At 31.2% G+C, this 144179-nt stretch overlaps 3 protein-coding genes across 3 annotated transcripts; 2 read left to right on the top strand and 1 right to left on the bottom strand.

The window, feature by feature from the left end:
* The first annotated feature begins 18355 nt into the window (after window positions 1-18355).
* LOC129616457 (uncharacterized) lies at window positions 18356-20421 on the top strand. Its single transcript, XM_055532080.1, has 6 exons — window positions 18356-18443; window positions 18502-18834; window positions 18865-18899; window positions 18961-19012; window positions 19174-19515; window positions 20348-20421. Exons 2-6 carry the CDS (start codon window positions 18513-18515, stop codon window positions 20419-20421), a joined length of 825 nt encoding a protein of 274 aa, XP_055388055.1. The 5' UTR covers window positions 18356-18443; window positions 18502-18512.
* Window positions 20422-36093: 15672 nt separating this feature from the next.
* LOC129616456 (uncharacterized) lies at window positions 36094-37699 on the bottom strand. Its single transcript, XM_055532079.1, has 2 exons — window positions 36303-37699; window positions 36094-36211 (listed from the first exon to the last, which is right to left on the bottom strand). The coding sequence occupies exons 1-2, from the start codon at window positions 37697-37699 to the stop codon at window positions 36094-36096; spliced, it is 1515 nt and encodes a 504-aa protein (XP_055388054.1).
* A 5405-nt stretch (window positions 37700-43104) lies between these two features.
* On the top strand, window positions 43105-116347 carry LOC129616454 (clathrin heavy chain). The gene is made up of 9 exons (XM_055532078.1): window positions 43105-43245; window positions 43549-43660; window positions 75925-76132; window positions 76195-76530; window positions 85679-88359; window positions 88425-89709; window positions 90337-90503; window positions 115636-115722; window positions 115774-116347. Exons 2-9 carry the CDS (start codon window positions 43619-43621, stop codon window positions 115996-115998), a joined length of 5031 nt encoding a protein of 1676 aa, XP_055388053.1. The 5' UTR covers window positions 43105-43245; window positions 43549-43618; the 3' UTR covers window positions 115999-116347.
* The last annotated feature ends 27832 nt before the right edge of the window (window positions 116348-144179 follow it).

Genomic DNA, 144179 nt, shown 5'->3' with positions numbered 1-144179 from the left:
TGTACTCATTATAATTCTGCTATACTTAACCAACTAAAGCTATACCGACATTTAAAATAAAATTTGTACTTAACTTTCTTTCTTACCAAACAAGTTCAGAACAAATTTATAAACTCTTACAACGTTAGAAAAAGTTACAATTTTTTACAGTTTTTTATATACCATAACCAAAATTTAACTTATATTACTGCTCAATTTAAATAAAATTGAACAAAATTGACATTAAAAACATTTTGGCTTTGCTGATTTCTGATCAAAATTATTGCAACAAAACCTATTATTTGCTATATTAGTTGCAACAAAACCCAATACTTGTATATAATTGTAACAAAACCCCATATTTGCTTTCTTAAATTACGTTATTTGTTCAAAATGTCTTGTTTATCTTTATTATTTCTTTACAGAAAGGCTTAAGCTCATTTTTTTCACGTATATAATTTGAAATATGAGTGCCGAATAACTCACAAAACGTTTTTTCCATTTTACTCAAAACTTATTAATCTACAAATGTATAGGTTTTGATTCTACTATCTTCATATTATTGTGAAGATTTTCATGTAGCGTATAATAACAAAAATGACCATATACTATATACTGGATCATATCCATGTGGTCAAAAATCACCACCATGTGATAAAAAATTGAAAAATATTATGTGTAATAACTGTAACAGAAAATTTAGTGGCCAAGAATGTTTTGACAACCACAAAAGTTCTAGTTCAACTACAATAAGTATTTGCGAAAAAATACAGAGATGTAACCATTGTTTTAAGGTATTCCAAAGTGGAAGACAACACATTTGCAATGAATATTTTTATAAAATATGCAACAAGCATGTAGAAACTAACCATTTATGTTACACGCAACATAAAAAAAATCTGATGTGGTCAGCACATAACTGACCGCAATGTGTATTGTCTAGTTAAGGGAAAGTATTACAGAATATTATAAAAATACCTGTTAAATACTTATTTCTAATTTTTAGGACAATAGTAAGCTTATAGTTAACATACCTTGAAAAATGTAAATATGGCTCTTAGTAGAGTTTCGCTTTGTGCTACGCGAATTACCTGAAATGCTCGCCAGTTAGTTTTGGTAACAACCAGAACTCAAATATCGAATTTCAAGAAATTCAATCAATTCCTTTCGTAGATATGGTAAAAAATGTTAAATCAGCCAGCAGATCAGTGTTGGAGCCCTGATAGTTCCAAAAATTTATATGTTCATTGTTTTAATACGAACAATTTAAGAATTAAATTTCAATGAATTCAGTTGATTATTTCTCTTTATATAGTAAATGCAGTGATTATGGCACCGGCTCTCTAACCGAAGGGTCTCGGGTTCAAACCCCGGTCAGGTCACTATAAAAATTATATTCAATACTATATACTTTAATATACAATACCAACAAATATTTTATTCTATTCGATATTAAAAAAAAAAAAAACTAAGGCACATAAACAGTAAATATTAATAAACTTTAAATACTTAATATAAAAAAAAAAAATATCTAGGGTAGACTAGTCACTTAGTTAACTCTGACGCTATGAAACTAGGGCATGATATGATGCCCTACACTCCTGCTAGGAGTAAAGAAGGAAAAAAAAATATAGTAAACGTCCAGTTGCTGACACCCGATTTCTTCCAAAAGTTAGAACGTTTCGCAGACCGTCGAGCGAAGCTTGTACATAAAATTCCAAGTAAATCGGTTGAATATTTTCTTCAAAATGGTCAAGAATGTAAAACAGACCCGCTAAAAAGTGCAGTTCCTGAGAGCTGATAATCCCAAAAGTTGATCAGTCCGTGCCATAGTTGAAATAAACTTACATATAAAATTTAATCAAAACTGGTTTAGCCGATCTCGAGATATACGCAACCACACATAGACCGACAGGTTGCTAAAAATAGTTTATTTACACTTCCCTACCATGAAGAAGTGCGTTCCCCTGCGTGAGAAATATTCCTGAAGCAGTGTAATGTTGAACCATTTCTTGAAGCAACAACAATTCAATCTGGAAAGGGGAATACAATTTTTATGATTCCAAAACAGGTACTCGGAAAACCAATCAAAATTGGCTATTAAATAGAAAGTCTGCAAAAAAAAAAGAAAAATTAATATCACACATGCAGCAAAATAGAAGAATCAATGTTTATGGTTTAAAAGTTGACGAGTTTTGTTTGGAAATTAATCGAGTTTTTGAATTTCATGGGTGCTATTATCGTGCACACCCTAGCTGTCTACCAGATAATCGAAACAATAGCCTGCATGACGATAAAACAGTATCTTGAACACAAGGTATGAAAGAAAAGCTTGAACGATTACCGAAATTGGGTTACGACACTATTGAAATGTGGCAATCCGATTTTAATTTTCGAATTAGTAAAAAAGAAGCTTCGTATTTAAAAAATCAGCCGCTAGTGCAACATACACCATTAAATACCCGAGATACTTTTTATGGGGGACGAACAGGCAACACCTACAATTATTATAAATGTAAAGAAGGAGAAAAAATAAGATATATAGACATTTGTCCTTTATACTTTTGGGTTGGCAAGTATGGAAAAATCCCTATAGGGCATCCGAAAATATATGTTGGGGAAAGTGTTTGCTCTACCTTAAAACTATATCATGTTTAATTCATCACTAATGCAAAATTTTACCGCCAACGTATTTACTACATCTCATACTTCCAATAAAACAAAATGTAAAATCTTGACTGGAGTTCTGAATAATATATCCACACAGGATAAACTTGGTAAACAAAGTTAAATGAATTGATATGGTTATTCAGAATATCTGTTCTTAAAAATTAAAAACACTATCTTGTTCTTCAACTTTTTTTAATTAACTTTATTTTATTTTTATTTAATTACTAAATTTTTTATTTAATTACTTAATATTAGTAATTATATACTTAATATAAAATTAAATATTACTCTACTCCAATTTATTTTTAAACTATGATCATAGTTTTTAATGAAATTGCAAAGCACATTTTATTTACAATATGAAACAATACAAATCTATATTATATTTTACAAGATTTTTCCAGTTCATGAACAGGTATACATATAATCTAATAAATAACAAAAACAAAGAAATGAAAATAGCAAAAGAGAATACTGGGTACATACATTACTCAATTGATTATACATACTGTAAAACAAAAACAAAAAATGAAAAGCGAAAAGCGAAAGAGAATAAAAAAAGAGTAGTAATATTTTTTTTGTTTTTTTGGTTTACTACCATAAACAAAAATAAAAAGCAAAAGGAAGCGAAATATTTTAAATGAGTTAAGTAAGAGTAAAATAATTTTTTGTTGTTGTATTTAACATGGAATGGAATTAAAAAAAATAAAACTAAAAATTGTGAGAGATATAAGAACACGAATAATGTTACGTACTAAGGCAATTATTCTTCGTGTGCTTGCGAAATTTCAATTGAGTAAGTAGCCAAGCCAGGTCTGTATAAAGAAAAGAGGCATTGATTTTTTATTAATTCACATTCACTTTGGTTTTAAAGTTTAACGTGAAAGGTACTATTTCCTTTCCTTTTAATTTTGTTCGGCACCAGTTCCCCATCCGTCTGCATATGCCATGACTATAAATAAGTCCCAAGGGCAAACTTTTGAAAAGGATGGCCTCTATCTCCCCAGCCGTGCTTTTCGCATGGGCAATTATACACAGCATGTTCAAGAGCCATAGACTCCAATTCTTTAAAAATTCAAGTCAAAGATACGGTTCGACAGGGAAAAATCGATGATGGAAATATTTTAACAGATAAAGTTGTTTATAAGGAAATTTTTCGTTCTTAATTGTTAACTAATTCTTAAATTGAATTTTAATCATATCTATGTAATTAACAGTGACACATATTACATCTTAAAATTTATTAAATTAAAAATATTTCCATTACTTTTATATGTTAGTATTCAAACCAATATGATATTTATGCATATACAAGTATATACCTGCATATGTATGCCATAATATGTACAAATTTTTCTAAACTTATTTTAAAATTGATTGCCACAATCCTGTTTTTACAACAGACAATGCTGCTTATAAGCAAACCACAGGGGCCCCTAGTTTAAAATTATATTACACAAGGATGTAGGACACACAATTTACACATAACCCAAACTGAAAATTTTTATGAAGGTTCTTTTTTCCCCCTTCTTCACTCCTAGGCTATAGGGCTAATGCATGATACTTATCATGCCCTAGTTTCTATAGTCATAGAGAGTTAGCTAGGTAGGTGACTAGCCTACCGTAGTTTTTATTTTTATTAAATATTTCAGTTCATTAATATTTACTGTTTATTTTTCTTAGTCTTTAGTATCGAATATTATGAATATTTGAAAATTACTTGTATAATATTTATTAGTATTGCATATTAAGTTATATAATTTTGAATATAATTTTTATAGTGACCTGACCGGGGTTTGAATCCGAGACCCTTCGGTTAAAGGGCCGGTGCCATAACCACTGCACCAATGGTCAGGCTTTATGAAGGTTGCAACAGATAAATCTATTTTTAAAATCGTTTTTATTTTTATAATCTTTTACAATTCGTAATACATAATAAGAATCCTATAGAAATATTCCTATCATAAACATATTTCATGATCTATTTTTCTTATCCCTTTAGTGTTAAGTTTTAAAAATACAAAATTAAGTAAATAGTAAATTTCTAAAACCGACATGTGAATTAATAACTATTTGTTGTTGTTGCGTCTTAAACATTCTCTCCCACGTTGATTGCTTGCACATCAAACCTTAAAATCATTTGCTGTTACTGTTATTGCTTTAGACGATTGTTTAATTTTATATTTTTTGACCACATAATATGTTGTAATGATTATGATGCAGAACCCCATTGTCAAATAAATTGTAATATACTGATGCATGTTATGATTGGATATTTCTTCGTAGTTGTTTTCTTGTTCCTTTAAGGTTCGTATATGTTGTTTGATTTTACTATACTCGAGAAAAAACGAATCGGTTATATTTAACAGCTCAAAATGTACTTGGCTGAACATAGCCGAGTCAATTTGTTGTTCTACATGAGGTAGTACGTGTGGCTGCAGAAATGAGTTGACATCGATTATTTTAAACGTTTGAAGGATTTGCTCTTTATCTTTTAACAAACAGTTTTGATTAAATGGTATTATACCATTGCCTTGCAATCTTATTTGGTATGCAGTATTATTGCAAACATATTATACAAATCTTCGCTGTCTAATGAGTACAACCATGAATTTTTACTCATGATTTGAATCCACGTTCTACTTGGTTTTGTTATTTTGATTTGGCATCTATTAACAGTTGATTGTTGTGCTATTAAATTGAATTCACATCCTACTTCTTTTGAATCTTTGTTGAACAGAGTCTGGAGTTTCTTGCATAGATAATTTTCATTGTTATACGAAATACAATATGCCATTCGACTGTTGATAAGGTATATGCTTAATTTTTATGTAGATTTGTCATCAAAAATTCCTTGTCAGGTTCTATACTAACAAATGTTTGGTTTATCAAAATCTCGTTGGAAAAACAATTTTAAATATTTTTAATTTCAATGATCTTATTAAAGAAATACTTAATGTGAATATAACAAAGCCGTTGGTTATTTTTGATTTTACTCTTGTTATTCCATACACCTGTGTTATTGTCGGCACCTGCAATTCAGCTGGAATCACCTTTTGTAATTCTGCTAAATACTCAACGAGCTGATGAGGCTTTAATATCAGTGTTTTGAATCTTTCATGATAACCATCATGAATAATATTTAAAATAGGTAATTAAATTTTTTCGAACTCGTCAATTACTAGAGTCATTAACTCAACATTAAAAATACTTTTTGAAGCTTTTCATTTTGCTGACTGGGCATTAAATGTTGTAATGTAAATGTTGTACGATTTACTTCATATATTTCTTTATCAATAACCTTTGATTTTTGCAATCTTTCAGCCTGACTCTTTCTAAATACATTAACTGTGGCCTCAATGATTGACGTTTGATTTTGGATAATATGAAAGGATTTTGCTTATTTGTTCTCGAATTCTCCCATAATTTTTTCAAATTTTTTCTGCGTATTGATCATCTAGATCTCCAAATAATTAATTTACAATTTTCATTCATTGTGTCTGCTATAGTTGTCATTTGGTTTATACCTTCTACAATGGCTGTGTTGTAATTCCAATAATCACTCATATTGTGGTATACTATTAAGTTCCAATTAGTCTCGTCGCTCTCCTAGTGTCTCGAAGTATATACCGCTATTGTTAAGTTGTGTGATTTGATAAGGTACTGAAGATCTCCATACTACTAACGGCAAGAATGCCAAGATCATAAATAATGTTGTATGTGACGAATATTTATTTTTAATTTTGGCTTCGAATTCTCTTCTGTTTTTTCTATTTTTCGTTTAGAACCATCAGGTGGTGTTAATTGAGTATCGGAATGTTCTATCGGAAACGGAGCTTATATAGTGACCTGATCGGGGTTTGAACCCGAGACCCTTCGGTTAAAGGGCCGGTGCCATAACCACTGTACCCATGGTCAGGTACGGCTATTTACAAGAAGTCAGTCACGGCTAAGTAAAATGGAGTCAGCAGCTGCAAGTCAAAGCAAGTTTATTAAGCAATTGAAGGAAGAGTACGGTCAATATACGAGGTTACCAGAACTAACTTTTCGGTTTTCCTTCAAAGAAAGGAAAACCGAAAAGTTAGTGCAAGGCAAATTGGAAAAATTAGGGGAACTATGGGCATTGTTTGAAAAAGGTGATGATCACATCAGAGCCAAGTACGGTCATTTATATTTCACAGAAGAGTGTTATAAAAATATATAAGATTATTACGGAAAAATCAAGACAGAATTTGATCAGAAATTACAAGACTTAAAACTAAACAAACCAGGTGTCCTAGAAATCAAAGATGTTGTGCAAAAACCAGAGCAGAATTACAAAAGTTAATTTGGATTTGTCAACGAAAACAGCAGCGATTAAATTACATGTTACAAAAAATTGAAACTCAAAATCAGCTCAATAATTATTACAAGAACAAAGTAGACGAATTAAAAAATTATGGCAAGAAATAAAAAATGACGATATCGAAATTTCTGGAATGATAAGAAATCCAGAAGAAGCTGTATATCATGTTGTAAAAGTATTTGAATTGGAAATAGAAGTGCAAGACATAATAATAAGTTTACAAGAAAAAGTCAAATTGCAACCTCAAGATCCAGTTAGTCAAGCAACCAAAAAGGTGGTTAGTAACATCACTAAAAAATACAGAGAAAATCTGGTTTTTAAAATTAATTTAACGGGAGAAGCAGAGAGATTTATAAGACATCTTACAATAACATATGCAAATTACTCTGTAGCTTGGAAGCTGTTAGAAGAGAGGTACAATAATACAAGGTTATAAATAACAAACATTTTGGATAAGCTAATAGGACAACCAAGTCTTGTACCTGGGTTAAGTAAATCAATTAAAGGCCTATTTAACACAACACAAGAATGTATTATGATGTTAGAAAATTTAGAATTGGAAGTTTACAATAATTGGGATCCAATTCTATTACATATTTTAATGAAGAAACTTGACAAAGACACTCATGTGCTATATGATCAATCTTTACAATGTACAAAAGACCTACAGAGTCTGCAAGAATCTTACCTAACAACAGGGGTCATCTCAAATAGCAATATTGGATATGTAGTATGTAAGAAGAAACATTCAGTATTTAACTGTTCAAAGTTTTTAAAAATGACGCTCCAAGAAAAGGGTTATGTGCAAAGAAGCACAATTTATGCACAAACTGCTTCCAGAAAGGGCACTTTTGGAAAAAAATGTATTTGGTGTAACTGTAGAAAATGTCAGCAAAAGCACAACACATTGATTCATGATTTATACAAAAAGGAAATTAGTCAAGGTTCCACTACAAAACAATAAGCGACAGTAAATATATCAATGTCAGAAGTTGAAACTGAAAAATATGTAGCATTCGTAAGTGTCAGGGCCGGAAGTGCAATTACTATAAGCCCAAGGGCAGCACAAAAAATGAGTTCCATATATAGAACTCTTTTTATCTTGTTCGACAAATTTCTGCAAATATTCACTTAAACTTAAAATTTTCTTTTTATGCTCGTTTAATAATACAGAGGAGTATTGTAATAAGAAATGCTCATCCATTATTTAAATGCAAAACAATAAAAAAGCTTGCTCCTTTTATACATTTTTCAAAACAAGGAATTTAAATTAAAAGTTTTAGTTCATTTTTAACTCTAAGCAACAACGGTACAATTGTAAAAATAACTATTTTTGAATTTAGCAGGTGAAAACATGGATACTCAATTTTCCGTTACAAGATATACTTTATGTTTATTTACCTTTGTGTTACCTTTATACAATGGAGAAGAATCAAATACACAACATACTTCAATCTGCTGGAACTGCTGCAAATGTCTTATTTTGTACATGATATTTTTATTTTTGATTGTTTTTACTCTTGTTCATATTGTAAATAACTTAAAAAGAATTTGAATAAAAAAAAACAAAAAAAAAACATTTATATTTTACATATGTATTTTTATTAATGTTACTCTAGCATTGAATTTTGTTTATTTATTTCTAAATATTTCTCTATTTTATTTTTGAGTAAAAATGGTATTTCATAAAATAATAGGTCCAACGGTCTATAAATTTCATTTCTTAGTAATTTTTCATTATTTTCCACAAATTGTCTTATATAATTTCTTAAAAGTTCTTTACGCCCTCCTCGGCCTTCACCGTCACTAAGTTAACAAAATCTAGTTCGTGAGATCCGTTAATTTCTTTATTCTTTAACACAAATGCTTGTGATTTTTTTGTTTTCAATTGTGATATTTACAAATTTGTTTTTGTACCGTGAAATAAAGTGCTGGTAAAATTCTTTCCAATTATCGAATGTTATAAAAATATTTTTTTTCCAATACGTTGTATCGATATACATGCTTCTAGTGTTTCAATATGGAATCCTACGCCGATTTTTACAGTATGTGTTTCATTTAATAAAGTTGGGTGAAACCAATGGTTTGAATTTTAGCACTTTTCCCTTCAACAAGTGAAAATACTGCTTTGAAAACAATATACCTTATGTATACCTACCACACTGTAAATAATTTTTCATTCAACGCTTTATGCAGTTTTTGAAATAAAGAAAAAATTAATTTCAAGAGGGGCTAACATGACGCTTGATTTTAAGGATTAATTGTGTGAATTAAGAAAAATTATTATATTTTTAAATAGTATAAAAATTACCGTTACCTTTCTGCATTTAAAGAAATTTGAAAAAGCTTGCGGTTTTGCTAATATAAGGTGCCAAATATTCAAATTTTACAAATTTCGTGAGGCGATAACTTTAGAGGTGGAAAAAGCTTTTAAATTTTCAAACTCTTACATCCTGGGGTTTAGGAGAAAAACGACATCAAAAATTTGAAAAAAACTGATTTTATGTAACGGTAAATATTGATGGCCATTTTGTTTTTTCAAAGTTCACATATAGTATGCCGTGATAGAAGAAGCAAGCCGCTGCTTTTCTGCGTTTGCAAAATATGAAAAATGCATATGGTTGTACCATAAATTGTTGAAAAAAGGCTTTTTAAAGATTTTGGGGTGGGGGGGGGGGGGGGCTATAATTTTTAGAGCGGGAGAGATAGGTAAGAATTATGTTCTACGAAAATTAGTTTCTAGTAAAGATCTAAGTACATATAAAATTTAAGGTAAAAGGTTTTAAATTTAAAAAAGTTTTTGAAGCTTGAGAGATAGCTTTAAAAATTTTTTTATTTTAAATATTAATTGAAGTATTCAAAATTTTAAATTAAGTACGCAATATTTAAAATGAAGTATGCAATATTTGTAGAGGGCTTTTGTAGAGGGGTTGTTATCCCGGTTAAATGTAGGTAAAATTGTAAGTTTTTAAAAAAGACGTTAAATTTAAAAACTTTTTAAAATTTGAAAAACTTGATGTTATATTTTAAGCATTTTGTCTTGATTAAAAGGAAAGACGTTAAATTTAATTTTTTTCAAATTAAATTTAAAATCTTTAGGAAAGCCGTTGAATTTAAAATCTTTTTAAATTTAAAAAAGTTCTTAAAAATTTAAAGGTAGGTATAGAATTATTTTTTTAAACATTGATAACACAGCACCACGTTACGAGGCGTACCACGTTACGTGGGAATTTTTTTAGAATTTTAAAAGATAATTAATACAACAATATGAATTTTATTATCATTATTTATTATGTTCAATGTCCATTAACTTAAATAATATTTTTTCACGCATTTATAAACTAAAAAAGATTAAATTCTTCATAACTATAACTAAATCATACCATATGTATGATTTAATGTAAAAGGAACTGATAAAGTATTAATATTGATTACTCAGAACCACGTTATGAGACGTAATTGCTCCCTAAAAACAAAAGGTCAGGTTCAGAATTATTTTTTAAAGAAAAAATAAAAAATTCTTCATGTTATCTATTTTTTCCTCTTGTTTTCACCTATAAATTAAGCAAGAAATTGGAAAATTTATTCATTATTCAACAAACAGACATCAGAACTGCATATATTATGAATAAATATAATATATATAAATAAAACAATAAAGAAATGAAGAGGATAAGAATTGCAAGGATGCACAGCAAATCCAGTTGTAGCAACGATTACAGCACAGCAGATTTTGGGACATTCCTACAAGGAATTAACACACCGACAGTTTAGCTCGCTGGAACTTGAAGTTAAATATCAAATTCTAGAGTTTTGACAACAAAAGTCCTCATACAAGGACTCGGATAGAAAAAAATAAGGAAACAGTAAAAATAGAATGTGAGCAGTTTTACACTAATATGTCGCAATATTATGCGGAAAACATCCTGAAAAAAGGATAAAAAAATTAAACAAAACAATTAAAAAAAAAGAATTTAGATATTCTTTTACATTTATAAATTGTAAAGATAAATTTTTTAAATTGAATTTTAATATTGAAAAATAGCAAATGTCTTTCAATTATTTTTAGTTTCTTTTTTCAGCTTTTTATTCTATTTTCTTATTTTTATGATTAAATTTTTAATACTTAAAAAATAAAAAAGGAAAAAAAAATTGTTTCCTGCATGATTTTTCATTTTTTCTCTTTTTCAGTTTTTCCCTTTATCAAATAATCATTTATTTTTATCTTTATAAAAATAAATGATTATGTTTTTTTAAAAAAACATAATCATTTATTTTTATTATGACATAAATAAAAATATAATCATTTATTTTTAATATGTTTTGCTGTTGATTAATATTTATAAAATTCATTTCCCATTTTTATTAAATGTTTTGCTCGTTGACTGATCTGCTTTTTAATATCTTGTTTCCATCCCTTTGTGGAATCAGTGTAAGTGTTTGCAAATTTATCATAAATGTTACTCTTCTTGGAAAAATAATTTTTAATTTTGTCCAAATTGATTTTGTTTTTAATGTTGATAATCGTAATTAGAGGAACTGAATGAACAAATTTTCATTGAACTCATTTCTTAAATACTACAAAATTGATTAAATCAGCAGTTTTATTAAGTAAATATTTCCAAAAGCGCACATATCAATATGCTTATAAGAACATCTTTTTGAACAATGAATATGCTATTTTTTAAATTTTTTAAACTTGTTGAATCATATTTGTCCCCAAATCATACGTATTAATATACTTTAAAATTTCATTAATCCAATTCTTCTTTTCTTCACCTTTCACATATTGAATTACATGCATTATTATTTATGTAGATCTTTAAAAAATCCGACCATCGAAATCAATGATGTTTTTTGTTAGCCAATTATTTATATATTAATTTTAGATGTAAGTATATGATATCCATACGAAGGTTTTATACAATAGCAATTTCTTTTAATATAAATTTATTATTATTATCTCGGGAGCCCTGTATATCAATGATAACGAGTTCCAATGATAAATAATTCTGAATTTTATTCTTTATTTTAAACTGTAATGTATAGATATTTCAATTATTTTATTAACATATCGAGTTAAAGGTGTGAATTAGACTAATCGATGATGCAATATAAGACAATACGCTGTAGTGTTTGCCGGCATTTTATCTGAAGTTTTCAATACAGTTTCAACGTCAATCGTACCACTATAATAAGGGTTCTACTAAATTGTAATTATAATAACTGGCCCAGAAATTAATATATGCGTCTATAATGATTTTTTTCAAATGATAACTTCATATCCTCATACGGGTGACATTCTGAGTTGAGGTAAACTCTTAAATCTGTTGCTTTACAATGATCGAATTTTGATAAATCCTTCTCAAGTTGATTCAACTTATTTGATTGAAGAGCGAAAATAATAAAGCGTGGATTTTCTAATTGAGTTGTTGTTTTTACTTTCGAAATATCACGAGTGGTATCTTGTGGTAAATTATGATACTCATATAATTCTCATTTTCTAAAAGTTAAAATCATTTTAGCATTATTTGTAATATGGGTGTACAAATTCAACTTATTTGAATGCAATAATTAAAGAATAAAGTTTCTGATATAATTGATTTTTTAGGTAGCCAACCGGCATGAATGAGAGCTTGAGTTTCATTTCTATTAAGTGAAATGTAATTTTTCTTACATGTTGTTATGCCTACATTTCGATTATTATCAATTTCTTTACCGTTTAATTCATATCGTATTTCATCAAATAAAAATGCTATTGCATTGTTGGTAAATTTTGTGCTTGAAGTTTCATATCTGTCAGCTTTTGTTAGAGTACCTTTATTATAAAGTATGCTAGTGATTAGTAAGATGCTAGTGATTAGTAAGATATTCAAATTTTGATTCTGTATTTGTATTTTTATAATATCAATCAGCCCAATCGTCTAGATGGTTCAAGTAGCTTTCGTAACAACAGTAACTCGGTCCAATCAACTGGTTTTGGAAATAGTATGACAAGGACTGTGAAACAACTTACTTTGTACTATCAAAAAGTCCGTGGACTAAGAACTAAAACTAACACCGTTCTGTTTAAATCTTCTCTTCTTGACTTTGATATTTATGTTCTAACGGAAACTTGGTTGTCCCCCTCCATCAATAATCTTGAATTATTCGACTCTTCATTTTCTGTTTTTAGAAAAGACCGCCATGCACTTCTCTTGCAGGGACACACACCAAAGGAAGGTAGAGTATTAATCGCCGTTACAAACTCGTTATCAGCTAGTATTATTGACATTCAAGACTCCGATGACTTTTATTATTTATGCAATTCTTTTAACCCTGAGGATGAGGTTTTTGTTTTCGGAAATTTTAATTCAGCTGGAGTTGTCCTTTATAGATATCTTTCATCTAAATAATTTGCAACAAATATCGTCAATAACAAACCATCGATCGAGGCAACTGGATCTAGTCTTTACTTCCAATTAGTTCAATTGTTTACCTATTACTGTTCCGGATCCGTTGGTTAACGTTGATATCTATCATCCTCCGATATTTTCCTCTTATTGCATTGACGACCAACCATCTATTGACGAGCCCCTTTTCTATCCTTTTGAATTTAAAAGTGCGAATTTCGCAATGCTAAATGATTTCTTTTCTACTTACAACTTCTCTTCAGTATTTAACTTTACTGATATTGAGTCTATGACGGGTAAGTTTTACGAAATAATTTTTGCTGCATTTGAATTGTTTATTCTAGTGTTGAAAACTAAAGATACTGGCTCTGGCCCTCCATGGTTTTCACAAGAGTTGAGGTACTTTGCAACAAAAAGAATAAGCTCTGGCGCAAATGTCTCTCCACTAAAGGCGACAGGGACTATGATAATTTCCGATTGTCGTATGATTAATTTAAATTAGCAGCAAAAGAACGTTACGACTACTATATCTATGAAACTTCGGACAACTTAATACGTAATCCCAAAGTCTTTTGGAAGTTCATAAACCATAAGAGGAAAAGTGATAGTTATCCAACATTCTTGAAATTCGACGAGAATACAAGTAATAATTCCCAAATTATTTCCGATTTATCTCTTTTTCATCTTTTCAATTAAATGTCGACAACTTTCAGCACATTGATAACTATCCTAAAACCACCTTTACAAATTTTTTCCCGAACTCTTTTACGGTTGAAAAATATCTTTCCGATTTGGGTTCTAGTCTTTCTCCTGGACCAGATGGAGTTCCTGAGATTATTTTAAGCAGGTGCTGCTCTTCCCTGGCGCCCATCTTAACCGTAATTTTTAATAAGTCTTATTCGTCGGGCATTTTCCCGTCCGTGAGGAAGGAAGTTTTTATTATCCATAAGAAAAACAATAAACATGACGTGTCAAACTATTGTCCTATAGCTTAACCGTCGGCAATTCTTAAGGTTTTTGAGTTGATGATATATGACAATATTTATTTCCATTGTATGCCATTCATTAGTGCGCGTCAGCATGGCTTCTTGAAAAAGAAATTCACGATGACCAATCTAGTGGAAGCCACGACAGTTTTCTCAAATAATATGGAAAATGGGTATCAGACGGACGTAATTTACACAGACTTTAGCAAAGCCTTTGACATACTACCGCATGAAATTAATATTTTAAAACTGAAACTCTTATTGCTGTTCATAATTTCAATTAACGATGTTGCTTCCATACTAACGCACAGTGCGGTATTAATATATGCTGATGACATGAAAATTTAAAAAAAAATAAGCTCTACAAATGATGCGTTATGTCTTTAGAATGATCTTAACCGCTTCTACGGCTCTAGCTCAAGTAACAACCTAAAAATCAATGTAAGTAAATGTGCACAAATGTGCTACTCTACGCAAAAACGACCATTTTTTGCAAACTATACTTTGAATGGCCAAGCTCAATAATGGACCTGGGTGTTTGCTTCGATAGCAAGTTATCATTTATAAACCACTATAATCATATCATATGCAGATTAAGCTCGATTTTAGGTTTCATTAAACGCGGGTCAAAGGAGTTTAATGAACCTTATGCCATGAAATCGCTCTACACATGCCTGGTCCGTCCTCATCTGGAATATGCTTCACAAGTATGGTCACCCTATTACGATATACACATTAATAGGATTGAGTCTATTCAAAAAAAAATTTTTGAGGTTCGCACTGCGCCTTTTTCCGTGGGAAAACCTCATCATTCTTCCACCTTACAAGCACAAACTCAAATTAATTGACCTACCCACACTGGGTAAAACACGTGATGTCGCGGATTTGTTATTCATTTTTCAGCTTATGAAGACTTAATCGCCCCCGACATTTTAAATAAAATTGTGACTAATTCCAACCTTAGGTCTCGTTCTCCGGATCTTTTCATGGTTTCTTTTCATAGGACCAATTATGGGAAACATGAACCTGTCAGCAGAATGCTGCGTTTATGCAACAAACACAAACACAGACTTGACTTTTCACTGAAAAAAGACACGATGAAAAAGCTTCTACTTACTCATAGTTAAGTATAATCCTTTGCTTTATTTTAACAAATTCTTGTTTTAACTTTTCATTGTCTATATTAATATTTAATGGAATATTATTACAAATAAGTTTTATTTTGCATAATTTTTAAATTTAATATTTAAGTCAAAAATTTGTTCTGTCTAAAAAATATGTATCTGTATATTCATTCTTTAATTTCAAGTTATGTAAAATGTTTGAGCTAACCATAAATCAATAAATAAATAAATTATTCCTGGTTCTGATTGTAGTTGAGTAAGTACAAACATTCTTGACTTGTTGAATTATATTACTTAATATGTCGAAGTCTACTAAATTTGTATTATAAATTTTATTTTGGACCATAGAGTACATTTTGTTGTAGCCTGTTCTTTGAATAACGCAATTTTGGAAGGGTTTTTTTTCTATATTTTCTTTTTTAATCGAAGCTAACTGATGATCTAATAAACTATTATTTTCAATCTTAGTAGTAATACCATATTTATTACTAATACTATACTTATACTATATACTAGTAGTAATACTGATGATCTAATAAACTATTATTTTCAATCTTAGTAGTAATACTATATTTATTATTAATATTGGAAATTATATGGTCTATCAAAGAACTTGATTGTGCCGCTGTTCTTGTACTAATAGTTTTGTTCAAAAAATAATATCCTGAATTTTTAATAATATCTATGTATTTAATTACTGTATTACTCTTATCAAATATATTAATATTAGTATCCGGAAAAAATATATAATCAGAGCAGTTACTTAGCTTATTTTCCAAATAATCAATAAATAAATTATTATTTTCATTAGGGGCTTTATAAAAAGTACCAATTCTTAATTTAGGATGAGAATTTAAAATTTCAATAGCTGTGTAATTTTACTTTTGATCTTTTGTTATTTCAGTATAATTAATGTTCCCATTTCTCCGATATAGTATACCGGTATAAACCGATTGAATAATACCCTGCACCTTTCGTTATTGTGTAGCAATTACTCGAACCTATGAAGTCATTCTATAGAAACTTCACGGATATGTCTGACCTATAATTGGACATCCGACTGCCAAGTTTCATGAATCTGACTTTATAATTTTTCCAAATATTTAAAATTAGCTTTTGGAGTTGTATGGCAAGTACCTGAACCTGTCAAACAATTCCATCAAAACTTCACAAATATATCTGATCTACAATTGGACACACAACTGCCAAGTATCATGAATCTGACTTCATTATTTTTCCAAATATTTAAAATATGCTTTTGGAGTTGTTTGGCAAGTCCCCGAACCTGTCAAGCAATTCCACTAAAACTTCACAAATATATATGATCTATAATCGGACACACAACTGCCAAGTTTCATGGATCTGACTTTATTATTTTTCCAAATAATAAGAATAAGCTTTAAGACTTGTATGGGAGCTACTCGAACCTGTCAAGCAATCCCATTAAAACTTTAGAAATATGTCTGACCTATAATTGGACACACACTGCCAAGTTTCATCAATCTGATTTTATTATTTTTCCAAATATTTAAAATTTGCTGTTGGAGTTGTATGGCAAGTACCTGAACCTGTCAAACAATTCCATCAAAACTTCACAAATATATCTGATCTACAATTGGACACACAACTGCCAAGTATCATGAATCTGACTTCATTATTTTTCCAAATATTTAAAATATGCTTTTGGAGTTGTTTGGCAAGTCCCCGAACCTGTCAAGCAATTCCACTAAAACTTCACAAATATATATGATCTATAATCGGACACACAACTGCCAAGTTTCATGGATCTGACTTTATTATTTTTCCAAATAATAAGAATAAGCTTTAAGACTTGTATGGGAGCTACTCGAACCTGTCAAGCAATCCCATTAAAACTTTAGAAATATGTCTGACCTATAATTGGACATCCGACTGCCAAGTTTCATGAATCTGACTTTATAATTTTTCCAAATATTTAAAATTAGCTTTTGGAGTTGTATGGCAAGTACCTGAACCTGTCAAACAATTCCATCAAAACTTCACAAATATATCTGATCTACAATTGGACACACAACTGCCAAGTATCATGAATCTGACTTCATTATTTTTCCAAATATTTAAAATATGCTTCTGGAGTTGTATGGCAGGTACCCGAACCTGTAAAGCAATTCCTGTAAAACTTCAGAAGTATATTTGACCTATAATTGGACACATGACTGCCAAGTTTCATGAATCTGACTTTATTATTTTGCCGAATATAAAAAATTTGCTGTTGGAGTTGTATGACAGCCACCCGAACCGGTGCAGCTATCCCATTATAATTTTTAGACCATGTGTAGAATATAATTGGACACATGTGTACAAAGTTTTATATTTATAGCTTTATTAGTTTTTGAAATATTTAAAATAAACTCTTTGAGTTGTATGGCAGCTACCCGAACCCGTTGTCCGAATTAGTCCAATAACAATAGGGCTCGTCCTTGGCACAAAAAAAAAAAATTATGAAAGTTTGGTGTCGATTGCATTATTAGTTTTTGAGTTATCGTGCGAACGGACGGACGGACGGACGGACGGACGGACATGTCTAAATCGACGCAGAATTTTACGCTGAGCAAGAATATATGTATATGTCCATACCGCAGATGACTCCTTCAAGTAGTTACAAACTCCATACCAAAGTTAATATACCCTTCACGAAGTGCAGGGTATAAAAAATGAATGTGTTCGCAAATATTGTTGTAAATAATTCAATTGATTTTAATAGAAGCAACAGTTCAAGTAGTTTCAGTAATTTTAATAAAATTAAACAAATTATAAAAGCAAAAAAGATACTGCCTTTTTATTAATAAAAAAATTAAGACAGAATCAAAAAGGCAAATTCCAAAAATAACTAATTTTGAAACAATCATTGATAAATATCCAGACGATGTGTTTTATAATCATTTTCGAATGACTAGAAACGCTTGAAGTAAGTACATTGTATGAGTAATTATAATCCAAAATTATTTGTACTTTTTGTTTTTTAGATATTTATAACATGTTGAAGCCAACCTTTAAAAATTGCTACCTTGGACGATCGAAAAATTACAGTTTAAAATATGGTTTATATATGACAATTTGGAAATTAGCTAACAGAAATTCATTTCGCGAAGTTAGTGGCCGATTTGGAGTAGCGCATGGCTCTGCATATCGAATTTTTATAAAATGTGTCACATTGATAGCAAATTTAAAAAGCAAAGTAATTAGATTTCCTCGAACTGCTACTTCACAAAGGAAACTAATTGAGGAATTTGAAAAAATCCGTGGCCGACCATTCCCGAATACAATTGGATGCATCGACGGTATGCATATTAGCATTAGTAAACCGTAAAAAAATCCAGCACGCTTTTATAATAGAAAAGGATTTTACTCAATCCTTGTCCAAGTAATTTTTATTTACATAGGTATATGTATGTATATATCTACACATATTTTTTAATTTATAGGGAATAGTGGATAGCAAAATAAAGTTTTCTGATGCTTTCTTGGGCTACCCTGGTAGTTGCCACGATGCAGCTATGTGAAATGATAGTCCAATAAAAAAGGCAATTACCAGTGGTAGGTTTTTCTATTGTTATATATGTACTTCTTTAATACATAGCCTGGTCTGGTTCCATAAAAGTTATATATGTACATACATATATTTACTATATTTTCAGGTATTATATCCATTCCACCAGAGAATCAGTTAATAGGCGATGGAGCGTATAGTTTACAAATGTACATGATGACTCCATTTAAAGATAACGGGCACTTGACCGAAAAAGAAACAAGATATAATACGGCTTTAAGTTCAAACCGTGTTTTGGTTGAACAGGCTTTTGGTATTTCGAAAAAATGGAGAATGTTACATCATCTGAAACTTCATAATCTAAGTTTAGCAAAAACCATAATAATGGCAGCTATTGCTCTTCAAAATATTGTAATTGATCATGAAGGAGTTGATGAAAACGACACAAATCGAATCAATATTGAAAATATTATTTCTACTACTACATCGAGTTTTCCAAACCAAGAAGCCTCAAATAAAAGAAACATAATAACAAAATTGATATGTGCCTAAAATAAAATAACCTTTCTTTGAATTAATCATATTTTCTGTTTCTGTAAGTTTTTGAAAAAATATAAAACAAAAGTTTCAAAGTAAAAAAAGAGAAATGTTCATATTTATTCGTATCATACTTCAAATTCATTTTCCAATTTGCAACTACATAATATAATCTAAATATAACTTAATTTTGTTCTGAGCCAAACAATAACTCAGAATAAGTCTTATTCAAAACTTGTTAAAAAATAAAAATCAATATTTCATTTAATGAATTAAGGTATAACTTACTGTTCTTTTTCCATTTTTTTTTTCAAGTTTTAAAAATATACGTGTATGTTTTCAAAAAACTTTTTTGTTTATGAATTTGAAATATGACAAATGACACTAAATTTTGTATAACTAACAAACGTTTCCATACCACTGGAAAAATAGCATTCTCATGTTTTCTTTTGGAAAAAACTTGATAGCTAGCACTTTATTGCTGAAAATATATGCTAGTTTATTTTATGGGTTATTTCTGGTAACATTTATATGACAAGGTATAAGAAAAGCGTGCTCGATTTTTTCGATACCCGATTTACTTTTATTTTACGTTTCCATTACGTATTAAACACGTTTTGGAAATGTGTACAATGTCAAGAGCTTTTAATAAAATTTTTGGAATTTGATACTTTGTAAAATTTACGTCTTAAGCGCATTATTGAAGTCACGGACGCTTTTCTTATACCTTGTCATATAAATGTTGCCATGAATAACCAATTAAATAAATTAGCATTTACTTTTAGCAATAAAGTGCCAGTTATTAAGTTTTTTCCCTAAAATGCAGCATGAAAATGCAATGTTTTTAATGATTTGGTAATGTTTGTTAAAAATTAACATTTGCACAGAACTTTATATTGAACTTTTCAAACAAACATCAAAGTATGTAATAATATTGTAAAAATTGTATTCCAAAATGTACGAAAAGCTTTAGTAGTTTTTTTTACAATGTAAAGGTATTGACAGCTCTGAGACGGTACTACAACCGTATTAAAACCGTACATTAATCTTTTTTACAGCATCATTGAAGTCACGGTATGTCTGCAACTCCTTCTCCTCCCCCATACAATTTTTTGTTGAAAATTGATTAAAGAACTGTACCTGAAATTATTTGCCATCTTATGCGGAATACCCTGTATAACATAGCAATATTTTAACGTAAACGTCATACAATAGTTTAATAACTTACCATAATATAACCCAATTCCGTAACCAAATATTTACAGGGTTCAAATATTAATTTATCCGTAGAAATTGCAATATTAGGCACCACCATTTTATTTTGTAAAGAAATGAAAACGTGAGAACGAATGATAGCTTCGAAAAATATATCAACTTAACTGAAAACGTTGCCCAGCCTAGAGGTAGAAATTCCGTCTTTATTCTCAAATGAATATCTCAGAATACAGTTTTAGGTCCAAGTTAAACTTTGAAGTTCATTTTTATCTTAAATATTTAAATCAGGCTATTAGTTCCCTCAGGGAAAGGTTTAATTTTTTAAAATTTATAGTATTTTATTTTCATCTTTAAAAAATACTAGTAATATTACAAAATATGAATATTTAGAAAATTTATATGTGAACTTAGAATAAGCTTTAACTTCTAATGAATCGAGAGATTTAAATAAAACAAGTAAAGCTAAATCAATCCAGTTTAGATGTATTGAACTATATCATATGTATATCAATTTTATTTAGATCAACTTTTTCCGAATTGTATAGTGTCCATTAAAAATTTTAATACTTTACCGGTTAGTGAAGCATCAAGATAGTTTTTCAAAATTAAAATTAATAAATACTTATTTGTGAACGGTAAGGACACAAGATCGAACAGTAGATTTGTCGATTTTATCAATAGAAAAAGAGTTAGTTGAATAATAAGATTATGAAACAAGCTAAGAAAATTCGTTTTATGTTAGTATTTAGCAGTTTAATTTAAATTTTGAATATTTAGAATCGAGAAGTAGGCCTTCTGGGGACAATTTGTTAAAAAAAGCGCGTTGATAAATCTTTGTTTGTTGAATAACCACCAAAACACCAACAAAAACACGCCTGCGCCTCCGCCTGCGTTTTTGTTGGTGTTTTTATATCGCTGCTATTTCAATATCGTGCTTAGCACATTTGTCATAAGCACTACTGAAAGCGCCGTAGAACGCGTATTTTTCTACATTTTGGGCATCCTTGGTTGGGGAATGGCAGCATACCACACTGATATTCAAAAATTTTGATTTCAGTCAGATACAGCATATACGCTCACTGATGGGTTGCCAGCCTACTTTTAGCCAACCTTTTAGATAAATTTAGCAACAAAAACACTTTAATAGTAGGAAACTTTAACTTTAATATAATAAATGACTGTGATTATAACGTATTATCTTATATATGAATATAAGAACACCCTTAAAAGTAATGGATTTTTTTTTTTGTGATAATAGTTTAACACGATCTGCATCTGGAAACTGTATAAATCATATTTTAATAAATTAAATAGTAAAATTAATATAACATATCTTGACGTTGATTTTCGGGCCATCATGTTTAATTGTTAGAATTAAATGAAAAACAATATTTAAACGAAACAATCACCGAATATAAAAAATTACATACTGACATTAACAACATGAAAAGACTGCTATCAAATTTATAAAATGACACATTAGTAAGTGATGCCGATAAAATTTGCAAGAATGTAGTAGTTTCCACTGAAAGTGGAATTAAGAGAGCATCGTCAAAAAAAATTATAAAAGGCAAAATAAAATTTAGTTAGCCTTAGTTCGATCATGAACGTTGCCGATTTATAAAAACTGAAAATTTTTGGTACAAGAAAAATTTATACTCAGAATTTATAAAAACAAAATTCCACTACTGGCTGAATCGATTTACTGCAACAAAAAGAAAGCAAAAGAAAAAGTATAACTTAAGAAAAATTGAACAATGTCAGAATAAACAACAAAAAATATGGAATTTTGTAAAAGATATTGCTGCTGGTTATACACACAAAATTAAATGCATCAAAACAAGAGAAACAAAAGAACGTAAAGAATTTTATCGCAAAGTGAGGAAAAACATGATAAAAGAATTTAACACATTATATATGCCACAAAACCTATTAACACTAAAAAAAGTTGATCGCAATAAACTTTTAAAATTAATTGACAAACTAAAAAATACTAAAAGTTCTAGCGTAGAAATTAGCGCCGCCAAGGATCAGGTAGCTGCGTTGGTGAAGTCCTCTGGGGGTTGAACAGAGTGTGTTACATTCTCATCCTATCTCCAGCGTGACTTTATCCATCCAGACGAAGAGTTGAAGGATCTAGTGAACTTCTGTGGTGCGATGCTAATGCCCACCACACCGTCTGGAGAAGCAGTGATATAAATAAAAGAGGTGAGTGCCTAATTAATAGAATTTATATTTAGTACTAAATTAGCAATTATGAATGTTGGCGATAAGCCGACAACAGGGAAATAAGAAAAGCTAAAAGAAGCTCATGGAGGGCGTTCTGCACTGGAATAGATCAACTCCCCAGCAGTGCACGTCTTCACAGGGTGCTTTCAAAAAGGTATGCTAGTGGGCTGGGCCTGATGGCTCCATGACCGAGAACGGAAAGCAGACATTGGAGCTTATGGCTTTAACGCACTTTTCTGACTCGGGGATCAACCAAGCACATCTTGGTCCAGAAGAGAAGATTGATAACGGTCCCGTATGATCTTCTCGGTGGGTAGGATTAGATTGTATTTCCTTTCAAGCCATACAAAACTCCCGTCGATATCCTGCAGATGACGGGATATATCCTGCAGAGGGGTCTCTAATATATCACTAGAGCGTTGTTGAAAGTTTTTCGTGCCAGCTATGCTTGGGCTTACATCTCCCAAGCCTGGAGATGACTAAGGTGACGTATATTCCGAAGGCAGATAAGCGAACAAGTAACCACTCAAGATATTTTCTCTATCTCTTTATACTGCGCTCATTCTACAATATCTGGTGGGGTCTTCCAGAACGTATTGGACGGGCGGGAGGTAACAGTTGGCTGTTTTCTTGATATTGAAGGTTCTTTTGATTACATATCATGTCATATGCGAGTAGCTGCACAAATGCGGGATTGAAGCGACCACGGGAAAATTTGTTAGTCGGATGCTACAGAAAAGAATCACACAGTCCACCATAGCTGATGACACACACTTCATTTCCGCTAGAAAATGGTGTCCGCAGGGCGCGGTTCTTTCACCCTTTCTGTGGTCCATTGTAGTCGATAATTTCATCACTGGACTTAGGGGCTCGCGAGCAGGTGTCTGGGTCTACGCCGACGACGTGGCCTTCGTCATACGAGGCAAATTCGGGGCCACTATTTGTGATCATCTACAGCAATATTTACGCGTTGCGAAAGAGTGGTGTAGATGCGTTCGGTTAAATATAGATCACAACAAAAGCACAATGGTTGCCTTCACCAGACGGAGAAACAAAGATAAATACTGTTTGTTGAACGTATGGGTAGAGGCTAAAAATTGTACTGTCACCTCCTGGTTGTGAGTCCTGGTAATGGTGGAGGATAAAAAGTGCTTTAAATGAGCAAAGTTACATTCGTGTCGTAGTCATATCTCGCTGCGAATCCCTTGCTTTTTGTATTTCAGCCTGATATCTATACGTCAACTAACGGTAGGTATCCCAAGTCAAGGTGGAACAGCATATGCTGATGACTGCGTGGCTAAGGGCTAAAGAAACAAAAGACAACAACAAAATAACAACGATAACAGGAACAACAACGACAATGACTTCAATAAGGACAAAACAAAGAACAAAAACGGCAAGGACAACAAGGACAACGATCAGGTGGCTGGTAATGCCATACAACGACTCCGGCGGAAACGAATAAGCATTTTCCTATGGGACCTCTTATCCAGGAAGCCGAAGAGGAAATGAAGAGATTGGAGATCGGGGAAAAGAAACATAATTTCTCTGGTGCTTCTAAAAGACGTGTCGCGGCGTACATCGGGGATGGTATTTCAGAAGAAGTTTGCGAATACGAAAAGAAAAGACTGGAAAAACTGAGAGCCTGCGAAACGATTGTTACAACCAACAATCCCCCGAAAGGTAGCCATCATGGTCAAGAAATGGACAAGGTTCCCGAGTCGCATTCCCTGTTTGCTGCGTCGTCGCAAAGGGACGGATGGATATCCGTCACATGCAACAACCGGGACACCAGGGATTGGATTACCAGTATCTGCAGCAGGATTAAACATTAGGACGGCTGTAACATAGCTGTACTATATAGTGATAACGCACATCTTTGTTACCTATGTGCCAAAGGACGAAACAACCGGCGGTCTCTCCAGGGAGTAGTTCGCCGATAGGATAGGGAAGTAAAATCCCAACCTGAAGATGAGTTCTTGGAGGGTGCTCCGTGGACGATTCTGGTTTGGAGGATCTACGGAAAGTGGAGTTTCCTCTTTTTTTCTGAAAGAGAGAAAGTCACTACAGTATTCTGGTTACAGGGCAGGCTCTAAGGAGCCGACAGACCAACGCCTGGCGCAGATATGACAAGCCTTTCAGGGGACCCAAAAGGACCTAAGCCCATTGGGGAACCTGAAACGGCTCCAAAGACTGCAGTTGGAGCAGATAGGGCTCCCACCTCAAAGGGGAATGCCGGGCCTGCGAAGGCAAAAAAAGGAGGGCGGACCGGAAAAGAAAAAACTTACCGGCGCGCAAACCAAGAAGGCCAAAAGGTTCCCATGTGGAGACTTTGTCTAAAGGGCTAAAGCCCATAGATAAGAGCCGAAAGAAATGATATGTAAGATAAAAGGCTGTGAGGTGCATCTAAATAAGTCTACAGCATGCCAGGGCATCTACGGATGTTCTGGCTCACACATTTATGAAGGATCACCTCGACATCGTCCTTATTCAAGAGGTGAGCTATGTTATGATAATACAACTGGGGGTAGGCGTAGAGCCTGCATCTTGTTTAGTAAAAGACTAACTCATCGTCCCATTCCAGATTACTGCTCCAAGGATTAGGTAGCTGCGTTGGTGATTATCTCCCGAGTGATTGTGTCCATCCAGTCGACCAGTTGAAGGACCTAGTTGGGTTGACTTCTGTAAAAGGAGCCACTTCCAGCTGATAATAGAAAGTGATGCCAATGCCCACCACACCATCTGGGGAAGCAGCGATATAAATAAAAGAGGTGAGTGCCTACTAGAATTAACGGTTATGAATGAGGGCGATATGCCGACATTCATAAACGCAATTAGGGAAAAAGTTTTTGACAGCTCCCTTTGCACTGAGTTTCTCAGTAATAGAATTGATGGATGGCATGTCTGAGACATCCATGTCTGACCATAGACAGATAAGGATTGATATTCTGGTCTCCGGGCGCCTGGCAGAAGAAATGTGTCGGATGCCTCAGTCCACGGACAACGGTGGATATCGGCGGCCTGACGACGGCTATCATTGATGCCTACATGGAAGCTGCTCCGCCAAGCCGAGGCGGATTTATTTATTAAAAATCTGACCATTTATACAAAAATTATGCTACTTAAAATTAATTATTTCCCACAGAAAAGGACTAGTAAGCAATTTTATGCATTTATAAAATTCATAATTTTCCCATGTTAACTTAACATACGTATCATATAGGTTTCAAATTTACTTAAAGTAAAATTAACAAACAAAATATATGTAATTTGACTCCTACTAAAATATTGTGAGAAAGTTATGTATAGGAAAATATTTACATTAACTAAATATAATGTTTGGAAATACATGTGCTTTAATATTCAGTTTGAAAAATTAGCAATTTTAGCAATTTTAGTAATTTAAATAAATGGGAAAATAATAATAATAATAAGAAATTTAGAATTCAAAATAACTGTTGTTACACAACATTCTCGCTTTCAAAAGCAAGCGAGAAGTCTTGAGCCGTCATAGATGAGCGATTACGAGCTTGGGGTCTAGGCTGTGGAATTAATAGAGCTTACGGACTTGGTGATATTCACAGCAGGAAGATATGATAATTCGACTTGACTGGTAATAGCACCGTGCGAAGAAATTGTCATTGTTGGTTGTTTCAATTGGCAGTTGTGAAGTTGTAAGATTCCTCCTTGCTCCAATGTTAAATTGGTTGTATTGTTGTTACAAATTAAGTTGAACGTTCGCCTTTTGTTCAAAACGTGAAACCAGTTATTGGTGGTTTTCATAGAAATCTATATTTTTTGCCGATTCGTCTTTGAAATCACACAACTTTCAGGTAATTCTGTCTGGTGATTGAGTAATTGGACTTCACTCTGAGCAACTTCGGTGCTTTTTCGTTGTATATAGAATGCAACTTCCGCTGTTAAAATTTGTTGACTTTAAGGGATAGGCAGTTTTTAAACTTAATTGGATTATATGAGTCACGAGCTAAATTAATTATGATGTATTCCAACGATGGGTTAATAACTACAAAATCATTCTCAAGGAGTGTTGGTATCGGGATTATGTGAAAAATTTGATACAATTCTGCTCGTAGCAACGGAATTTTGCATTCAAATATGAAGCGAGATGATGTTATTCGCCCCTGTATTTTCATTAATTTGTATAGTTGCAGAAGTTGCTGTGTATTTTTTGGAATGTAGCTACCAGGCCGAATACGCCCTCTTATAATGGACAATTGTTTCCTTAAAACTTTTGGAGAAATTATTATGTGATGGTTAAACGCCAATGAGTCCTTTATTAAATTATATTTAAGTTGTTGCCACTTCTTACGTGCTTGGAGTTTAAGTAAGTATTAATTTGACCATTTTTTCCAGAATTGCTGATTCATTTGTTCTACAAGTTCCCATCGCCGAAGCCGATTTTTTTGAATATTCATTATGTTTTGGTAGGTACATTAAATAGTTTTGAGCCTACCAATAAGTGCCCTTGTGTTAACGCTTCTATATTATCTATGTCTACTGTAAATGGTGTAAGTGGACCGTAATTTAGATTAATTTCGATTTTTGCTAGAAGAGTTCCTAATTCTTCAAAACTCGGAGATGACGTTTAACCGATGTGACTCCCGCTTCCCATAGTCCACCAAAATGGGGAGTGCCTGCAGGAATAAAATGCCATTCAATTGACTGTTCTGATTTCTCGTTGGCTTTTAACTGGTTGTAAGCTCCTGCAAAGTTTGTACCATTGTCACTGTAAATATGCACCACATTTTCTCGTCTTGCAATGAATCGCTCTAATGCGGCAATAAAGGCCTCGCTTGATAGGGCTGATACGGCTTCAAGATGAAACGCTTTAGTTTTTTAGAAAACACACAAATGTAACCTTTTATTATCTTGGCGTTACGCAACGTGTTTGATTTAAGTTGTATTGGACCAGCAAAGTCAACAAGCGTGTGAGTAAAAGTCGGGGAAACGGTTACTCTAGCTGCAGGTAGGTCACCCATAAGTTAGATGTTTGGGCGTGCGTTGTATCTGCGACAAATGACACATTGCGCTATTCGTGTTTCTACTCTGTGAAGTCCGTTGGTAATGCGAAATTTTCCCAAAATCCATGACATGCTTACATTCTTCCCTTCATGAAGTGTGTTTTGGTGTGCGTGGTCTATTATTAATGACGCCAAGTGAGTTGAACCTGGTATTATAATAGGATCTTTGGAATTGTAGTCGGTATTTGCTCTTCGTAGTCTGCCTCCCACTCTTAATATACCATTTTTGAAAATGGGCGAAATTCTAGTATCTTGCTATAACCAGGCAGTAATTTGTTTTTTATTAGACACCTAATTTCTGTGTTATAGACAGTTTGTTCTAGTTTGATTATAGAACACAGTGCGGTTTCCAATTAAATTGTTGTTAGTTGTCCAGTATTCTACTTTTTTGGATTTTTTGCATTATAACAAAATCTTTGACAGAAAGCGATAGTTCTTTGTAGCCTCGGTAATGATGAAAATCTTTCAATGAAAAGAGTTTTGATTGGTGTTCTTGTTGACATGAGGGAACTTATTTTTAACTTCAACTGTGTTGGTTGAAGTGCCTTGTCTGTTACATTTATTGTATCATTATGTAGCCATTCTGGTCCTGACCACCACAATTTGTTTTCAATGATTTGTTTCGGACAGATTCCTCTTGACGCGAAGTCAGCGGGATTTTCAGTCGTATTAACGTAATTCCAAATAATCTTCCTTTGTGATTGTTGAATGATTTTATTGTGATTGTTGTGATTTGTAAATCATCTGCAACCTTATTATGCAGTTTCATTAGTAATTCTCATCCCTTTAGTTCTAGTCGCGGTATTGAAAGCTTTTGCGAAGACGATGCCAACTTTGTTTTGGCGGTGATTAATGTTGATTTATAACCGTTTTAGTGCAGTCGTAAGTATACTACTCTGGTATATGCTTTACCTGAAGCGTCACAGAACCCATGAAGTTCAAGGAGTTTGCTTAAAGTGTAGAAAAGCCACCTTTGAACTTTTACATGATCTATAATTTGCAATTGATTGCGAAAATTGATGTGTTTATCATGTAGACGTGAAGGTAATAGCTCATCCCAATCAATATTTTTGCGGGTAATAGAACTGGTGCTACCCACCCAAGTGGGTCGAAAATTCTGGAAATTTCGGAGATTACATCCCTTTTTGTGATATATTTTGGTTTGTTCGGCAGATCGATTGTTATTATAAATTCGTCTTCTTTTGCGTACCATCGTATTTCTAATATTTTACGTGACTCAGTTTGAATATTTCCCATTTCAACGCTTTTTGCCGGCATTGTATTGTTTATGAGTTGTGGGTTGTTACCTGTTCATTTGTGAAGTTTAAAGCCAGCGCTTTTTAGAATGTTTACAGAACGTAAGCCGTGATGATAACAGAGAACTCATTACATTGCTTTGATGTAATTGTTATGCTCACCCTATCTTTTACAGAACTTATTTCTTTTGCACCGACTCCAGTTATTATGGCATCAATTTTTGTTCTTTTAAGTTGTAATTGGTTTGCAACTTCCTTTGTTATAAACGACGACTGTGAACCCTGGTCTATTAGGGCTCGCAATGTTGTATTTTTAATGTATACATTTGCTGTAGGTAATAAAACTTCCGCATTCTTCGGTATGACGCAGTTGTATGATTGCCCTCCTAAATTACTAGGTGTATTAAGTTTTTTACTCTGCTTTCATCACGTAACAGGCTGTGATGATTTTTGCTGCATTTCATGCAAGTGCTCTTTGAGATGCACTTGTTTCTCACATGATTGCTACTGAGACAGTTTGAGCATATGTTGTGCCTTCTTACAGTTGCCCATTTTTGAATAATACTCATGACTTTTTGACATGAGTAAATTTAATGCTGCTGTTTACAAATCGAACATTTTTTTACCTTCATCACACTGTGATACATTTGGTTTCTTCGCTTTCCATGTTTTGGTTTTGTTGCCAGGTCCCTAAAAGTTTCTAACGCCAGAAACCTTGTTTCCAGGAATTGTAACATAGCTGTCAATTCTGCGATTTTCTTGTTCGTGCCTGTTGTTCGTAGAGCTTTTAAGTTTCCTTTTCAATTTTTTGTAAAATTAGAAAACTAATCATAGGGCCCCAGAAATCTGTTTCAATGCCTAAGTTTTTATAAAACAAAGGAATTTTTTTGTTGTGTCCAACATGTTTTTTAATCCAGCCGATGTTTCATTATTTAAATGAGGTAGAGATAATAGCTTATTAATGTATGTTGAGAACAGTATTCTTGTGTTGTTGTACCTGGCTGTTATTAATTCCCAAGCAGTAATGTAATTTTCACTAGTTATTAAGAAATTTTTTATTAAGTTCATTGGGTCAGGCGACAATAGACTTTTGAGGTAATGAAATTTTTGAACGTTATCCAATTTGCTATTTGAATGTATTGAATAGTTCCAATTGGCTAATGTGCGAATTTAATAGGTTCAAAAAGGTGGTCCATAAATCATACTAGCCGCTGAACGTTGGTATGTTAATTGGCGGTAATTTTACTTGATTTTCTTATGGTCTTGTAGACTCACCAGATTGAATTTGCTTCTGCGTATGCTCCCTTATTCTTGTGACGATTTCCTGATGTTTCTTTCCAACTTTTTCGAAAAGCTCATCTTTTAGGTATTCTGATTCTTGTTCATTTGCGGCATGGGAAATTACGTCATCATTTGTTCTAGTGATATCTTTCCAATATGTGGTCAATGCTTCAAAATATTGCACACACGATGTGATGGAGTCCTTTTGTTGCATGCATTCGTCTACCTTATTGACCAATCGATAAAACATTTTTATTTTATTGTGCTGCTTTTTGTAACGCTGCTGTTGCTCTATGCCCATTAAATCATTAGAGCTTAACTCAGATTCGTCATTATTGTTCTCTTCTAAATCGCCGTCAGTTTCATTGTCTCCGTCAGCTTGCTTTTCCACTTCGCAGCCTTCGGTCTTGTAGGTTCTCCTTGAGTTGCTTCACCTTATAGTAAATATGCGTGATCAGTGTTCGCACTGCAAAACTCTTTTATTATCAAGTCGTTGATGTTGAATTGTTTCCATAGTTTGTTTAGTTCATCTAGCCTAGCGGCTAGCTATTCTGCTGTCTTTCTTGAAGCTGGATCTTTTTTTAAAGTTAATCAGTAACTTCTCTATGTCTTCTCCTAACTCCTTTTGTTTGGCAGCAGTTTCATCTAGATTTAGATTTTGTGACATCTTTTTGGATTTTTTGGTTGAGTCCCCAAAATGTTAGAGAGTTTAATTGAAAAACTTCTTGTTGTTTGTTTTGAAGTTAATTAATTTATTTATTAAAAATCTGACCTATTTATACAAAAATTATGCTTCTTAAAATTAATTATTTCCCACAGAAATAGACTAGTAAGCAATTTTATGCATTTATAAAATTCATAATTTTCTCATGTTAACTTAACATACGTATCATATAGGTTTCAAATTTACTTAAGTAAAATTAACAAACAAAATATATGTAATTTGCTTCACAGGGCGCTTTCCAAAAAGCCGAGAACGAAAAGCAGACGTTGGAGCATTCCGAAGGCAGGTAAGCGACCCAGTAACCACCCAAAGTCTTTTATTCCCATCAGCTTTACCTCTTTTTTATTGAAAGCAATGGAAAAGATGGTCGTTAGGTTTATAAGAGACGACGTACTGGGAACCAATCTCTTGCATGTGTCTCAGTTTGTCTGTCAATCAGGAAATTCTACTACGCTCGCTCTGCAGGGTCTATTGTCGATTCTCGAGAACTTACCGGACGGGCGGGAGGTGGCAGTTGGATACTTTCTTAATATTGAGGGTGCTTTTGATAACATCCCATATCATGTCATCTCCGAGTCTTGCAACAAACGGGTTAAATATAAATCCCAGCAAAAGCACTTTGGTTGCCTTCACCAGACGCAGAAGCAAGGATAAATTAACGACCCCAATTCTGTTTGGTGAACATATTGGTTACTCTAGAGAGGTGAGGTACTTGGGGGTAACCCTAGACGATCGCCTCTCCTGGAACCTACATAAATAGAGTCATCGGGAGGGCTACAACGGCCTTGTCGACGTGCAGGAACTTCATCTGTGGGCGCGTCGGCATCAGTCCTAGGGAGGCATTGTGGCTATATACCACCCTTGTTAGACTCGTGTATATGGGAGCCTGGACCCGTATTGCACAGTGTTTCAGCCCGAAATACATACAACAAAGTTTTCAGACAGCAGGGCAGCATTGCTAGCGTGTCACACGTTTTTAACACTCATACACGTTTTTAACATAAATTAAAACACAATAAACAAAAAAATCGGAAAAATTAAGCAAAAAATGAAAGAAATTCTCCACTTTTGCTATGTCTATAAAAATTTTAGCTTTTTTGAACCAATCAATTGGCTCTAAATGTGGTGGCGCTACTTTGACTCTAAATTCTATTACGCGACCCCGAATATTAAATCATTTTATGACGGATGTACATAGTTTACAATTATATACGCGTCCGGATTTTTGTGAAAAGAATGTATAAATTTCTCTAAGATAATTTTTCGCGTCATGCTTTCACCTAGCTTTATGAAGTAACACCAAATACGATAATTCAACCTATTACCTTATAAAAAGAAATCTTTTGTTATAATGTAAGAAAATCGTATTTTAAGAATTTAAACTGTAGGTTTAGATTCAATTTATAAATAGAATTTTCGAGATACGATTGTGCACTAGTGGGTTTGAAATAAATTATCCTGACATTAAGCGAATGTGAACTTATTAAAGCGAAAACTTAAGATATGCATTACTAAAAAAAGTAAAATCAATATTATTTTGTAACAAAACCTTATTTCGAGAACTTAAAATGAAGGTTTAGATTCTAATTAAAAATAGAAAAGCTTGAGTATCTATTGTGGTTTAATTTTGGAAATAAATTATTCTAACAGTTGCATCAAGATAAGTTGCATAAGAAGAATTTTAAGAAAGTTTAACAGTTTCTTTTTTGAAGTACTCGAAAAATTAAATAGAAAATACATTAAAAACATGGAAGCTCAACCAATGTTCAGCCTTGCTTTTGAGGAAAGTCAAGCAATTCTCACTCAAACTAGACTCACTCAACGATAACTAGAGAGCATCCGGATTTTAGATTGTTTTTCGACTGGAGTTGACGATTGCCACATCCCAAATGATAAGAAGGAAGACATAGACCAAAAATTATTGTATATTCATGCCTGACAATCGGTTCCCTGACATCTCATCATACGAGACATTTCATCATTGTAACATTTCATCATTGTAACATTTCATCATTATAGCAATTCATCATTGCACATTTCAACATTATAGCAATTCATCATTATTCTATTTCATCACCATAACATTTCATTTACATTAGTAAATACAGAATATTTTATAATTAAAACTAACGTGATTTGTAAATGAACAGTCAAAAACAAAAGTATGAAAAAAAGACCTTATAAAAACCTATGTTATAATAAATAGATGAAATGGAAAAAAGAACTAAATTTTTTGGAAAAAGAAAAGGTGCATAGATCCAAGTCCTTATTTCCATTTGAAAGAACAAATATTTCTCACTATATGCATGTGAATATTATTTATTTGAATAATTAAAAGAACTATTTGTTCAATAGTGGTAAGCTTAATTCATAATTCGTAAATTTATTAAGATTTTAATTTTGGTGAGAAAACATTTATGTATTTGTTTTTGTTTTGCTTTAAACTAAATTGTTTCGGGTGATATAATTACACCAGAACCGGATTTTTTCTCTAAGCAAAATTTGTTTTTGTTTAATAAAATGTAAATATATACGATATTCAAAATTAATTTTAATAATCACATACATACATATATTAGGAGGCGGATAATCATTTAAATTAACTCAATATACAAAATTCACACATATTTTAATATCGAAATAAAAGTGATAATACAAGAAAGTTTTTAACATAGTGTGTGCATTTTGAAGGGCAATAATATTGTAATATTAAAATACTTATACTTAGAATTAATTTAAATTTGTTCAAAAAGAAAGAAATTAATGAGTTGCCTTTAAATTTAACTTTTCTTACAAACAATTGAAGTAAATAAATATTTTAAAATATTTTTTATTTTTACTTTAAAATTATTTTTTTGTTGTCTTTGTTCCACATATTACACATGTTTCATAGTGGAAGCCAGATAAAAAAACAAAACAAATTTGCTCCAGTTACAATTCCTCGAAAAAAAAAGAGACAGCTAGGAAGATTTTGGCTTCATTGTTTTTTCCAACGAATGACTAATACTAAAGAAAGGAGCATCTTTCTTTCTATCTTGCTTGCATTTCTTAAAAAATCGCATGTAAAGAAAAACCACATTAAAGCCAAAAACTTCAGGTAAGTCTCTTCTTTGTTTCAAGCATTGTCAAATAATGTCAACCATTATATAGTATACATATATATAATAACATATATAATTAGTGTATAAAATTTAATGCCAATAATGTTGTTCTTTTCTTTCTTGGAGAAGTCAGCGACGCTTGTATGCAGAGTAAACAAAGAAAGTTTTACGATTTTTTTTTCAAATAGTGTATTTTGTGATTGAAAAATCATAAAACATTTAAAAAAAATTATGAAAAAAGATTATTATTTTACAGGAACTTATAACAAAAATGTAACAAATTAAAAAAAGAAAAACATTTTTTGAAACGGGAAAGCATGTTTTACTGGAAAACTACTCTTATAGATAGAGGAAAATGGGTGAACTTTTAGATTTCATCGTACCGCATCGAAAAAAGAAATAATAAAAATGTACGAGAAATTTCGAGTTTTGTAAAAAAAAGTTAAAAAAAAAATCTAACTTCATCGAGCTTTATCTCGAAAACTGTAAAATCGACTGTAAAGCAAGCTTCTAATAATAACTCTGTATTGTACGGTTCCGAAGTTGTAAATATTTATTTATATGAAGACGAGTAAAGCTGCAACCTCCTCCTCCGTAAAAGGTGAAATATGAATTAACCGAAGTATATCTATTAATGAGAGTTGTGTATGCAAGAAAGAAACAAAATTTGTAAACAAACGAGTGTATCAAAAACATTGAACTGAAATTAAATTAAGTTAGGTAAAAATTTTTTTATTTTTATTTTGATAATAACAAAATTTATTTTTCATTTTATTAAAGTTAGGTAAAAAATTCGAATGTATGAAAGCAGAAGAGTTTGAAATTTCATGTATGAATGTACAAAAGCACCTGGTACAGTAGATACACAGTCTAATCAGTATCAGGTAGTGACATAGAAATAAAGTAATTTATAAAGAAAAAAAAAAGGTGTATGCATACTGGTTAATATTTTATTCAAAAATTTTTTTTTTCAGTGGTTGATAATTTTTCCGAAATATAATTCTTTTTTTTTTTATTGGTATGAAAAGAAAACTTCCTTTTATTCGGAATAAAATACTTTTATTTTTCGCTAATATATTTCGTGCGCTACATACGCACTTTATCAAAGCTGATTTTCTTCTAATTAAGACAACAAACAATAAAAATTGAAATCTATTAAAATTAGGAATATTATACCTGACTTAATATAATCTACCTAACTTAATCTAGAATTTGATTATTTATTTTTTTTTTTTGTTTTTGTTATTATTTAAAAACTAAATTTATACCTGTTTTAAACCTTAAAACTGGTCAAATAATTAATTTAAAGAGCCAAGTAGCCGCGTTACCTTCGTCCGTGTTTAATAGGCAGTCCTTGTTTGATTTGTATATCTGCATGCTTTCATAAACTTCCCTCCTGTGTTTTCCTTTTACCTCTTTTAATACCTTTAAGTTATCTTCCGTGATTGTGTGATCCGTTTCATAAATGTGTTTTGCAACCATAGAATCGAAAATCCGGTTAAATCCTACTCTCCTTGGACGTTTTATTTCACTTAAATGTTCCTTAAGTCTTGTTGTAACGGGTCTCTTCGTTTGCCCTATGTAAAATTTATCGCAATTATTACAATTGATTTTGTACACACCGCATCTTTCATGTATCTTCAATTTATCCTTAGCCGAATTTAACAAACTCCTAAGTTGATATTAACTATTGGTTTCCGATGTCCAAATATTGTGTTTCCTTAGTTGTTTATTTATCAAGTTTGTACAGTGATGATCATAACTTAAAGATGCCCACGTTGTTCTTTGTTCTTCTAATATCCTGTTCTGTTTAAACAATGTACTCATATTCTCCTGCTCAATTTTTCGTTTTTTCTTCCTAATGAGTTTGTTAATACGTTCAGTAGAATAACCGTTCTTCACCCATGTCCAAAATGAAGTTTACTTCTGATCTATAGTCGTGTCTGTCCATCGGTGTGGTTAACATTCTATGGATCATAGAGTTGAACGCTGCCATTTTATGTTTCGTTGATTCTATGTAATTTGTAAATTCGATGTTTCTATGTAATTTGTTGATGCATCTGTTTATATTCTTCAGTTCTTCCTTGTCCACTATCGCGAAGACGTCATCAACATACCGCATCCATACTCTAGGCATCAGGGAATCCTCCTCCATTCTTTTTTCCAATTTGGACATAAATAATTCTGCGATAAATGGTGAAAGTGGATTGCCCATCGAAACTCCCGATGTTGTTCTGTACATCTCGTTTCTGAATTCGAAGTAATTCTCCTCCATGCAAAGTCTTGCTAATTTATGGTATTCTTTTACTTTGTTGTTCCAATTTTCTGTTTCTCCTGCTTGTGTTGATAACCATACTTTCAAATATTCAAGAGCTTCTTTAACTGGAACACTAGGAAAGAGCGCTTGGACATCGAACGATACCATTAATTCATCAGGACCAATCTTTAAGCCTTTCGTTTTTTCTATAAATTCCTCTCTATTCTTAATAGAACAGGAACGGAAATCCATTTCCCCAAATCTTTTCACGAGCCACTTCGCAATTTTGTATGTTGGGGCGCCGTTAGCGGAAATGATCTCCCTGAACTGCTCACCTTCCTTGTGAATTTTTGGTAGACACACCAGTTTCGGAACTGATGGATTCGGCATCGTCAAGTCGTTAATGTTGAAGTCCAGAAACTTACACTCCTTTAAAGCCTTCCTAACCTTCATTGCTGATTCCTTTAAAGGGTTGATCCTAGTTTTTCTAAAATTTCCGTTATTAAGTTTATCTATGATCTTTTCATCGTAATCGTCCTTATTCATAATAACGATAGTGTTTCCCTTGTCTGCTTTTATGTAATACACTGGCTTTTCATTCAAACTTTTCACCGTTGCATGTTCACTTCTGGTTTTGTTATCTAGGTTGCTGTTGTTGCTTCCTCTTAGTATTTTGTATACTTCTTTCCTAATGTTCTCCTTGGCTCCATGATCCGCTCCTCTTATGGCTGTCTCCACGTCTGCTATGTTGTCTTCCTTATCAGTTCGCTTGGGTGTGATTGCATATTTTAGTCCTTTGTTGAGAAGGTTCATTTCCTTCGTGCTAAACGTGTAAGACAATTTATTAACTACTAAGTTCTCGATGGGATGTGTTTCAATGTTCATCGGTTTAACAGGTTGTTGCGCATTCCTTAAAGTTCCCAGACGTCTCAATTTATTGTTTAAAATCATTCTTTTTCTTATTTTCCTGCATTTCTCGCCGGCCTTTATTTTCATAAGTAGTCTACTAAAGTCATCATCTGAAGCTCCCATTTCTTTATAAATCCAGGATAACTTCAAATGCGTAGTATACGAAAGCAAGTTCTTATGTGATAGTTCTGCGTATTTAGAATAAATACTCCCTTGTATAAGTTTTGCGTTCCGCTTTTTCTTGAACTTTGTCAGCCTTCGGTAAGTATTGATTCATTTTCAAACGATGGCTCCCCGGCGTGACTCCTTTCCTTAAGCATAATTTTAAAAATCTTATATCCTCACTTAAGCTAATAATTTGTTGTCTTAATTTCAAAAAACCGTTTATCAATCTATTTTGGCTGGTAACCTCCATATTCAAAAATGATAATTTTTCTGAAATATAATTCTTTTTTTTATCGACAGTATTGTGTAAACAATAGGTAGGTTATGTGATGGCAACAAATTTTGCATATCGAGTTTTCGGTGGGAACGTACTTCTCCATAGTAGGGAAGTGTAAATAAACTATTTTTAGCAACCTGTCGGTCTGTCGATCTGTCGGTCTGTGTGTACACGCGTGTATCTCAAGTTCGGCTGAACCGATTTTGATGAAATTTTATATGTAAGTTTATTTCCACCATGGCACGGATCGATCAACTTTTGGTATATATCAGGCCTCGGGAACTGCACTTTTTAGCGGGCCTGTTTTGCATTTTTGAGCATATTGAAGAACATATTCAGCCGATTTACTTGAAATTTCATATATAAGTTTTGCTCTACCGGCGATGAAACCTCCTAACTTTTGGAAGAAATCAGGCGTCAGCAACTGGACGTTTACTACGGGCCAAATATACATTTTTGTGTAAATAAAGAGAAATAATCAACCGATTTCATTGAAATTTAATATATAAATTCCTCGTATAAAAACTATGAACATATAAATTTTTTGGAAAGATCAGGGCTCGAAAACTGATTTGCGGGCCGATTTTACATTTTTCACCATTTTGAAGAAAATATTCAACCGATTTACTTGAAATTTCATATATGAGCTTTGTTTGACCGTCCATGAAAATTCCTAGCTTTTGGAACAAATCAGGTATCGGCAACTGGACGTTTACTACGGGCCAAATATACATTTTTGTGTATATAAAGAGAAATAATCAACCGATTTCATTGAAATTTAACATTTGAGTTCCTCGTATTAAAACAATGAACATGTAAATTTTTTGGAAAGATCAGGCATCGGCAACTAGACGTTTACTACGGGCCAAACATGCACTTTTGTGTATATAAAGAGAAATAATCAACCGATTTCATTGAAATTTAATATTTGAATTGCTTGTATTAAAACAATGAACATGTAAATTTTTTGGAAAGATCAGGGTTCGAAAACTGATCTGCGGGCCGATTTTACATTTTTCACCATATCTACGGAACGAATTGATGGAGTTTCTTAAAATTTGATATTTGAGTTCTGGTTGTTACCGAAACTTACTGGCGAGCTTTTCAGGGAAATCGGGTAGCACAAAGCGAAACTCTACTAAGAGCCAAATTTACATTTTTCTAGGTATGTTAACTATAAGCTTACTAATGTCCTAAAAATTGGAAAGAAGTATTTAACAGACATTTTTATAATATTCTGTAACACTTTCACTTAACTAGACAATACACATTGCGGTCGGTTATGTGCTGACCACATCAGATTTTTTTTTATTGGTATGAAAAGAAAACTTAGTTTTATTCGGAATAAAATACTTTTATTTTTCGCTAATATATTTCGTGCGCTACGTACGCACTTTATCAAAGCTGATTTTCTTCTAATTAAGACAACAAACAATAAAAATTGAATTCTATTAAAATTAGGAATATTATACCTGACTTAATATAATCTACCTGACTTAATCTAGAATTTGATTATTTATTTATTTTTTTTTTTGTTTTTGTTATTATTTACAAACTAAATTTATACCTGTTTTAAACCTTAAAACTAGTATTAGAAGAAAATCAGCTTTGATAAAGTGCGTATGTAGCGCACGAAATATATTAGCGAAAAATAAAAGTATTTTATTCCGAATAAAAGGAAGTTTTCTTTTCATACCAATAAAAAAAAAAGAATAATATTTTATGATATATAATTATTACCGCTTCATGGGAAAAATGTTCTAAATTTATTAAGATTGAAATAAAAATAAAAACTTTAAAGATAATTTATTTATTTTATTTATTAATAATTATTAATTACAAATGCTTAACACTAAATATTTAAAATATTTTCAAAAGTACAAAATATGTACAAAATTTTCAAAATTTCAAAAAGTCATATTTAGCTCTCCACATCTTTTGGCAACAAATGAAATTTTCGTGTCGGCTTTTTTTCATCCCAAACACTTCAAATAATGTTTTTTTTTTCCTCCACGGGCTCACTCACGTCGACCCATAGAAACTTTTGTGATTCCTATCCCCATACATTAGCTCTATTCCTAGGCCCCTGACAAACCGCAGTATGGCAGACACATCAAGCTAGGAGATGCTCCCCGGCGTCACAAAGCCCCCCCCCCCCCGAAGCACCTCAGCCCCAAGCTAGCAACCGCCTCGCACTCACGCAGCAAGTGCTCCATGGCTTCTTCCTCCTCCAGGCATAAACGGCAGACCTCATCCGCCACCCTGCCCATCCTTTTCAGCTGGATTCTCGTGAGGTAGTGTCCAGTGAGAACTCCCACTAATGTTCTCAAATTTGGACGTTTGAGCAAAGTCAGATCCTGCCCCCCAGTCCCAGGGGACGCACAAATTTTCTAGAGTGGGACAGGCCCAGGTGCTCTCCCATTCATTGAGGGTACGCAAGCCCATTGTCTTGGGCACCCCAAAACATGGCTCCGGCCCAATGAAGAGACCCGCCGCTCCCTCCCTGGCAAGACCATCAGCTCTCTCGTTCCCGTCCACCCCGTAGTTTCACAGCACCCACATTAAGGTTCATTTGTTGTGCCTGGCCAGAACGCTAAGGACATCATTTTTTCAGTAGCCTCGATCCCACTACATCAGACAAGAGGGCCCCGAGAACAGCCCTGCTGTTCGACATAATAAAAATCCCGCTCCTTCTTATGTTCCTTCTGGTACATTCTAGAGCACACAACTCTATGGCATATGTTTCAGCCTGAAATATCGATGGGCAGCGTCCGAGAGCCCTAGATACGCTTACGGCCTCTCCCTACACACCCACGCCCACCCCTTCATTGGTTTTGGATCCATCCGTATAGATGACAACGGCCCCAGGGCCAAGTTCTGGTCCCCCCGTCCCAGATCCGCCTTTCAGCTAGCTCCGCAACGTATGGCCTCACTAGGTTCCTCTCCTTCAGACCAAAGTCCAAGGGCATCCCCATGTCATGTACGCCACCGATCTCCTCAGAGATGCTTAGATGACCCGTAAGATCACCCGGCTTTGGCTCCCTGTATTGCCTTATCCGCAGTGCCCCTTTCATAGTCTCCCCCTTTAGGTGAATATGAAGCGGACCAAGCCCAGGAGAGCCTCCATCGAGGTCGTTGGGCACGCTCTCAGGGCACCACTTAGGCCAAGACATGCGAGGGCTGCAATCGAGTGAGAGCAGCCCGCGCCGTCGCCTGATTAGCCTTCTGCCACCATATGACAGAAGAATAAGTTGCAATTGGTCGAACAATTGTTGTGTAGGTCCACGTTTTCCCATAAAACCCCACGTTTTCCCATATAGCCTCGTCGAAGCCCATAGACCCCGGGTGGCCCTAACTATGACTCCATCAAGATGAGGCCCCCAGTTTAGTCGTTGGTCTAGGAATACTCCCAGATACTTGACCTCCTTGCAAGGCTCAATGTTTGTGCCCCCCACGAGCAACGGGCGCACACTAAATTTCCGTCGCCTAGTAAAAGGTACAATGACTGCCTTTCCCTGGTTAATGCCAAGGCCCTCCACTTCCGTCCAGTCCCGTATAATGTTTAGAGCACCCTGCATTCAGTCAGCCACGACATCATCGTGCTGGTCCCTCACAATAACGACCAGATCATCAGCGTAGCCCTGTACATTATATCCGCTATGAGACAGCTTGTACAGTAACCCGTCCACCACAATGCACCAAGGCAAGAGAGATAGGACTCCCCTCCTTCGGGCAACCACGCATGTCCCGCACTGTAATCTTGGCGCCTCCCACCCTGGCGGTAATATTTCGGGAGCCCAGCATGGCCCCGATCCATCTTAGGGTGGGTGCTTCAATTGCCTTGCCAACAGCCGCCCTTATTATTGACTTAAAAGACCCTCAACATCTAGGAAAAACAAAAAAATAAAAATTCAAATAATGTTCACCCATTTTTAAAAAAAAAAATTTTTTTTCACAACTATTTAAATTTTTTTTTAAGATTATACGTGTTTTCAAAATTTATTTTTATTATTCTTCAAAATTATATTATATAAATTATAGTAATTTTTTTTAAACACTTTCTTTCTTCTTCGCATTTATAATATAATACACATATTCTTATGTGTATATTTAAAAATTCTTATGTGTATAAAAACGAAAATAAGAAGGTATACTGCTTAACTCTTTTAGCTAAGGGAATTTTTTGTATACAAATATTGGTGAGTGATTGCATTAGTGTGATGTAAACCGAGGGTCGAATTACTTATTAATAGATATACTTTGAAATTAACTTTGACATTAGATTACAAAATTGCTGTTTTACTTCTAAAACTTAGCATAATATATTAATTCTGACCCTTTTTGCTTATATTTGCATATTAATTTTTTCATAAGTAATCAGCTAAATATGTGAACATTAGACTGTGTTACAAAGAATAGTTCGTCAAAGTTTAACGAAACTGATACATTTTTCAGGTCTATGATATTTTTTTGCATTTTGTTTTACTTTATTATTCCATTCAATATTTAGTTTTAACAAGTCTTAATAAAATCTTTAACTATAAATTTTTTACTATGTTTCATCTTTTTAACGTTTAATACTTAATAATTGAAATGAAATATTTTAAATCGAACTAACTCTTTCAATTTCTTACGACTTTATTTTCTTTTCCCTATTTTAATATTGGTTAGGTACATTAATATGAATAACAAAATTTTTTCTTGTCAAAGACACTGTGCTTACTGTGACTCTTTTTATGTTGGCTTTAGTTTTTTTCTATCAAACAATATAATCCATTGTCATAACATAACATTAAGTTTTTGAAGTTTATAATAATTACAATATTTTATTAATAAATTTTCTATCTTTTAAATTTTATGCTAGTACTTTCGCATTGGTAGAAATTTTGTACTTGACACGTTCTCTTCATATGATTCCTAATATAAAATTTTCTTCGTAAATTTCTTACATGTGTCTTTTACCGAACATTTAATGCCGTTTCCCTCACCAATTTAAAGTTTAATTTTAGAGCAAGTTCAATCACTTATAATGTAATCGATTCAATTATTTATAATATAATCGATTTATAATATAGTCGATTTATAACACTTCCTGAACTTGTTTTATTGCAACTTTCATAAGAATTAATAAATATCTGTATATATCTACCTGAATTGAAGAGTGGAAAAAGGAATAGATTGATTTTTCGAAATATTTTTTTTAACAAAATTTTTTATTAAATTAAAGGTAAAGTTATTTTTAATGATTAGTGATTTTGTGGGGTTCAAATGTTTTATATATTATAAACTTCAACATAAAGTCTAGTATTTGATTTTGATAGCTTCTGAGAAATAGTATGACTCATTAAAGGGTGGGAGTAAAACATGTATTTGTAATTTTATTCAGGATAAAAATTGAGTTAAATTTATATCTTTGGTTAATTTGAAAACCAAAAATGAATTTGATTCAAACAAGAAGAGACGAAATGCGGCTAGGTTAAATGTGTGATTTCCAAGTTGCGTTTGAATTAAGTACCTCTACTCTTTGCAGATAGTGGTGTCTGCTGCAATAATTAGATCGCTAGTTTAAAGAAATAACAGAGTCCACGAAGTGAAATATAATGGCTCAAAATCTACCAATTCGCTTTCAGGAACATTTACAGGTAAGTTAATTACTAAATTAATTATGCTATAAAACATTAAAACAAAAGTACGCCCCAAATATTTTATACATACAGACATACATATATATATACTATACGTATATTTGTATTATGTATATGTAGGTATACTCATATGAATGCATGCAGCGAAATAAGTACCTATCTAAAAACAATCCATTTTTATACATACTAATAGGTATTTTTGATACAATTTTAAATAATACATTTAAAGAAAATTTTGAAGTTTCAAAATTTATGTTTTGAAATGAAACATTGTTTCATTTACTTTAACTTTATTTTTCACTGACACTTTCTAAATCATGTTTTTTTTGCGTTTATTATACCCTGCATTTTCGTGAATGGTATATTCACTATGGTATGGAGTTTGTAACCATTTGAGAGGTCGCCTTCGGTATGGACATATATATATTATATTCTTGCTCAGCGTCAAATTCTGCGTTGATTTTGTGCGTCCCGTCCGATTGCACGGTAATCACAAGATTTTTCTTTTGTGCCAACGACGGCTGCTATTGTAATTGGGGTAATTCGGATAACGGGTTCGGGTAGCTGCTATACAATTCAAAGAGGTTTTTTTTTTAAATATTTCAAAAACTAATAGAGATATTAGTTTATCAAATTTTGTAAAGGTATGTCCAATTATGTTCTACATATATTTTGAAAATTTTAACGGAAGGACTGCACTACTTCGGATAAAAAAAATTGATGCACAGCTGATTTAACATGATGTGAACACAATGCGTATTTTTGACATTTTTGGATACCAAACTTTAAAGTATTACCGTATTGATTCATTTTCGTACATGATTTTTACATGATTACACATCGATGCTGCATGGGTTAGGTACTTTGCGATTAGACCCAACGTACCTATGTACTTATGGTACATATCTAATTATCTACTTTTTTTTTTCAAATCTTCAACGTAAAGTTTGGCCTTATTTGAAGATCTATTGCATTTTTTGGTAGACTTCTAATAAAAAAGCTGGTGAAAAATAGAAAAGTATTAAGCAAAATACTTCTATATTTGTGTTTATGAAAAAATCGAAAATTACAATATTTTCGCAAAAAAAAAAAAGGTCTGGAAAAAGTTTCACTTGTGCAAAAAAGGATCGAAATTGAAGCTCATGACCACCTATGTACTTGAGAAAATGGAATTTAAAAATTAAAAAACAACTATTGAAACCAGGAAAATTTTTAAAATTAAATAAAATTTAATAATGATATGGGAATAACCACAGATATTGACAAAATGCCAAAATGTCCTGTGGCACCATTTTAACATTTTCCACTCTAATTTTCGAATTCGTGAAAAGTGTAATTAATCTATCTGTAAAAATATTTTTCATACGTTGAATATTTAGCGTGTGTTAGTGCTTATTGGTATGTTTGTGGTACCACCTATATTTTAGCGCCTTACAGACAGTTATTATGTTTTTTACCGGATCTTATAAAATATTAAAATATACTTCCAAAACACTTAAAAAAAAGTAATATCTGATCTGCCATTACAAATGATCAAGGGAAATAAATTTATATGAAATATATTTAAATTTTAATACATATTAATCTTACTACAATTCAAAAGATGTCTCTTAATTTAAAAGAAACTAATTTTGGTATTAAGAAATCACCGTTAAAAATGTTTAAAAATGAGTTTAAAAAGGTGGTGTTCTCATGCTACATGTAAACTGAAAGGGTTAAAGTTGAATGCTAAAAAGTAGGAAGCCAAAATATTACGATTTCAATGCTGACCAAATCAGTTACCAAAAAGGCAAACTAAACTACACAACTAACATATCACTTGCTTAGAATTATAAGGTTCTATCATCCAAAAATGAAAAAAAAAGAGTTATTAATACCGAAGGGTTCCATGAGCCTATAAGAAGCTAAAAGAACGAAATCAAGCACAAAGATTTTAAAATTTTTCTAATATTGGCAAAATGAAATTACTCTATTTACAAATTGCTATGGTTTTGTACTAAAAATGTTCTGAGTGTCAAATGGAATCTTTTAACATCTATCTTATAATCTAAATTAAACTAAAAATCTAATAAATTCTTTTAAAAATGGAACTTTAAATTATTGAAATTTTGAAAAGTTGTTTTTTTATTTTGTTTTTAAATGTTATTTTTGAGTTACATATTTTTTATTGTGAATGAATATGAACTTGTTTTTTCTTATATTAAACGTAAAATAAGTAATAGTTTGGTTTAATAATGTTTTTTCATGTAAGATGCAAATATAACTTTCCCTAAATTATGTTAATCCCGTATATACAACAGCAAAAATTCTATGTTCCACATAGAACCTTTGTGTAAAAAAAAAGCCACTCTTAATTTTGAAGGTTCTATGATTTTCAATTGTAAATAATATAAAAAGAGGAAATTTCTAGAGTATACAAAATAATTAAATTAACAATAAGTTTTAATCGACAAAAATTTTTTTTATTAATTTGACGCATTAAAAAACACTAGAGTACAAATCATTAAAGCGCAATTAGGCAAAACAGTAGTTGGTCACTATAAAACCTTATTATTCTAGGCGAGAGCAATGATATCTAAGCCGTATCCACATTTACTTAATGCGCCAAGCCAAGTTAAATGGAAAAAGTGTAAAAAATTCAAATTCCGAAAAACTTCAATGGCATTAAAAAATTTTCATTTTGAAGATATTTTTGTATGTAAAATTTAAACATTTTAAAAATCTTATTTTGAAGTTTCATTTTGAAAATAAATTTTTACTTTTATTAGCACTGTTTATAAATTCTGAGTATGGAGGTTGATAAAAATGGTTATTTAGATCCGTTCTTGTTATATGGTCATTAAATTAATATACTAAAAATATTTATTAATTTGATGTTAAATTAATTTAATTAAATTAGTATACTAAAATGTTTATTAATATTTGTTTACTAAAATATGTTTATTAATTTAATTTTCTTATGTTCTTGAATTAAAATTATATGACCATGTAAGCATGTGGTACATAATGTGGGCAGGTATATTCCATGAAACAATAAAATATGGATAGCTAGTCGTATATGTTTTTCTTAGAAAAAAAAGTGAAGTTAAAATGTAGAGACTCAGAGTGTATGAATGACAAGTAAAAATGTTCGTCTTTCAAAATGTTGTTTTTCGTATTGCAATTTCAGAAATATTAAAATTTTCCCCTATTTTGCTTAAAATAGTTGTGGGATATAAAGATTTAAAAAGTTGTGGGAAATTGAAAAATAAAATTTCAATTTAAAATATTTGATTTTAATTTTACATATGTATTATTTAAATAAAAGTTATTGTATAAATAAAATGGTAAGGTAAAAAATTACTAAAGATTACATAAATTATTTAAAATAAAAAAAATATAATAAGGTAATAAAATGAATTATATTATAACAAATACAGATTATACAAACCAAATCATATTAAATGAAAGTAAAAGAAACAGAAAGATGCATAATGCAAAGAAATCATTGACCAGAAAAATGTAGAAAATTCGTCATTTGTGCCGAATATTTTTTTTTTCCTTATATCTAGAGTCATGTTTTTGTTTTTATTCTGAAAATATTAATCGCTTTATTTGCATTATACTTATTTAGAAAATTATAAAAAATGTTATTGACTGTAACCACAGACATTTTTATATAAGACATCGCAATACACAATTTACTTATACATACATACGGTGTATTGAAAATTGATCATCGTATTTTTGTTAAGAAATATCTATATTATATATATATAGCTACTTCTCAGGTGGTAAAAAGTACGGGTACTTCTAGAAGGGTTAGAGACATGGGACGAAAGGCATTAGATAGAGTTTTGCCTATAGGGTCCCAGAAAAATCTGACATTGGAAGTTTTTAGCCCCGAAATAGCTTTATTTTAAGATTTTCTAAAACAATTTTTGTATAACAAAAGCACGTTTTTCTTTTATACTTTTTATAATTAGAAACACAAACCAAGAAATAAATGATACGTTTTACGTTATTTTTATTATTAGAAACACAAACCGAGAAATAAATAATATTTGAAAATATAATGATCTCACATATTTTTGGTTCGGATACTCGAATTAATCTTAACATAAATAAATGTCAGCTTTTATCAGACATCAGATGTTTTGTGACATCTGAATATTAATATTTCATTTGTTATTGTTTTGAACATTACGTTTCGTCAGCAAGCTTTAAAAAAATATATGTACATACAGAATATATGTATGTACGTATGTAGTTAGAATTTTATTTTTATTGTTCGAAACGGAAAACTGTAAAATGCTAAATTTTAATACATTTATATGTACATACATATATTTGAATAAAATTATTATTTTGTTTTTGCCTAAACCTTTTCTTTATTTGAAAAATTACATTCATATGTACATATATATATTTGAATAAAATTATTATTTTATTTTAACCTAAACCTTTTCTTTATTTGAGAAATTTATTTCTATACATATGTTCACCCGCAGTTTTAAAAAAACTAGGTATACATTCATAATAACGTGTGTTTGCATTAATAATTTTATTTCTAATTGTCCCAACAGCAAAATTTCAAAATTTTCCATTCTAATACATTGATATGTACATACGTTCAAATGTTGGAACGAAAAATATTAAAATCTTCAATTCTAAAACTTTCATATGTACATACATACATATATTCATATATACATACATACATATTTGAATAAAATTATTATTTTGTTTTTGACTAAACCTTTTCTTTATTTGAGAAATTAATTTTTGTAAGTTTACCCCCATGATATAATAATTATGCGTTTAAAATTTATTTCTATATATCTACAGTTTTGAATATTATTAAATTCATATAGAAAGCTTAAAAAAATTACTCAGGAAGCTTTAAAAAAAAATATACATACATACATATTTATGTACTTAAAATTTTTCCGAATTTTTCCAAACTATTATAAGAATATTTTTTTGGAAATTGTCTTTAAACTTTTATAATAACATTTATATGTTATATATTAAAACAAAAAACACAAAATTTAAACAAAATAAAAAAAAATTTTTTAAAATAATCTAAAAAAATAAAAATACGACAACATCCAGGCAAGCATTGATCCAATATTCTTCTGGCTATGAGACTACCACGCTAACCACTAGGCTACGCAGTACCTTGAATTTCCCTTAATAATTCTATATTTTATTCATATTTCGTATAACTCATCAAAAACCATCATATTTTACATTATATTATATATATAGCTACTTCTCAGGTGGTAAAAAGTACGGGTACTTCTAGAAGGGCTAGAGACATGGTCTAGGGTCCCAGAAAAAGCATTAATTCCACGCACCCTCCTCCTTCCCCCCCTCCCAATATGCTTTTTGACCGTTATTTATAAAATGGTACTAAATCCTGTAGTGGTAATTTTTTATTTACCTTTGGTGGTATAAATATTGTATGTAAATTCATATTTGGAAGTGTGAGTTATAACAAAAAGTGAACACTTTCTTAAGAAAATTGTAATGATTTAATAAAATCTACATTGTTTTATAATAAGTATGTAGGTACGCATTTAGTTATGTATTCTTTTCGTGATCTGCTGCAAAATGTATTAGTAAGCAAAACATATGTAAGTGTACATTAAACTTCTTGACAATATATTTTTAGGGAAAAATTTTACAAGAAAATGTTATTCTATTGCATTAAACTTTTTAGAAGTAGGGTATTTTGAAAAAAACATTTAGAACGGCATCTCGCTTATTTTTTTTCTCTTTATTTTTCAGACAACCTTATTTCTTTATTTTCAGACAACCTTTCTTGTCTTCCAAATGGAAATGTACTTAATTTCAGAGTAAATTTTTAATAAGAAATAGAATTTAAAAAGAAATTGAAGAAAAAAGCAAAAAAATATGCTCAAAAATTTCACAAAAAAAAGAATAAAAATATTTAAATCGGCGTATTTCGAAAGCATAAAACATTAAGAATTGTTTTTGTGTTTTTTTCCGATTCAAAATTTCGCAAAATATTTTCAGCTGGGAGGCCTTCAAAGTATTCAAATATAAAATCGTATTAAAACTTTCTTTTTCTCTTTGCGTTTATTTTTGGTAAATTTTCCGGATTCCTCATTTTTAACTAAAAATTGGATCAGATTAATATTTCAAAATAATTTCAGATGTTGTAGATAATTAGTTTATCACTCAAATTGCTCAGTAAACAATATTTAGCATTCACGTCAGCTGAGTTTTTGATTTCAGCATCAGGAGAATTCTCACATCATCAATATTTGGTTCTAGTATACTCATTAAATCATTTATAGTTAGGTCACAAACAATTAAAAAACATCAATATTTCCATGGTATTCTATTCTTAAAATATTGTTTGATATAACAGCCTGTCATTTGGCAACAAACTAAAGTATTAAAGAAATATTTAAAGTATAAAAAAATATTTGTACATGAAAAATATTTCTTTCATGATTTCTCTTTTATTATTATATACTATGTTGCATTTATAATTTTTTTAGATTGCATTGCATACAATAACCGCAGGCAGGTTATATGATGGCACCAAATTTCAGATGTCTAGGTTTCGGTTGGAACAGACTTTTCCATTATAGGGAAACGTACTTATATAGTGTAAATTTTTCATTAAATTACACGATATGCGTTGCGGTCAGTTATTCTTAGCACATCAGATTTTGTTATTGGGGTTTATTAGAAAACAGTACTATATATGTCTATGTCTATCGTTGTTATCATATATGTTAAAATGTGCTGTCTTTTTAATATAAATTTATAACTGAACGAACTTTGAAATATAATAAGATGTTTTGACAAAAAATTTGTAAATTTGAAAAGTTATAAATAGTAGAAAAACGCAAATTTTAATGTAAACTCTAAAATTGATTTAAATCAAAAATTGATGTAAAATTTAACAAAATAAAGTATACATAGTAGACTTTTTCGCATACTTTCTATGCGAAAGTAGGTTCAAAATAAATAATTTTCCAATTGTATGTACATACTGTGACGGGACCTTACTGTGTAATTCTATTTTCGTGAAATAATTTATAAATGATTACCTTTCACCAAAATCGAATAACATGATAAGACAGGGGCCTAATTTTTTAAAATTAGATGGTAGTATGAAATCGTATAAGTTCTATCGTATGAATGGTATTCTAGTTCATTGAAGAGAGGAATCTCCTCTTCTATTGTAGAGTATCTAGGTGCCCTATAAAATTTGAAATAAAAAAAAAAAATTTTAGTATAATATTTTTAGTATAAGAGTGTGTAATAATAAATGCCTTATGTTATCAAAATTAATTTGAATAAAGCAATACAAAGTGTCTTAGTATGGTGAAACAAAGTCATACCAAATACTATAAATTCGATGTTTGAGCAATACAATACATATCGAAAAAGGCAATGAAAAAATAACAGCTTATATTTAAATAAATAATTTATTTTTATAAAGTAGTAGTTTAATTTACAAAAAAAAAACTTTTCGTAGTTTTTCGCGTAGTCGTTAAATCACAAACTGCACCCTCTTCTGATTCATATTTGGTAAATATATGATTTTTTTGCATGTATGTCATTTACTTCTTTTAAATATGTGTTCGGCTCCCATCTTATTTAATTAACTACGCTATATGTATGTTGATGTGTACCTAACTTCATAAGTCAGAAGATGAGAAACTTTTCTGATTTCAAGGTCACAGCATACAATAACACAGGTTATGTGTCGAGTTTTCAGTGTCTGTCTGCCTACCTGGTTTGTTAAATGGAAGTCAACAAATATATTTAAAATTCTTTTTCCCTTGGCAGTTCTGAAAAGTTTTTATTCATGAAGTCAAAATAAAGTATAACTAGTTTGTTTTTTTGCACTATTTTAAATTATATTTTTAATAGATACAATGACCTAAGTATATTCCATAAAACACAATATTTTATGTTGGATGTGTGTGTCTAATGTAATATACAATATATTAATATCTAGTAAAATTAAAATCTATTAGAATTATACATATATTTTTACAAATTGTGTTGAAATTTACGATGTAAACAAATAACGTACACAAAGAGAATACTGAAAAAAACATGACAAAAAGAAAAAGGAGAAAATGTAATCTTAATAAATTCTCATATACAATATGTGCTGTATGTTATATTCGAAAAATCGTATCGTATAAAGTGCATACGTGTTTTGCTCACAAATTAAATGAGCCTGGTACGCAGTAAAAATCTTACATATTATTAATTCTTATTATGTATTTTTATAAAAATGTTATTAGAAATTTTCTTTAAACTAAATAAAATCAGTAAAAGAATGTATGTATGAAATTCATGAATGAATCATGATTCATAATGCATTAAAGATAAAATTATACTCAAAAATGAAAACAGGGTGAATTTTGTTCTACCTTTTTTTATTATTGCTTTTGTTTATGAACTTAAATAACAAAAAAATTTTTCGCAAGAACTTTTTTAACAAGAACTTTTCGCTGATAATACTAGCCATCAAATTCCACATTAGCGGAGGTAAACTTCTCCTACTCCAAGGATCTCCTCTTCTGGATTTGGCTCTTTGAGAGTAAGGAGGATTAGCTCCATCTCTCCGTTTTAGCCCTCCTGATAACTATCTATATATATATTCCAGGAGAGGCGATCATCCAGGCTTACACTAAGATGCTTCACTCCGCTAGAGTAGCCAATACGTTCACCAAACAGGACTCGTTAATTTATCCTGTTTCTGCGTGGTGAAGGTGACCAAAGTTCTTTTGCTGGGATTTATTTTTAACCCAACGCATTCGCACCACTCTTCTTGCTTAGTCGCACACCTGCGCCACCCACTATGCCTGGGGATGTAACTCCTGCATAGGTTGCACGAAAAATTTCCAACAATCCCCCCAGCGATGTGTTGGAAGCCTCTCTGCCAAAACGCAGGATATATCCGATCATCACCCGGAGATTTAAAGAGCCTAAAAGAGAAAACAACCCACCTAGTTTTACCCATCGTGAAGACCGAATGACATCGTTCCCAGTCGCCTGTCCTGGGCCAAGACGCCCTTGGTTGAATGACCGTATTCGAGTGATTCCGAACAATTTGAAGGTTGTTCCATCAGGCCCAACCCGCTAGCACACTTTTTGGAAAGCATCCTGTGAAGACGTGCACTGCTGGGGAAATCATCAATGCCTTGTATAAAGCCCTCCACGAACTTTTCGCTTTCCTTATTTCGTTATTGTATTTCATGAGTGAGCTTTTATACTCCTCCCACGAGTCTGACGCCTTGGTCTTATTGAATATAACATAATCTTTCTGGTCCTTACTTTAAGCCTTGGAAGATCCTCATTCTGACAGAAGTAGGAATGGATCCAATTCCAGCCATTAGGACCGTTTCGAATTTGCTCCAATCTGTAGATTGAGGCACCCGATACTTTGCTTTTGCCGGGCCTGCGGAGATCAGGATATCAAACCTAATCTGCTTATGGTCGGACATGGATGTCTCATTTCAGGCATGCCATCCACCAATCCTACCGCCGAAAAACTCAGCGCAAAGGGTAATGTCAAGAACCTCTTTCCTACTTGCATTTAAGAATGCCAGCCTATTACCATCATTCATAATCGTTCTTTTATTGCTGTATTATATTCAAGTAGGCACTCACCTCTTTTATTTATATTATTTATATTATTGTTTTCCCAGACACTGTAGTGAGCGTTAGCATTACTTGAAATTCCTCCTTGCACAGAAGCCCACAAGATGGGCATAGACACGGGAGGTAAGATGAGCATACATCAAACGTTGCCCAGCCGCCGAGAGATCTCACCTTCACCAACGCAGGTACCTGATCCTTTGGAGCAGTAATCTGGAATGGGAAGATATGTTAGTCTTTTACTAAACAACATACAGACCCTAAGCCTACCCCCTATTGTATAATAATTGTATTATTATACAATAGCTCACCTGTTAGGCCCTTAACCTGATCCTTCGTTCTTGATGTATGCTGCGATACGCCGCTTGAATGCGCCAGAGAAGTATTGCTTTTTCCCCCTGCTCTCCAATCTTTTGAGCTCCCCCTCAGTTTGTTGAATAACAGCTCCAACAGCTGATTATCTGTGGAATTTATTGTCGAGTTCTCTATTTTGTGATAATGAACCATAAAACAAGAGCTAGTATGACAATGTAGATAATGGTGCTATTAACATAGTTATCAAAATATAGTTAATCATATTGTGAATATCAACTAGTTGTTCGATTGTGTTTAATTGACGTAGATACTTTTCAAACTTACTGAAATTTCCTGAATAGCTAGTATTTTTGTCTCTAATTGATGTTGTAGTCCTATTAATCCATATTTGCTGCCGATTCATCTTTGAAATCACACAACTTTCAGGTAATTCTGTCTGGTGATTGAGTAATTGGACTTCACTTTGAGTAACTTCGGATTTTTCTTCGTATATACGATGCAACTTCCGGCAATAAAATTTGTTTACGTTAAAGCGTAGGCAGTTTTTAAACTCGGTTTCCTTAATTGGATAATTAGAGTCACGAGTTAATTTAACTATGATGTATTCCGTTATGGGCTGATAACTACAAAATCATGATTTTTCAAAAAAATTGGGATTCAAATATGAAAGGAGGTGATGTTATTCGACCCCGTATTGTAATTAATTTCTATAGTTGCAGAAGTTGCTGTGTATTTTTGATTTCGGGAATGTAGCTACTGGGCCCAATATGATCTCATATAATAGCCAATCGTTTTCTTAAACCTTTTGGAGATATTATAATGCGATTGTTCGGCTCTTGTTGTGTTGAGATCATAGCACGAAATATTGTGTTTTGTTCTTAGTCTAGTTCGTCAAACATAAGTATAACTGAAATAATGACAGCGACAAGAGTGTGTTCAGATTCTGTGGTATTCTGAATACAAACGCTTAATTCTCAATTTAATAGTTTCAATTTAATAGTTTAATTAAATTGAATGTGGTTTCTAGTATAGAAGCATAATTTTGTGATAACTGCTGTTTGGTATGATTACTTAATTTTGCATCATTAATTTTGTTTTATAGTTCTTTAACTGTATCTTGGTCAAGGATGCTAAAAAGAATATTTGGCAGCTATCCAACAAAATCGAATGGTGATGGACGTATGGTAATGGTGGTGATGGATCGTTTTGATAGCGATCCATCACCAGTTTAATATTGAAGAAGTTCGTTGTTTTGTTTTAGTGATGAAAGAAATAAGTTGGTTTAGTACCTAGCATTGATTAAGTTTAAACAAAGATGAGTAATTATCTTTTAAATAATATTCTTTGTAGATCTCTTAAATTTTGATAAGGGGTTATGTCGTAATAGACGACGAATTATCAATCTACGTCAACGAAATATGCGTCTCCTATGCCTTCAAAGTACACTACTGGATTATTTTTAAACGGAGTAACAGTAGTTCTTCTATTGACCTTATAGGAATCAAAGTTGGGTTAATAGTAAACTTGGTTCCCTTACTTAGTTACTTGGTTCTTTGTTCTGGACAGATTTTACAGCGACATCACTTGATAATGTAAGTTGTGGTGTAGAGATGCAATTTGTGCTTTCTGGGTTCTTAATATATAAATTCATTTGATCATTTTTTCCAGAATTGCTGATTTATTTGTTCTACAAGTCCTAATCGCCGAAGCCGATGTTCTTGCGTATTCATCATGTTTTTGGTAAGTACATTGAATAGGTTGGAACCTACCAAAAACTGCTGATTTTAACGCTTCTATATCATCTATGTCTCTTCTAAATGTAAATTTAGACTTTTGCTAGAAGAGTTCCTAATTCTCCAAATGTGAGTTTAGTATCGCCAATAGTTTTTGACAGATGACGTTCAAAATGTAAAGTGCCTGGGGGAATAAAATGCCGTTGAATTAACTGTTCTAAAACAAAAAGGACCAATTTCTCGTCGGTTTTTAACTGGTTGTATGCTCCTACAAAGTTTGTACCATTGTCACTAAATATGCGTCACATGTCCACGTCTTGCAATAAGTTGCTCTAATGCGCCGAAGCCTAGAAAGTACTAAATCTAATATTTCTAAATCATCTGCAACCTTATTAAGCAGTTTCGTTAGTAATTTTGCTCCTCTTAGTTCTTGTCGCGGAATCAAAAGTTTTTGTAAACACGATGCTTACTTTTTTGGCGGTGATTAATATTGTTTTATAGCTGCCTTGATACAGTCGTGAGTAATTGGTATTTTTGAAGTATAGAAAAGTCACCTTTGAATTTTTACATGATATAAATTGTAATTGGTTTCGAGAATTGATTATATAAACGTGTTCATCCCAATCCAAATTTTCGTTCCATATGTCTTTTAGAATTACTTTGGTAGTTAATACCACTGGGTCGAAAATTCTGGAAATTTCGGAGAGTACCATCCTTTTTACGATACATTTTGAGTTGTTCGGAAGCTCGATTATTATTCTTAATTCGTCCTTTGGCTACCCTCGTATTATCAATATTTTACGTGACTCAGTTTGTTTTCCCCTTTCAATGTATTTTGCCGGAATTGTATTGTTTACGAGTTGTTGATTGTTAACTGCCCATTTGTGAAGTCTAAAGTCAGCGCTTTTTAGGATTTTTAGAAGTTGTAATTTGCCTTGTACGGCTTGTTCAACTGTATCGTTACCTGACATTACATCATCCACACAGCGGTTCTTAAGATTTTTGCTCCCGCTGGTAACGTATTTTGTTCATGTGTGCTTAGTTTCAGTAGAGTTTTTATTGCTAAATATGGAGACGCAACTCTTCCGTAGGTAACTGTGTTTAACGAATAATCTTGAATTGGATCATATTTTTCAATATCTGCCGTAATATAGTATGTTTAACTTGTGTTTTCTCCATCGTGTTGTAACAGAAGTTAAATATTGTTGAAGTTCAGGTCCTGTCCTCATGAAATCATTGATACTAACGTTGTTTTGCGATTTACTGAATACATCAAATACAACTCGAAGTTTTGTGCATATTGCATGATGTGGTAAAAAGTATTATTCATCTTTGTTGGCAATTTTACATCTTTTTATATGGCCCAGGTTCTTACATTTTCGCATAAATGCTTTATAGCTTTCGGCAAGTTTTTGATTTTTTGTGAACTGTTTTTCATATTTAACTCGTTCGCTACCAGGGTCTTCTGGGAAAAACGTCCACAATAGCCCAACATTTTTTTGGTGGTTATATTAAATGAATTGAAATAGATTTTACGTATGTATATTTAGAACAGTCTAAAAAAGTAAAATAAGTATTCTTTTAAACTGACCCAAATATGTGACGCTGGGCTAACTTAACAATTTAGTTCAATACTCAACATGTTCAAACATGCTTTTGTAAATTATACAAAAATATCTGTCACATATATGTGTCGCCGGGCTGTGGTAAAGAAACGCGGTGACACATATATGTGACGATTGGTAGCGAACGAGTTAATAGGCGTGCGATTGTTTTTTTTTTCACTGCCGTTATTTAGCAATGCTGCTTTTAGTCTTCTCTGAATGGGATTCTAGCAATACATCTCCTTACGCTACTACGCTGAGTAGTTGCTTAAAAAAATGCTTCACATTCTTCATGTTTCTTCACCATTTTATTCTTCGAATTTCTTCGGTGCCCAAAATTTTTTGATTTATTGATTTGCATCAATATCATCCAGTGCATCAATATCATCCACTGTTTTTAAGGGTTTTTATTGCTGCAGAACTTGTTACAATCTATCCAAAGACTGTTTGCTGAGCTATTGGATGGTAAGATTGTCCTTTTATTGCACTAATTAATATTTCACCGATGACCTCTGACCCTAATGTAATATCAATTCTTGCTGGTTTTTCGAGTTCAGGGTTGACTAACTCAGGGTTGACCTTAAGAACAGGTGCTTCCAATTTTCTTTATGTAGGCAGGATTTTCGTCAAATTTTCCAAAACGTAAGCCGTGGTGGTAACCGAAAATTCAATACATTTCTTTGATTGTTATGCTCGTACTATTTTTTATTTTATTACTTTTGCACCGGTTCCTGTTATTATGGAATTGATTTTTATTCTTTTTGTAATTGATTTGGTCCTTCTTTTGTTATAAACAACGACTGCGACCCTTGATTTATTAGGGCTCGCAATGGTGTATTTCTAACGCATACATTTACTGTAGGTAACAAAACTGCCGCAATTTTTGATATGAAGTTTTATGATTACGTGCCTGAATTACTAAGAGTATTATTTACTAAGAGTATTTATATATGTTAGAACTGTATTCTTGTGTTGTTATACCTGGCTGCATTTTCGTTATATATACAAGCTGAATGTACAAGCGGATTGAATAGGTTAAAAAAGCTGATCTATGAGTCATACAGCCTATTGAACGCTGATATGTTAATTTGCACTAGTTTCACCTGGTTTTCTTGTGCTCTTGTAGACTCACCAGATTGAATTTGCTTCTGGGTATGCTCCAATAGTTTGGTAACGATTACCTGATGTTTATCTTCAACCTTTCGAAACGCTTATTCTTTAGGTATTCTGATTCTTGTTCATTTGCGGCATGGGAAATGATGTCATCATTTGTTCTATGATATATTTTTTTAAATATGGTCAACATTTCAAGATACTGCACACACGCTATTACAGATTTCTTTTGTTGCATTTGTCTATCTTATTGACATCTCAGTAAAATATTTTTATTTTATAATGCTGCTTTTTGTTCTATGTCCACAAATCATCAGTTGCTTCTCCTTGTTGTAGTATTCAGTTTTGAAATATGCGTGATCAGTGTTCGCTCTCCAGAACTCTTTTATAAATTCGTTGATATTAAACTGAGTTTGTCTAGCGTGGGGGCTAGATATTCTGGTGTTGATCAGTAACTTCTCGATCTCTCGATGTCTTCTTACTTTTTCTCTTTGGCATTAGTTTCATCCAGATTTAAATTTTGTAACATTTTTTGTTGTATTTCTTGGTTAGCAAATATTGAAATAGCAGTACTGAAATTTTGCATAAATTAAAATGTAATACGGCAACTTAAAGTCATAGTCTGTCATAGCTATGGAATATTTACTCGCAAATTGCTTCTCTTAATTTTTTATTGATTATATTATTAAAATCCATTATTTTAGTTATCTCATTATTTACTGTAAGTATTTGTATGATTATAATTTTAACAAAAAGTGAAGTTTAAGTGATCAGTAAACGAAAAATGTATCTCGTATAAACCCCGTTGGAATGGCGTAGTAATTTAATTTAGAATAAACCTGTTATAACATCTGTTATAGCAACCTGTTATAGCGTAAATGTAATCCACAGATTTTAAGTGGTTAACATAATTTTCTTTTAATAAATCTATATTTTTCTTAGGATGAGGAAACGTAGATATAAATTTAAACAAGTATGTTAAAAACATTTCAGTCGGCATAAATTGATTGAACTATACCCTGCACCTTTCAAGTTGTATAGCAATTGCTTGAAACTGCGAAACCATTCTACAGAAACTTCAGGAATATGCCTGGCCTATAATTGGACACGCGACTACCAAGTTTCATAAATATGACTTTATTATTTTTCCCAATATTTAAAATTAGCATTTGGACTTGCATGGCAGTTACTTGAACCTGTCGATTGTGTTTAAAAACTCTTTTAACACAAAAACAATATGCAACATGTGAACAAGTTGAAAGCGAAATGGATTCTATCGAATTTAAGTGATTGAAAGTAGCACGATGGGTGCAGGTCTATTCTCTTGTTACATTAGCAGCTTTTCTAAGGAAACCTGTTTGGTAAGGTGTACACCGCTGTAGTGTATTCGAAGGACATTGTTGTGATGACTTGTAACAAAAAGCAAATGCAGACATGTTGAAAATAGAAATTTGGATGAAGTCACACAAACACGCCAAAAAGGAAGTATTTGTTGCTGAGAATGGCCAAAACAATCGACATTAATTATTACAACATCACATTAGAAAAAGTGCATTGTTATAAATATTTCGGCGTAATTCTTGATCAAGACCTGGTTTGGAATCTCCAATGTAATGATGTTAGGAAAACAAGTGGAACTGCCGATATTTTTCGAAAAATTGGAAATAGGATACCAAAAAATGCAAATTTACTGTTCCTTATTTCATAGCAGAATATCGTATGGTATAGCAATATTGGGTAATACTTTTGTAAAAATTCTAGATGCGTTGCAAAAAGTACAGAATAAAGCTTAAAAATTTCACATTGAGAACATCAAGTCAAAGTTGAAGTTAGTATCATATAATGAAATTCACTATTATAACATTCGTTTTGATGCAGAACTACACCTACAAGGGTTGGTGTAGTTCTAATCTATTTTAAATTCAGGTGCTGCGCTGTACCATAAACATTTAAAAGCTGTCAATTTTAATAACAACAACGTAACCAAAAAAAAAGAAAAACTTAAAAACATTCTTTTTAGACATCTGTTGCGTAACTTTAATTTTTTTTTGCTAACCTCTACGTTTTCTATTTCTGGAATTAGTTTTACTTTTTACTTCTTAAAATATTGTTATTTAGTTTTTTTTTCATAAGTTTTTTTTTCTCTCGCATTTAGGAATTTGTTATTAGAATTTTAATTATCATTTAGATTGTTACGATATATGTAAGATGTAATTAAACAATTAGAAGAAATCTGTGCAAGCTAAGGATCTTTTAGAGAATAATTTGAAATAAAATATTTGAAATAATTTTAATTACTTTAATTTTAAAGCAATTTAAAGAGCAATTTTGAATATTTTGTGCCACAGTTGATTGACAATTTTTAGAAAGGCATACAAAGCAAGAACATTCGGCTGCGTAAAATTTGGAAACTATGTCGTCAGATGTTATACTTTTTAGGTTACTTAGTTTAAAAAACATAATTTTTTCTTAATTGCTTATTATAAGTCTTTGAGATATAAACCATCTGTTGGAATCAACTTCACTATATGAAAGAGAACAATATTATCAGCAAATCCAGTAATATTATTCTTAAACGGTTGAGTAAATAGGGAATTTATATAAATTAAGAAGAAAAGCTAGCCTTGAGGAACTGTTATATTGAATGTTTTGTTATCACCTAAAATATTATTGACTTTTACTTTTTGATTTCTATCTATTAAATTTGTCCTCAGAAAATCTGACAGACAACAATTTTTCTATTTGGATAATTAATTGTATCAAATACTTTTTTAAAATCAATAAAAAGAGCAGCAGTGTGAGAAGTTTTATACAGACTACAATATATTTCTGAGTATAACTTTAAAATAGCGTCTTCCGTGTTTTTACCTTCCAAAAACCAAACTGATTTTTGTCAAAATAGTTTAACCTACTAAGGAAATGTTTCTTATGGTTCATATTCTTTTTTTTTTATTAAATTTGATTCAAATTTTTCACTAAACATTTCACTTGGAGATGACCTAAATTTTCAGCTACTTTGTTCTACACTCGCTCCTGCAGATTTGTCTCTTTTAAATTTTTTATTAAGTTTAACAGCAACTTCGTTTATAAATTATTGGAAAGCCACTAATATTTTTTCTCTCCTTAATCTCTTATCTTACGATATATCTAGGGTTTGCGATATATCTGACATTTTGCCTGCTTCGAGTAAAATCCGATTGAAATTTTTTTTGTGTTATTTTTATGTTAATATAACATTAAAGATTGTGAAAAAAGTTAACATTTTAAAATTTCGCTACTAAATATTATATGATATGTAGTTGTAAAATTTTTAACATATGTATTTCTTTCTCTATAAAATAAGATAACGTGCGTACACTTTTTCCAGTTGTAATTAGTATCAATCAGAGTTGAGTACCCCTGGAATATCCCTCTCTTACCTAGTTTTGAATGATTTATAACATCCGCTTCACTTGTATTAATATAACCAATATAAACAATTGAATATGAAGTGTAGAAATATATACTTATGTACAGATGTCTCATTTTACAGATTTGAAATTAAATGTTGAAAAATTGAAATATATATATATATATATTTATTTCAAAAGTGCAAAAGATGGCATATCTATATTTCAATAGGACCAATTAGCACAAATGAGGCATTTTTGCTACCACTACCCCGTGATCTCAGGAGGTCTATCTAAGCCACTCGGTTCTCCCGAGGTCTCTGTCTAAATTCCCTTGCTAATCTTCTATATCTCACCCAGCCCCGTCAAGATATTCGCTCTGCCCGAAATAGCCAATCTGGTCTTACCCAGAACTGGTCACACGTGGGTAAAAAAAAACGCGATCTTTGTATATTTCCCGTGAATTGTCGCCAGGTTGTCGCCAAATCATCGTCCAATGTCCACCCAAAACATCGCCTGGAGCCCTTCCGACTCCTTAAACCCATATTGTGGTAATTTTTCTTGTCATCGCGCACGTGGACAGGGTTTTCCATATATGTAATTATATTCATTTTCTCTGGGTTGATGGGAATATCAACAGGATGTACAGCCGAAATGCGGCTGAAGGGCAGATAATGGTGCTCGGACAATCAATAAGAACTTGGACGCCCTGCGAAGGATGGCGGAAGTCCACATTACAAAAATGGGGGTCCGATGAGAAAGTTGAGTCTTGTGCTTTCAATTAGGTACCTGGTCCGAATAAGGCTCACGACATTATGTTAGAAGGGGCATCTGAAGTTGCTGCCAACTGATTGAGTGTGTGCCTAAATGTTGTGATGTTTATGTCTTGAGTATGTGCCCAAAGAATGGAAAGTAACGAGATCCATTTTTATACCGAAATCTGCAAAGAGTGGGCATGCGGACACTAAGGATTTCAGATCAATAAGTCTGCGCTCGTTTATGCTATAGAAAACTGTGGAAAAGTTGCTCGAGTCTCGCGTAGAACACACCATGGTTGGCTGTTTTCTCTCAGAAAGTCAACATGCGTACAAAAAAGGTTTGTGGAAACTGCGTTACACGCGGTGTAGCTGCAGATTGAAACGTCCCTGTTCTGCAAACTCTCACGGATTCCCAGGGGAACTGTATCCTAGACACTGGCTGCCAGCTAGGACCCTAGTGAGACTAGGATAAGGGTATCCAGGAATACCCCGCAGAGTGGCATTTTATCGCCTTGTCTCTGGGTACTCATTTTGGAATGATTCTTAAGAACGATGTAGAATTGCAGTTGCATGGTTACTACTTACATGGATGACGTAGCGATGCTGGTCTATGGTAAATTTACAGATGCCATGAGTGGAGTTATGGGCCACCGATTGTGGCCTATCGGTGAACGCATCTGTTGTGTAGCAGCAATCGTTCTGAATTCTATATTTTTATTATTATTTCATTTATTTAAATTATCAAAATTGCTAAAATTTTAATTTGTCATAATTTAATATTAACGCACATGTATTTGCAAACATTATAGTTATTGTAAATATTTTCCCATGCATAACTTTTTCACATATTTTTTGTTTGTTAATTTTACCTTAAATAAATTTACGTAAGTTAACATGGAAAAATTATGGATTTTATAAACGCATAAAATTGCTTGCTAGTCTATTTCTGTAGGAGATAATTAATTAAAAATCCAACTTAATAGAAGCCATCAGAATATCTAGCCGCTAGGATAGAAAAAAGCAACAAATTATGAAAACAGTTTAACATGAACAACTTAATAATAAAAGAGTTTTCGGAGTGCGAACACTGATCGCGTATATTTCAAAACTGAATACTATAACAAGGTGAAGCAGCTCAAAGAGAACCTACAAGACCACCTTACGAGTACGGTACAGCTCAAAACGCAACCCAACCCAAAGGTTCTAAAGTTGAAAAGCAAGCTGACGAAGACAATGAGATCGACGGCGATTTAGAAGAAAACTATAATAAAGAAGTTGATTTAAACTCCTGAAATAACTGAAATATATGAGTATTTGGGAGCAATAAGAAGGCATAACTTATGCACAAACTGTCTCGGCAGCAATCCTGTGAGAAACAGCTGCTTTTTAAAGAACGCTTGTATGAAATGCAACAAAAATCATTACAGCTTGTCATCACCAAGGAAAATTATTTTGAATTTTGTTAATACGGCTAAAAATTCCGCTGACTTGCTGTCAAAATAAATCTGGCCAAACCAGAATGGCTACAATACATCTAATAGATTGACAAGGCACTTCAATCAATACAGTTAAGAGTTTACAATTGACCAACACAGTTGGAGTTAAAAATTAGTTCCTATACGTCAACAAGAACACCAATCAAAACTCTTTCCATAGAAAGATTTTCATAATTAACAATGCTACAAAGAACGATCGCCTTCTGTGACAGATTATGTACTAATGCAAAAAATCAACAAGGGGAGAATGCTAGTTCAAAGAAGGGTGAATACTGGACAGCTTACAATAACTGAATTGGAAATTGCACTGTATTCCATCAATGAAACTAGAACAAACTGTCTATAACACAGAATCATCTGTGTTATAGACAGTTTATCATAGAATTTACCGTTACCTTTTTGCGTTTATAGAAATTTGAAAAAGTTTCGAATTTTACGAATTTCAAGAGGCGATAACTTAGAGGGGTGCAGATGGAAAAAAATTTTCTTTAAACGAAATGAACCATTTATTACTGTCTAAAATTTGCTAAAATTTCAGGCATCTACAACTTGTTATCTAGAAGAAAAATGATATCAAAAATTTGGAAAAAAAGGATTTTAGATAACGGTAAATTTTAACGGCCATTTTGTTTTTTTAAAGTTTAATTATAGTATATCGCGATAGAAGGAGCATTCTGTGTTTGAAAAATTTGAAAAATGCTTATGGTTTCACTAAAATAAATAATTAAAAAATGACATTGTTACGGTTTTGAGGGGTATAACTTCTAGAGGGGGGAGGTGGGTAAATATTTTGTTCTACGGAAATAGGTTTCTAGTAAAGATCGATGTACATATTAAATTTCAGCTTTCTATCTTCAAGGATGTAGAAGTTTTGTAAACATATCCACGGACGGACGGAGGGACGAACAGAGTGAAACTATTAAGCACTTTTTCTCAAAAAGTCTTTGGAAAAGTGCTAAAAATAAGTTACTACCTGTTAACAGCAAGATACTAGAGCTTTGCCCATTTTTGAAAAATGTCTTACGAGTGGAAGGCATATTACGAAGGGAAAATAGCGATGACAATGCCAAACATTCTATTGTAATACCAGGTTCTAATAATTGAGTGTCATTAATAATAGACCATGCACACCCAAAACAACACTTCATGTGGGGCAAAGACTTAATATCATGAATCATGGGATAATTTTGAATTACTCACGGACTCCACAAGTAAAAAATCGAACTAATAAATCAGCAATTCTAGAAAAAATGGTCAAAAGAATACCTACTTAGGCTCTAAGTACGTAAAAAGTGGTTAAATTATATTTTGGTTGTTAACCAAAATATAATTTAACGTGGGGCACATTGATTCTAATTCGCCAACCTGATCTACCACATTCAAGATGGACTTTAGAGAGAATTTTGAAAGATCATAAAAATCACAACGATCTCACAAGAGTAGTCACATTTAAAACAAAAGACGGAGAAACTAAACGCCCTATTATATCGCTTATATTTCTACCTGTGAAAAGGGGGGAAAGAATGAACCAGTTATAGCATCATATCATGAAACAGCTGAAGTTAATCCAAGACCGTTATATAAATCCAGCCTTACCCTGTCACATAATAACAACCCAAAAATCACAAATCGCACTTCTACACCACAACTTACATTACCAAGCTGTAACATCTATCCAGAACAACGAAGCTAACAATAACAAAACATCTAGCATACACTCAGCCTTACATAAATTATCACAAGTAAGTAAGCGAACTAAGGTTACTAATAACCTAACTTCGATTCCTATAAGGTCACCAATAGAAGAACTACTGTTACTCCGTTTAAAAATAATTCAGGAGTGTACTTTGAAAGCATTGGAGAAGTATATTTCATTGACGCAGAGTGGCAGTTCGTCGTCTATTATGAGTTGACTTCTTACTATAAAAATTTAAGAATAATAAAATATAAAAATATCTCTTAACTAAAAGATAATTACTCATCTTTATTTAAACCTACTCAATGCCAGGTACTAAAAAATTTATTTCTGGTGATGGATTGCTATCAGAATGAGTGTGTCGATTACTATTCGATTTTTAAAGAATCGAGAACTGCTTTCTAAAGCAGTTGAATATTCTTTTTGGTATCCTAGACCAACGTACAGCTAAAGAGCTGTTAAGAGAAAGAAAACAAAATTATTGACGCAAAATTAAGTAGTCATACCACACAGAAGTTACTTAAATATACTTCTATACTAATAAAAAATGTTTCCAACTCCACCCCCTCCCAAGTTTTCGCCTCTTCAAATTTATAATTCGGAAATATATATCGGCAGCATATATTTCCGAAACTTCAAATTTTTTCAAATTTTAATAAATGAAAGCTAACGATTAATGCCATGCAATCAAAAAATACAATTATTTTTCCCAACTGGCGCAAATAGCCCCTGAATTCGAGCATTATGTTAACACTTCTAATTTTTTTTTAAAGCAGTATTCTCACTTGGAAATTCGCAACTTTACAAACCATTTAAAGTTTAAACCAACTTTTATAATTTTGTTAGCTGCTTTTATAATAAGAAATCTTTTCGATTTGTAAAAAGTTTATCTTGTTCATAAAAAACAAATACAGGAATCCCTCGATATACGTCGTTTTTGGTTCCGGCCAAACACGACGTATATCAAAACAACGTATATCGAAAACCCATATAGAAAAAGTATGTTTTTTTACTAGAAAAATACTGATAAATACATAGTTGTACGTTTGCATATTTATTTAAAAATTCGTACATCTAATACATCATACCTTCGTAATTAATTATAATAAGTCTTTAAGTTCACAAAATGTAAATATGTATGTTTTTATTTAGATACATACAACATAGTAACAAATGCAACAAAACATATAATTAAAGCATAAACAAAACGAAATTAACAAAAAAAATATAAATATATATCTATGTACTTTGTACATACATTATGCAAAATTCCAAAATTCATCATTATGCATAAAATTTTAAACAAAATTTGTACTTTTTATCACAAAAAAAAAATTAAAAATAAACCATAAGCTATAATAGACATTGTATGTGTAAATATGAACAGGTAATTCAATTTAGTTCTCATTCAAAAAAATTGTATTAATTTTTGGTTGCTCCAATGACGATATCATTTTTTCTTTATATAATTCCTTATAAGGATGAATTGCAGCATTAATTTTTTCAGTAAATTCATTGTATCAAAATTTATGAAAAAAAATAATTTCTCAACGACGTATATCAAATCTGAAACAACGTATATTAAGAACGAGGAACAAAAATCTCGCCGACGTATATCAAAACGACGTATATAGGGCCGACGTATATCGAGGGATTCCTGTATCTATCTATGAGTGTCTACACATACCTTGACTTCAATAATGCTTTATGAAAAGTTTAATACGGTATTAATGCGATTGTAGTATCGCTTCAGAGCTTTCAATACCTTTACATTCTAAAAATAACTTCTAAAGCTTTTGATACATTTTGGAATACAATTTTTACAATATTTATATATTTATGGAATACAATTTTTACAATTTCGTACATACTTTGACGTTTGTTTGAAAATTTGAATTTAAAGTTCTCTGCAAATAACATAACATTTTTATACTGCAGTTTAGGAAGAAAACTTAATACTCGTAACTAGCACTTTATTGCTGAAAATATATGCTAGTTTAATAAGTTGGTTATTTCTGGCAACATTTATATGATATGTATTAGAAAAACGTGCTCGATTTTCTTGATACCCAATTTACTTTTATTTTACGTACCACTACGTATAGAACGCATTTAGAAAAAGCGTACAATGTCAAGAGCTTTTACTAGACTTTTTAAAATGTGATACATTGTAAAGTTTATGTCGTAAGCGCATTATAAAAGTTACGGGTACTATGACAAATGTGTACATATTAATGCAGTCAGTACTTTAAATAATAAAAAAAGCATAGTGTAATTTTGAAAAAATGTGTAAAATCAAATCATATGAACTGAATAATTTCAAGATTTTAAAAATTTTTGAATTGTTTATTTCTAATCTGTATGAAATTGTATATTTCTTATGATCTGTATTTCTGACAAAAATAGCTCCTAGAAGGGCTAGAAAAAATTTTTGTATAACAAAAGCACGTTTTTCTTTTATACTTAATATAATTAGAAACACACACCAAGAAATAAATGATAATTTTTACGTTATTATTAGAAACACGAACCGAGAACGAGAAATAAATAATACTCGAAAATATAATGTAATGATCTCACATACTTTTAGTTCGAAAAATCGAAATACTTGTAGACTTAAATAAATGTGAGCTTTTATCAAAGACAGAAGATGTTTTGTGGCAACTGAACATTAATGCTTGATTTGTTACTGTTTTAAAAATTATGTTTCGTCAGCAAGCTTTAAAAAAATATACATACACAATTTATGTTCGTATGTACTTAAAATTTCATTTTTATTATTCGAGCGAAAATCCCTAAAATGTCAAATTCTAATACATTCATATGTACATACATACATTTGAATAAAATTATTATTTCGTTTTTGCCTTAAACTTTTCTTTATTCGAAAAATTACATTCAATTATACATACATTTCTTTTTATTTTCTATATTTGGAAAATTTAATTCTATATGTTCATCCACAGTTTTAAAAAAATAGGTACACATTCATGATTATGTGTGTTTGTACTTAAAATTTCATTTCTAATTGTTCGGACGAAAAATGTTGAATTCTAATACATTCATATTTACGTACCTTTATTTGAATAAAAATATTTTGCTTAGGACTAAAGATTTTTTTATTTGAAAAATTTATTTCTGTATGTTTACCCCCATGATTTAATAATTGTTTAAAATTTAATGTGTTTAAAATTTATTTCTATATAGCAAACCATAGTTTTGAATATTATTCAATTCATATAGAAAGCTTAAAAAAAATAAAGTTGGGTCAAACCAACGGTTTGCATTGTAGCACTTTTCCCTTCAACAAGTGAAAATTCTGCTTTTAAATACAGTCTATGTATACCTATCACACTATAAAAATTATTTTCATTCATATACAAAACTATTTCTAGGATTGCATATATTTAGGATGACGCATATATGCAGTCTTTGAAATAAAGCAAAAATTAACATAAAAAGGGGTTAACATAATGCTCGATTTTAAGGGTTAATTGTGTGAGTTAAGAAAAATAATTATATTTTTTAATTTCACGGAATTTACCGTGAACCGCTTTTTGAGTTTATAAAAATTTGGAAAAGCTTGCGATTTCGGAAATATAGGGTGTCAAAAATTCAAATTTTACGAATTTCAAGAGGTAATAACTTGAGAGGGGGTGGAGATGGAAAAAAATTTTCTTCTAACGAAATGAACTATTTGTTAATGTCTAAAAGCCCCTAAAATTTTAAAGTTCTAGAATATGGGGTCTAGAAGAAAAACGACATCAAAAATTTGGAAAAAAGGACTTTAGATAACGGTAAATTTCAACGGCCATTTTGTTTTTCTAAAGTTTAACTATAGTATACCGCGCTAGGAGAAGCAGGCCGCTGCCTTTCTGCGTTTGCAAAATTTCAAAAATGCTTATGGTTTCATTGCAACAAATATTTAAAAAAGGCCATTTTTAGGGTTTTGGGGGGGGTATAACTTCTAGAGGGGGGGAGATAGGTAAAAATTTTGTTCTACGAAAATAAGTTTCTAGTGAAGATCTATGTACGTATGAAATTTCAGCTTTCCATCTTCAAGGGTGTAGAAGTTTTGTAAACAAAAAAAGTGTCCACGGACGGACGGACAGAGTGAAACTAATAAGCACTTTTTTCAAAAAATTTTTTGGAAAAGTGCTAATTAGTGAAGAAGCTTTAAAAAAAACATAATACCTGCTTACGCACTAAAAATTTCTGCGAATTTTTTCAAACTATTAAAACAATATAATTTTGGAAATTTTCCTTAAATTTTTATAATAATATTTATCTGTGATATATTAAAAAAAATAAAAAAAAAAATTTGAACAATATAAAAAAATCTTTAAAAAGAAAAATACGGCAACATTCAAGCAACCATCGATGTAATAACCTTCTGGTTGTCAGACTTCCACGCTACCCACCAGGCTTCGCAGTACCTTGAATTTGCTTTTTCAAAAACCATCTTATTTTATATTATACATATATATACATATATATACTGTAGCTACTTCTCAGGTGTCAAAAAATTCGGGTACTTCTAGAAGGGCTAGAGACATGTCATGAATCATTTTTGCTGCATTTGAATTGTTTATTCAAGTGTTGAAAACTAAAGATACTGGCTCAGGCCCTCCATGGTTTTCACAAGAGTTGAGGGTACTTCGCAACAAAAATGATAATTTCCGATTGTCGTATGATCAATTTAAATTAGCAGCAAAAGAACGTTACGACTACTATATCAATAAAACTTCGGATAACTTAATACGTAATCCTAAACTCTTTTGGAAGTTCATAAACCATAAGAGGAAAAGTGATAGTTATCCAACCTTCTAGAAATTCGGCGGGAATACAAGTAATAATTCCCAAATTATTTCCGAATTTTTTCGTAACTTTTTCGCCGAATCTTACTCTTTTTCCACTTTTCAATTAAATGTCGACAACTTTCGGCACATTGATAACTATCCTAAAACTACCTTTGCAAATTTTGTCACGAACTCTATTGCGGTTTAAAAATATCTTTCTAATTTGGGTTCTAGTCCTTCTCCTGGACCAGATGGAGTTCCTGCGATTATTTTAAGCAAGTTCTGCTCTTCTCTGGTGCCCATCTTAACCTTAATTCTTAATAAGTCTTATTCTTCGGGTATTTCCCCGTCCGTGTGGAAGTAAGCTTTCATTAGGCCAATCCATAAGAAAAACAATAAAAATGACGTGTCAAACTATCGTCCTATAGCCAAACTGTCGGCTATAGGACGATAGATATTCCTAAGGTTTTTGAGTTGATGGTATATGACAATATTTATTTCCATTGTATGCCATTCATTAGTGCGCATCAGCATGGCTTCTTGAAAAAGAAATCCACGGTGACTAATCTAGTGGAAGCCACGACAGTGTTCTCAAATAATATGGAAAATGGGTATCAGACGGACGTGATTTACACAAACTTTAGCAAAGCCTTTGACATACTACCACATGAAATTATTATTTTAAAACTGAAACTCTTAGGATTCCCTGACAACTTCTTAGCATGGATAAAGTCATATCTCTCTGGCAGGACTTGCAGAGTCCTCTTTCGTTCAGGAATTTCCTCGCCTCTTTTGTCTAATTCTGGTGTACCCCAGGGTAGTCACTTAGGTCCATTTCTGTTCATAATTTCAATTAATGATGTTGTTTCGATGCCAACACATAGTGAGGTATTAATATATGCTGATGACATGAAAATTTAAAAAAAAATAAGCTCTACAAATGATGCGTTGTGTCTTCAGAATGATCTTAACCGCTTCTACGGCTGGTGCTCAAGTAACAATCTAAAAATCAATGTAAGCAAATGTGCACAAATTTGCTACTCTAGGCAAAAACGGCCATTTTTTACAAACTATACTTTGAATGGCCAAGCTCTTAGTCGAGTTGATTCAATAATGGACCTGGGTGTTTGCTTCGATAGCAAGTTATCATTTATAAACCACTATAACCATATCATATGCAGATCAAGCTCGATGTTAGGTTTCATTAAACGCTGGTCAAAGGAGTTTAATGATCCTTATGTCTTAAAATCACTCTACACATGCCTGGTCCGTCCTCATCTTAAATATGCTTCACAAGTATGGTCACCCTATTATGATATACACATAATAGGATTGAGTCTATTCAAAAAAATTTTTTGAGATCGTGACGTGACGTCGCGGATTTGTTATTCATTTTTCAGCTTATGAAAACTGACTTAATCTCTCCCGACATTTTAAATAAAATTGTGTTTAATTCCAACCTTAGGTCTCGTTCCCCGAATCTTTTCATGGTTCCTTTTCATAGGACTAATTATGGGAAACATGAACCTGTCAGCAGAATGCTGCGTTTATGCAACAAACGCGACTTTTTTCTATATTCATATTTAATGTATTATATTATTAGAATATTATTACTAATAAGTTTTATTTTGTATAATTTTTAAATTTGATTATTAAGCCAAAAAATTGTTCTGTCTAAAAAATATGTATCTGTATATTCATTTTTTAATTTTAAGTTATGTAAAATGTTTGAGCTAAACATAAATAAATAAATAAATAAATAAATAAATAAATAAAAGGCATTAGATAGGGTTTTGCCTCTAGGGTCCTAGAAAAAGCATTAATGCCTCCCATCCTCCCCTTTCACTCCCTCCCAAGATGCTTTGAGATCGCTTTTTACAAAATGGTAGGAGTAATTTTTATTTACTTTTGGTAGTAAAATATTTAAAATTGTAAAATTGTAAAAAAGTAAAAAAATTGTCTTTTGGAAGTGTGAGTTATAACAGGAAGTGAACATTTCCTCAAGGAAATTGTTAAAGTTAATGTAATCTAGGAAAGTGAACATTTCCTCAAGGAAATTGTTAAAGTTAATGTAATCTACATTGTTTTATAATAAGTATGTAGGTACGCCTTTAGTTATGTATTCTTTTCGCGATCTGCTGCAAAATGGTAAACGAAACATAAATGTACATTAAATTTTTTGATAATATATTTTAGGACGAAATTTAATAAGAAAATTTTATTTTATTGCATTGAATATTTACAAATAGGTTAATTTCAAAAAAATATTTAGGGGCGGAAACTTGCTGATATTTATTTGTAAGGGTAGACCTTTTTTCATTTCTTTTTAAATAAGAACAAATGTTTATCTGACAAATCGCATTTTACAGGGTTTGAACTGGAGACTTTTTGCATAGAAATCGTTTGCTATACCCATTATCCTATATATGTTAGTATTAGTGTTAGCTTATTAAACATTCACGCATTTTATTCGCGTGTATTATAAAATCCAAATACATATGAGCATGGATTTTAGTAGCGAATTATTTTATGCGTAAAGCAGTAATTGATCGATAGTGATAATTTATGCGTAAAATAGTAAACAAAACGAGATTCTAAAATAAATTACTCAAAAGAAATTAGATGTCAAAGGAACTAATTATTTATTTAATAATGTACTTTTTAGCACTTTTCCAAAAAATTTTTGAAAAAAAGTGCTTATTAGTTTCACTCTGTCCGTCCCTCCGTCCGTCCGTCCGTCCGTCCGTCCGACCGTCCGTCCGTCCGTCCGTCCGTCCGTCCGTCCGTCCGTCCGTCCGTCCGTCCGACCGTCCGTCCGTCCGTCCGTCCGTCCGTCCGTCCGTCCGTCCGTCCGTCCGTCCGTCCGTCCGTCCGTCCGTCCGTCCGTCCGTCCGTCCGTCCGTCCGTCCGTCCGTCCGTCCGTCCGTCTGTCCGTGTGTCTGTTTACAAAACTTCTACACCCTTGAAGATAGAAAGCTGAAATTTTGTATGTACCTAGATCTTTACTAGAAACTTATTTCCGTAGAACAAAATTTTTACCTATCTCCCCCCCTCTAGAAGTTATACCCTTCCAAAACCTTAAAAATGGCCTTTTTTAACTATTTGTTGCAATGAAACCATAAGCATTTTTAAAATTTTGCAAACGCATAAAGACAGCGGCTTGCTTCCCCTAGCGCGATATACTATAGTTAAACTTTAGAAAAACAAAATGGCCGTTCAAATTTACCGTTATCTAAAGTCTTTTTTTTCCAAATTTTTGATTTCGTTTTTCTCCTAGACCCCAGCCTGTAGAAGCTTTAAATTTTAGGGGCTTATAGACATTAACAAATAGTTCATTTCGTTAGAAAAAAAATTTTTTTCCATCTCCACCCCCTCTCAAGTTATCGCCTCTTGAAATTTGTAAAATTTGAATTTTTGGCGCCTTATATTTCCAAAATCGCAAACGTTTTCAAATTTCTATAAACATAAAAAGTTAGCGGTAAATTCCGTGACATTAAAAAATATAATTATTTTTCTTAACTAACACAATTATCCCTTAAATCGAGCATTATGTTAACCCCTCTTATATTAATTTTTGCTTAATTTAAGACTGCATGAATGCATCATCCTAAATACATGCAATCCTAGAAATAGTTAAATATGAATGAAAATAATTTTAATAGTGTGATAAGTATGCATAGACTGTATTTAAAAGCAGAATTTTCACTTGATGAAGGGAAAAGTGCTACAATACAAACCATTGGTTTGACCCAACTTTATTTTGTAATTATTTTTAAGGGATTTTCTTATTTTAAGTTTTATCTTATAAAATATAATGAAAAAACATATCTACATATATGTATATTTTTGAAAAAAAAGTAAACTTAAAATATCTCACACACAGAATGAAACACAATTTCAAAACTACAAATATAATTCTTGCAAAGCTGGCAATGGAAGCACACACGACTAGTTTTCATATATTTTGTAATATTCAGTATATTGCTCTTAAAAATTGAAAAGTAAAAATCTCCTATCCAAAAAAACTGAAAAGTAGAATTTAATAAGTTGGAAAGTAAAAAAAATAAAATGTTCACGTTGGCCGATACTGCCGCGAAAAAGTGGTCGGTCGGGGAACTTGCTTTGGTATGTATTGCGGACTTGTGCAACGACAAGGGTCCTGTAGTCAAAGAGAAATGGTACGAGAATGAGGGAGCTGCTGCCATTGTGAAGGGGATATCAGTATTGCGGTAGGCATTTTGACGGGACACTGTTTATTGGGAAGTACGACTAAGAGGCTGGGTATTTCCTCATGAGATAGTTGCCGGCGATGCCATGACATGGGGGTGGTGAAGGACATGCATCGCGCGCTGTGTAAGTGCCTCGCTCAGATGCATCGGCGGGATTAGAGGAACTCTCGTCATTGGGTTATCTGCTAAATTTTCAATGAACTTAGTGGATCCCGATGGGCCTTCAACCCATCAACTAGCAGTACCACGCCAGCTAACTAACTAACAGACACCTCATTTATCTTCCTTTTTAGGGACTGGCTTGCGATCGTTCGCGTTGTGAATCCCTTTTTTTTACGATCCTCGATCTTTTGTTTTCTTGAACATGTTTTTCATCATCCTGAGGCATATTGTGTTGTATACTCTCTGGAAGTTTGGAGGCCAAATATGTTCCAAAGTCATTAATTACCCCAAAATTCATCAAACTTAGTCTTAGAAAACCTCTTACCTTAAGGATATGGCCTGGTAATTTAGATATCTTTTTTAAATTAAGGATATGACCTTGGAACTGATTTCCTTGGCTTTCGGTTTTAGTTGTTTCTGTGACGATGTTTTCTGAGTGGCACATGAATTTTTGTTGGTACGAGTCGATTTACAAGGATGAGGCATTTGTGCAACCCATCTTGCCTGGATCGTCTTGCTGGTTTAACTAGCCAAGACGATCTTCTTACAGCAACAACCTCTCAGACATCGGCACAGAAGCTCACACTACCTTGACATTAGGTTGCAATAGTTAATCGTTGCTCCTAGAAAGGAATCCCGTCGCCACCGCTGGGCGCAGCTGTTACTTGAGAGTGAGAGGACAAAACTGATTTGGCTTAGAAGACTTCGAACTCGTCCTCTCACCCTGAATGAAAGGCGGACCTGAATCAAAAATATAATTATCATGTTCTGATAGAAAGCTTGTTGACTGCAAATTGGTACATAGCGACGTGAAAGGTTTATTATACCTACGCTCATTTGGGAGGAAATCTGGCAAGAATTCAGAAGTTAATTGCTGCCTGACTGTCGGACATTATTGCTATATTGCACTCGCAGTACCCATTATCCAGGTTAAATTGTGGGCATCTTTCTACAGCGTGTATTGCCGCCTAAAAGATACTTAGGTACTTCTCCATGGGTTTGAAATGTTTGGAGAGGGCGGTTCCGTTCTTTGACCTAATGACAGCTTCCCTGTTTCCAGACTATCCACCCAACCGTAGGACCTTCTTTATTAATACATAGTAGTCCGTATTTTTTTAGCACTTTTACAAAAAAAAAAAAATTGAAAAAAAAAGTGCTTATTAATTTCAATCTTACCCATCTCCCACTTATTGTTTTGACGAAATTTATTTTTTTGACGAAAAAGACATTTAATTTTTAAGAACACGGTTCTGGAATATATGTAAAATTTTCTTTGTTTATGGTGCTTTCATATTATATAATATAACGATTTATCAATTTTGCAGCTCACAAATGTGGGGATAAATGTAAATTCCATTTCATTTAGCACATTGACCATGGAATCAGATAAATTTATATGTGTTCGAGAAAAAGTAGGCGAAACAGCTCAGGTTGTAATTATTGATATGAACGATTCAAATAACCCTATTCGAAGACCAATATCAGCAGATTCAGCAATAATGAACCCGGCAAGCAAGGTCATTGCTTTGAAAGGTAAGAAATATATACGTATTTTTTATAGCAAAACCAAAAAAATTATTTTAATCAATTTTTAGCGGCAAAAACTTTGCAAATCTTCAACATTGAGATGAAGTCTAAAATGAAAGCTCATACAATGACTGAAGAGGTTGTATTCTGGAAATGGATTTCGCTTAACACTTTAGCATTGGTTACGGACACATCTGTGTTCCATTGGTCAATGGAAGGTGATTCTACCCCCATCAAAATGTTTGATAGGCATTCGTCATTGAATGGGTGTCAGATAATCAATTATCGATGCGATCAAAAGCAACAGTGGTTATTACTTGTCGGTATAACCGCTTTACAAAATCGAGTCGCAGGGGCCATGCAATTGTATTCGGTGGAGAGAAAAGTTTCACAAGCCATTGACGGTATGTTTTTATCAGTTTCAGAACGTAGTTTCTATAAATATTTGATTAAAGAATTTTTTTCCTATTTTCACATAAGAAATTCCTTTTCAATTAATTTTCTTTTTTTTAATCTAGAGTTTTTAGTGTTGTTTTTAGTTTTATGATTACCAGCTGAATGATTTTTAAACTACTTTAATATTTTGTGTTAGGTGACAGTCTTTAGAATTTTAGTTTCATTTGTTTTTGGTTATCATATAAACTAATATTGAGTACACCTATGCTGAAACTATCTGATTTGTCTTCATCTCTCTTGTTGATTTTCTAGAGTCTCATATATAATTTTTCATATTCTTTGAGTCATTTCGTTTAAAGTCGTAAAAAATTGGTTCTAGAAACGACTTTTAATATCTTATATACTGTGTAGATTATCTGAATTAGTTATTTTATAATACGCAAAACACCACTATGTTGTCAAATTGTACAAATTGTTGATCATTAATCATATCTCTACCTTGTTGGTAGAGAGCGCAGAAAACCTGTTACGGATTTTTAAAGGCGCTTGTATCAGTTTTAGTGTAACACATAACAAAAAATTTTACACATACATACATTTTAAAAAAATCTGATGTGGTAAGCACCTAAGCGACCGCAATATATATTGTCTAGATTAGTAAAATTATTCCAGAAGATTATGGAAATGTGCTTTAAACACTTCTTTATAATTTTAAGGATGCTTTTAGTTAAGACACCTAGAAAAATGTGAATTTGGCTTTTAGTACTCGTTTTGTTCTGTCCTAATTATACGAAAAATTCGTCAGTAACGTCTGGTAAGAATAAGAAATTCCATCAATCCGTTCCGTTGATATGGTAAAAAATGTGAAATCGGCCTCCAGATCTGTTTCGGAGCCCTGACCTTTTTAAAAAACTTTATAGATTCAATGTTTTATCACCTGGGATTTAAATATTAAATTTCAATGAAATCAGTTGACTATTTCTCTTTATATACGCAAAAATGTATATTTGGCCCGTAGTAAAGGTCCAGTTGCCGACACCTAATTTCTTCCAAAAGCAAGGAGGTTTCGCGTACGGTCGAATGAAGGTTATATATAAAATTTCAAGTAAATCTGTTGAATATTTTCTTTAAAATTATCAAAAATGTAGAATAGCCCCACAAAAAAGTCCAGTTCCCAAGTTTATATAGTTCCCCAAGTGCTTTGGTTTATTTACACTTCCCTACCATAGAGAAGTGCGTTCTCATAGAAAACTGGACATGCAAAATTTGTCATCAAATAACCTCCATTATTATATGCAATAAGGGAAATTATGTTAAATTAACGTGTGTAAAAATTATATTCAATACTATGCAGCTTTATACACATTACATTATACATATTATAAATATTAACTAATTGCCATATTTCAATAACATCCAACATTAAAATTCATTTTTTCAAAAAAAAAAAAATAATTCAAAGACTTACTTGTTTTTTAACTTTATGGAAATTTCTTCATGCAACTGCAGAACAGATGGATGACGTAATCAAAGAAAGGAGTTAATGGCAGAAATTTTTTTTTTTTTTTTTTTTTTTACCGAGAGGAAGGGTGAAAAATCTCGAAAGACACTGCCAGACGAAAAGCAGTAGTGTGAAACTTTAATCCACTAAAAAACACCCTCCTCAAAATAAACTATAAAACTAGTCGGAACGACTAACCATTAATTTTGCTCTAACTTTTTTGATTATTTACAAGCTTTTGATCTGGCACAATAGTGTACTAAGTACTCATTGTTCCAGATAAAAAACTTTAAACTAACTCGAGAGGTCTCGTACGTTTAAGTCTCCTAACAAAGTTTTGATTACCAAACAATCGAGCCGCCTCGATGTTGACATGGTTGGATAAACGCATTTTATGATTGGCTGCTTGCTTTTTAATTTCGTCTGTGACACTTAGGATCGTGAGATCCCTCTGTATATCGGCATTACGGACATACCAAGGTGCTTTTCCAATGTCCCGTAATACCCTATTTTGAAATCTTTATATAGATTGGATATGAGCCTGCACAGCGCAGCCCCATAACTGAATACCGTAAGCCCAGACAGGCTTAAATATTTGATTATATGTCAAAACTTTGTTGTATATTGTCAATTTAAAACGCCTCCCCAAAAGCCATTCAAACTTTCTGTATTCCTCCTCTAGTTGAGATCTCTTTTTCTTTAGACGCCATTTATTTTCTTTAGACGCCATTTATTTGAACCGAAAATGAATTGTCAATTTTCCTATTAGTGAAATTCACATGTACTGATTTCACCTTGTTAAGTTTAATATTCCACTTTCTAGTCCATTTTTAGATCTCATCACTGGCCCTTTGCAATTTTTGTGTAGAATCATTTTCATTTCGTCCAATTGCGATAACTGCTGTATCATCAGCAAATGTAGCTGTTGTCACTTCTTCCGATTCAGGAATATCACACGTGTATAGCAAGAATAATATCGGGCCCAATGTACTCCCCTGTGGTACCCCCGACTTGATATCCCTAAGCGAAGAGTACTCCTCTTCCTGTTTAACTCGAAATACCCTATTAGTTAGGTAAGATTCGAGCAGGTCAACATACTGCCTTGGTAGTAATCGCCTAAGTTTTTTTATTAATCCACAATGCCAAACCTTATCGAAGGCCTGGGCTACGTCCAAAAATATGATAGAACATACTGCTTTTTCTTCCAGTGAATTTTCTATTAGGTCAGTTATTTTATGAATCTGATCTATGGTTGGATGGTTGCGGCGAAAACCAAATTGATGATTCGGGATTAACCTTTTACTTTCAATTATAGGCTGGAGTCTTCTCAATAAAAGTTTCTCTAGTAGTTTTGAAACAAACAAATACTTAGTAATCATGTGGATTACAGTATAAAGCAATGTAGAGAACATTTCGTCGGCAATTTCTTCATGCCTCTGTAGCTCAGTTGGTAGAGCGTCCGCCTAGAAAACGGTAGGTCACTGGTTCGAGTCCAGTTCGACGAGAAAAATTTTTTAATTAATTTTTCTGCCCTTAACTCGTTCCTTTGATTACGTCATCCATCTGTTCTGCAGTTGCATGAAGAAATTTTCATTAAGTTAAATTATTAGTGAAATATGCACTTTTATTAATTTCACAACTATGATGTTGTATTAGTAAAATTCATAATATACTAACTTGTTTATTTAAATTTTAAAAAAATTCAAAACTTAAAATTTAAAACTTTTTGAAACATTGAGCAACACTCAAAGAAATAAACTTTGCGGTTATATTCCTGCCGAATCAGATTTTTTTTACTTTTGTCTGTTTTTAACCCTTTATGCAATATAGTTTTGAGTTTATTCTGATGTATAATACATTAATATACATTTTTTTGTTGTGTATTTAAATTTGGATATGAAGACCAATCAACACGTGCTCAAAATTTACAAGCACCGTTATTGATTATTTCTATATACATATATTGTTTTTTAATCTAATAATATACATATGTATATAAACAAATATCATAACATAAAATACTTTACACAAAAATCAGATTCTTAAAAAAAACAATTTTTTTAATTTTTTAAATTTAATAAAGTTGGGTCAAACCAATGGTTTGTATTGTAGCACTTTTCCCTTAAACAAGTGAAAATACTGCTTTTAAATACAGTCTATGTATACCAAAATCAGACTTTTAAAATTATTTTCATTCATATACAAAACTATTTCTAGGATTGCATATATTTAGGATGAACGATTTATGCAATCTTGGAAATAAAACAAAATTTTATATAAAGAGGGGTTAACATAATGCTCGAAGTTAAGGTTTAATTGTCTGAGTTAAGAAAAATAATTATATTTTTTAATGTTATGGAGCTTGCCGTTAACTTTTTGCGTTTATAGAAATTCGAAAAAATTTGCGGTTTCGGAAATATAGGGTGTCAAAAATTCAAATTTTACAAATTTCAAGGGGCGATAACTTGAGAGGGGGTAGAGATGGAAAAAAATTTTCTTCTAACAAAATGAACTATTTATTAATGTCTAAAAGCTTCTAAAATTTCAAGCTTCTACAGCCAGAGGTCTAGAAGAAAACCGACATCAAAAATTTGAAAAAAAACGACTTTAGATAACGGTAAATTTGGACGGCCATTTTGTTTTTCTAAAGTTTAATTATAGTATACCGTGCTAGAGGAAGCAAATTGCTACCTTTCTGCGTTTGCAAAATTTCAAAAATGCTTATGGTTTCATTGCAACAAATAGTTAAAAAAGGCCATTTTTAGTGTTTTGGGGGGGAATAACTTCTAGAGGGGGGGAGATAGGTAAAAATTTTGTTCTACGAAAATAAGTTTCTAGTAAAGATCTATGTACGTATAAAATTTCAGCTTTCTATCTTCAAGGGTGTAGAAGTTTTGTAAACAGACACACGGACAGACGGACGGACGGACAGAGTGAAACTAATAAGCACTTTTTTTCAAAAATTTTTTGGAAGAAAAAAGATTGTTAAAATTTGTTTTGATAATTTCATTATTTTTTTATTCTCTTTATTTAAATTTTATTTCATCTTTCTTTCTATTCCGTCTTTAACCATAAATCGTATAACAACAATCGTATAACAACAATTATTGTACATGTTTCATTTATGCGCAGTAGATGTCGCTAGTAAAATGGGAAACATATATACTGTTTCTTTACTCTCGAAAAATTTTACACTAGATTCTTGTGTCTTTGCTATTAGTAAAGATCAACACTGATGTTCATTACTAGATACAAAAAAAAATTTTGGATTCGCTGACATTGTTCTCGAGTGCCGAAGTACTGTAGGAAACCCAACTTTTAGGGTTCAGTCGCCAAGAGAGTTGTCTTGAAATAAAAGCGAAGACAGACAATAATAAACTTATCCTTTGAACTGATGTGAAGGTTTAAAAAATAATGTTACGGCCAACGTCAAGAGAAGATCATAAAAATCACTAGATAAAAATTTGAGATTATTATAATATGTCAATTTTCTAGTCTATGAATCTCAAGAGATCAGAAAAAAGGTTGTTAAACAGAAGAAACAATACAATACAGTACATTTAATGAATCAAAACGACAGGCCGCTTCAAAATTTACTGAAGTGTTCAAAACAAAAACTACATTGCTCATCACCTACAACTGCGGAATCAAACATTTCAACATAGAGTAGCAAAAACGTAGACCGAAGATAAATAATTGAGACAAGTAAATTTATCACTAGCAAAAGCGACCCAATTAAATACGGGGAATCTGAGGTGACTTTCTAAATGGCGCAAAAAATTCTGAAATGGCAGGTATGTTAAGATAGCAGAATTAAATACCGCCGGGAAGCCAGAGGTCGATTGTGACTGAGGTGCACAAACAGAAAAAGATAATTATATCCAATGGAAGAAGATAATTACAGATCCATAAAATCAATCCTACACAAAAGCCCACGATCACCAGTCCTCTGGAGTCTTAACAATAGGAACATATGTAATGGACTTCAAATATTCAGTCAATGATGTTAATCAAATCAGAACCATCAAGAGAAGATTTGTTTGAAAGTAAACCAAAGAAGAGACCTTTAATTTTTGAACTCAGCTGGGAGTTTTAAAAAGATTTCTCAAAGTTTCAAAATTTTTTAGTCATTTTATTGAACTCAATTTTAGTAACACAGTTAATAACTTTTTTCTACAATCCAGATTAAATCAATAGGTTTCCATCTTTTGAAATAAAAGCAAAACAATTTTATATATATATCGGGTGCATTAATGGTTCATATTTTATAAGTTTTTTCATAGATACGATATATGTATGTTTATTCCATTTTCCCAATTTTTTTCAACTTCAATAATTCGAGAGAATAGAAGATCCAAAATATTGTAACTTCTAAAACACGGTAAAAGCGTAAAATAAAATGAACAATGTATAGCATTTCGTACATATAAAGATTTTGACTTTGCACACTATTTAAAATTGTATAGAAAAGAGAAGTAATTGAGGCTACTTTTCATGTGCATGTCATAAACAAACATTTGCGCCATGCATCTGGAAAAGTATTTCTTAGCCAAACAATTCAATAAAGGTAAGTGATATAAGTCACTAATATGAAGATCATCATCGATGTACAAATAAAAAAAAAAGTTTTAAGTTGTGGAGAAGAAATAAATGAATCTACTTTACATACAGTATTAATCTAGTATATACTACATTATAATTCATATTGTAGAATAAAAAATTTATACAATGTAGGTAACAAGATCCAAGTTGCTAAAAATAGGTTTAAACTACGCAGTAAGAAAGCAAACAGCATAGTAAGAAATGGAAGACAAATTTTTGACTACATATCAAAATAGTACTTTTAAAGTTATTCAATTAAAAACTCTGAGCAGGCTAAACAAACTGGTTTAGTACTTTCTTGCCAGATTTTATATTTCAATAACTAGTCAGTATGTGTTATTTGGTAACAAAATTTGTTTATTTGACATTCATTGATATTCAATTGCTGATATAGTGATTCAAGTATTTAAACTACTTTTCACTCTTTTTACAGTGCCGGCGTTTCTAAAGTTTTGCTACGATATTAATTTTGGAGTTAAACGGTGAAAAAAAAATTTTTCACTGCATATTTTACGATTTTGCAAACGCAAAATGTTACTACTTTAGCTAAAATTAGATTTTAATTTTTTATTATTCATTCAATAATTTTTCCCTTTCGATGATATTTCATATCATTATTGACCGTGAGCATTGAAATGCCTTATTATTATAAAGACAATTTTATTTATTGTATAAATTTTCCATATTTGACTAGCTGAAATTACTTGTTGGGCTTACGTAAATATTACAAATTATGAATTTGGTTAGATAAGTATAAACCAACTACAGCTGCCTGTAAATGGGTTTGTAAATGAACTTCATTTGCATCAAATTTATCATTAAATAGGATTGCGACTACTAGGGAAAAAGAAGGGCGGATTATGAATCATTTTCAAAATTTGGTTGAGCTACCCCAACTAAAGTATTTTAAGCTTATATAGTTATATTTAATTAAGAATTGCGATTTATAAACGGGTATAAAAGGTTTGAATCTATATTATATTTTACAAGATTTTTCCAGTTCATGAACAGGTATACATATAATCTAATAAATAACAAAAACAAAAAAATGAAAATAGCAAAAGAGAATACTGGGTAGAAACATTACTCAATTGATTATACATACTGTAAAACAAAAACAAAAAATGAAAAGCGAAAAGCGAAAGAGAATAAAAAAAGAGTAGTAATATTTTTTTTGTTTTTTTGGTTTACTACCATAAACAAAAATAAAAAGCAAAAGGAAGCGAAATATTTTAAATGAGTTAAGTAAGAGTAAAATAATTTTTTGTTGTTGTATTTAACATGGAATGGAATTAAAAAAAATAAAACTAAAAATTGTGAGAGATATAAGAACACGAATAACGTTACGTTACATACTAAGGCAATTATTCTTCGTGTGCTTGCGAAATTTCAATTGAGTAAGTAGCCAAGCCAGGTCTGTATAAAGAAAAGAGGCATTGATTTTTTATTAATTCACATTCACTTTGGTTTTAAAGTTTAGCGTGAAAGGTACTATTTCCTTTCCTTTTAATTTTGTTCGACATCAGTTCCCCATCCGTCTTGCATATGCCATGACTATAAATAAGTCCCAAGGGCAAACTTTTGAAAAGGTTGGCCTCTATCTCCCCCAGCCGTGCTTTTCGCATGGGCGATTATACACAGTATGTTCAAGAGCCATAGACTCCAATTCTTTAAAAATTCAAGTCAAAGATACGGTTCGTCAGGGAAAAATCGATGATGGAAATATTTTAACAGATAACGTTGTTTATAAGGAAATTTTTCGTCCTTAATTGTTAACTAATTCTTAAATTGAATTTTAATCATATCTATGTAATTAACAGTGACACATATTACATCTTAAAATTTATTAAATTAAAAATATTTCCATTACTTTTATTTATCATTAGTATTCAAACCAATATGATATTTATGCATATACAAGTATATACCTGCATATGTATGCCATAATATTATGTACAAATTTTACTAAACTTATTTTAAAATTGATTGCCACAATCCTGTTTTTACAACAGATAATGCTGCTTATAAGCAAACCACAGGGGCCCCTAGTTTCTCAATAGTTTTATCAATGTGCGTCTAAATAAAGGAAATTTCCTTTCCAAATTAAAACCCAAATATCTTATAGAGTCAGATCACTCTATATTTGTGCTTCCAGCAATTAGGTTACTACTGGAAATTAATGAAATTTTTCTATTTATTATAAAATATATCTATGTTTTTATAGGGTTAATGTTAATTTTCCACTTATGATAATATGGGCTTATAACGTCAAATGCACTTTCTAAACCAATGATAATAAGATCTCTTTAACTAGATAGTATAGCGGTATCATCAGCATATGCTACTTTGTAGTCAGTTAATCTCGAAAAATCAGAGATGTAAACGTTGTACAGCAGTGGTGAAAGTACGGAGCCCAGAGGCGTATCACCAGTTATATTGAACAACTCTGATTTTGAGTCACTAGTTTTTTATGGCAAGAAAAATTTTTTTCCATCTGCATCGCCTCACAAGTTGTCCCTGATCATAATTCGTAAATTTGTATTTTCGGCACCTTATATTTACGAAACTGCCTATTTTAATTTTTTTTATAATTTATATTATAAAAAAAATTATTTTATTTAAGTGAAAATAATTATTTGAGTGAAAATAAATTAATGCGTATCTAATAGAACAGTATTTTTACTTGTTCAAAGGAAGAATATTATTTCACGAGCTCAAGTTTGTTTTCATATTTTAAAGATATATTTTTAATGTTTGTTTTTATTGTTTCAATTCTTTTTATGTTTGTTTCATTTTCAAAAGAAAAAAGCACTTTTCAATTTTCAGTTTTTGAAAATTTTTTTTTCGGTGTACGTAGCGACATCTAACTAAAAAGTTTTTTTGATTCTTCATCTCTATCAGTATCTTCGTTGTAATTAATTTATCTCTGACAAAATCATTGAAAATTTCTTAAAGCTTGCTAATCATTTTTGAAATTGTTATATTAGTGTTATTATTCAACATTGTTTATATATAGAGCAATTTTTCATTTACTTTTCTTCTGTAAATCGTAGGTCATGCAGCTTCATTTGCGCAATTTAAGATGGAAGCTAATAAAGAATTATCCACCTTATTTTGTTTTGCTGTTCGAGCGCCGCAAGGAGGTAAACTTCATGTCATTGAAGTAGGTACTCCACCTGCTGGAAATCAACCTTTTACCAAAAAAGCTGTAGATGTGTTTTTCCCTCCCGAAGCTCAAAGCGATTTTCCAGTTGCAATGCAAGTTTCGGCCAAATACGATGTCATTTACTTAATAACCAAATACGGGTACATACACCTTTACGATATTGAAACAGGAACTTGTATTTATATGAACAGAATATCTGCCGAAACAATTTTCGTTACCGCTCCCCATGAGTCTAGCGGCGGTATAATAGGCGTCAATCGTAAGGGTCAAGTTTTATCTGTAACTGTTGACGAGGAACAAATAATACCTTACATCAATACTACATTACAAAACTCAGATTTAGCATTGCGGATGGCAGTGAGAAACAATTTATCCGGTGCTGAAGATTTATTTGTCCGTAAATTTAATCAATTGTTTCAAAATGCTCAATATGCTGAGGCAGCAAAGGTTGCCGCCTTGGCTCCCAAGGGTATTTTACGCACACCAGCAACTATCACTCGTTTTCAGCAAGTTCAAGCTCCGCCCGGTTCTACTACACCACCTTTATTGCAATACTTTGGTATTTTACTTGATCAAGGAAAACTTAATAAATATGAATCATTAGAATTATGTCGTCCAGTTCTAATACAAGGAAAAAAACAATTATGTGAGAAGTGGTTAAAAGAGGAAAAACTTGAATGTAGTGAAGAGTTAGGAGATCTTGTAAAAGGATCTGACTTAACGTTAGCACTGTCAATTTATTTACGGGCTAATGTTCCAAATAAAGTTATACAGTGTTTCGCGGAAACTGGCCAATTCCAAAAAATTGTTTTGTATGCGAAAAAGGTGAATTATAATCCTGATTATATCTTTTTATTACGGTCAGTAATGCGAACGAATTCTGAACAAGGTGTTAGCTTTGCTTCAATGCTTGTTGCTGATGAAGAACCCTTAGGCGATATAAACCAAATAGTTGATATTTTTATGGAGCAAAATATGGTTCAACAATGTACGGCATTTCTATTAGACGCTTTAAAACATAATAGACCTAATGAAGGTTCTTTACAAACAAGATTATTAGAGATGAATCTAATTTCAGCACCACAAGTTGCAGATGCTATTTTAGGTAACGCGATGTTCACTCATTACGATCGTGCACATATTGCGCAACTCTGTGAAAAAGCCGGACTTTTGCAAAGAGCTTTAGAACATTACACTGATTTATATGATATTAAGAGGGCGGTTGTTCATACACACTTGTTAAATGCAGATTGGTTGGTCTCATTTTTTGGAACTTTATCTGTTGAAGATTCTTTGGAATGTATGAAAGCAATGCTTTCAGCAAATATACGACAAAATTTGCAAATTTGCGTTCAAATTGCGACTAAATATCACGAGCAGTTAACAACTAAGTCTTTAATTGATTTATTTGAGAGTTTTAAGAGCTATGAAGGATTATTTTATTTTCTGGGATCAATCGTAAACTTTAGCCAAGATAACGAAGTTCATTTTAAATATATTCAAGCTGCTTGTAAAACTAATCAAATAAAGGAGGTGGAGAGAATTTGTCGAGAATCCAATTGCTATAATCCTGAACGCGTGAAAAATTTTCTTAAAGAAGCGAAATTAACAGACCAGCTCCCATTAATTATAGTTTGTGATCGTTTTGATTTTGTACATGATTTAGTGTTGTACCTTTACCGTAATAATTTACAGAAATATATAGAAATTTATGTTCAAAAAGTTAATCCTTCACGTTTACCTGTGGTGGTTGGTGGTCTCTTAGACGTAGACTGTTCTGAAGATATAATAAAAAATCTGATTTTGGTTGTAAAGGGACAGTTTTCAACAGACGAATTAGTTGAAGAAGTAGAGAAAAGAAATCGTCTAAAATTACTTCTTCCATGGCTGGAATCCCGCGTGCATGAGGGCTGTATTGAACCAGCTACACACAACGCTTTAGCAAAAATTTATATTGATTCTAATAACAATCCTGAAAGATTTTTAAAAGAAAATTCATATTACGACAGTCGAGTCGTTGGTAGATACTGTGAGAAAAGAGATCCCCACTTAGCATGTGTTGCGTATGAACGTGGTCAGTGCGATAGAGAATTAATTGCTGTTTGTAACGAAAACTCATTATTCAAAAGTGAAGCACGATATTTAGTTCGTCGTCGTGATCCGGAACTTTGGACAGAAGTCTTATCAGAATCAAATCCGTATAAAAGACAATTAATAGATCAAGTTGTACAAACAGCATTATCTGAAACACAAGATCCCGAAGATATTTCCGTTACTGTGAAAGCTTTTATGACCGCAGATTTACCTAACGAATTAATAGAGTTGTTAGAAAAAATTGTCTTGGATTCCAGTGTTTTTTCAGATCACAGAAATTTGCAAAATTTACTAATTTTAACCGCTATTAAGGCTGATCGTACAAGAGTTATGGATTATATAAATCGTTTAGACAATTACGATGCTCCAGATATTGCAAATATTGCTATATCAAACCAACTCTTTGAAGAAGCTTTTGCAATATTTAAGAAATTTGATGTTAACACGTCTGCCATTCAAGTTTTAATTGATCAGGTAATGCATTTACAATATATATTTATAGATATGTCTTGAATTTAAAGTTTAATTTGGTAAGATAGGTAAACAATTTGGAACGTGCGAATGAGTTTGCAGAAAGATGTAATGAGCCTGCTGTTTGGTCACAGCTAGCAAAAGCACAATTGCAACAAGGATTAGTTAAAGAAGCTATTGACAGTTATATAAAAGCTGATGATCCAATCGCATATATAAATGTGGTCGAAACAGCTTCCAAAAGTGAATCTTGGGAAGATTTAGTACGTTATCTGCAGATGGCAAGAAGAAAAGCAAGGGAAAGCTATATTGAAAGTGAATTAATTTATGCTTACGCTAGAACAGGCCGATTAGCAGATCTTGAAGAATTTATATCAGGACCAAACCATGCTGACATACAAAAGATTGGAGATCGTTGTTTTTCAGATGGCATGTATGACGCTGCCAAATTACTTTACAATAATGTAAGTAACTTTGCCAGATTAGCACTTACATTGGTTCATTTGAAAGAGTTTCAAGGAGCAGTTGATAGTGCTCGTAAAGCTAACTCAACCCGAACGTGGAAAGAAGTTTGCTTCGCATGTGTTGACGCAGAGGAGTTTCGCTTAGCTCAAATGTGCGGCTTACACATAGTTGTTCATGCTGACGAATTGGAAGATTTAATAAATTATTATCAAGATCGTGGTTATTTCGAAGAACTCATATCTTTGCTTGAATCTGCGCTAGGTCTAGAAAGAGCTCACATGGGAATGTTTACCGAATTGGCAATATTATATTCAAAATACAAAACTTCGAAAATGAGAGAGCATTTGGAACTTTTTTGGTCAAGAGTTAATATTCCAAAAGTATTACGAGCGGCCGAATCCGCTCATTTATGGTCCGAACTTGTTTTTTTGTACGATAAATATGAAGAATTTGATAATGCTGTACTAGCTATGATGACACATCCAACAGAAGCTTGGCGTGAAGGACATTTCAAGGACATAATAACGAAAGTCGCAAATATTGAATTATATTATAAAGCAATACAATTTTATTTAGACTATAAACCGCTACTTTTAAACGACATGTTATTGGTTTTGGCTCCCAGAATGGATCATACACGTGCTGTTAGTTTCTTTTCCAAAACGGATCATTTGCAATTGGTTAAAACTTATTTAAGATCGGTACAAAATTTAAATAATAAAGCTATTAATGAAGCTTTAAACGGTCTTCTAATTGAAGAGGAAGATTATCAGGGACTTAGAAATTCTATAGATGGTTTTGACAACTTTGATAACATAGCGTTAGCTCAAAAATTGGAAAAACATGAATTAACAGAGTTCAGAAGAATAGCTGCTTATTTATATAAAGGTAAAATTGGCTTTTTACATGGAATGTACATGCTGTTTCTGAATTGTTTTTATTTACTGTTATGCAGTGATTTCATGGAATATATTAAGATGTTTTAAACACATTTTTTTATAAGTAATTTAATACTTAGTTCCATATACAGAATATTTTAATTTACAATCCAATTTTAAAAAATGAAATTTTCAGATTTGTCCTGGACTTTGTGTCAAATTATACTAAATTTTAATTATTCATATTGAGGTTTAAGTTAAAGTAATTGGAATCCTACATGAATTTACGAAATCAAACTGAAAATGAAATATTTTCAGTTCAAAATATTTTCTGCGAATTTATTTAAATCACTATACTTACTTAATTTAATCATAAAATAATTAATTTAATTCAATTAAAATACTTACTTAATACTTATTTTCAATCGAAAGCGAAATAAGCTTTGCGTATACTGTTTTGGGTGCATATACTTAAATGCGCAGCTTTTGTTTTGGAAAAACTATTAAATTGACTTTTAAAAATAAAAAAAGTTCTCTTATAGTGTTTTGATCTTAAAAGCAACACATAATAAAAGCGATACAAATTCAGATTCAGCCAAAGTGAATATATGAATTTTAATCAAAATCTAATATTAAGGTAATAATCGTTGGAAACAAAGTGTTGAGCTATGTAAAAAAGACAGGCTTTTTAGAGATGCTATGGAATATGCTGCAGAGTCAGGGAGACAGGAAATAGCTGAAGAATTGTTGAGCTGGTTTCTTGAGCGTGGTGCATTTGATTGTTTTGCAGCATGCTTGTATCAGGTAAGATAAAATAATAATTGAAATGTAAATACATAGATGCAAATATCCACATACAAAAAGTAAATATAATATTTAGAAACATACACATATACAAAATTGAAAAAAAAAAATTTGGTAAATTGAAAAATTACAAAATTGATAAATAATTAATTTGTTCTTCAACTAACTCAACGTTCAACAATTAAAATATTTCTGTTCGATGATGAGGGCTTTTTGAAAATTATGTACAGTTTAAATTTTACATATTAAGAGTATATTTTGCTAAAAATATCCAAGGTAAATCTGAAATTTGTACTTATACAGATTTAGACTTAAGGAATGGAAAATATCATTGTCAAGAAGGCGCGATATGGCATCAAATAATCGGGAATCAGAAATAAATAAGCAATAATTATTTATGGGGGTATAACTTTTTGATTCAAGATTATTAGGAAAGAGTTTGATGGATGGGGATAAAATCAATGCTGAGCACACAAAAATGAGGGCAATGAAGATGCAAGTAATTATTCCAATTTGAGGACATCTAAAACGACTTTGCGAAAATTCATCCTGTAATGGATTAAAATTTTCGAAAGTCTTGACCTAAGAGTGAGCATCATCATTTACGTTAGACAACATAGATAAGCCACATAAAAACTAATTTGTTTTAGTTTTTTTTTTTGAAAATATATAGATGCACATAAAATACAAATTAATACTAAAAATATTAAAGCAGCCAATGACAAGTACTTATAAAATTAAAAATTTCGAAATTTGAATTAATCAAACTAACAACTGGAATAAATATCTACATACATAAATTGAAATTTTTAACTTAAATGAAAACGATTTTAAAATCAGTTTTTTAGAAGCATTTTAAGTAATTGTAGATTTTTTTTTAAATTAAATTTAAACAATTAAATATTTTCAGTGTGTTGTTAAGTTACGTCTTAATAAAAGAATTATTAATGCTACATATTATGAAGATAATCGTAAGTCCGGAATTCACAAAATCGCGATAATTAATGCCTTTTAAATGCAATAGAATTATTTCTAGATTATAGACCATAATCTGCTAGAATAAACCTCTCCATTAAAACGCGAAATTTACTCTTTTCAAATAATATAGTAAGAGATATTTTTGGAACATGTTACAAAGAAAATATAACAACATCCAATTCTTTGTTCTAAAAACAAACATGCATGGTTAATTAATAAAAATGGTTTGAATCATTTACAAAATTCTGAAAATATAACTATTATTTCAAACCTATTTAAATAAAAGATTGAAGTAGATTACACTGTAATGTTTTTGAAAAATTTATTCGTAAAAAAATCAGTGGATCATTTTCTGGAAACATTAATTTTCTTTCACGAATATCACATATCAGACGGATATAAAGATCATATGTCCCTCTCTCCCATTTTATTTTGTAAAACATCAATTTCCATTGAGTATCGCATATGATTTGACGGCATATACATCCTAGGGCCAAACTATAAAGCAATGACTTACATACCTCAAAGATAATGTTTTGTTTAAAGAATGTTTTTAAAAGTGCTAACTTGCTATGATTTCTTGCTTCTTTTTATAAGTAAATATTACATATATTTAAAAAGAAAACGATATTTCTAATTAAATTGAAAAACTTTCATAGGGTAAATTCACCAAATTCAGCATATTTTGCTTTTATTACAAAACTTTACTAAAAACATGTTTATATCGAAGAAAATATTGGGTATTTTAAATAATCAGTGCTTGCTTAGAATTAATACAATATACCTTGGACAAGTCAAAACCTTGAAATTTGCCAAATTGGATGTTTGGATAAAAAAAAGTACGTTCGAAAATCTAAGTATGTCTAAATTTCTGAAACATGTTGCAAAATTTTTTGTCAGAAATGAAACAGTATAATATGTGTTTCCCATTTTTCTTAGCGACCTCTTCGAGCTTAAATGAAACATGTATAACAACCAATTTTTATACGATTAATGGTTAAAGAGGAAATTCAAAGAAATATGAAATAAAATATAAACAAAGTAAATAAAAAATAATAAAATGTTTTTTTCTAAGAATCCGGTTTTTGTGTGACTTTTGTGTATTTATTATTGGAATTAAAAAAAAAATATGCATAGAAATAATCAACAATGATATTTGTAAGTGTTCCATTTATTGACGTTCAAAATTCTGGTTTTAACTTTTCTTGAAAATGCTATGGAAATCTAAATATAAAAAGTAATTAATTAAAGTAAAATTTTAGGATTTTTCTATGTAAAGCTTTTCAGCAATCTTAAGAAAACTTTGCTAAAAGAATTTAAAGTTCTCATTTTTGAACGAAAGATTAATGTAAAAAAATATAATATTATCCTTCAATAATATAAATATGTAATAACTTTTGATTGAGTTTTCCTATTTCTTTAGCAAAAAAAATTAATGCATACAACTGCAAGTAGTATGTATAAATTTTAAGTAGAATGAATGTGCGTTATGGTTGCATAATTATGTACATACGTTATGTAAACACTAGTATATCATAATATTATATTGATAACTTGATATAATGGTTGATATCACTGTGTAATATATTTACATACTGTAGAAATATTTTCGATTTGCCTATCAATTTTATTTATACCTGCTTTAATGTGCAAAACTCTTGTTGGGTAATAGTATGGTAAATTAAGCATCAACTTCAATATTTTATTTTGCTTAACCTGCAATTTATTTTTGTGTGTTGTTGCACAGTCCCCCCAGATCGGCGCAGCATATAGAAGTATGGGCTGAAATATCACTTTCATCATCAAAATTTTGTTAAAATGCGACAGTTCAGAATTTCGGCAAATGAATGGTAATAACATTCTAATATATCTATTGACTTTGTCAATCGTTTTAGACACATGCAAACCAAATGTTATTTTTTATCGAAAACTACTCTTTGATACCTAACATTATCCGTCCAGGCTATAGGTCGAGAGTCAATTATTAAAGATCTATCTGGTAAAAAACAAGGCTTCCTCTTTCTAGTAAAAAATATGAAATTTGTCTTCTCAACGTTTATGCGAATTTTCCATCTATGGAAATATCCGTGAATATTATCGAGTGAATTCTGAAGGTTAATTAAAATGTTTTTGCAATTGCTGTCTGCTGTATAGACAGCCGTGTCATCAGCAAAGATGGACACATGAGGACACGTTTATGTGAATTTTCCATCTATGGAAATATCCGTGAATATTATCGAGTGAATTCTGAAGGTTAATTAAAATGTTTTTGCAATTGCTGTCCGCTGTATAGACAGCCGTGTCATCAGCAAAGATGAACACATGAGAATAAGGAGTAATTGAAATGTCTGAAGTATATATATTGTATAGTATCGGCCCCAGCACCGACCCCTGCGGCACGCCAGCCACAACATCGTAACTACATGAGAAAATATCACCTACAAAAACTTTAAAACTCCGACTCTCTAAGAAACTTCTAATGATTTTTGTCAAATACATTGGAAAATTGAAATCCACCAGCTTGTGTAGAAATGCCGCGTGCCACACAGTGTCGAAAGCTGCACTGATGTCCAAGGTTACCAATCCAACAGATTTCCGTTCTTCTAATTTTAACTTAATATATTTTTTAACCCTCATGAGTGCATGTAATGTACTACGGCCCCCCTAAAGCCAAATTGTTCATTGGGTAAAATGTTATTATCAGAAATAACAGTTTCTAACCTAAATTTAAAATTGTTAAGTAAGCTTATTGGTCGATAAGTGGCAATATCGTCATTAGATTTATTTGGCTTCGCAATAGCTATAATTTTGGCTTCCTTCCATGCCGCCGGGAAGTAACCTAAACGGAGACATGAATTTAATATCTCAGTGAATCGTATATTTGCGGCCCCTGGTAATTTTTTTATAAATAAATTAGAAATTCCATCAATTCCCGGAGATTTTTTTATTTTAAGTTGAGATATAATATCGTTAACTGTGTCATAAGAAATGCTAGAAAAATTTTCAATGCTTGAATTCTCAATTGTAGTCATAGAACTTTCAACCACCATCTTGGTAGCCGCATCGCTCAGATGTTCGTTGATTGAACGCTTCTCACAAAAGTATTGTGCCAGGGCGTTTGCCTTTTCACTATTTGTAGTATGGAAAGTGTCATTGTATCTTATGGCAGGGATAAATTTATTCTTACCTTTAATTATTTTGGTCAATTTCCAAAAAGGCCTAGATGCTTTTTTCAATAACCCCAGAGTAGAAGTTCAATGACCATTGTATATTCCGAAATTTAACTATTTCAACCCTAATTAAATTATTAAAATAATTCAATTGCACTGAGTGCAAAAACGCCCTAGTTCTATCAAATTTTCTCCTGATAATATTTCTTGTTTTTATAATTTTAATTATATAAGATGGCAAACTCGTATTGCCTAATTTAATTGGTTTTCTAGGAACAGAAAGCTCGACAGCTGCCAACACTTGCGAATTAAGATAAGATACTGCATTGTCTATTTGATAACTGTGATCGAGAGAATGATCCAAATCCAAATTGGTAAAAGTATCCTTAAGATACTCCCGATATTTTACCCAGTCCGCATTCACAAAATCCAAATAAGTGCGTTCATATAAATTTGCGCCATCCCTAATTTGCAATTGCACAGGTAAATGAGCAGACGAGAGGTTGTTTACCACAACAGATTGAGTAAACCATTCCGGTGAATTCGTTAAAAAGAAATCAAGAGTGGAAGGTTTAATCGAATTATTAGTTGGAGAAGTTCGTTAGGAAAAAGTATAGTAAATTTGTTCATTCTTATAAGATCTTGCAATGAGTTACCCCAGGAATAAGCACGAACACATCCCCAGGCCCTATGTCTTGAATTTATGTCACCCCTATAAGAAAACTACCTATATTCTATTTACATATGTACACATGTGCATATACCAATCATTTATTATATACATAAGTATGTAAATAGACAACATAAATATGTATGCGAATGTATGATCATATATTTAAAATCAGCAGGTGGCCTACTATGTAAAAATACGAAAGTCGCAAATTTGCGTAAGTTGATTTGAACTGGCAGTATTTTGTAAAATTTTTTGTTTTTGACATATTTTCAAAGTAAGCATTTGAATTATTTTAAAAAAGTCATACATTTGAATGTATGTATAATATTAAGGAGGCGATTGTTCTTAATTTTTTAAATAAATATGGATAGCAAAAGATTTTTATGCAAGTTAAGATTTAAGTGTTGTTCTTGCTCAAAAAACCATTTTATTTATCATAACTGAAGTTTGTAAGCCTGTAGATGAAAAATTCAGTCCCGGAATGGTTTTGAAATTATTTTGACCTATAATTATAATTATTAATTACAAAAATTTAGTTAATTGCAGTCAATTTGAAATGCGAGTATTTTTTTTAAATTAATAAAGCAAAATAAATATAACCATTACATTGTTTAGTTTTATTTTTTCAAATACTTAGATTTTCGCAATAAGATTAGTAAACAAAATGGCAAGTGAATGAAAATTATGCGAAAGAAACATTCTGTAGTACCACTTTTGCTACTTTCACATACGCAAATTCGCGATATTCGCGATAAAAAAAATTTAAAATGCGAGAATCGTTTAGCGAAACTACAGATTGTGGAAAAGGTTGCCGAAGGAAGGAAAAAAAATTACCATTTACGTTTATGTATGCGAAAAATGTTAGCAAAATAACAATATGATGCTGTTTTATAGACAAAAGTACAAAAACTCTGATATGGTAACCGCAAAGTTTATTTCTTTGATTGTTGCTCAAAATTTCAAGAATTTCCTTTAAAAAATTTTAAGTTTTACTTTTAAAATTTTAGAAAGCCAGTAAGCCATTAGGTTAGTTTTTTGCACAATTGAAACTTCCATTTACAATATTTACCAACGACGTCTGAAAACAACAATTTTTTAAAAGTCTTTAATAGGAAAAAAGTAATTTTCAATTCTAAGAAGAATGTGGTCTACAAACAATATTTTTTTTTGTTTTAAATAAAGTTGGGTCAAATTAATGGTTTCTATCGTAGCGATTTTCTTTTCAACAAGTTAAAATTGCTGCTTTTAAAAATGATCTATTTGAAATACCTAATACACTCATAAAATTACATTCATTCAAATAGTGAAACTATATCAAAATTTAAATAAATAAATTTCGAGAGGCGATAACATGAGAGGAGGTGGAGGTGGAAAAAAATTTTCTTCAAATATTTACAACATAGGGCCGAGATCAAAAATTTGAACAAAACGGATTAAAAATCCTTAAGGTTACCCTGCAACAAATAGTTGAAAAAGGTAATTTTTATGGTTTTAGGGGCGTATAACTTTTAGAGGGGGGAAAAAGGTAAAAATCTTGTTCCACGGAAATAAGTTTCTGGTAAAGATCTATATCTTTTCAAAAAATTTTTGAAAAAGAGCTAAAAAATAACAATATTTCAGAAATGTCAATATCAAGAATCTGCCAAATTAGAGTTAGGTATAAATCTACCAGAGTAGCCACTCAGCTGATCCTAAGAAAAAAAAGTTGTATATTACTTCATCTTCGCAATTATACGCGATTTCTATTTTATATTTTGCTTTTGTTTTTTTTTTTGTTTTTATACTTTGATGTATAACAGAAATTAAAATCTGGTGCAGATTTCAAAGAACATCAACAGATGGGTCTGGCAAAAATGAGCAAAATTTTTAATTTCAAAAATTTTACACTGGATTGGATGTCTCTTAAATATATGGGTCTTTGCTTATACTTCCAGGGCAAGTGTTATTGTCTAAAAAATCGAACGAAAATGATAATGATACTTAGTAAAATGTAATATAGATAGAGTCATCTATATGAATATGTTTTATAGTTGCCTCAAGTATATTTTGTTTTAAAAATATTGCTTTGATACTGTCCAAATTCAAAAGGGCTATTGCAAAGCATCTGTATTCAAAAGTTGCAAGAGGGAAACGTATATGTGAAGAATAAATAAAAAGAATTTGTGATTTTTTGAAGAAGTGTATCTTTCAATTCTCTTCTAATTTTTAAAATGAAAAAAACAAATGACTGATTTTTTCCTAATAATGGAAATTGTTTTTGTTTTGTATTATTAGTTTAAGAAAAATATGAGAAATACGCATCAATTTAAAGTTGTGTAAATTATGTTGTATGAATATGTTATACTCATATTCATTCCTTTATGCATAACCAAGCACATAAGAAACTTCAATAAGACTTTATAAAAAGTTCAAGTATGGTATAAATACGACTGTAATCTCAGAGGTTTCAATACCTTTACATTATAAAAAAAACTGCTAAAGTTTTTGATATATTTCGGATTCAATTTTTATAATATTAATACATACAATATGACAAATGCAATTAAAACATCAAAAATGGCAAAAGCCAAAGTTTTAACTTGTAACCAATGTAGAAAAAAATATTAACATTTGCAAAAAAAAACAACTAAATGTGATGGTGAGCGCTAGAAATGGTACCACAATAGCTGATCTGGTATGGCTATTTAAAGCTTCTTAAATGTTGTGGTTTATATTTTATGCTATAACAAGAGGCAAAAACATAAATCATTGGCAGTGGATTCAATATCTGGTACTCAGACTACATAGAATAAACAGTCCCAAACTAAGATTATTTACCAGGAGTACACCAATACGAATAGCATCGTGAAGAAACTTGAAAAAATTATAGCTAAACAAGTATGATAAAAACTGATATTGAGCCTTATTCTAGTTGTCGAAGTAGAGCGACAATTGTCGTTACGACTTGAATTTGATATTCTAAGCGGCGATCGCAGTGACAATCGTCGGGGAATAGCGGGAAAATGTGTTTCAGCCATATTCCAGTTGTATATGTCGTAGTGAAACGACGTTTTTTGTCGAAAAGTATTTACAAGTGACAAGAAAGAAGGATAAACCCAAAATGCAAGTTAAAACAAAACAATTTAACAAAATCATAAAAAAATTAATTTTATACATAAATCAAGTCATAAAATATATAATTTAATTTTTGTATTTATAAATTTGAAGAATTGGAAATTTCATGACAGGGACCGCCTTTTACGGGTACTCGTTTTTCCCTCGAATATATTCAGTAAATATACAAAGGCCTCCTTTGGAAGTCTGTAATAGTTTATAAATCTGTGAATAAAATAAAATGTTTGCAACTAATTTACTAGAAAAAATTTGGCAGTCCAATGGATTAGAACTGTCGCTAATCTTAAATTTTTCGATCCTTAATTGTTGTTTTTTTTTAATTTCATCACTACCGGAATGAGATGAATTCGTAAACCATAATGCAAATGACATTTTTTAATTTTTAAAAATATAAATATATATGCACTGAAAATTTTTTTTTAGTTTGAACTTTAATCGCCGAAATTTCTTTTTAAAATGTATCAATTTCACTTGAAAGGTTTAATTTGCGATTATTTCTGGCACTCACGTCACTCGACAACCAGAATACCACATTTCAAATCATGTGACAGCGGCAACGACAAATGTCACGTAAGTGACGCGACAACTAGAATAAGGCTCATTGAAGGATACGGAGAAACATTTTATATTAAAGGATACGGAGACACAACAGTTTAATATAAGAAAGTATTGATAGAAACCGAATTGAAATTGAATTATTAAATTAAATTAAAGTAAGAGAAACTAAAAATATATATTGAAATAAGTGGCCATGACAAAAGTGAAATTAGCAGAATATGAAATTAGCGGCCAAATTATTGTTACATTAATCGATGTAATTTTACACATAAGGCGATGTGTTAAATAAGTTTTAAATATACCGATGAGTATATTTCTAATGGTGAGTAAAAAAATGCTCTTAGGTTTCTGCCAGGATTTATAGTGTAAAGAGAGACATTTAGGGTCTGGTCCATGGCTGTACAGGCCTGAACCCTAAGAGAGTGTAATAGTTCACAACTGACGAATTCATACGTATTCTTATGGGATTTATAGAAGGCACTTTTTAACACCATAAGTTTCTCACAAGATCAACTTTTTTCGAAGTTTTAATTAGAAAAAGTTAAAATTCAATCTTTTTCTACTTTACTAATGCTTACATTAAAACATTGATTAAAAAAAACCTTCCAGGTTCCGTTCATTTTTTTAATATTGTGATAAACGCTACACTAAAAGAAAATAAAGTTGGGTCAAACCAATGGTTTTTATTGTAGCACTATTGCCTTCAACAAGTGAAAATTCTGCTTTTAAATACAGTCTATATATACCTATCGCACTATTAAAATTATTTCAAATTATATACACAATTATTTCTAGAATTCCATATATTTAGGGTAAACGATTTATGCAGTGAAATAAACCAAAAATTAATATAAAGTGGGGTTAACATAATGCGCGATTTCAAAGGTTATTTTTATTAGTTAAGAAAAATAATTATATTTTTCATTGTCATGGAATTTACCGTTAGCTTTTTGGTTTATAGGAATTTGAAAAAGCTTGCGGTTTCGGGAATATAAGGTATCAAAAATTCAAATTTTACAAATTTCAAGAGGCGATAATTTGAGAGGGGGTGGAGATGGAAAAAAATTTTTTTCTAACGAAATAAATTATTTGTTAATGTCTAAAATTTCAAGGTTCTACAAGCGAAATCAAAAATTTGGAAAAAAAGGACTTTAGATAATGGTTAGTTTGAACGGCCATTTTTATTTTCTAAAGTTTAACTATAGTATACCACGCTAGGGGAAGCAAGCCACTGCCTTTCTGTGTTTGCAAAATTTCAAAAATGCTTATGGTTTCGAAATAAGTTTCTAGCAAAGATCTATGTACGTATTATTTCAGCTTTCTATCTTTAAGGGTGTAGAAGCTTGTAAACAAAAAAAGTGTCCACGGACGGACGGACGGATGGATGGACAGAGTGAAACTAATAAGCACTTTTTTTTTTAATTTTTTGGAAAAGTGCTAAAAAAATAGCCCAATTTTTTTTTCGAAGTATTTAGTTGATTGGTGTATTACCACATTTCAAATCATGTGACAGCGACAACGACAAATGTCACGTAAGTGACGCGACAACTAGAATAAGGCTCATTGAAAGATACGGAGAAACATTTTATATTAAAGGATACGGAGACACAACAGTTTAATATAAGAAAGTATTGATAGAAACCGAATTGAAATTGAATTATTAAATTAAATTAAAGTAAGAGAAACTAAAAATATATATTGAAATAAGTGGCCATGACAAAAGTGAAATTAGCAGAATATGAAATTAGCGGCCAAATTATTGTTACATTAATCGATGTAATTTTACACATAAGGCGATGTGTTAAATAAGTTTTAAATATACCGATGAGTATATTTCTAATGGTGAGTAAAAAAATGCTCTTAGGTTTCTGCCAGGATTTATAGTGTAAAGAGAGACATTTAGGGTCTGGTCCATGGCTGTGAGAAATACAGGCCTGAACCCTAAGAGAGTGTAATAGTTCACAACTGACGAATTTATACGTATTCTTATGGGATTTATAGAGGGCACTTTTTAACACCATAAGTTTCTCACAAGATCAACTTTTTTCGAAGTTTTAATTAGAAAAAGTTAAAATTCAATCTTTTTCTACTTTACTAATGCTTACATTAAAACATCGATTAAAAAAAACCTTCCAGGTTCCGTTCATTTTTTTAATATTGTGATAAACGCTACACTAAAAGAAAATAAAGTTGGGTCAAACCAATGGTTTTTATTGTAGCACTATTGCCTTCAACAAGTGAAAATTCTGCTTTTAAATACAGTCTATATATACCTATCGCACTATTAAATTTATTTCAAATTATATACACAATTATTTCTAGGATTCCATATATTTAGGGTAAACGATTTATGCAGTGAAATAAACCAAAAATTAATATAAAGTGGGGTTAACATAATGCGCGATTTTAAAGGTTAATTTTATTAGTTAAGAAAAATAATTATATTTTTTATTGTCATGGAATTTACCGTTAGCTTTTTGGTTTATAGGAATTTGAAAAAGCTTGCGGTTTCGGAAATATAAGGTATCAAAAATTCAAATTTTACAAATTTTAAGAGGCGATAATTTGAGAGGGGGTGGAGATGGAAAAAAATTTTTTTCTAACGAAATAAACTATTTGTTAATGTCTAAAATTTCAAGGTTCTACAAGAGAAATCAAAAATTTGGAAAAAAACGACTTTAGATAATGGTTAGTTTGAACGGCCATTTTTATTTTCTAAAGTTTAACTATAGTATACCACGCTAGGGGAAGCAAGCCACTGCCTTTCTGTGTTTGCAAAATTTCAAAAATGCTTATGGTTTCGAAATAAGTTTCTAGCAAAGATCTATGTACGTATTATTTCAGCTTTTTATCTTTAAGGGTGTAGAAGCTTGTAAACAAAAAAAGTGTCCACGGACGGACGGACGGATGGATGGACAGAGTGAAACTAATAAGCACTTTTTTTTTTTAATTTTTTGGAAAAGTGCCCAATTTTTTTTTCGAAGTATTTAGTTGATTGGTGTATTTTTTCAAATTTGGGAAAATGTACATTTTATATTAACAAGTTCATTATTTTTGCCTGATATGTCTGCCAAAATGCATATTTCTGATATAATCACATATATATCTATATAATTATTAATTTATTATATTAATGTGTATACTATGCGTATACTTAATTAAATTTATATGCTTCATAATTTATAAAAATTATTCCATATGTGAATTCTTTCCATAATAAGAGTTCATATAATTCTTTTTAGGTATGTATGTGATTTTAGTTTTATTAAGAAATATTTTCACATTGTTAATGTAAGGCTAATTCAATGATGTACCTAAATTACCTAAATTTATGATGATTTATCAATGATGTACCTAAATTTGTTTTTATATAGGGGATAACTTGAAAATGACGCATCTTTTATAATGATTATAAAATTTTAAAATCACTTTAAATTTAATAAAATTTTTATTAACTTTATTTTAAGTCGTGTATTCTAGACTAAAAAATAAGTACCTTTTATTTTTGTTCACTGTATTATCATTATTTACTATCAATTCTCTCAGATATGTTGTGTGTGACATGGCGGTACAAAAAAATGTGAAAAAAACTCCAAAATTTATTTAATCAAAATTATTGTTAAAATTTTGAGTTGAAATTTGAATTTTTGATTATGTTGTGATATATAAAGCAACAAAAAAAAATGTTTCTTCAGAAATGCCATTTCACCAAAAATACATATGAAATTTAACAAATAAATTCATCAAGAGAACAGGGTCCAGTCCTTTTTTTTGTAATGCCACGATCTGATCCAACAAATTCATCATCATCATCATCATTTGGCACTACATCCCAGGATAATCTCTGGCCTTCTGCACAATTGGCCTCCAAGTTGCCCGTTCTTTTGCAGATGTTTTCCGATTTTGGACTCCCAGCTTTAAGGCTTCATTTTCAATATCTTTGACCCACCTTTTTCTTGGTCTTCCTCTCCCACGATTAAAATAAGGACGGTTATTAAGAATTTTAAAAATTAAATCGCCCATTCAGGCCACATGTCCAGCTCATTTTAATCTCTGTGATTTTATAAAAATATAACAATATCTTCTATCAACTGCTCCAATTTACTATTGGTTCGCCTCTTACATTTGCCATTCTCGAATCTTCTTGCCTTGAGATTCCCAGGGCTAGCGTATCAGTATTTATCATACTGATCACTACTATATGTCGCAACTGGACGTATGATTGTTTTATATATGATAAGCTTGATTCGTCTGGATAGTAGATTCGATTGTATAACTTTTTTGTTAGCGTGATAGTTCCTGTTGCCTGCTTGAATTATATCATTCATCGTAAAGTGCATACTATTGTCATTGCGAATTATAGTTCCTAGGTAGTTAAAACTCGTTACACTCTGGAAATTGTATTCGTCAATTGCCATACTTTGTATTTATCGTCTTCTCGTTCTACACGTTTCTAGGTGTAGTTTCTAGGTTCTCGTTCTACACGTTTCTAGGCTTCACACATTACCCTAACATTTCTCCCAATTATAAGAACATTATCTGTATATGCCATTATTTTATACTAGTTGCCACTAGTATAAAATTTTGCCATAGCATGTTGTAGAGATAGATTAAACATTAAAGCAGATAGTGCATCTCCTTGTCTCACTCCAGTTTTAATTTCAAATGCATCTGAGGTTTGTCCTTGCAATACTATTTTGGCTTTTGAATTTTTTATTGTCATCATTATTTAGTTTATTATTTTTTGCGGTATTCTTGTCTTTTCAGCGCTACCTCTAACTTATTTCTATCTACACTATCAAAGTCTTGTTTATAAGCAATAAAGAGCAAATGAAGATCTACACATTGAAATCTCCCATCGATATTAAAGTGTCATATCTATCTACTTTTTCGCATTTATTACTTAGATTTTCATAAAAAAATATCTTTGTCTTCAGCATCTGCATCTTCAATTGGGACATAAGCTGATTTTGATGTTACAAAATTTTCCTTTTAACCTTATTATAGATATTCTATCATCAACTGATTTAAAAACCATTACGGTGTATTTTAATTTTTTGCTTATCATGAATCCAGTACCATACAATCCAATTCTACCAGGTGCGCTACCGCTGTAAAACATCGTATATTGAGGTTTATCAATTTTTCTTTTATTTGCCCACCTTATTTCTTATAAAGCTGTTTTCATATTTCAAGGGTCAATTTTATATTTCGCACATTTCATTTGCTACTTCTTGTATTTTCAGTATTTGTAACATTGCTCTTACATTCCAAGTCGCTATTTTCAAATCGTTATCCTTAGGACGGTTATAGGTCTGTGCTCCATTATTTCCATGGAGCAACGAATTAAAAATACTAAAGGAAGGAGCATCTTGAAAAAACAATGAAGCCAATGTTTTTCTAGTTGTGTCTTTCTTTGCTTCGACCATTGTCAAAGTCGTAACAGGAGCATATATATTTTATTTTCTTTTCTGTCGTCTACTACAAAATATGTTTAATTTTTAAGAAGGATAAGTAAAAAGTTTTTTAAAAGTAAAATCTTAAATATATATTAAAATATTTTTTCATTTTAAATATCTGTAGAAAAAATAAAATTTAAATAACATTATTTTTTTTCTCTTTGAGTAAATTTATTTTACAAATTATAATTTTGGTAAAATATTTAAAATACAAACTTCAGTTTTTTCCCTTCAGCAAGTGAAAATACTTCTTTTAAAAACAAATATATATATCTGGTGTCAAAAAGTACGGATACTTCTAGAAGGGCTAGAGACATGGACAAAATGGTAGTGTTTTGCCTCTAAGGTCCCATTATAATCTGACATTGGAACTTTTTATATGTTCACCCACAGTTTTAAAAAAATAGGTATCCATTCATAATTATGTATTTTTATACTTACAATTTTATTTCTAATTATTCCAACAAAAAATTTCAAAATGTTCAATTCTAATATATTCATATGTACATACGTTCATATGTTCGCGTAAAAAATTCTAAAATCCTAAATTCTAATACATTCATATATACATACATTATATTTGAATAAAATTATTGTTTTGTTTTTGCCTAAACCTTTTCTTTATTTGAAAAATTTAATTCTTTATATTCACCCACAGTTTTAAAAAAATAGGTATCCATTCATAACTATTTATGTTTTTTCTTACAATGTTATTTCTAATTGTTCCAACAAAAAATTTCAAAATTTTCAATTCTAATACATTCATATGTACATACGTTCATATGCTGGAACGGAAAATTTTAAAATTTTCGATTCTAATACAATCATATGTACAGACATAAACAGGTATCCCTTGTATAACGCGTTAGTTACGTTTAAGGGAAATTCTGCGTTATATAAGACTAAGTTTTCATATAAATTCGGGAGTTATGTCCCAATAAGTTTTTTTTTACAAAATAAAATACATAAGTATTTAATAAGAAATAACATATATTTCAACTCAAAACTGAAATTCAGATTTGGTTATAAAATTAAAACCACAACAATAAAAATAATAACAAGTCAAAATTCAAAAAACAAAATAAAACAAGTTATGTACATACATATTATAAAATAAAACAAGCTGAAAAAAAAACTGAGATTTTATTAACAAACTTCATTTTAATTAGTCGGTTTCGCTGTCTTCAAACATCCTATTTCGTGAAAGTTGTCAGTGTTGTGGACGTGTAACATCGTGAAAAAGATATTTCTTCAACATAGTTTTCGTTGTTGGATAAAAAACTAGTTGTGGGCCCTTGTGATCCTTCAACTGGTTTTTCAACTTCCCGTTATAAACATCCAAATTTCGCGTTCTACTGAAATCGATTTTTTTTCAAATCGCGTTATATTAAAAACGCGTTTCATAAGTACTGCGTTGTACGAGGGATACCTGTATATGAATAAAAAATTATTTTATTTATGCCTAAACCTTTTCTTTATTTGAAAAATTTATTTCTTTTTACCCCCTGGTTTAATAATTATGTGTTTAAAATTTATTTCTATATGTCAAACCACAGTTTTGAATGTTATTCAATTCATATAGAGAGCTTAAAAAAAAATTAGTTAACAAGCTTTAAAAAAAATATACATACATGCTTATGTACTTAAAATTTTTGCGAATTTTTCCAAACTATTATAACAATATTTTTTTGGAAATTTTCTTTAAACTTTTATAATAATATTTATCTGTTATTATTATAAAAGTTTAAAGTAAATTTATATATTAAAAAAAAATAAAACAAAAAATTTAAATAAAATAAAAAAAAAAAATTAAAATAATCCAAAAAAAGAAAAATACGATAATATCCATGCAAGCATCGATCCAATAACCTTTTGGTTATCAAACTAAAACGCTACCCGCCAGGCTACGCAGTACTTTTATTACCTTAAATTTGCTTTTATAATTCTATATTTTATTCATATTTCGTATAACTCTTCAAAAACTATCCTATTTTACATTATATTATATATGTATAGCCACTTCTCAGGTGTCAAAAAGTACGGGTACTTCTAAAAGGGCTAGAAACATGGGACAAAAGGCATTAGATAGGGTTTTGCCTCTAGGGTCCCAGAAAATGCAAGAATTCCACCTATTATGATTTGTAAGAATCAAGCTTTCTTAATTTCATTTTAAAATAAAGTTGGGTCAAACCAATGGTTTGTATTGTAGCACTTTTCCCTTCAATAAGTTAAAATTCTGCTTTTAAATACATTCTATGTATACCTATCACACTATTAAAATTATTTTCATTCATATACAAAATTCTTTCTAGGATTGCATATATTTAGGATGACACATACATGCAGTCTTTGAAATAAAGCAAAAATTAATATAAAGAGGGGTTAACATAATGCTCAATTTTAAGAGTTAATTGTATGAGTTAAGAAAAATAATATTTTTTAATTTCATGGAATTTACCGTTAGGTTTTTGCGTTTATAAAAATTTGGAAAAGCGTGCGGTTTCGGAAATATAAGGTATCAAAAATTCAAATTTTAAAAATTTCAAAGGGTGATAACTTGAGAGGGAGTGGAGATGGAAAAAAATTTTCTTCTAACGAAATGAACTATTTGTTAATGTAATGTCTTTATATCTAACAAGTCCCAATACTCAATTTTTTTTACGAAATATTACGAATTTTTGGCTTCGTTCCTGTTTTTTTCTTTAAATGCTACTGATCGTGTCATATTTCTTATTATTTTTTTCTTTTTTTTTACGTAAAAAAGAGTTTAATATTTTAAAAAATCTCAGGATATTATACACATTTTTTAAAAAGCTTTCCATTTAAGTTCTATTGCACGAAAAAGAAAGAAAGGTAGGAGGAAAGAAAAAATGAAAAAAAATTTCAAATTCATATTTCAGTATGGTTTCAAATGTTAATGAGGAAGGATGTATGATTTTTTATGCACATTTTGTATTTCCCAATAAGGTAAGTTGAGTAGTGTCGGCTAACAAAAATGTTATTTGAAGTAATATAGGTTGACACATTTCAACAATTTGAATTATCTCATTTCGGTTATTTATACGTTACTTACAAAATTGTTTCAAATAATTTCAGTTAGTTTTTAAGTTTTTAAAAATAAATATGTATGTACCTACTTCCAATAAATTTGTTTTTAAATAATTATTTTAAAACTATTTAAAACATGTTATATTGAGTGCTTCAAAAATTTTGCTGTTCTCTTTTTTCATATTTTATTAGCAGGTAAACAAGAGCAATCTATTTATAAAATGTCCCTGCATGTGTATGTATGACCTATCTTAATTCTAAACGGAAACAATATTACATAAAGAACAAAAATTTTAAATTACCTGTTATTTTACAGTCGGAATTTTTGAGTCATTTGGTAAAATACCATTTATTTCAAAAATAAAAAAATATTCAAATCCGGTCATAAAAATATATGATTGTTTTTTCCAAACATTTTAAATATTTTTTTTCTTTGGTAATTGATATAAATGATAGTAAGTTTTTAATATTTTTCTCAAATAAAAATAGAGGTAAAATTTTGAAGTTTATATAAAATTTGTATTTAAAAAATAATATTTGATTGCATTTTAGATATTATTTTCTAATTCCCTCTTCAAATTTTTTGTTTACTATGTATTCATATCAATATTTAATAATTATCTTTCATTAATTATATTTTCAACTTGACACCACAACTTGACTGTCTATCTTCAATGATGTAGAAGTTTTGTAAACAGACACACGGACGGACGGACGGACAGAGTGAAACTAATAAGCACTTTTTTTCAAAAATTTTTTGGAAAAGTGCTAAAAATAAAATTGTCAATAAAAAAAATTCATTTGACAAATCAGGGTTCACTTCTTAGATTTTTTGCATAGAAATGGTATACTATAGGCATTACTATTACATATAATTAGTATTAACTAATTATATTATATTATACCATATAATTAGTAATTAGTTAATACTAATTATATGGTAAATTCTTAAACGTCAAATTTTACAAAATTTGAGTTGTCAGAGTTTACGAATACTCTACTGCTTCTTTACTTTCAGTGAAAGTTTAAAAAAAGTCAATTAAGCGTCAAAATTGTAGATTTTTTTTTTACATGCAGACAGTCTGACGTAGTAATTCAGTAAATAAATTTGATGTATTGGTGACTATCATTACGTAAAAATAATAAAAAAAAAATATTTTTTTTGTTACTTTTTAATATGTAAGTATAAAATTATTTTAAATCCAGAAAAAAATTTTTTTTTGTTTTGACGTTTACGGATGATCAAAATTCAAAGTCAATTACGGGTAAAAAGTTTACTACATTTCTGTCCGTAAGAGTTTTATACGTCAGACAGTTTGCAGACTGAAAACAAAATTTTGACGTTAAAGAATTTGCGGATACATTCACGCATTTTATTCGCGTGTATTATAAAATCCAAATACATATCATATGTATGTGCATGGATTTTAGTAGCGAATTATTTTATGCGTAAACAGTAATTGATCGATTAAAGTGCTTATTATCAAAGGTATCTTACAATTTTAGGCGACATAATTCAAAGCGAGGTTCTAAAATAAATTACTCAAAAGATATTAGGTCTGAAAGCAACTAATTATTTGTTTAATTATGCATTTTTTCGTAATTATTTTTACGAGTTTTTCTTATTTTAAGTTTTATCTTATAAAATATTAGGAAAAAAACATATTTATATCGTAATATTACGGGTGTGTTTTTGAAGAAAAGAGGTAAACTTAAAATATCTCACACAGATTGGAACACAATTTCAAAACTACAGACATAACGACACGGCTTGTTTATGTATAAAGCCACACTGATATTTTCATTCATATACGAAAGTATTTTTAAGATTGCATATATTTAGGATGAAAGATTTATTGCAGTTTTTGAAATAAAATAAAATTTAATTTAAGGAGAGGTTAAAACATGATGTTTGATTTTAAGGGTAAATTGTGTGAATTAAAAAAAATAATTTTATTTTTTAATGGCATATTATTTACCCTTATGCGTTTGTAGAAATTCAGAGCGGGTGGAGGGAAAAAAAATTTTCTTCTAATGAAGTAAAATATTTGTTAATGTCTAATTAACAAATATTCTAAGTCCGTCTACAGACGGACAGAGAGAAAATAAACAAGCACCTTTTCAAAAATTTTTCGAAAAAGTGCTAAAAACAAATATTTTTTTCCAACATTAAGACTTGAGAAATTTACTAATTACAATTACAATTCATGAATTATATTTAAAATTACGAATTAAATTTAACACTATTAAATAAATATTTTAAATTATTAATATAAATTATGTTCACGTACATTGGTAGTAAACTTCCATTTGTTCCTTTAAATGAGAACAACAATTTGGAATTATACACTTCTTTCACGTAACAGAGTTTTTTTTCTCATTTTCCATTTTAAATTTTTTCCTATAAATTTTTTCAAAACTATTATATTATATTTTTCACATTTTTTTTTTATTTTTTTTTTTTAAGATTTTTTATAATTCACGGAAATTTTACAACTGAAATCACAACATTTTTTTTGTTTACTATTTATACAAGCGCCGTGTAAAAATAAAACAACATCTCGAATTTAATGTTAATTTCAGTCTTGGAGCAAAGAAAGAGACATACCTAAAGTTTTTGGCTTCACTATGTTTTTTTTTTTCAAGATACGATTTCCTAGGGAGTGTAGGCGGGATAGAAACAAAGATGCTACTTCACTTCGTATTTCTAATTCGTTGATCTGATCATAATAACGTATGTGTATGACATTCATGAGAAGAAAAGAAATTAGAGGTGGACAACTATCGATACTATCGATTGTTTTCAACTATCAAGACTATCAATAGTTTTAAAGTCTATATAATACCGTCGTCAAATAAATATCAATTCTTGTCAAGTATTAATCAAAGTATATCTACTAATAAGTAATTCGACTCGTTCCATTCCGTTAATTTTCGTTTGCATCTTGCTTCCAAATTCGTAAAATATTCCATTTTTTTTAGAAGTAGATGGTAATAAGAGTTGTGTAGGCAAGAAAGAAACAAAATATTGTAAACAAAAGAGTGTATTAAAAACATTGAACTAAAATAAAATTAAATTAAGTTAGGTAAAAATTTTGTTATTTTTATTTTGATAATTACAAAATTTATTTTTCATTTTATAAAGTTTAGGTAAAAAATTCGAATGTATGAAAACAAAAGAGTTTGAAATTTCATGTATGAATGTACACATGCATGTACCTGGTAGAGTAGATACACAGTATCAGATAGTGACATAGAAATAAAGTAATTTATAAAGAAAAAAAGATGTATGCATACTGATTACTTTATGAAATATAATTAAAAAAGAGTTTAATATTTTAAAAAATCTCAGGATATTATACACATTTTTTAAAAAGCTTCCCATTTAAGTTCTATTGCACGAAAAAGAAAGAAAGGTAGGAGGAAAGAAAAAATGAAAAAAAATTTCAATTTCATATTTCAGTATGGTTTCAAATGTTAATGAGGAAGGATGTATGATTTTTTATGCACATTTTGTATTTCCCAATAAGGTAAGTTGAGTAGTGTCGGCTAACAAAAATGTTATTAAAAGCAATATAGGCTGACACATTTCAACAATTTGAATTATCTCATTTCGGTTATTTATACGTTACTTATAAAATTGTTTCAAATAATTTCAGTTAGTTTTTAAGTTATTAAAAATAAATATGTATGTACCTACTTCCAATAAATTTGTTTTTAAATAATTATTTTAAAACTATTTAAAACGTGTTATATTGAGTACTTCAAAAATTTTGCTGTTCTCTTTTTTCATATTTTATTAGCAGGTAAACAAGAGCAATCTATTTATAAAATGTCCCTGCATGTGTATGTATGACCTATCTTAATTCTAAACGGAAACAATATTACATAAAGAACAAAAATTTTAAATTACCTGTTATTTTACAGTCGGAATTTTTGAGTCATTTGGTAAAATACCATTTACTTCAAAAATAAAAAAATATTCAAATCCGGTCATAAAAATATATGATTTTTTTTTCCAAACATTTTAAATATTTTTTTTTCTTAGGTAATTGATATAAATGATAGTAAGTTTTTAATATTTTTTCAAATAAAAATAGAGGTAAAATTTTGAAGTTTATATAAAATTTGTGTTTAACAAATAGTATTTGATTGTATTTTAGATATTATTTTCTAATTCCCTCTTCAAATTTTTTGTTTACTATGTATTCATATCAATATTTAATAATTATCTTTCATTAATTATATTTTCAACTTGACACCACAGTTACTCCCCATATCTTGAGTTACCTTACCCTATGAGAAAAAAAGCTGTTCACTTAAAAATAATGAAATGCTTTCAGTAACATATAAAACGTTGAAGGCGAAGGATGTGCTTGTTGTTTTTCCGCTTTTTTTATAATATTAAAATAATTATCAATGAAAATATTAATATATTTTTTTGATTTTTCAAATATATTTTCTAAATTTTACCTGCTTTATAATAAATGTGAATTAATTTTAATATTTCCTCTCAAAAAATAGCTACTTCGATTTTAAAAAAAACCCGTATAAAATAAGGTCGTGCTTTTAAGTTTCTCTCTGAGCATTGGGACTTGTTAGATATAAAGACATTAGTTAATGTCTAAAAACCCCTAGAAGTTCAAGCTTTTACAAGCTGGGGTCTAGAAGAATAACGACATCAAAAATTTAGAAAAAAAGGACTTTTAGATAACGGTAAATTTGAACGGCCATTTTGCCTTTCTAAAGTTTAACTATAGTATACCGCACTAGGGAAAGCAAGCCGCTGCCTTTCTGCGTTTGCAAAATTTCAAGGATGCTTATGGTTTCATTGCAACAAATAGTTAAAAAAGGCCATTTGTAAGGTTTTGAGGGGGTATAACTTCTGGAGGGGGGGGGGAATAGGTAAAAATTTTGTTCTACGGAAGTAAGTTTCTAGTAATGATCTATGTACGTATAAAATTTTAGCTGTCTATCTTCAATGATGTAGAAGTTTTGTAAACAGACACACGGACGGACGGACAGAGTGAAACTAATAAGCACTTTTTTCAAAATTTTTTTGGAAAAGTGCTAATAATGTCAAGATTTTTTTTATAAAAAAAATATAAAAAAATAGAGTTGACCTTGTCACCTCTGTGATACCCGTACGAATTTGTTATCGTATGTACGAATAACTAATGTGCCATAACTAACTATGGGGCAGACTATGACTTTAAGTTGCCGTATTACCATATTAATTTATGCAAAATTTCAGTACTATATGTTATTCAAAATACTGGTTGTGCCAAACTACTATTGATGTTCTATGGCAGCTACCAGAAAGAGCCAAGAAATTTTAGCGAATTTTATCAAGCACATCGGCCCTACTAATATATTCACTTGTGTGAAATCTCAATATTACAGCTTTTATAGTTTCTGAGATATAGTCAAATAACTTTTGAAGTTGTATGGCAGGTACCAGAAGGAGCCAAGTAATTTCAACGACTTTTATGAGACACATTGGCCCTACTAATATATTCGTTTGTGTGAAATTTCGATACCATAGCTTTAATAGTTTCTCAAATATAGTCAAATAACTTTTGAAGTTGTATGGCAGGTACCAGAAGGACCCAAGTAATTTCTACGACTTTTACGAGACACATCGGCCCTACTAATATATTCACTTGTGTGAAATCTCAATATTACAGCTTTTATAGTTTCTGAGATATAGCTAAATAACTTTTGAAGTTGTATGGCAGGTACCAGAAGGAGCCAAATAATTTCAACAACTTTCATGTGACACATTGGCCCTACTAATATATTCGTTTGTGTGAAATTTCAATACCATAACTTTAATAGTTTCTGAAATATAGCCAAATAATTTTGGAAGTTGTATGGCAGGTACCAGAAGGAGCCAAGTAATTTCAACGACTTTTATGTGACACATGGGCCCTACTAATATATTCGTTTGTGTGAAATTTCAATACCATAACTTTTATAGTTTCTGAGATATAGCCAAATAAATTTTGAAGTTGTATGGCATCTACCCGAACCGGTACCCCGATCATGTCCAATTTAAATAGGATTCTGGCACTTACTGCAATAAATCATTTGTGAAAATTTGGTGAACTTAGCTCAATTAGTTTTTGAGTTATCGTTCGGACGGACGGACGGACGGACGGTCGGACGGACGGACGGACGGACGGACGGACGGACAGATACAATTTAGAACTTATCATATAAAACGCATCGCCATTTTCCCATTATTTTTATATCAAAAGAAAACAAGAGTAAGAAAACCACCATTTTATTATTGTGTTTACAAAACAAAATTCAATTGGAATTTTTTTCTAATTTTAAATTTGCACTTAAATATCTTTGATCCTAAAAAAGTTTCTAGCACCACTGGAAGGAGAATTTCAATAGCTTCATAATCAGTACATAAAATTGGGTTAACCTGTCATATATGTTGAGTTACAAATAAAAATATAAAAATTAGACGGTTTTCAGAAATTCCAAGTTTGAGGCCTCATAACTCGAGAAGAAGAGTACAAAAAGCCAAACGTCCGGAAGTGTTTTATGTTCGTCTGGAGTCGTTTTGTCACCCTACTGCTGGAGTGCTGTTGAGTCTAGAGAAAAAATAGAGTTGATCACGTCAACTCTGTAATAGCGTTAATTCGTGCGATTATTATTAACTTATGCGGCAACTTTAATTATTAGTTTTGTTTTGCTAGAAATGGGAAATATAGAACAAAATTATTTGTTTACATTGCACTCATTTGATTTTTAACAAAAAAGAAATTTCTTGAGCAAAATTTAAATTATTAATGGTAGGTTAATTATTGAGGTATCACTTTTTAGTGCGTTCACTTATTATTTATGATGATCATTTTTCCCAGGAGGTCTATACATCATCATAGTTCTAAACTTAATACTGCTTAGTGTTTAAAACTATAAAACTTCAAATTAAAAAAAAAATTGCTATAAATTAAAAAAGCAGGTACAATCGTAACTGTAACTTTGAAACAGACGCTTAGTTTTTAAGCCATACAAACGAAGTGGTGAATTTATAATAAATTCGAATATACGTTTGCACGTAAATAATAGGCCGTATTGCATTTATTTGAGCAAAATTACGGTACTGTAATTTCAATAGTTTCTATTGAAGAACGAGCGAGCTTAGGTCAATTAGACTTATTGTTGGGACGAACGAGCTGACGGAACAGGCCGACAAAGAGCAGATGGGAAGACTGAGAGAACTCGACGCTGATCGAAAATATACACTCATGTCCATATCTCATACCATTATTTCTCAGAGTTACAGACAGTGAGGCAAATTTAAAACCTTTTGAGCACACGTTTGTAAGGGTACCAAAAATAATTTGTAATGAAATTAAGTTTTTTTAAAATTTAAAGATTAATTATTATTACGCTTTTTAAATATTAATTACAATATTAATTCACCGTAATATTTGTGGCTTTTGTTTAACATATAAAAATCTTTATAAAGCTTACAGAGTTTTTTTTTATATTTTTGTGAAACATTTTAATAATTTTAAGTTGTGTTCAATAGCAAAGACAAACTATTTATTGACTTTAGTTAAACAATTAATTTCTGTAACTTTTTATAGGTAAAATTTAATCCGATGACTACGAAAAACTTCAAAAAATGCAGTTTGAACAACCTAGAATTTTTTGCTATATAATGAAACCGGAACTACATTTCAAAATTAAATTTAATTTCACTTTTTTTCTTTGCTTTGTGTTTTCAGTACGTAAACTGAATAAACGAAATATCTTTGCTATATTAAAATTATATATGTACATAAAAGGTATAAATTATCCAGCATTGCAATTCATTCTCCAGGCAATTTACTTTCTTAAGATTATTATTCATGGTAAATTAAAAAATTGATTGATATACCACTTTCACATACAATTTTGAAAGGTTAATTTTAATTTTTTCTGTATAAAATCATTAATTTTCTGATAAAATCAGTCACGATATAGTAAATTTGCTTGGTTTTGAAATATATACTTTCACTATTATATTTTTTAAATTTTAATATTATTCGTATTATACGATCAAAGTTATTTTTTTAATTATATTCTTTAATTTACAAAAACAAATACATTTTATATGTATATTTCAGTGTTACGATTTATTACGACCGGATGTAATATTGGAGTTGGCTTGGCGCCACAATATATTGGATTTCGCAATGCCATATATAATTCAGGTTTGTTTCGTATTAAATTATTATAATAATTTTCATGAAAATTCGTTTTAGATAATTCGAGAATATACATCTAAAGTAGACAAATTAGATGCAAAGGAACTGCAACGTGAAAAAGAAAGTGATACCGGAGAACAAAAAAGCATAATTTCAATTGAACCCACACCTCAACTAATGATAACAGCCGGTCCAGGAATATCAATGCCTGCGCAGTATGCTGCAACATATGCTCCTGGGTACGCAACACCAAATATGCAATATCAGGGTTATGGGATGTAATGTTCCAAAAAGTGGATTAAATTTATTTATAATGTTATCAAATATTTTTTTTTTAATTTCAAAAAGTAAAAAAAGTAAAAATCAATTATAATCATATTTATTTGTAATAACGTCTGTTGAGAAAAACAGTTTCATTTCTCAACAGACGATAATATAACCACTTATCTGTTAAAAATTTCTATATGCATCATAATTATTATACGCAAATATTATAAAAGAAATGATGTAGTTGCTTTATATTATCCCCCATAAAAATGAAGGAAAATATAATTTGAAAGACATAAATAAGCATTAAATGTAATAAAGTTCATTTCTATTACGAATAAAAAATGACATAATTTTATTGATACTGAAATATTTTACCAATTGACTACACACCCTTTTCTGTTTTTATCCTTCCTTATTATAAAGTCTTTCAAGTGCTTTGAATTGTAACTTCAATAAATTTTTGAGCGTGTACCAATGACATTTCATGCCTCGTTTTTCTAAAAGAAGTTGCTGATTTCAATAAATGAGCACACAGTTTCAAATCGCAACATAGCTATGGTTATTTTTGAAAATGCAGTTTGCGTTTGCATTTCTAACTTGGAACTGAATTAACTTCAGCAGCGGAAAAAAGCGGCTACAAAAACTCCAATGTTGCTACTTGTTCTTGCAGTCTTTGAGATACAGTCACAGTATTAAGTTAAAAAATTATTCAATGCCAAATTCACTGATTTACCTAAACTTCTGCACCAGAAACTTAAAAAGCTACAAGTTTACTTGTAACATTTTTATGTGCGTTTTTAATTGGAGACAAGTTGGAATGGCGAATTTTTATAATGGCCCGTATTATGAAAAAAATATTGTACAATACACAATATTTCTGATAGTTATTGTAGTGTCATTATTATAATATAATATATTTGTCGCCATTGTATCGCACGATTTATCGTATTTCAAGTTTTTTTTTTGATATAGATTTGCATGTAAACTAGTGTTTATCGTATTATGAAAAATTTATTTCTGCAATTTTCCGATAGATTTTCCGTGACTTCAATAATGCTGTAAAAAAGATTTAAGTACGTCTCAGAGTTTTCAATACCTTTACAATGTAAGAAAAACTACTAAAGCTTTTCGTGCATTTTGGATTACAATTTTTACAATATTATTACATACTTTGACGTTTGTTTGAAAAGTTCAATTTTAAGTTCTGTGCAAATGTTAATTTTTAACAAACATTACCAGTCATCAAAAACATTGCATTTTTATTCTGCATTTTAGGAAAAAAGCTTAATAACTAGCACTTTATTGCTGAAAATAAAATGCTAATTTATTTAATTGGTTATTTACGGCAACATTTATATGACAAAGTATAAGAAAAGTGTGCTCGATTTTTTCGATACCCGATTTACTTTAATTTTACGTCTCCACTACGTATAAAACGCATTTAGGAAAAGTGTACAATGTCAAGAGCTTTTACTAAAATTTTTGAAACTTGATACTTTGTAAAATTTACGTTGTAAACGCATTATTGAAGTCACGGTTTATCGGATAATTTTAAGCATGCGATAGTGATTTTACCAGTAGTTTTTCAGTTAACAAAAATAAAAAAAATGAAGTATCCGTGACTTCAATAATGCTTTATAGAAAGTTTAAGTGCAGTACCGATTGCAGTATCGCCTCAGAGCTTTCAATAACTTTACATTTAAAAAAAAAACTTTTAAAGCTTTTGATACATTTTGGAATACAATTTGTACAATAATATTATACATACTTTGATTTGAAAATTTCAATTTAAAGTTCATTGCAAATGTTTATTTTCAACAAACGTTACCATATCATTAAAAACATTGCATTTTTATGCTGCAGTTTAGGAAGAAAACTTAATAACTAGCACTTTACTACTGAAAATATGTGCTAGTTTATTTAATTGGTTATTTCTGGCAACATTTATATGACATGTATAAAAAAAGCGTGATCGATTTTTTCGATATCCAATTTATTTTTATTTTACGTATCCACTACGTATAGAAAGCATTTAGGAAAAGTGTACAATGTTAAGAGCTTTTACTAAACTTTTTGCAATGTGATACTTTGTAAAGTTTACATCGTAAGCGCATTATTGAAGTCACGGTATTTCGATATTATTAACAAAATTGAGGACTATAAGTTAAGATAAATTTAATTTTGTATTTTTAGGAACAGAATTGTTTGTAATAAATCTCAACTAAATAGGATAACAGAAATAATGAAGAAGAATTTAAATAGTGCAAGAAATGCTTTTTCAAATGTTGACTGTATGAGTTCATATGAATTTAAAATCTTTGAATCTGCCAAACAAAATAGTATACTCATCAATAAATCTTTTTTTCATTTTATCCTTTTGCTTTAATTTATCGGTTTCATCGGTTTTCGGTTCATAATACTACGATAAAACGATAACGATACGGTATCGCTATCGCATATCGTATATATCGAAAATAATTATGGGTATCTTCGAAATTGCATTACAAGAGACAATATTCATTTCAATGTGATATGCAAAGAAGATAAGTACAGGTTTCTTTCGATATGCATACTCCCGATATAAATAATTTCAATATAATATACAAGTTAACTAATTTACGGCAATTCGTTATAAAATATTTTTAATTGATTTAATTACAGATATAAACTGTGTCTTAATCTTAATTCTAACGGTATTTATACAATTTGATTGCTAATTAGGCTAAAATTCAGCGTGAGAAATTATAGTTAATATTTTAAATTAAAAACAAAAGTTGCTGATTAGGCTAAAATTCAGCGTGAGAAATTATAATTAATATTTTAAATGAAAAATATGGCTTCGAATTACTTTTTTAAAAAATGAAAGTTTTACATTTTTAAATTTATGAAAATGAAAAAACTGCTGACCTCAGTGGCTTGTTTACTTAATGCACGTTCTGTAGTATCTTAACCCTTCCCTCCTTAAAAAATTCACAGCTCGTAAATTATATGTTTAAATTTACTTATTGAAGATATTGTTGAAGTTTGGCTAGATTTTCATCAACTAAGTTATACAGTGTTATGATTAGTTTTCAGTGGTTATGTCTTCTCAGGAGGATGTCTAGTAATCCAATTATTACCAGGATTATTGTCACATTTGTTGCTTTATTCATTACGTTGTTTGTAAAAAGTGTTCCGATTCAGTTGATTGAGCATTTGTATCTTTGATGTTGAGTTACTTCCTGAATTAGGTTTTCGATTTCTTCAACTTGAAAATTTATTTGTGTCTTGAAGCGGTCTCTATTGTTGAGTGTTTTAATTTCTTGTCTAGTTCTTTCCAATACTTCTTCTCTACATGTTGAGGTCTATTTTGTGAATCAGTTTGTAGCTTCCATCTAGAATTTTTGTTTTTTCTTCTTTTATGGTTGCTATCGGTGATTCGTAGTTATAAATTTGCATGTTTTTTGTTGGTGCCCATAACCAGAGCCAAAAGCTGAAAAGAAAAAAATTTGGTTAGGTGGTTGCGGGTGAATTTTTTATATGAGTTTTGTGAATTCTTTTCCCCGACTCGGTGGTGATGGTAACCCTATTATTTCTTGCAACTTGCTCTTTTTTAAATACTGGTTTGTTTTTATCTTGAATTTGTTTATTGGCTACGTAAATGATTTCTCCGGGATATTATACTTCGGGTGTTTGTCTTTTGGCCGTTCGAATTTTGCCTTTAATATCCTCATGCACGTTTTATTGGAAGTCGTGTAGATTTTGATGGTTGAAACGTTGTGTTCTTCCAAAAAAAGATATCCGCTGGTTTTTTCATAGTAACAGAATGTATTAAGCTGTTATATCTGTCGACTGCCTTGTTTATAATTTCTTTCAACGATAGTTCTCTGTATTCTTGTTTCAAACACCTTGCCATTTCCTTGATGGTTGAATGTACTCTTTCTATAACCCCATTTACTTCACTTTTTTGAGTTGGAGTCAAGTATATTATATATTTAAGTCAAGTATACTAAAATAGTGGAAGATTTTTTTCAGTTTTTGTCTTAGATGTATTGCAGACATGTCTCTGATTTTGAAAAATTTAACAAATTTTGAAAATTTGTAAATACAAGTGATAAACTTTTCTCCCTTGATTTGTATTAAATCAATGTGTTCAATTTCCGCTGGATATTTTTGAATGGGTGTCTCTTTCAGTTAAAGTTTGTTCGGGTGTCGATCGTTAGTGTTAGTGTTCACACTTGTCGGTGTATTTTTTACTAAACTTGCCATGCTAGGAAAATAGTATTTTACTAGTATTGGTTCCTTGTTCTCCTTCCAATTACGATGGGCTCTCCTATGTACATCTCTGATTATTTTTAGCTTGTTTTCTTCTAGACGGATGTCCTCTACAATTAATAACACAATTTTCATTGAAAAAGCTTCTATTTACTTATAGCTAAATATAATCCTTTTTTTTTTATTTAAACAAATTCTTGTTTTAGTTTTTTATTGTTTATATTCATATTTAATGAAGTATTAATATTAACTAGTTTTATTTTGTATAATTTTTAAATTTAATTTTTAAGTCAAAAATTTTTTCCGTCTAAAAAATATGTATGTATGTATATGCATTCTTTAATTTTAAGTTAAAAAAATGTTTTTTTAAAATGTTTGAGCTAAACATAAATAAATAAATAACTAAAAAATAAATAAATAAATAATTGTACTCTTCGAGGCGGGTCTTCCATTGTTTTAGTTTAGCGTTGTTATTTCGGTTACTTAGTGTAAACGGTAATAGTTGGTAGTCCGTTGGTAATAGTTGGTAGATCAAGTTGAATGTTTTGTCGAAGTCGGGAAATATTAAACGGTTTTAGTTCTACATGGCCCATTTTTATCTTTAAATTCTTTGATTGGTTTGCTTTTATTTGAGCGTTTTCTCCTCTTGTAAGGTTTGTGAGGGACTTTACAGGTTGAGTAAAGTCCTTTATAAATCGTCTGTAATATGATGCTAATCCAAGGAATGATTTCAATTCTTTCAAGTTTGCAGGTAGTTTAATACTTCTTATCGCATTCACCTTTTTTGGGTCTGCTCTGATTAATTGTCCAGTAATTATATAACCAAGGAATTCCGTTTGTTCTCTAAGAAATTCCGTTTTATCCAGGTTTGCTCTTAAGTTGGCCTTCAGGAGCTTATCGAATACTTTTTCCACGTTTTTGGGATGGTGGTCTTAATTGTTACCACCAAATATAATTATATCATCGATATATGTATATGTAACAAATTTTACCGTTTCATCATTCTTTGAAAAATTGCGAGCGCATTCTTAAGATCGGAAGGAAGTCTTAAGCATTAATACTTGCCATTTAAAGTCGGAAAAACAGTTTTCAGTATGTCATCCTTATCTGATGGAATTCAGATGTTAGGTCGATTGTAATATAATATTTCGATCTGCCAAGGCTTGCTGATTTCGATCTGCCAAGGCGTGGGGTAACGGTCAGCCACAGTAACCGCATTCAACTTTTTGAAATCTATAACCAGTCGATACTTTTTGATTGACGAGGCGTCCATCTTTTTCTCAACAACCCACATAGGTGAGTTATATGGGCTTTTCGATGGGCATATGATACCATCATCCAAAAATTTGGTAATTTGTTGGTCGACTACGGCTTTCATTTGCACTGGGTGCGGGTATATTTTGCTGTATATGGGGTCGTTTACAGCTGTGTTAATTTCTTGGTTATTTAACGACCTGAAGAGTTCGGAATACCTCTCTGTAAGTTGTTTTAATTTGATTTTAGTTTCTTGATTCAGGTGTTCATTTCTAATAGTTTTGTTGGATAATTTTTATGTTTGCATAGTTCGTGAGTAAATTACTTTTTCGGTCGATCGTTGCCTCTACTTCTTTTAATGTATCATCCCCGATGATTCTGTCGAAGCTTTTCATTCCTGGTAGGATGACGAATTTGGTGTTTGTACTATTGCCAATATATTCGAAGACATTAACTCTAATTTTACTACTTATTTTGATGTCTCCTCCAACTGATTTTATTACAAATGGTTTTTGAACAGGAAATGCGTTCGGTGCTAGTTAGGCTTTGATAAAATTTTTGTTAGCACCTGTGTCTATAAAGAATTTGAGTATTTTTGGTTTCTGGTTTTATATTTTAGGTATGGTAAACTGCTATAGAGGCTACTGTCGTAAAATTTAGTTGTTGTTCTTCGAATTCTTCCACTTGATCTTTCAATTCATCGAAGTCTTCGCAAGAAGGAGTATGGACTACCTATTCTCGTTCCTCTTCTTCCGATTGCAGATTGTGCGGATTTTGATTTGAACATCGGTGCCCTGTTGATGTAGTTAACAATTCTTGACATTATTGACCTGTCTACATCCATTGGTATGGGTGGCTTGGGATGAACCGGTTTGCCTGGATGTGGGCTATTATCGTTCAGTTTGGCTTGGTTTTGGGGAAGTCGATTCGGTGGATACCCATTGCTTCTGAACGTATTATGCTGATATTGGTTTATTTTTTAATAGCTGATTTACAGGAGAAACAATTGCGTTATTGGAATGTTTGGGATGTATTTCTATGTTCCGGTAATTTAGGTTCTAAATTTATACGTACGATATTAATATTTAAGATTTAAGTACGGTATTAATACGGTTGTATTACATACTTTGACGTTTGTTTGAAAAGTTCAATTTTAAGTTCTGTGCAAATGTTAATTTTTAACAAACATTACCAGTCATCAAACATTACCAGTCATCAAACATTACCAGCATTTTTATTCTGCATTTTAGGAAAAAAGCTTAATAACTAGCACTTTATTGCTGAAAATAAATGCTAATTTATTTAATTGGTTATTTACGGCAACATTTATATGACAAAGTATAAGAAAAGAGTGCTCGATTTTTTCGATACCCGATTTACTTTAATTTTACGTCTCCACTACGTATAAAATGCATTTAGGAAAAGTGTACAATGTCAAGAGCTTTTATTAAAATTTTTGAAACTTGATACTTTGTAAAATTTACGTCGTAAACGCATTTTTGAAGTCACGGTTTATCGGATAATTTTTAGCATACGTTAGTGATTTTACCAGTAGTTTTTCAGTTAACAAAAATAAAAAAAACGAGAAAAAAATAGAGTTGACCTTGTCAACTCTGTGATACCCGTACGAATTTGTTATCCTATGTGCAAGTTAATATGCTTTAACCGACTATGAGACAGACTATGATTTTAAGTTGGCGTATTACCATATTAATTTATGCAAAATTTTAGTACTGTGTTCTTCAAAATACTATGTGTGCCAAACTACTATTGAAGTTGTATGGCAGCAACCAGAAAGAGCCAAGAAATTTTAACGAATTTTATCAAGCACATCGGCCCTACTAATATATTTGCGTGTGTGAAGTTTCAATTCCACAGCTTTTATAGTTTCTGAGATATAGCCAAATAACTTTTGAAGTTGTACGACAGCTACCAGAAGGAGCCAAGCAATTTCAACGAGTTTTATGAGACACATTGGCCCTACTAATATATTCGTTTGTGTAAAATTTCAATACCATAACTTTAATAGTTTCTGAAATATAGCCAAATAATTTTGGAAGTTGTATGGCAGGTACCAGAAGGAGGCAAGTAATTTCAACAACTTTTATGTGACACATTGGCCCTACTAATATATTCGTTTCTGTGAAATTTCAATACCATAACTTTTATAGTTTCCTCGATCATGTCCAATTTAAATAGGGTTCTGGCACTGACTACAATAAATCGTTTGCGAAAATTTGGTGAACTTAGCTCAATTAGTTTTTGAGTTATCGTTGGGACGGACGGACGGACAGACAAAGCTAAATCAACTCAGAATTTGACGCTGATCAAAAACGTACACTTGAGTCTATATCTAGTACCGTTATTTCTTAGCGTTACAAACGGTATACCCTTTAAATTTAGTATACCCTTCGAACATATGTTCGTACGGGTATAATGAAAGTATCCGTGACTTCAATAATGCTTTATAGAAAGTTTAAGTGCAGTACCGATTGCAGTATCGCCTCAGAGCTTTCAATAACTTTACATTTAAAAAAAAACTTTTAAAGTTTTTGATACATTTTGGAATACAATTTGTACAACAATTATACATACTTTGATTTGAAAATTTCAATTTAAAGTTCATTGCAAATGTTTATCTTCAACAAACGTTACCATATCATTAAAAACATTGCATTTTTATGCTGCAGTTTAGGAAGAAAACTTAATAACTAGCACTTTATTACTGAAAATATGTGCTAGTTTATTTAATTGGTTATTTCTGGCAACATTTATATGACATAAATTTTCGATATCCAATTTACTTTTATTTTACGTATCCACTAAGTTTTTACTAAACTTTTTGCAATGTGATACTTTGTAAAGTTTACGTCGTAAGCGCATTATTGAAGTCACGGTATTTCGATATTATTAACAAAATTGAGGACTATAAGTTAAGATAAATTTAATTTTGTATTTTTAGGAACAGAATTGTTTGTAATAAATCTCAACTAAATAGGATAACAGAAATAATGAAGAAGAATTTAAATAGTGCAAGAAATGTTTTCTCAAATGTTGACTGTATGAATTCATATGAATTTAAAATCTTTGAATCTGCCAAACAAAATAGTATACTCATCAATAAATCTTTTTTTCATTTTATCCTTTTGCTTTAATTTATCGGTTTCATCGGTTTTCGGTTCATAATACTACGATAAAACGATAACGATACGGTATCGCTATCGCATATCGTATAGCGGATATTTTCCTACATAAGGGAAAATAATTATGGGTATCTTCGGAATTGCATTACAAGAGGCAATATTTTTTTCAATGTGATATGCAAAGAAGATAAGTACAGGTTTCTTTCGATATGCATACTCCCGATATAAATAATTTCAATATAATATACAAGTTTATTTAATTACAGATATAAACTGTGTCTTAATCTAATTTTAACGGTATCTATACAATTTGATTGCTAATTAGGCTAAAATTCAGCGTGAGAAATTATAGTTAATATTTTAAATTAAAAACAAAAGTTGCTGATTAGGCTAAAATTCAGCGTGAGAAATTATAATTAATATTTTAAATGAAAAATATGGCTTCGAATTACTTTTTTAAAAAATGAAAGTTTTACGATTTTAAATTTATGAAAATGAAAAAACTGCTGACCTCAGCGTCTTGTTTACTTAATGCACGTTCTGTAGTATTTTAACCCTTCCCTCCTTAAAAAATTCACGGCTCGTAAATTATATGTTTAAATTTACTTATTGAAGATATTGTTGAAGTTTGGCTAGATTTTCATCAACTAAGTTATACAGTGTTATGATTAGTTTTCAGTGGTTATGTCTTCTCAGGAGGATGTCTAGTAATCCAATTATTACCAGGATTATTGTCACATTTGTTGCTTTATTCATTACGTTGTTTGTAAAAAGTGTTCCGATTCAGTTGATTGAGCATTTGTATCTTTGATGTTGAGTTACTTCCTGAATTAGGTTTTCGATTTCTTCAACTTGAAAATTTATTTGTGTCTTGAAGCGGTCTCTATTGTTGAGTGTTTTAATTTCTTGTCTAGTTCTTTCCAATACTTCTTCTCTACATGTTGAGGTCTATTTTGTGAATCAGTTTGTAGCTTCCATCTAGAATTTTTGTTTTTTCTTCTTTTATGGTTGCTATCGGTGATTCGTAGTTATAAATTTGCATGTTTTTTGTTGGTGCCCATAACCAGAGCCAAAAGCTGAAAAGAAAAAAATTTGGTTAGGTGGTTGCGGGTGAATTTTTTATATGAGTTTTGTGAATTCTTTTCCCCGACTCGGTGGTGATGGTAACCCTATTATTTCTTGCAACTTGCTCTTTTTTAAATACTGGTTTGTTTTTATCTTGAATTTGTTTATTGGCTACGTAAATGATTTCTCCGGGATATTATACTTCGGGTGTTTGTCTTTTGGCCGTTCGAATTTTGCCTTTAATATCCTCATGCACGTTTTATTGGAAGTCGTGTAGATTTTGATGGTTGAAACGTTGTGTTCTTCCAAAAAAAGATATCCGCTGGTTTTTTCATAGTAACAGAATGTATTAAGCTGTTATATCTGTCGACTGCCTTGTTTATAATTTCTTTCAACGATAGTTCTCTGTATTCTTGTTTCAAACACCTTGCCATTTCCTTGATGGTTGAATGTACTCTTTCTATAACCCCATTTACTTCACTTTTTTGAGTTGGAGTCAAGTATATTATATATTTAAGTCAAGTATACTAAAATAGTGGAAGATTTTGTTCAGTTTTTGTCTTAGATGTATTGCAGACATGTCTCTGATTTTGAAAAATTTAACAAATTTTGAAAATTTGTAAATACAAGTGATAAACTTTTCTCCCTTGATTTGTATTAAATCAATGTGTTCAATTTCCGCTGGATATTTTTGAATGGGTGTCTCTTTCAGTTAAAGTTTGTTCGGGTGTCGATCGTTAGTGTGGCAGACTTCACACTTGTCGGTGTATTTTTTACTAAACTTGCCATGCTAGGAAAATAGTGTTTTACTAGTATTGGTTCCTTGTTCTCCTTCCAATTACGATGGGCTCTCCTATGTACATCTCCGATTATTTTTAGCTTGTTTTCTTCTAGACGGATGTCCTCTACAATTAATAATGCAATTTACATAGTTTTATTTTGTATAATTTTTAAATTTAATTTTTAAGTCAAAAATTTTTTCCGTCTAAAAAATATGTATGTGTGTATATGCATTCTTTAATTTTAAGTTAAAAAAATGTTTTTTTAAAATGTTTGAGCTAAACATAAATAAATAAATAACTAAAAAATAAATAAATAAATAATTGTACTCTTCGAGGCGGGTCTTCCATTGTTTTAGTTTAGCGTTGTTATTTCGGTTACTTAGTGTAAACGGTAATAGTTGGTAGTCCGTTGGTAATAGTTGGTAGATCAAGTTGAATGTTTTGTCGAAGTTGGGAAATATTAGAAGGTCGGATGATGAGAGAATTTCCTTTAGGTCATTAAACGGTTTTAGTTCTACATGGCCCATTTTTATCTTTAAATTCTTTGATTGGTTTGCTTTTATTTGAGCGTTTTCTCCTCTTGTAAGGTTTGTGAGGGACTTTACAGGTTGAGTAAAGTCCTTTATAAATCGCCTGTAATATGATGCTAATCCAAGGAATGATTTCAATTCTTTCAAGTTTGCAGGTAGTTTAATACTTCTTATCGCATTCACCTTTTTTGGGTCTGCTCTGATAAATTGTCCAGTAATTATATAACCAAGGAATTCCGTTTGTTCTCTAAGAAATTCCGTTTTATCCAGGTTTGCTCTTAAGTTGGCCTTCAGGAGCTTATCGAATACTTTTTCCACGTTTTTGGGATGGTGGTCTTAATTGTTACCACCAAATATAATTATATCATCGATATATGTATATGTAACAAATTTTACCGTTTCATCATTCTTTGAAAAATTGTGAGCGCATTCTTAAGACCGAAAGGAAGTCTTAAGCATTCATACTTGCCATTTTAAGTCGGAAAAGCAGTTTCCAGTATGTCACTGGTTTTCATCCTTATCTGATGGAATTCAGATGTTAGGTCGATTGTAATATAATATTTCGATCTGCCAAGGCTTGCTGATTTCGATCTGCCAGGGCGTGGGGTAACGATCAGCCACAGTAACCGCATTCAACTTTTTGAAATTTATATCCAGTCGATACTTTTTGATTGACGAGGCGTCCATCTTTTTCTCAACAACCCACACAGGTGAGTTATATGGGCTTTTCGATGATATTATACCATCATCCAAAAGTTTGGTAATTTGTTGGTCGACTTCGGCTTTCATTTGCACTGGGTGCGGCTATATTTTGCTGTATATGGAGTCGTTTACAGCTGTGTTCGGAATACCTCTCTGTAAGTTGTTTTAATTTGATTTTAGTTTCTTGATTCAGTTGTTCATTTCTAATAGTTTTGTTGGATAATTCTTATGTTTGCATAGTTCGTGAGTAAATTACTTTTTCGGTCGATCGTTGCCTCTACTTCTTTTAATATCTCATCCCCGATGATTCTGTCGAAGCTGTTCATTCCTGGTAGGATGACAAATTTGGTGTTTGTATTATTGCCAATATATTCGAAGACATTAACTCTAATTTTACTACTTATTTTGATGTCTCCTCCAACTAATTTTATTACAAATGGTTTTTGAACAGGAAATGCGTTCGGTGCCATTTAGACTTTGATAAAATTTTTGTTAGCCCCTGTGTCTATAAGGAATTTGAGTATTTTTTGGCCTCTGGTTTTATATTTTAGGTGTAGTAAACTGCTATAGAGGCTACTGTCGTAAAATTTAGTTGTTGTTCTTCGAATTCTTCCACTTGATCTTTCAATTCATCGAAATCTTCGCAAGAAGGAATATGGTCTACCTATTCTCGTTCCTCTTCTTCCGATGTTGATGTAGTTAACAATTCTTGACATTGTTGACCTGCTTACATCCATTGGTATGGGTGGCTTGGGATGAACCGGTCTGCCTGGATGTGGGCTATTATCGTTCAGTTTGGCTTGGTTTTAGAGAAGTCAGTTCGGTGGATACCCATTGCTTCTGAACGTATTATGCTGATATTGGTATTGGTATTGGTAGTTCGCAAAGGGTGGTTGATATCTTTGTGGAGTTTTAAATATTGGTTTATTTTTAATAGCAGATTTACAGGAGAAACAATTGCGTTGTTGGAATGTTTGGGATGTATTTGTATATTCCGGTAATTTAGGTTCTGAATCTATAAGCAAGATGAATAGGCTTCGGGCATGCTTTGTGGTCGCTGTTATAAGAAATAAAAATAAGAATTTTTGAGAGATCGTTGTTAAGACCACTGACGAATACGTCGAAATCACAGTTGCGATATGTCTCGCTCAATGCAGAAACGGTTTCATGGCCGTAGTTTTCTGTTTTTGATTTTGTTAATAATGAGCGACAGCTGATGATTTACTTAGTTATAAAACTCATCGATGGTTTTGTTTTTTATGTTAGATTGGCCATTTGGTGTTCCAAAGTTCTTAAGTCACCTTTATCTGCGTAATGTAATGATAAACATGGTTTAATGTGGTCCCAGCTATTGTCAAAGATATGAGAAATGAGGGCTGAATCTGCTGGTCCTCTGATTTTCTGTCGAATGTGCTGTACGATAGCACTGTAAATTGGTTTTGACTGTCTAGAGACTAATTCGTAGTCTCTAAGATGTTCTCTACATTATGTATCTACGAAACATGATGTGTAGGGCTCCCGTAAAATACTTCCAGTTCTTTTACAGCGTTGGGAAGTTTACATATGTCTTTTAAATCTTGCTCCATTTTTGGCCCTGTTAGTGATGATTCATCTGTCGGTTGTACCATCGAAGTGTTTATGGTATTCATCTTTTTTTCTATTTGTGTTATTTTTTGTTGCAGTCCTTTTATCATATAGTCAATTGAGCATTTGTTGCTCCAGTTAGTTATGTTATTGCTTCTTTTAGTTGATCCATTTTAACTTAGTTTTTTTTCAGTTTTTTATATATAGTCTTTGACTTACACTACTGTTAGCTGCATAAAATTTCTATGTACGTCGCTTTTACCGAAAGGACTGGATATTTTCGTAATTCTCCCGTTTGGGCACCGGCTTTGACTATTGCTAGTGTTCTACTAATGGTACTGCTAATGTTACAGTTTTTCGGTTGGGTGCTTCAGAAGAATTTTGCTGTGTTCCGTATCCTTTCTTGAGCACGTCCTTGCTACTTGGGCGCGAGTTAACGAAATTACGGCAATTCGTTATAAAAAATTTATTCCTAATCAAAGGACTGGAAGTCCGCTTTATTATAATTGATTTAATTACAAAATTAAACTGTGTCTAAATTCTAACGGTATTTATACAATTGACTGATGATTAGGGTAAGATTCAACGTGAGAAATTATAAGTAATATTTTAAATTAAAAACAAAAGTTGCTGATTAGACTAAAATTCAGCGTGAGAAATGATGACTAATATTTAAAATTAAAAATAAGATTTCGAATTACATTTTTTAAAAAATAAAAGTTTTACGAATACGAATTTACGAAAATAAAAAAAATGCTGACCTCAGCGTCTGGATAAATTAATGTACGTTCTGTAGTATCTTAACTTACATATGTTAAATAAAAAAAATCTAAATACCATTTTTCTTTTTATATAAATTTTTCCCTTGTTAAATGCAAGAAAATGCCCTCTGAAAGCATCAGCTCTGCCAACAAATCTGACTCTCACTTCCCAGAAGGTAGGTAACATAGTTACCTGCCTTGTCTCTCCTGGACAACTTACTTAGCACGGCTGACAAGAACGGGTGAAAGCGAATACTCGGCGCCTAATCCGGGTTTCGTTGGTTAGGAAGCGCGCGGGCGGTAAATCCAGAAGCGTCTGACCTAGAATAGGCGGTTCCTTGGTCTGGCTCTGATCCCTGAGGGACGGCAGCTTTTGAATCCTGGCAGTAGGTATAAAATGCAAAATTTAATCATATGTTCAATGGAGAAAACAAAAGAATTTAGTACCGAAGGTTGGAGAGTCCACCCTTTTCTGAGGTCGACTCTTTGGATTCTGGGGAGAGTCATTTATTGCATTTGATTGATCCGTTCAGGAGCAACGCGAAAACCCGGCGTTCACCACCTACATCTGATGTACGGATTTTAGAAAAGAAAAAAATATAGAAGGTGGACTACCGAACACTCAGGCTCTACAGACCAATATGGGTATAAGCATGAGCATATCTCAAGCCAAAAAAAGTGATGATCAGAATGCTGACATACATAAAAAGATTAGCCAACCAGAACATCTCTGTGTGGCTTTGAAAAACAAGCTTCTTCAACTGAGGGCTGAGAATGAGAAGGTAAAGAAATAAAAACATCTGCAAATTACACACAATAAGGCTAATGATAGTAGTTATAAAAAAAAAGACGCTACACCACAAACAAAGCAGGTGAGGTCAATCTTGGACGCCTACTCAACAGATGAGGAAGAACTCGCCAGAGAAACAGATTTGATCCTAAAGCAAAAGAGGTCCATTAAAAAAAAGAAGAGCGAAATCATCTCCGGAAGTGGTCCAGGTGACGATCAACGCTGAAAAGCGGATGTTCTTTCTGATTCTAAAAGTCGAGGCGATGTCACGAAAAACTCTAGGCCGCCTCCAGTAGTCATAAGTAATGTGGTTGACTATAATCATATATTGTAAGGTTAAAATGATGAATAACAATCAATTGAAGCTCATTGTGAAGATTACAGGAATTTTACCAGGGCCATGAATGGATCTGGACTAGAATGGCATACCTATGAAAACTGCAGGCCAGACCAATAAAAGTTATGGTTAGAAATCTTCACCCCAGTTGTAAACCGGAAAATATAAAAGAAGACTTAGGGGATACAAGATCTTAGATGTAACCAATAAAATTAAAAAATAAAAGAAAATGAGAAACATTATGGTGCCTCTACCGCTGTTTATGTTAACGTTCTCAAATGACGAGGAGATGAAAAAAATTTATGAAATCGTTCATATAAAAAGGATGAAAGTTAGGATAAAGGCACTTGGAAAGGATAAAACCATATGGGCGTACACAAAAATTTTGCGAGAGAGAACCAAATTGTGTTAAATTTGTAGGCAGGCACTTTGTAGTAAACCGCAGATTGTAGTAAGCCATAGAGTACTGCAGCAAAGTGCTCCAATTGTTTGGAGGCCCACCCAGCAAACTAAAGGGGATGCCTTTTAGCTAAGGAACTGCAAAAACGTAGAAATAAGAACAGCAACAATAACTTGAAGAAGAATTCTGACTGGCCACCGAGGCAATTCACCTCGAGAATAGTCTCAAAAGATGTAACATACAAGGACGTTCTCTAAAAGAAAACTGATGACGGTGGCACGAGCAATAAAACAAAGACCAGTGACGTGAATGTTTTGTATAAAACGCAAAATATGATGCAGAACATGCTAGATATGATGGACGAAATCTCTCAGAGATTGAGCATTTTAGAGAGCGGAGGGGAAAAATCGAATACCAAAAAACCTGGTAAATAACGGCACGAGGTAATTTTAAAATAGCACAGAGTGAAACTAATAAGAACTTTTTTTCAAAAATTTTTTGGAAAAGTGCTAAAAATGATAAGAAATTTCAAATTCATATTTCAGTATGGTTTCAAATGTTAATGAGGAAGAATGTATGATTTTTCATGCACATTTTGTATTTCCCAATAAGGTAAGTTGAGTAATGTCGGCTACCAAAAATGTTAGTAAAAGTAATATAAGTTGACACATTTCAACAATTTGAATTATCTCATTCCGGTTATTTAAACGTTACTTATAAAATTGTTTCAAATCATTTCAGTTAGCTTTTAAGTTATTAAAAATAAATATGTATGTACCTACTTCCAATCAATTTTTGTTAAATAATTATTTTAAAACTATTTCAAACATGTTATATTAAGTGCTTCAAAAATTTTGTTGTGCTCTTCTTTCATATTTTATTAGCAGGTAAACAAAAGCAATCTATTTATAAAATGGCCCTGCCTGTGTATGAATCTTAATAGTAAACGCAAAGGGACAAAAATTTACGGATATCAGTACCATAGTAGGTAGGTAGATATCTAACAAGTCACAATGCTAAGAGAGAAACTCGAAAGCACGACCTTATTTTATATGGGTTTTTTTAATCGAAGTGGTTATTTCGCGAGAAGAAGTATTAAAATAAATTCACACTTATTATAAAGCAGGTAAAATTCTAATAATATATTTAAAAAATCAATTAAATATATTAATATTTTCATTCATAATTATTTTAAAATTCTTAAAATACGTATGTATTTTAAAAAAGCGGAAAAACAACAAGCACAACCTTCGCCTTCAACATTTTGTATGGTACTGGAAGCACTTAATTTTCATTAGGGCAAGTTAACTCAAGATATGGGAAGTAACTGTAGTGTCAAGTTGAAAATATAATGAATGAAAGGATAATAATTGTTAAATATTGACATGAATACATAGTAAAGAAAAAATTTGAAGACATAATTGAAAATAATACCTAAAATGCAATTAAATATTATTTTACCAATACAAATTTTATATACACTTGAAAATTGTACCTTTATTTTTATTTCAGAATAATTTTTAAAACCTAATATATTACCTGAGTAAAAAAATATTTCAAAGAATTTAGAAAAGTTAATCATATATTTTTACTACCAGATTTGAATATTTTTTTATTTTTGTAATAAATAGTATCTCAGCAAATGACTCAAAAATTCCGAATGTACATATAATGACAGGTAGTAGGTACTTATGTAAATTTTTGCCCGTTTGCGTTTACTATTAAGACTCATACATAGCCCAGACCATTTTATAAATAGATTACTCTGGTTTACTTGCTATTAAAATATGAAAGAAGAGCACAACAAAGTTTTTTAAGCATTCAATATTTATTTTTTCCTTCTTTACTCCCAGGAGGAGCATAGGGCTAGTGCATGATGTCATGCCCTAGTTTCATACAGTCATAGAGTTAGCTAGGTAGGTGACTAGCCTGTTGTAGTTTTATTTATATTACAATTATTTGAGGTTATTAATATTTACTGTTTATTTTTCTTAGTCTTTAGTATCGAATGTTATGAATATTTGAAAATTACTTGTATAATATTTACTAGTATTGTATATTAAGTTATATGATATTGAATATAATTTTTATAGTGACCTTTTATTAAATATTTTAAAAAATCTTCTAAAATATATACAGGAACGTAATATACACCTAATAAATTTTACTAATAATAACAAATTATCAAACCCTTCCAGCAAAAATTAAAAACTGCGAAAATAAAACTTCTGCTGGTAAGGATCAGATTTCTAACATTATTTTAAAAAATTTTAGTCAAGAAATTTTAAACAAATATGTTCTAATTTTTAGCAATTCATTTAATTATTCGCATTTTCCAAATATATGGAAAAAAGCGGAAATAATAAGGTTAAAAAAAAATCCAAGAGATCCAAATAATTACAGATCAATTAGTTTTACGCCTTGCATAAGTAAAATTTTCGAACTATCATAAATGACAACATAAATAGAGTGGTACACGAAAATAATTTGTTGCCTGAAAATCAATTCGGTTTTTGACAAAAGCATAGCTCAATTCATGCGATAAATAAATTAGTATCAGATATTACTTGGCATATAAATAAAAAAGAGGGTATTGGGGCTTGCTTTATAGAGTACGAAAAAGCTTTTAATGCGGTATGGACAGATGGTTTAATATAGATATTACAAAACTATAGATTTCCACAGGAACTCCTGTTACTAATAATAGATATGATAATAAAAAATAAATTTGTAATCTTCTTAGAAAATAAAAATAGCAGCGAATTTGAAATATAAAATGGTTTAGAGCAGGGTACCATAAATTTACATATTTTATTTTCTTTGTATATATCGAAAATATCAGATTTATTTCAATGTTTTCAATAGCATACGCTGACGACGTAGTAGTTTATCATGCAGGAAATACATTAGAAAATATAAACTCAAAAGTGCAAACATTATTTAATTTAGCTTTAGACTTTAGTACTCGTAAATTATGGAAAATGAAAATTAATTTATATAAATGTGAAACTATACTACTTTGAAATATGGTAGATAAGGTTATAGTAATAATATTAGTAAAAATTGGAAAATTTTCTCTATTAAAACCGCGAATGGTGTTCAAATAAAAAATAAAATTATAGTTAAATGCTTACGTGTGCATATAAGTTAACACCAAAAATGCAAACATTCCATAACTCACGTTGCACTGCCACGTGATCACGCGTAACAAACAAAACATTCCAAAATATTTTCCCACAATAATGTTCACAAGAATGTTGCAATAGGCAAATATGCTTATTTAGCATATTTATGTTATAAATATTAGCACCTAAGATTTAAACATTGTTAATCGTCAGTTAATCGTCAGTTAATCGTCAGTTAATCGTCTGTTAATCATAAAGTAATAACAGTCAGCATAACATCTTATTATTCTGTTATATAGTGTAATTTAAATACAGAAAAAATAAAAATAAATTAGTATTAAAATTAAATTTGTGTTTTTTTTATAAAATAACACAGTAATAATTTTAATTGGCGCCCAACGTGGGGCTCAAGTGTGAAAAGTGAATTTTAAAAAGTTCCTGAAAACAGAAACTATAAATTAAGAAATTAATAAATTAAAATAATAAAACAGTAATTTAAATTATGATAAAAATATAATAAAATTTTTGTATAAAAATAAAATCGTAGTGACCAGAACTTAATAAAAGTTAAACCTACGTAAATTAAAATAAAATTCTAAAGTATAAAACAAAAATAAAAACAAAAATAAAATTAATATAATTACACAATAACACAAAACTAAACCTACGTAAAACTAAAATAAAAACAAAAAGAAAAGTAAATCTAATGATAAAAAATAATAATAAAAAAAAAGGAAAAAATATTAACAAATCATAAATAAAAAAGTGAGACTAAGTAAGGACAAGAAAAAGCAACTTTTCACAAGGTGTAAAACTGAAGCAGATAAACGTCGAAGGAACGAGGTCCCGAAGTAGCTCCAGCACAGGAGAGGAAACGGAGTTCTTATACAACATTGATTTGTAACAAGTTCAGCCGCCTTCGCAGCCGAAGTAAACACCAACTTGATGTCACCCACACGATTAACCAATTACACTATATTGTTACTGTAAGTAACCAAATTTTAATTTCCTAGTTATAAGAAAAAAAAATTAAAAAGAAGTTTTAGAGAAAAAAAATAAATAAAAGAAATATAAAAAGAAATTTACAAATATAAAAATTTTTATAAAAAATAAAAATTTTTTTTTTCATCAATAAAAGCGAAGGAGTTAATAAAAATTAAACAAATAAGCTCAAATAAAATTTAGTTTTCAAAAAAAAATTTTAGAAAATTTAGTTCCGAAAAATTTTTATAATAATTAAATCAGAATTTTTAAAATAAGATATTCCAATATAAGCGAAAAAGTGTTACTAAATAAAATCTTTTTGAATATATAAAATTGTAAAAAAAAAAAGGAAATAAAAATTATTAAACAAAATCTTTTTCATTAATTAAAATTAAATTAATTAATTAAAATAAAAAAAGAAAAAAGAGGAAAAAAAAGAAAAAGCAATAAAGTTTATTAAATAAAATATTTTTCATTATATAAAAATTGTTTTTAACAATAAAATTTATTAAATAAAATCTTTTTATAAAATAAAATTTTTATAAAATATTAATTATCGTTTTAAAAAAAATTTTTTCTATACAAACTACAAACTACAAATAATCTTGTAAACAGGAATACTTGAGAAAGACCAAACTAGTTTTTAAACAAAAATATTTACATAACCTTTTAATTAGACGGAAATTAAGAAAAATTTTAAATTAACCTTTGCATTACCAAGCTTTGTTTCCTTAGAAAAATATTTAATTTTTAAAACAAAATGCCAGACGACATAATTCGACCAGCCGTCCTAAACGGAAACGCTGGAAGCACAAATAACTCAAATAACCTAGCAGACCAAATTACGGAGTTAATTTCAAACTATTTTAAATCACAAGACTGCCGACAAATAATACAAGGAATAGTGAATCCTGCACCTGACTCCTGTGAGGAGGGTGACCAACCAATAATAATGGAAAATAACAAAAGCTTTAATTTTCGTGAATTGGACTCTATACCAGACATAGTTAAAACATTAAGGGAATTTTCGGGTAACCCTGGAGAGTTCAGCTCCTGGAAGAAAGGAGTTGATAGAATCTTGACACTTTATGAACCGATACGGGGTTCGCCCAAATACTACGGTATTTTGAGCACAATAAGGAATAAGATTATTGGACAAGCCGACATAATATTAGAATCATACAACACACCCCTCAATTGGACTAAAATTTCGAAGTGCTTAGCACTTCATTACGCCGATAAACGGGACATAGGTACGCTAGAGTACCAAATGACGACCCTCATACAAGGGAACCAAACGGTCCCTGAATTCTACCAGATCGTATACAAACATTTATCCCTAATACTTAACAAATTAGCGTGTATGGAAATGTCAGACGATTCCCTTTATAACATGACTAAGGCCTATCGCGAAAAAGCCCTAGATACACTTCAAAATGTGGACTTTAGAACACAGTATGCCAATAACAACCAACAAACGCCTCGTAGGTCAGCTCATCAACCCCATTCCCACCAACCGCATCCAAAAAGATATTTTAATAATAATACACAACAAAGACCATTTTACCCACAACTACTGAATAACCCCCGTCCACAGAATCCTGTGAACAGACAACCTTTTAGTATCCCTAATCCAAAACCGTTTTACCAATACAGAAACCCGGCGCCAAATTTTCAAAACTTTGGCCCAAGGCCGGTGCCTAGGCCCACACCGATGGAGGTGGACCCAAGCATCCATACCAGACAGGTTAATTACTCCAATATCCCAGCGGCCCAAAGAAACACATTCAAAAGGCCATTTCACAATTCCCAACAGACCCATTATCCTCACAAAACACAAAGAATCTATAATACCGAACCGATGATACGCGGAGGACTGAGTCAGCATAATGATTCAATCATGGGTGAGGACATAGAACAAATTAACAACCCCAACTTAAATAGTCACAATCTAGATCCTCAACCTGGTACGTCATGCGTAAATGAGAATTATGACCAAGATGAGACACAACAATTAGACGATATATATTTTTTAGACTGAAACGCTCTTCGCTGCCTTATTTCGAATATAAAATTGGCAACGGAGAGACTCTTAAATTCCTAATAGACACCGGATCCAACAAAAATTACATCCAAACTAAACATATCCGCAACCCAATTCCCAATGAAAAACCATTCCTCGCGAACTGTGGGAGGAAGCGTCCAAATTTCCCACCATTTCTACATCAATATTTTCGGTGACGGAACTGGCAAATTAAAATTCTACACACTTCCCAGCTTGACGACCTTTAACGGTATCGTAGGGAGTGACAGTCTGAGGGAACTCAAGGCCGTCATACATACTAACAAAGGCTACATGACAATAAAATCAGACAAAAAGATTCCACTGCGCGAGCACCTCACGGAGAATGTCAACAATATCAATATCAGGACTTCTCACTTAGACGAAAGCGCGAAAAACAAATTGAACGAGATAATATACGAATGCCCAAATCTTTTTTCGGACCTTGACAGAAGGTTGACCTATACAACCACGGTCAAAGGAGAAATTAGAACAACCTCTGACACACCCGTCTACTCAAGAGCCTACCCATATCCCATGGCCTTGAAGGAAGAAGTCGAGAGACAGGTACAGGAATTACTTGGTGAGGGAATCATAAGACCACCAAAATCCCCTTATAATTCGCCGGTTTGGATCGTTCCTAAGGGGGACGACGCCTCTGGTAAGAAGAAGTACAGAATGGTGATAGACTATCGAAAACTCAATTCTATCACAGTACCTGACAAATATCCTATACCCGAAGTTAACGAAGTTCTCTCAAACCTAGGAAAAAACAAATACTTCACAACTATCGACCTGAAGAGTGGTTTCCACCAAATCCCGCTCAAGTCCTCTGATATAGAAAAAACAGCTTTCTCTATCAACAACGGGAAATTCGAGTTCGTTCGTTTACCCTTTGGACTAAGGAACGCCCCATCGATCTTCCAAAGAGCGCTCGATGACATCCTAAGGGAACACGTCGGGAGGCGTTGTTATGTCTACATCGACGACATAATAATTTTTGGTAGGACTCTGGAAGAGCATCTGAACAACTTGAAACTTGTGTTCAAAACTTTGGAAACCGCAAATATGAAGGTCCAATTGGAAAAGTGTGAGTTTCTGCAGCCAGAAGTCGAATTCTTGGGTTTCATAGTTGGAACAGAGGGATTACGTCCTAACCCGAAAAAAATTAAAGCAATTACAAATCTGCCTCCGCCTAAAACTCTCAAAGATCTGAGATCCTTTTTAGGTATGTCAGGCTATTATAGACGATTTATTATGGACTACGCCAAACTCGCAAAACCCCTGACATCCCAAAAACGCCTCAAAAAATTTGCGTATTTATCTTGACAATAACGCCCTAAATGCTTTCGAGAAATTAAAAAACGCGCTTGTATCGAAAGAAGTCATACTGACACATCCGGATTTTGAAAAACCGTTCGAGTTAACCACTGACGCATCAGACTATGCTATAGGAGCCGTACTGATGCAAAATAATAGGCCCATCACTTTTATATCTCGTACGCTCAATAAAACGGAAGAAAATTGCGCGACGAACGAAAAGGAGATGTTAGCCATTATTTGGGCTCTCAACTCGCTAAGAAACTTCTTATACGGTTCAAGATGTGTAAAAATCTACACCGATCACCAGTCTTTAACCTACGCGCTTAGTAGCAAAAACACCAATAGTAAAATGAAGCGCTGGAAAGCAGCATTGGAAGAATACAACTACGAGCTTAAGTATAAGCCCGGAAGGTCCAATGTCGTAGCTGACTCACTTTCGAGATTACCGACCAAAACAGAATTAAACTCCCTCACACCCACAGAACATAGTGCTCATAGCTCCCCCCATAACCTGATCCCTTCCGTCGAAACACCTATAAACGTTTTCAAAAATCAACTAATTTTTAAAATCGGAAATGAAGATTCCTACCAGTTCAAACCACTTTTCTCCTCTCAATATAAAAGACATATCCTCATAAGACCGTCTTATAACAATAGAGAACTTGTAAGAATCCTTAAGAGATACTTAAGCCCTCAGGCAGTTAACGGAATACTTGCCCCCGAAGAAATAATGGGTAAAATACAAAACATCTATCCCCAGCATTTTCGAAGTTATAAGGTTCGATTTAGCTCCACTTTAGTAGAAGACATAGAGATTGAAGAGGAACAGACTGAAACGATCTTCAGAGTTCATAGGAGAGCACATCGAAATGCTTCTGAAAATCGGTTACAAATTATTCGCAAATATTTTTTCCCAGAATGTTAGCAAAAATCAAAGATATGATAAAACGTTGTTCCATCTGTAAAGAAAATAAATACGAACGCCACCCGAACAAGCAAGAACTTTTCCCTACTCCTATCCCAAATTATCCCTTACAAGACATACTTTTTTATTTCTGCGTCCCCGAGATAGTTGTCATTGACAACGAAAAATCGCTAAACTCTGCATCCATTACTTCTATGTTAGAAGACGAGTTATTCATAAAAATTTACAAAACGCCGTCCTATAAAAGCGAGGTCAACGGTCAAGTCGAGCGATTTCATTCGAGCTTGTCAGAAATTATGAGATGCCTTAAGGCAGAAGGACCGCGACGAACATTCGAAGAATTGCTCGAAAGAGCAGTGAACGAATACAATTATACCATACATTCGACAACCCAAAAGAAACCTATTGAACTTTTCCTTGGACGTACCCCATGCCTTAATCCACAACAGTACGAAGAGGTCCGACGCAACACAATTAACAAACTTAGAGACAAACAATCTAAAGACCTAAAATACCATAACACAAATAAGAAACAACCTAAGCACTATCAACCTGGTGAAATTATCTACGTAAAACATAATAAAAGAATAGGTTCGCAACTTAGCGCTAGATACGTTAAAGAAACCGTTCAGGAGAATCACAACACTACAGTAACTACTGTATCCGGGAAAACTATCCATAAAACAAATATTCGGAACTAGTAACTTAATTAACGATATCCATTTCAGGTACACCTTTCAATCTGTCTTCTCGGATATTCAGCTCCTAGACTTCACTAACTCGTTATTAGTACCTATCATCACGGGAAAGGCTAAAATACAGACAGGCACGTACAAAATAATACATCTCATAGAACTGGACAGTTACGAAAAAATACTAACCGAAATAGAGTACGTTTACAATACAGACATTGACAGACAGCACTACTTACACCCTTATATTTCCTACGAAATTGACCAAATAAAAAATTTAATCGACAACCTTAAACCACGACAGAACAAAAGATCTTTAGACTTCCTGGGCAGCGCCTGGAAATGGATCGCTGGAAGCCCAGATCACGAGGACCTAATAACAATAAAGGAAACAATGAACAATATGCTTGAAAATAATAACAAACAAGTCGTTATAAATAACATTATGACCCAAAGACTAAATAACCTTACTCAGATAAATAATGACATTAGGAAAATATTAAACTCGGAATCAAATATTGGTAATGAAATTATTCTTAGTATAAAATATGTATAAACTTAAAATTTTAAAAGAAGATTTACGTAACATTAATTATGCCATTCATTGGGCAAAACTCGGATTAATAAATTCTTTAATATTATCTCGAAATGAAATAGCAAATATAATTAAAACTTTAAATAAAGAAAACATGCCCTTTTCAACCGTGGAAGAAGCCCTGAACTTCTCCGAAATAAAAATTATAACCAATAGCTCAACTATCCTTTACATTATAAATGTTCCTGTAACGAATCAGGAAAATTATGAAAAAATTTTGTTAAAACCAATAAAAAGGGACAATAAAAGTATTGTAATCCCATATAATTTTATAATCAAAAATGAAAATAATATTTATGCAATTAAAGAAAACTGTAAAAACGATATTAATAACTTTTCAATTTGTAAAGAAAAAAATTTAATAAATTTATCAAATAATACTTGTATACCAAAAATATTAAAAAGCCTATTAGCTGATTGCAACATTAGCAATAATCAACACATAAAAAACAATAGATGAAATAGCATCGGGAATTATTTTGTTAAATAACTTTAAAGGGAACATTTCAATAAATTCTATTTCTCAAGAACTTAATGGTACTTTTCTGTTCAAATTTCATAACACTGAAATAATAATAGAAGGAAGATCATTCTCTGCCTTCGAAGCTTCCAATTTCCATACTCTTCCCGCAGTTTTACAACCCTTACCAAAAGAGAAACAATTAACCAAAGTTTTATCTTTAGAGATGTTAGACGAAATCCATATTAACAATACAAAGTCGTTAAATATTTTAAAAATGAAATCCACTACCAATCGAATAACAATTATGGTCATTATCATAGTCGTAGGCACAATTGTTCTAATTTTATTAGCAAAGACTCTCTTTTCACGAAGCTCCAAAATTGTTATTCAAACAACTCCACCTAAACAAGAATTCGAATCTAAATCTGAAATTGTTGAGGATCATAAAAATGTTCTAGAAACTAAGAAATCAAAATCCACTAAATTTAACGACATTCCCTATTTCTGATGATTGGGGACAATCATATTTAAGCAGGGAGGAGTTAACACCAAAAATGCAAACATTCCATAACTCATGTTGCACTGCCACGTGATCACGCGTAACAAACAAAACATTCCAAAATATTTTCCCACAATAATGTTCACAAGAATGTTGCAATAGGCAAATATGCTTATTTAGCATATTTATGTTATAAATATTAGCACCTAAGATTTAAACATTGTTAATCGTCAGTTAATCGTCAGTTAATCGTCAGTTAATCGTCAGTTAATCGTCTGTTAATCATAAAGTAATAACAGTCAGCATAACATCTTATTATTCTGTTATATAGTGTAATTTAAATACAGAAAAAATAAAAATAAATTAGTATTAAAATTAAATTTGTGTTTTTTTTATAAAATAACACAGTAATAATTTTAATTTATACATAGGAACCTTAATTTCAAGGAATACGTGATGGAAATGATAGTAAGGGTAACAAAGCTTTCATGGCATGTATTCTGTCAGACGCGGCGCCTATATGGTGGATTATAAATTCCAGTATGATAGAAAAAATCAGAATCTTTGAAAAAAATGCATAAGAGCGTGCTTCAATAAATCACGTAAGCAAATTATGAGCATTACTACTCAAATAAATTATATATATATATACCTACTTCTCAGGTGTCAAAAAGTACGGGTACTTCTAGAAAGGCTAGAGACATTAGACAAAAGGCATTAGATAGGGTTTCGCCTCTAGGGGAACTTTTTAGCCCCGAAATAGCTCTATTTTTCGATTTTCTAAAAAAAATTTTGTATAAAAAAAGAACGTTTTTCTTTTATACTTTATATAATAAGAAACACATAATAATTGAAAATTATAATGATCTCACATATTTTTGGTTCGACAAATCCAAATAATCTTGACGTAAATAAATGTCAGCTTTTATCAATGACATCAGATGTTTTGTGGCATCTGAATATTAATACTTCATTTGTTATTATTTTGAATATTATGTTTCGTCAGCAAGCTTTAAAAAAATATACAGACAGAATTTATGTACGTACAAATGTACTTAAAATTATATTTTTATTGTTCAAGTAATGTCTTTATATCTAACAAGTCCCAATATTCAATCTTTTTTACGAAATATTACGAATTTTTGGCTTCGTTGCTGGATTTTTCTTTAAATGCTACTGATCGTGTCATATTTTTTATTATTTTTTTCTTTTTTTTTACGTAAAAAAGAGTGTAATATTTTAAAAAATCTCAGGATATAATAGGATCTCATTTTTTAAAAAGCTTTCCATTTAAATTCTATTGCACGAAAAAGAAAGAAAGGTAGAAGGAAAGAAAAAATGAAAAAAAATTTCAAATTCATATTTCAGTATGGTTTCAAATGTTAATGAGGAAGGATGTATGATTTTTTATGCACATTTTGTGTTTCCCAATAAGGTAAGTTGAGTAGTGTCGGCTAACAAAAATGTTATTAAAAGCAATATAGGTTGACACATTTTTACAATTTGAATTATCTCATTTCGGTTATTTATACGTTACTTATAAAATTGTTTCAAATAATTTCAGTTAGTTTTTAAGTTATTAAAAATAAATATGTATGTACTTACTTCCAATCATTTTTTTTTAAATAATTATTTTAAAACTATTTCAAACATCTTATATTGAGTGCTTCAAAAATTTTGTTGTGCTCTTCTTTCATATTTTACAAGCAGGTAAACAAGAACAATCTAATTATAAACTGTCCCTGCGTGTGTATGTATGTTAAAATACCTGTTATTTTACAGTCGGAATTTTCGAGTCATTTGGTAAAATACCATTTATTTCAAAAATAGAAACATATTCAAATCCGGTAATAAAAATATATGATTTTTTTTCCAAACATTTTAAATATTTTTTTTCTTAGGTAATTGATATAAATGATAGTA

Source organism: Condylostylus longicornis, unplaced genomic scaffold (genome assembly GCF_029603195.1).
Source record: "Condylostylus longicornis isolate FDR11 unplaced genomic scaffold, ASM2960319v2 ptg000211l, whole genome shotgun sequence".
NCBI classification, from domain to species: Eukaryota; Metazoa; Arthropoda; class Insecta; order Diptera; family Dolichopodidae; genus Condylostylus; species Condylostylus longicornis.
The sequence above is the reverse complement of the archived record's forward strand: the minus strand, read 5'-3'. Positions and strand labels throughout refer to the sequence as shown.

Bases quoted from the DNA above. Each gene is read 5' to 3' on its own strand.
- LOC129616454 (XM_055532078.1), top strand. From the start codon at position 43,619: ATGGCTCAAAATCTACCAATTCGCTTTCAGGAACATTTACAG. The intron at 43,661-75,924 runs GTAAGTTAATTA...TCAATTTTGCAG, and splicing joins GCTTTCAGGAACATTTACAG to CTCACAAATGTGGGGATAAA. The intron at 89,710-90,336 runs GTAAAATTGGCT...TCTAATATTAAG, and splicing joins AGCTGCTTATTTATATAAAG to GTAATAATCGTTGGAAACAA.
- LOC129616456 (XM_055532079.1), bottom strand. From the start codon at position 37,699: ATGGGAGCTTCAGATGATGACTTTAGTAGACTACTTATGAAAATAAAG. The intron at 36,212-36,302 runs GTTATTCTACTG...TAAACAGAACAG, and splicing joins TTGGACATGGGTGAAGAACG to GATATTAGAAGAACAAAGAA.
- LOC129616457 (XM_055532080.1), top strand. From the start codon at position 18,513: ATGTTGAAGCCAACCTTTAAAAATTGCTACCTTGGACGATCGAAAAAT. The intron at 18,835-18,864 runs GTAAACCGTAAA...CAGCACGCTTTT, and splicing joins CGGTATGCATATTAGCATTA to ATAATAGAAAAGGATTTTAC. The intron at 19,516-20,347 runs GTTTTCCAAACC...ATTTACTTTTAG, and splicing joins TATTTCTACTACTACATCGA to CAATAAAGTGCCAGTTATTA.